This window comes from Peromyscus maniculatus, chromosome 11 (genome assembly GCF_049852395.1).
Source record: "Peromyscus maniculatus bairdii isolate BWxNUB_F1_BW_parent chromosome 11, HU_Pman_BW_mat_3.1, whole genome shotgun sequence".
In the NCBI taxonomy this organism is placed as follows: Eukaryota; Metazoa; Chordata; class Mammalia; order Rodentia; family Cricetidae; genus Peromyscus; species Peromyscus maniculatus.
The window spans coordinates 62,965,766-63,109,944 of record NC_134862.1 but is presented as its reverse complement, the minus strand read 5'-3'; the positions used below and the strand labels follow the sequence as shown (position 1 = coordinate 63,109,944).

Sequence of the window (144,179 nt, the reverse complement as noted above, 5' to 3'; positions counted from 1 at the left end):
TCTTCCTGCCATCTTTGAAACCTATTTACTGAAAAACTCACCACATTCCCCTGATACTGAGGTTTAAAAGTGAACAACAAATCAGGCAAAAGCAAATATCTTCAGCGTGTGATAAACCAAATTCTCATCTCTGGATTCCTAACAAAAACACAGAATTTCAGTTTAAAAAAAAACAACAACAACAACAAAAAAAAAAAAACAAAAAAAAAAACGGTGAAGTGTGAAGCAATTCACCAAACAAGAACTGAATCCACAAAGCCTATTAAAAATGTTTGGCCTTATCAGTAGCGAAAGGCTTTCTTCCAGCACAGACTCTGTGAACTCTCCCCTGGTCTCTGATAGATGCAATTGAATTCACTTCAACAAGCAGTTATGAACCACTGATCATTTACCAGAGCAAGGCCGGGTACTAGGGATATTAAGATGAAGAAGACAACTTGGACCTCTGACACACAAACAGGCTAGAAACTTCTGTGACCCACAAGTCCACAGTCTTTTCTTGGAGAGTTGGTAATCTTGTAGAAAAGACGGAAAATGAGAGCATGTTCAAGCACTCAATGCCTGATCCCAGCATCCTCACTTGCCAATGCTGTAGAGAAGGGTGGTTCCTCCCAATGGTTACGCCGGCAACTGGGAGCTGAGCTTGATGCTTGCCAGCATTGCAAGGAAATGCCATACTACATACTGCTAGCCTTTCTTTTTCAAATACATACAATGAGTGTGTGTGTGTGTGTGTGTGTGTGTGTGTGTTGCGCACACACCCACACCCCAGGACACATGTGTGGAGGTTTGTCAGATGTGGCAGCAGGTACTTTTACATATTGACTCATCTCACTGACCCCAGAGTACACTTTCTATCGAATATCTTATCTACTGTGTTTAGTTTTAAGTCAACTTGGCCCAAGCTATAGTTGATTGAGAGGAGGGAACCTTGATGGAGACGATGCCTCCATGAGATCAGGCTGTAGACACACCTATAGGACATTTTCTTGATTAGTGATAGATGTGGGAGGGCCCAGCCCATTGTGGGTGTTTCCATCCCTGGGCTAGTGGTCCTGGGTTCTATAAGAAAGCAGGCTGAGCAAGCCATGGGGAACAAGCCAGTAAGCAGCACCCATCTATGGCCTCTGCATCAGCTCCTACCTCCAGGATCCTGCCCTGTTTGGGTTCCTGTCCTGACTTCCTTCAATGATGAACAGTGATGTGGAAGTATAAGCCAAATAAACCATTTCCTCCCCAAGCTGCTTTTTGTGGTGGTGTTCCATCACAGCGATAGCAGCACTAAGACACTTACACTTAGTTGTAAAGCCAAGCATCCTGAGCTTAAACCTCCTTAGATGGGACTCTTCCGTATTTGCTTTTGGAACTCCCTGCCCCCCCCATTCAGCTCCCACTGTCACCCCCCCTCTTCCAGTGTCAAGCAGCAAACCCCCTTCATGCCACTGTGGGTTCCCAACTCCCAGGTGTGCCTCTGATGACTCCGAGCATCGGAACGAGCTTAGGGTTATCCCAGGCAAATGTGGCCTTAGGACTCAGCTAAACTGCGCGTGAGTGGTAGAGCCGTGTGTTCAAAGCAAAGCAACTAGAGAGATCAGCTTTCCTCCTGAGATGTTTAATCTTGGTTGCCAATCGACCACATCTGGAATCAACTAAAACCCAGGCATCGGCGCACATCTATGAGGGGTTATTCTGATTGGATCATTTGAGGTGAGAGACCCACCCTAAATCTGGGCTACACCTTCTGGGGGCAGCCCACATAAAAGGACACGGAAGGAGGAAGCTTTTCATGTCTGCCTGCTCACCCTCACTCTCCCTGGCAAGCTCATCCATCCTGCTGCTGAGGAACTCCTTTGCTGGCATCAGAACCGACTTCTTCAGGATTCCAGTGCACACTGAGGACCAGCTGAGACATCCAGCCTCATGAACTGAATACCTATCAAATTCTCAGCCTTTCTTCGGGAGGCAGCCATTGTCCGACTACAGGACCACAGCCTGTAAGCTACTCTAAGAAATCCCCTTTTAATAACTGCAGATTCGTTCTATCAGTTCTGTCCCTCTAGAGAACCCTGACTAATACACCTCCCAGACCTGCCAGCCATGACTCACTCCCTTCACTTTATCTACAGCAATCAGACATGACAGGAAAGCCAGAAAACATTATACAACCCAAGGGGATGGCAGCACGACATGGCACTATTTGTGAGCCAAGAAGATGAAAAAAACGTTTTTTGAGGAAGACAGTGCTTTTTTCTCCTTTTCATATTATTTTCTAGATTAAAAGTAGGAAAACCAGTGTCCTATTTTATACACGACAAACTAAGCACAGAGAAGTTGAGAAGCTGATCCAAAGTCACAAAGCCAGCGAATGTAGGTGTCACAGTTTGGACACTAGAAGCTTGGCACCCAAAAACACTACTTTGTCACTAAAACTGAAAATCACAGCTGGTTATGGAGAGAGTCAGAGGGGACTACCTGTAAGATCCTGGCTAATCCTTTAGGGGCCTGGCCGTACATCTCCTGCAGCTCCTAAGATAACACAGACATGATCTACAGCAATGTTATCTCCACAATGCCTGTGTGTATGACACCAGTTTCCAAAGCTGTGTATGTCTGTGTGCATGTGTGCATCTGTGCATGTGCGTGCACGTGTATCCATTCTCGAGACCCATAGACGCCAGTTTCTGGCATTCGTTCTGAAGCTGACAACTTCCAAAGATGTCACCACACATCCTCTGCATCTTGCTCCACATGCTCACTGATCAATCAGTTGCCTTTGTTCATTACCAAAGTGACCCACATGCTGGAGATACAAATAGTGCCCAAATCTCTGGCTCTGAAAGAAGAACCCTGGGCCATTCTGTTCATAATTTGACAGCAGCTTGAAGAGAAAGCACACTAATTTCACATGGTCAATATATTTCAGTCTTCGAAATAGAATGTTTCCTACCCAGAAAAAAGAGCAGTGTATGGAGAGAAAAACCACACCACAGGATGTGAAAGCTCGAAAGGCCTCCATGACACAGGAAGTTAACATCCCAGGGCTGACAATGCCTGGGGGGCTACAGTTGGTGACTAAACTCCGTGGGCCTCCATGTCCTCATGTGTGGAATAGATCTGTCATGGAAAAGTTTGTCTGGCAAAGCACCACAATGCAGCCAGTATAGTCTTTGCCTCCACTTGTTTTCTTTTAGCTCATACCAAGAGAAACAAATGGTCAAAAGAAGAGGTTTTCTCCCAGAATCTTCCCACTCATAAAGGCACTCAACAATAGCTTTAGCATCCATCAGCAGGACATAGAGATGAATGAAGAGTGTCTGGGAAGCATCATGGAGTGTCCACAAAGTCTTTGGCTTTGCACAAAGCATCAAAACACATTAGAAAGTTCAAGGAGGGGCTCAGGATGCTGTTCAAGGGTGGAACAATGGCCTGGCATGCATGAGGACCTAGGTTTCATGCCCTATACTTCAAAGAAATTCAAGTTGGCAGGGTGTGATGGTGTGTGTATACCTTTGATCCCAGCCCTAGGGGTAGAGGCAGGAAGATCTCTGATTTCCAGTCCAATCTGATCTACATAACAGGTTTCAGATACACAGAGAGACCCTGTCTCAAAAAAACCAAATAAACAAACAAATTAAAGTTGGAAACTATAAAACCTTTAGAAGAAAACATATACTCAAATTCTAACCACTTGAGAATAACCAGAATTTTCTACGACTCAAAAAACATGAAGCAAATGAAATATTTATCAGTTAGATGTTGTGAAAAAAAAAACCCATTCTCTACAAGTAGCATCAATAAGAAAATGAAAAAGTAACCAAATAATTGGAGAAACTAGTCTTGATTCACTTACTGTAAAAGAATTTGTATCCATCTAAGCACCCAGCAGTTTCACTTCTAAAGGTTTATCCAAGAGAAATCAAAATATATACCCACATAAAGACTTGAACACACAACCATGTGTTGATCATGACCACCATCCACAGACAACTCAAATTTACATCTAAATAGATAGATGAAACTGTTGGTGGCCACACATATAATCCCAGCATTTGGGAGGCTGAGAAAGGAGGAAGATGCGGGTTCAAGACCAATCTGGGATAGATATTGAGTTCCCTCAAAAACCAAAATGAAAGACAACAACAACAAAACTATGAACTGTACACATACAATAAAATATGATTCAGATGTGAAAATGAACAGACAATGGGTATGTACCACAATGTGGATGGGGAAAATACCATCTAGAAGAGTACATAGTAGATGATGTCAGTCATAGAAAATTCTTCAATAGAAAAAAGTTGCCCTGTAATCACAGAAAGCAGATCTAGAGAAGTTGCCTATAATAATAAAGTATAAGAAACTTTTGGAGGTGATAAAATGTGTAATATCTTGAGTGTGGTAGAAGTCATTAAGCACAGTCATCTGTCAGAACCTCTGCACTTCACTCATTAAGGAAAGGCATTTTATTTTATATTAATTTATATTTAAATGAAGCTACTTAATTCTTTTTCTGGGAAGTATGTTCCCTGCCTTCTCAGAAGAGGCTAATTTGCTTCCAGAATTTCTTCTTGTCTCACAAGACTCACTGTAGTAGCCATTAGGCACCATTTCCTCCTAACCTTTCTCTTACTTAGCATAGAGAACAGCCCTGTGTGATCTGCATGTGAAAGAGATATCTTCATTCATTACAGCACTGTTCACAATAACTAATATATAAAAGTAATGTAAGTCTCCACTGACAGAAGAGGGGTAAGGAAAATGGATAAATTTGCACAATATAATACTACTCAGTAGGAAAAATAATGATTCTATAGTTAGAAATGTCATGAATATTATTGTGCTAAGTGAAAAAAGCCAACTGTGAAGACAATCATAGGATCTCAGTCATACACAAATGTATGCTGAGCTCACAAAAGTATGTAGTGGAATGGTGGTTACCAGGTATTAGGAAAGGGATATGGGCCAAAATCACAAAATTTCAGATAGCCATAAGATTAAGTCCTGAAGATTGTGGTGATATTGTGTTCCCCAAAATATTGTGCACCCTAATAAACTTATCTGGGGTCAGAGAACAGAACAGCCACTAGATACAGAGGCCAGAAAATGGTGGCACACACACACCTTTAATCCTAGCATTCTGAAGGCAGAGATCCATCCGGATCTCTGTGAGTTCAAAGCCACACTGGAAACAGCCAGGCATGGTGACTCATGCCTTTAATCCCAGGAAGTGATGGCAGGAAGCAGAAAGATATATAAGGCATAAAAACCAGGAACTAGCTTGGTTAAGCTTTTAGGCTTTTGAGCAGCAGTTCAGCTGAGATCCATTTGGATGAGGACTCAGAGGCTTCCAGTCTGAGAAAACAGGATCAGCTGAGGAATTGGCAAGATGAGGTTGGCTGTAGCTTGTTCTGCTTCTCTGATCTTCCAGCATTCACCCCAATACCTTGCTCCAGGTTTATTTTCATTAATAAGAACTTTTAAGATTTGTGCTACAGAAGATCTGTTATGCAGTATGGTGGATATAATAATAAAGTATTGAATACTTGAGAACTGCTAACTGAGTAGATTGAGTGTTCAAGATACAACAAAGTAACAAAGTACATTTGTCAGATAACTTGATTTAATCATATAGATGTAACCTCACACTACATATCATAAGAATATACACTTTTTGTCAATTATTGCTTAATAAAAGCTGAGAGGGAAGTTAACAACACATCAACAATCCTGGAGGGTTTTTTTACAACATTCAGCCAGGGATAATTCCCTTGGAAACTATCACTGAAGGGCTTCCACAAACCATGGGCTGTCTCTAGTAAACACATGCCCATTCAGTGAAGAGGCCTAAGTTGCCTTCATTTAGATAAATGACTAGGCTAACAAGGAAGGGTTGAGTTGAAATATGATCACAGGCTTGGAAGAAAACTACAAACCGTTTCACGCATTCTACTTTCTCTAAGCCAGTGGTTCTCAAACTTTCTAATATTACAAGCCTTTAACACAGTTCCTCATGTTGTGCTGCCCCCCAACCATGCAATTATTCCATAGCTACTGCATAACTGTAATTTGGCTACTGTTATGAATCATAATATAAATATCTGATATGTGACCCCAAGGGGTTTGTGACCCACAGGTTGAAAACCTATGGTCTAAGCTCACCCTCATTTCTGTCAATCAGAAATATCTAAAGAGTGCTATGTGCTGTGCCTTGAGCTGCTCATCCTGCTAGCTCCTGCCTACCCAGCCCTTACTGTTACCTGGGGTTTTATGTGTCGTATATACAAATATGTTAATCATCATTGTGACCCTTGAGAGGGTACTATGGCCATCTCCGTCTCCATTCTGTGGGTGGCCAATTGAAGGGCAGAATGGTTAAGTGACTTCCTTATTGTCACAGAACCCAGGGTTGTAGGACTCAGAAGCCATTTTAACCTTTATCATAGATTGCTGATCCTGTTTTGGGCAGGATGACAAAGAAGTTTAAGACTAGTCATGCAGGGAAGTGGACTCTAGATTATTCAAACAGGCTTTGGGAAAAGGGGGGACCCCTTTAAACTCTTCTATCTAACCTATACCCTTTCTCTACGTAAAAGCAGCTGGGTCTTTGTGATTAGCATATTATTTCCCACCAAAGGAGCCTCATTAAATCCCTGATTCCTGCTTTATAGAGGGAACCGAATGGATGCTTTGTGGAGTTCTTGGCAGAAGAAGCAAGAACTTGATGTTCATTCCATCATTTCTTCTCTTAGTCCGTTAGCATTCATGTAAGTGATCTAGAGCCGATACTACACAAAGCATCAGGTTGGGATGGGTCAGATCCTACTCTTAGTGCTGAGTTCTGATGATTACCACCTCCCATCACAGACTTCCTGGTTGTTGGCAAATTCCACTTCCTGGTGTGGGCCATTCATTACAGTAGCAGCTGGCCCTGTCCTTCCTGGTGTGGACCATTCATTATGTCAGCAGTTGGCTCTACCCCTGGGATGCCTCTGAGAGCTGCTTCCCTGATGGGTGGAGCATGGTTCTCTCGAGGTGGGGGTCCAAACAATCATTCAGGAAAGAACCAGTCTCCCCTTTCCTGTTCTCCTCCACCCGTCTCTGTGTGCTATAAGGAAATGGTGAATTGATGGGCTGGGTCACACCCCAGGGACCCTTAGCTAACTGTTCCTCCACGCTCCCCTTGCTTTCGAATGGAAAGAAAATGGGTGGGGTAGACATCTTGCACAATTTGAAAACAGAATTCAGTTCAGTTCTATAAAATAGACTCTGAGTTTATAGCATAAATAATGGCATTGGAACACAGAGATTGGAGCCAAAGAGACATGAACAGCTTGTTCCTGAAAGTCCTGGAATGTGAGCAAGAGTGAACACGAGAGAGGTTGGGCTTCCATAAGCTGAGAGGCTGCACACCCCTGGAGAGGAAGGAGTCCTGGAAAGCCGAGCCTTGTCTTGGGTCTGTACTGAGCCTCACACACAGTAAGCAGACTTCATGTAGAAACTCCCATCTGTCCTACTTGGTAACTTAGGAGAGTGACACAGTACCCCTGCATTCAGAATAGTGCTTGGTGCAGAGGAAGCTTTCCAAATGGTTTCCAACAAAAGAATGAGGCTGAGACCTTTGCAGCATAAGGGGCTGTGTCTTGTGTCCAAGTCTGGAGCCCGATAAAGTCTCTTGGTTGATTTTCAGGAGGAATTATTTAACAATCCTTAATACATAATTGAATAAATGAGAACTGCATCGGTCTAATCAGGTTAGAGGTCTATTGAGAAACACCTGGGCTTTGTCTACATTCTAACACAATCAGAGGACAGCTATTTGCCCCCAGAACAGTCTAACTATGTTCCACTCTTTTGAGAAGTGGTTGTTAAAGCATGTGTCAGCATAACCCTGGTCCTTGTAGACTTTGAAGCCATCTTCGGTATAAACAACCACACTGCATTGTTGTTTGTTTGTGTTTCACTCGTGTTATTTACAAGCTCAAGGTTTGTGTAGAGAAAGTCTACTGGTACAATTCTTCCGAAGGTTCGGATGGTTGCATGCATTTTTGTGAAATGAAGTATGTATTAGTTATATTCCTGGTGGCTGTGGATAATGCCTGTCGAAAGAAAATACTCAAGGGAGGAGAAGTCTCAGAAGAAACAGACCATCGTAGTGGGAAGGTCTGGCGGTGGGAATGGCTCAGTCTACATCGGCAGAAGGGTGAGGGGACTCGCCAGGAAGCAAAGAGCTAGGGTTGGAACTGGAAGTAGATACACCTTGAAGGGTCACACCCAGGGATATACTTCTGCTAGTGAGGCCACAGTGGCCAAAGATTCCATAGCCTCCTACAACTGGGGATGAAGTGTTGAAGTCCTTGGGCCTACAGCAGACATGACAGATTCAAGCCACAACAAGGCCGTTTGAAGTAAGAGCATATCACTTACATAGAATTCTTTTATAGACTTCGTGGGCACAGCATAATGTAAACAAAACCTGCTTATGCCTTGGGAACAGAAGTCACATAGCTATGTTACTCACTTTATTGTCCCGAAGTGCCACTGAACAACAGTGCCAAGCAGAATGTTAAAACAATGACCCATTCCGGTATATAGGCCTACCTCAAAGACACAATGGATTCAGTTCCAGATGTCTGAAATAGAACAGATGTTGCGATAAAGCGAGCAAAGCCCAAAGGAGGAAGAGCTGAATTTCCTCCTTTGTCCAGTCCCCCTCACCCTACCCCCATGTGATTCCCCCACCCACCCACCCCCACCACATATGTAGTATCATCTAATCTTCAACTTGACACTAGTCATCTGTCAAGGCAAATCTTTCTTTAAAGAGCCCTGTTAAGGAGGCCAGGCCGAGGCTCTGTTTTGACAGGAGCTGTATCTGAGTGAGGCTGCCTATGTCCTTGGCTTTGGCTGTTCCTCTTATGACTCACCAATAACCTGAACTTCTCTGATGTAACAAGTTTTTGGAAGTTCTGTTGAACGGACAAATATTTCCCAGGACAGCCTGAGATGCCCAGACAATGTACAATATGCAAATTGGCAAAGATCAGATTAACCCAGCCGAGGCAGAAAATCTGGGTCTTTAAAGCAAGCATGCCTAGGGCATGCTTTGACAGTTTGCTGGGGCATTCCGTTTCTGTTGTCCTGAGTCTTTAAGCTACTAACATAAGCTCAAGAACCACAGCATTGCAACCATCATGAAAGCAAAAGCAAGCCACAGCAGGAGCCAGCACACCCTGAACGGTTTGCAGAAACTCCCTAGGGACCCAAGGTTGCAAAACATTCAGTGAAAAACACAACGCACACACCCCTCTTTCTCTACTGTAGAGTTTTCTAATCTTTGAACTTGTCAGTTGCTGCTTGTGACGTCAATCCTCCATGAAGATGCTTCATTTTTTCATTGGTGTATGAAGCCATTCCTTGGGAGATAGAGGTTAGAGTTGTGCCTTGAGCGTTAAGCCAAAAGACCCCAGACAACATATTCCTACTCAGTTAAGGTCAGAGATAAGGTATGTGTTCACACTGTGGGGATCTATACTTATGTACGTATTAGGTCTTTATTTAAAGGACCCCTGTCCTTGAGCGCAACAGGAATGATGCTGCCTCCTAGTGGAAGAAAAGGGGAAATAACCATTTAACTACAAGCTGTCCCAGCCTCTATATTAAAATAAAAACTCCAATCTCTCTCCTTTTTAGGGATCTGATTCTGCAAGGCTTTTTACAAAGTCTCTTTCTAAAGGTCTACACGTCTCTCTTGGTGGCCCATTCACAGCTACCAACCAGCATGTTTTTCATAACTTCCTATGTGCTGGAACATGTGTAGAGAACCATGGGCAATGCTAAGTGGGATTTCTCCCAGAGCATGTATAATTCAGTAGGGAAGACCAGTGTGCACCTTAAAAGCAATCCAGAACAGCCAACTCTTCATCTGAGTGGCTCATTCTATTGTTCGGAGTCCATCAGGTGCATAACCTCTTGGACTCTGGCCACAGAAGCAAGCTCAAACTCCACACTTTGGCTTTCAAAGATTTGCCAGAGTTCTTGCTACTTCTCCATCACATTCTGTTTGAACCCCGGTTTTAGAGTAGTCCTCCGAGGAGCCAGTCTCAGGCATATCACTAGAAATCTAGCCAAGCATAGAAGGCAACATTGTCATAACTCAACTGGGAAGGACCTTAGGTGCATTCCTTCGATGCGATGCGCCGTGTCCTCCTTAGGGTTACTGTTGCTGTGAGGAAATACCATGACTAAAAGCAGCTTGGGGAGGAAAAGGTTTCGTTAGCTTACACTACCACATCACTGTTCATCATTAGAGGAAGTCAGGACAGGAACTCAAACAGGGCAGGAACCTGGAGGCAGGAGCTGATGCAGAGGCCATGGAGGGGTGCTGCTTACTGGCTTGCTCCCCATGGCTTGCTCAGCCTACTTTGTTATAGACCCCAGGGCCACCAGCCCAGGGATTGATACCTCCCCTGTCAACAACTAGTTAAGAAAATGCTCTACAGGCTTGCCCTACAGCTGCTTGAATGAACTAAGAAGTTGGCTGGCCCGGGAAAATCCGAACACCTGTACACTATGTGGACACACCTTTTCTTACCCACGGTTGTAACAACTAGCTTCTGGTCAGAGAAAAACTAGACAAATTAGTTACAAGGAACATCTGACTACAAAGCAGCCCAGAGTGGGGTGCAGTCCATGGAACCATCTATCATTCTCCGGGATCCTGAGCTCTCTCATGCCTTGGGCATTTCTGAGACCACCCCACTGATATCCTATACCAAGTTTTGATCATCTCAAAACTCAGTGGACACTATTTCTCCCTCCTTAGAATCTTTTCTATTGCCATACTTTGCATTGTTGCAGCCCGGCTATGTTAAGGGTGTAGCTTTCATGTCCCCACTGTGTGTGATGTACATCTCTTGTTGCACCATAATAAGCTATTGACTCCCCCCCCCCATACCTCCAGTAGGGGAAACCTGCTAATGGGTGGTGAGGTTGTCTTAATTTTCTGGGTACTCCAGCATCTCTCCTAGCTGCTGGTTTTTGGTTCTCTCTCTCTCTCTCTCTCTCTCTCTCTCTCTCTCTCTCTCTCTCTCTCTGTATGTTAATATGTCAGTGTTTTAGGAAAGAGAGAGAGAATCACAAAAAATGCCGGAGTAGGTTGGATTTATAGAGAAGACTGGGTTAAGAAGGGACAGGTGGGTTACAGGGGAGACTTTCCTGCCAGGACAGTTGTGAGCCAGACCATGTGACCATGTGACCATGTGACACAAACAGTAGAGGACATGAGCTGGACCATGAGAAGCAAACATTCTTCTCCATATCTAATCAAGATTGAACAAACTCCATTTTCTGCCTCCTTTTGTCCTTCCCAGAATGTCAAAGGAAGAAGGAATATGCCACAAAAATTGCAACTTGTGAACACACAGAGAGTTCTTTTCAGTTTCAGCTCTGAAATCAAGTCTTTGGGGGTTGCATGAATTCTGAGAACAAGCTCCTTTGCATATAGCATCCTTCTCCCTAAAACCTCCTACAGAAGTTTCTACACCCAGTGTCCTGCTCAAAGAGCATTTAGTGTGAGCTCAGAGCAGCTAGACTTCAGCCCAAATATCCTTGGCCTCTGCAATTACAGCATCTACTGCAGGCCTCACCTTTCTGTTGGTGGTCTATTCCTTGAGGCTTAGGTTGAAGATTATTTTGTAAACAATGTAGGGATTGCATTTGAGAATGGTGGTCAGGGCTGTTATCTGGTCAGGTTGGGAGAGCGTAGAAAGTGCTGAGCAAAATCTTTTTCCTGGACAGAGTTATTCTGAAACAAAGGCATTCTAGCTCTCGGGAAAATGAGTCAAATGATAAAGATGGCAATGTCATAACAGATTTTGCTGGGAAAACAACTTTAAGACCACGTTTCAAGATAGAAGACATCATACTATATGCTTCTGTTTCTCATGCACCTGCAAAGCATATGATGATGTTTTTAGAATCTTCACACTAGGGCTGGAGATATGGCTCAGTAGTTAAGAGTACTTCTTGCTTTGATTCCAAGCAACCATGTCTGGTGGATCACTGACACTCTCTTCTGGCCTCCACAGACATTTGGGTGCATCCTCCCAGCCCTCCAAACATGTAACTTAAAATAACAAAAATAAATACTTCTAATTTTTTTTAAAAAGACAATTAAATGAATAACAGACCTAAAAGTAAAAGCTATCACTAGAGAACTTCGAAAAGATAACATAGGAGGAAATCTCTCTGACCTTGGGTATCTCACTGTTACTTAGATTCCACACTGAAAAGATGCACCATAAAAGGAACTTCATCAAAATTGAAATCTAGCCAGTCAGGGTGCTTAATACTTGCAATTTCAACACTCATAGGCTGAAGCAGGAGGGCTGGAAGTTTGAGACCCGTTGGGACTACAAAGATAGGTATAGACCAACCTGAACTATATGAGACCCCACCTCAAAAAAAAAAGCAAACAAATGAACAAATATTAAAACTACTCTATTTAAAATGACATTGATTAATGGAGTCTAAATATTTTCTTCCCACCATGTATCATCTCCCTGCTGGGCATTAGATCATGGCACCTAATCGGATTCTCTATTACAGTGTATTGAAACAAGAATATAAGCACCTTAGGTTCACAGTAAAGATGACCACAGGGTACCTGGTAGTAGGGAGGTACATGTCTGCAATCCCAGCACTCAGAAGGTGGAGGCAGGAGAATCTATTGGGAGGGCAAGGCTAACTAGCACTGCTACATGACAATCAGCCCAGGAGATCAGCAGGGCTAAGTGAGATCCTGTGTGAAAAGAAAGGGATTGGGGGAGACAAACCATAGAAAAAACTTTTAATCAAGATGTCTCAATTTTTTTAATTGAAATTCATAGATAGAATCGGATACTTAGGAATTAATATTAAAGTGCTGAGGAATCAGAATGTATACAATAAATTCATTACTTGGTCTTCATTGACTCTTAAACTGTTTTAAAAAAATCCAAGCATGTGGATTCAGGATAAAGAATATTAGTGCTTTGAAGGGAGTCTTCAACTATATTTCACTTCAAGCTATTGTGTTGGGACATTTTTGTTGCATACAGGGTCTCACAGTTATAGCTCTGGCTGGTTTTGAACTTACTCTGTAGACCAGGCTGGCCTCAGACTCACAGAGGTCTACCTAACTCCACTTCCTAAGTGCTGGGATTAAAGGCGTGCTCTGCTATACCTGGTGGTTGTACTGGTCATGCAGACCCATGTTTGAAGACTGTTTTCTATGAAAACTTTGGCCATCTCAGAGTCTGATGAAAACATCTAACATAACGTGTTACAAAGATTCCTGGGGTAAATATCTATAAAATATATGACACATAACTGGGCCTTAGAAGATGAAAATGATGATGATGAGGAGGAGGAGGAGGAGGATAAAATCCAAGCCAGATTCCAGAAGCTGGGGCTGGGAGATAACTCAGAGGTAGGATGCAGGAAAGTATGTGCAAGGCACTACGTTCAATCTCTAGTACCGAATAAAAAAATTAATAAACAGTTTTTTAAATGACTCAAAAAGCTGACAGGAACCAGGCGATTCACATGCTATTTATTCTTGAAACATGTGCTTCTTTCCCTATGATAAAATTTAAAGTCTAAAGGTGGAAAAGGGTACCTCAATTCCTTCCCACATCGGGTGCCAGGGGTAGGTGGCATTGACCAACCCACCCCAGCACTCTTCACTTGCCCTGGCCTGGGCCCTGAGTCCCTCTCAAGCTATGGCTGTCTGCATTTGAAGTGGACACTGGAGATAAAACACACCCGCTACTCTTGATTTAAAGACTTGACCTCCCCTCCAGACCAGAAAGAGTGACTCCAGAAGAGCTAATGGTCCAAGCTTAGTCTGGAGGGAAAAGACTAGGGTTTTCCTAATTGGTCAGTCCCTGGCTGATTTGGTTCTTATTTAGTTTAACTCTGTTCTTCTGTTCCTTTTACGTTTGGAAGTAAACTATTGATCTTTAACTTACTTCAAAATGGGGTTTGACTTCCCAGACCCTGGAGTCACACACTCCCTTCACTGCCTTATAATTAAAGATGGTCTTCCTTGGGTTCAGGAGGTCTTGGACTCTTTCTGACCAAGAGACAGAACAAAAGTTTGCCAAGTCAATAGTCTGGTGTTCTGACTCAACTAAAGCTAATAAATAAACTTGGCTTAGAAACTGCTTGAAACCTTGATGATAGGCAATGCCCCTGACCAGTGACATCAGAATCTCTGCAGATGTCATCCAATAAAAATTAGAGATAAGGTCCCTTACATTATTTTAATGTGGGGCCAAGAATGACAACCTGTCCTAACCTTAAGTGAGAGACTTTGTTAATGGACAGAGTATCCCTGCTGTTCAGTCACTGAGGCAGAGGTATCATTTGTGGTTTTGTGACAGGGATATGGGGTAGGTGTGGATTTAATGCTGTCCCATGCCTGCCCAGTTCCCTCATAATGAAAATGCATCCTGCCTTTTGAGTGTCCACCTGGACAGTAATACACTTGGATATTAATACATTTGAGTTAGGACTTAAATCCACCTTAGTCATAAACACAAAGCATGTTGCATGTTTCAGTTACTATACACTACATTTTCTCAGAATGTAAACAATAGACTCAATTTGTGTTTCACTCTGTTTGGGGGTGGCTCAACTGTTAGGATAGTCCCATCACTAACGTTAGTACCATTTGCAATATTTGAGTAAATTACACACACTGGCAAATATGACTCTCATTGGTAATTTGTGTGTGTATGTGATATGTATGTGCATATTCATGTGTGTGTGTGATATGTATGTGTATGTGCATATTCATGTGTGTGTGTGTGAGTGCAGGAGGTGAGAGGACAACCTCAGGTGTTGGTCTTCACATTCCAGTGGGTCTGAGACGGGATCTCTCCTTTGTTGCTCTCCACTGTGGTGGCAGGCTAGCCAGCCTGGGAGCTCTGAAGAGTCTCCAGCCTTCGCCTCCCATGTCACAGTAGGAACTCTAGGACTGCAGACATGTGCTGTGCTGCCCAGCTTTTATGTGTGTTCCGAGGACCCAAGTTCAGATCCTCATACTTGTATGGCCAGTGAGGTAACTGTTCAGCCATTCCCCAGCCCTTTATTGGTAATTCTGTATATATGTGAGGGTATCCAACAATCTCATGTGCTTGAGTATTTACTTATAAAGTACACATTCCCTGTTAAAACATGCATTTCATGCTTCTTTGTGGTAAAATGTTAATTTTCTAACACTGTAATTCTAAAGCTATATGATTTGTGAACTTCATCTGGTATTATGAAATATTTCTTATAAAAGAATCTTTGGAGCTGACCTAGGGTCAAGAATTCCGTGTCTAGGGATCCCTTCCTGATCTGTGTAAGGCCGGTCTCGGTTTTCACTTCTCTGTATTGAGCATGGCTGTTCCAGTAAGTCCATCAGCGAGGGCGTTAGCTCTGAGCAAGTTACTTGATGTCTGTACTCTTCAGTTTCCTCGTCTGTAGGCATGGTTTAATAATAGTCCTTACCTCACGACTGTCCAGAGAACAAATGAGATCAACTGTGAAAAGCAATGTCCCTGGCATTCAGGAAGAGCGGGACAAAGGGCACCTGTTTTGATGACGATGACGATGAGAGCCCTGACGACAATGGTGATGATAAATGAGGAGGCACCATTCAGAGAGAGAAGCCTCTTTAATCCTGTCCTCGGCCAAGCATGTCCTTTCTACCCTTTGCTTCCTTTCCCCAGGTTGGAAACCACCTAGAGCGCATACCTGGAATGCCCAGTCCGGGGCGGGTAGCCCATTCATGGCCTCTGCATCTGCATTAGTGGCTGTTTGGAACAGTCTCCCTGGGGGCAAGCTGAGGAGTTGACGTCCTTGCTGCTGCTGCTGCTGTCCTTACTGAATAAACTGTTAGAGGTGTGACCACAGTGTCAGCACCCCAGGAGCGGAGAGAATTCCTACCTAGAGGCATGTTAGTAGGACGTGACCCGCCAGACACCGCCTTTTCCTGTAGGTTTGGGATTGCCCCGTTTTCTCGTTTATCCTGTTTTCTTATAAACTCGGCGAGGGACCGCCTCCTCTGGAGAAGAATAAGTTACCAGCTGCCACTTAGATGGAACAACTAACACCCCTCTTCAGAGGCCAGTAGGTAATCTCAGCCCACGCCACAGCCTCACACCCAACTCCTGCAACCTCCCTCACCTCCAGGGATGACAAGAGACAGGCTCGCCCGCCATTCAGGAAGTGTGCTGTCTTTTCACCGCCCAATTCCACCCACTGTCTACGCCACATAAGCTGTCAAGTCCTGTTGGCATAACCAACCAGTCTCTTTCCAGGAGCAGACTGTCCATAACCTTGTCTTTCACACACAAGTAACCTGTCTAGAGTAACATGGTGCTGGGGAGAGCCCAGAGCCAGCCATGGACTTCCGACTGAAAAGGCAGGTGTAAGCACCTGGCCTTTGTAACTTGTCTTTATAGATAAAAAGCCAATCTAAACATTACAGACTCTCAGAACCAGATTTTGCACACGTGCGCGCATACACGTAATACTATCTAGCAACAATCTTTTTGTTGTGTTGTTTTTTAAAATTTTTTTTTTTACTTTTAAGATTCATTTTTATTTATTGGAATGCTCTTTCTTTTGCTTATTTATTTTTTGTTTGTTTTTACATCTGGACCAAAGTTTACCCTCCCTTCTCTCCTCCCAGCCCCTCCCCCTACTTCCTCCCCTCCCCCCCCCTTCACTCTTCCTCCTCTGTTTCTTTTCAGAAAAGGGCAGGCCTCCCATGGGTATCAGCCAGCCATGGTATACCAAATTGCAGTGAGACTAGACACTTCCTCTTCTATTAGGAATGGACGGGACAATCCTGTAGGAGGAAAGGGTCCCAAAAGTAGGCAACAGAGTCAGAGACAGCCCCTGCGCCTGCTGTTAGGAGTCCTGCAAGAAGACCAAGTTACACTTCTGTAACATATGTGCAGAGGGCCTAGGTCGGTTCCATGCAGCCTCCCTGGTTGTTGATTCAGTCTCTGTGAGCTCCTGTGAGCCTAGGTTAGTTGGTTCTGGGGGCTTTCTTGTAGTGCCCTTGACCTCACTGACGACTCCTATAATTCTTCTTCCCCATTCCACAGGATTCCCCAAGCTCCGCCTAAAGTTTGGCTGTGGTCTCTGCATCTGTTTCCATCCCAGGGGCAGGATAGCCCAGAGGCCTAGGATAGAACCAGACACCATGACTGGCAAAACAAGAAAAAAAAAAGTCAATGAAATGATTCCTAATGATATTCTGCTCTACTCATAGGTTGGTGCCTAGCCCAACTGTCATCCAAGACTTACTCTTTTTATTTTATGTGCATGGGTGTTTTGCATGCATGTATGTGAAGTGCACTGCATGTATGCCTGAGACTTTTGGAGAATAGCAGAGGGCACTACACCCCATGGAACTGCAGTGACCGGTGGCTGCAAGCTGCCATGTGGGTGCTGGGAACCAAACCCAAAACTGGATCCTCTACAAGAGCAGCAAACGCTCTTAACCTCTGAGCCATCTTTCCAACACCCCCAAGTCTCCTCTTACTTAAGAAGACTTAATGGCTGGGTGTGGTAGACAACTTTAAGCCTAGAACTCTAGAGGCCTCTGTGTATCACTGTGAGTTCAAGGTCAGCCTGGTCTACATAGTTCCAGGATAGCCAAAGCTATACAGTGAGACTTTATTTCAAAAAAACAAAACAAAAAAAGGAATTTATCGGATAGTTATTAATATCCCCAAATTAAGCCTTTAACAATCATTTTCTTAATGAACAAAACCCCCTCTTTGAGTTAAAATCTGAGACAATCTCATTTTATAAATGAAAGACTTAGAGATGGAAGTCCAGCATCATAGCACTGTTTGGTATGCTCAAGGCCCTAGATTCAATCCTCAGCACAGAGAAGGAATGGAGGAAGTGAGGGAGGGAAAGGAGGAAGTAGGGAAGGGAAAATGGGAAAAGAAGGAAGAATGGAAGGGAATGGAGAGGAAAAAAAGAGAGGAGGGCAGGGGAAAAGTTCAGAAATATTGTTGCTCACCCAAGTAAGTGTCAGAGTGTAGCGTCACTTCAGCACTCTAGTTGCAAAGGCTAGATCAGCTGCCTGTCTCTGTGAGTTATTCTCTTCAATGCTCTTATTATGCCATGCACCTGTCCCTTGTATTTGCTTCTGGCATAACTACTGGTCTTTTCTAAACCCTGAGTTTGACCACAGCTGCAGACTGGCTAAAGCAGCACTACCTAGTGGAAAGACAGCGTAAGTCACCAACACGGGCCACATTTGTAATTTAGGCTTTCCAGGAGCCACATTTTTAAAGATAAAAAATAACTGTGTGAAGTTAATTTTAATAATATCTTATTCAACCCAGTATATCTAAAGAGCTGCCATTTCAATATGAATCTCTATTAAAGCATTAATGAAACAGTTTACACACCTTTGGACTACATCTTTGCAATACAGTGTGTGCTTTATACAGATAGCCCATCTCAGTCCTGACTCCCCTATTTCAATTGTTTCAACAGCCACATGTGGTGAGTCATCCCAAAACCGACTCTGGCAAGTATAAATCCGTACATCCTTTTCATAACCTTGGGAGCTCAGTTTGAGGGTCCCACAAGGCCCAAATGGGGAAGAGTTGCCAACATGAGGTGTGTGAGACTCAATAAGGGAGACAATTAAAAGAATAGACAGCACATTTTAATTTACTCCTCGTTGCCTAAGGCAGACTAGAAGCAAAATGACAGACTCGGTGTCACTCCAGAACAGGTGCCATGGACCCTCACGCTCTTGGAGTGGTGCTGGGCACAGTGTACAGACCAGGCAATTCCACAGTCCTGGCCAGAGAATGACAAGAGAAGAAAGATCACCAACATCAGATATGGCCACTGTCACCCCCAGTCCATCTCATGTTCAGGTCACTCTTGCCACAGACTGAAAGGCAAGGTATATGAACTAGACTGCATGTGGAGAACACAGAGAAACTCCAGAGTAGTTTGACCATGCCACACAGCTTGCAGATGCCACTGTGTACAGTGGCAGGAATCTGCCATGTTGCACTCAAGTCCGTACGCCATACCCACAGCACTTCAGCATTTCCCTGCACCCCCAACTCAATGAAGACTCCTCTAGTCCAAGGCTTCCTGAATTTTTGTGGGCTTTTTAAAAATTCAGATATCTATGCTTTCTTTCAAGAGTTCTGCATTCAGTAAGTCTAGGGGGGATGCTGATACTGCCAGGTCAGGGGACCACATTTTGAGAATTGAGTTTCAACCTTAAATTATCCATGAAGCATTCAGTAGCAAGAACAAATTATGGCTGGGGGTTTGGAACAGTTGGTAGTGTCTGCCTAGCATGCCTAAAACCCTGGATTCAATCTCACTACGTAAATCTGGGTATGGTGCCACGTGACTATAATCCCAGCACTGGAAGGTAGAGTCAGGAAGATCAGAAGTTCCAGGTCATCCTTAGCTATATAGTAAGTCTGGGTCCAGCCTGAGCTACATGAAACCAGCAAGCAAGCACTTTATCAACTGAACCATCTCCCGACGCTTAAACATGATTTTTAAATAATTGATGTATCTTGGTCTTTCTCTCCTACCTCTCTCCTTTATTCCTTACAGCATAGAAAGAATGAAGTAATTGTGCCTGAAAGAGAGTGGGCAGGAGACAGTAAGGGGTCTGGAGGGCTAAGGGGAAAAGGGAAGCAGGGCTGCTGTAGATCTCCAGGGTTCGTGGTGGAGCATCAGGTGAGCTGGGTGCTCAGGGCAGCATAGCCACCTCAGCTCCCTTCTACCGGGCAAAAGCTCAAGGCACCCAAGGTACCCATTCTCTTCAGCTGGTCACAAAGGCATCTTACATAGAGATGGTTTTTTCTATGTAAGATGAGAAAACCACAATGAGTCTGTATGTGAAGATGGACACTCCCCAGCTGTAACAGAAATCTTGGCTGTCCTGGTATCATTCAGTGTTTGTCTCCTTTCCTCTCTGCCTATGTGCAGGCATTTTTTTTTTTTTTTAATCTCTAACATTGCAGGCCACGGGGCTTTTGAAAGGAGAGGCGTGAGACTTGCTGAGTTGCAAGCAGCTGGGGATTTGGAATGTGTCTCTGGAGATACATACTGAGCCTGGCTCAGAACTTCCAAGAAAACTCAGTGGGAGGGAAGGAAAAACAGAGCAATGACACGCCGCCTTGGAGGGCCCGCCTCGGCCTCACTGGACTGCCCAGAGCTCACATTCCAGCTGCACTGCAGTGACCCAATGTTCCAGTAAACAAGGAGGGGACAGGATGGACAGAAATCAGATCAGGCTACCTCTAGAGCTTTGAAATCGACACAGGAGGCCTGAGGTGGGGAGGAGAGCAATGAGATAGCCTTTGTGGGCATCCTGGATCAGCAAGACATATTCACAACACCCACGGGATGCAGACACCCATACCCACTTCCAACAGGCCTTGAACAGACATCATCACTCAGATGTCCTAACCTCGCAAAGGTCAGAAAATGATGATCTCCCTTGGACCCTTCCCGAGAATCCCAGATCACATGGGTGTGCAAAGGGTGAAGGAAGGGGACACTGACTCAGGCTGAGCCAGGCCCTTGACTAATGGTGTCCATTCTTTAAGCTCCACTTCGGCCTCCCAGACAGACAGACAGACACAGTCCTTCAGTTCGTCTCTCCTTTTGACTTCACAGTATCAAGCCTCTGACTAATAGTGCGAGCATTCTTCAGCTCACCCTCTGTGCCTCATTGCTGCTCTACCCCTGTTTCCTCTGACTCCACTTCCACTTCCTCAGGCAGTAGATGAGCCTAAGCCATGATCAGAGGGGCTTAGTCAAAGTCTGAGTCTAAGTCTGTGCTGACTTGTAATGCAAAGTTCTGGAAGTTTCTTCTCAAGAGTGTCCTTCTGCTTAGGATAATCGAGGGCTTTGTTACTCAGCCTATATAGCTTCCCCTTCCCACATAAACATGATATTCTGTATAACTCTATTCTATATTCTGTGTGATTAAATGACTCAAGACTTTATCACCTTCAGGCAGTATGACTGGTCACTGAACAGTAGGCTGCTGGAAACAATTCCTGGACAAAGCCATCAGTCAAAGTATGGGACCTACCTGCTGAGCAATTGGCCTGTCTATCATCCTGCATGTCCCTCCCACCTTTCACAGCCTACCCTGCTTCTCGGGTGATTTTCTTTGCTGTGACTGGGTTATCTTCATTTTTTACTGGTCTTAAGTTTTCATGTTTTCGGGCTGGAGAGATGGCTCAGCCGTTAAAGGCTATGCTCACAACCAAAAATATAAGTTTTCATTTCCTTATAGAATGTTCAGATTCAGGCAATAACTGCATCTCTCTTTTGAAGCAGGAAAAAGGCGGGTTTTGGATTTCCCTACGCAAAACGCTGTATGACTCCACCACTCAGATTCTGAGGGGTGTGTTCTGGCAGCTTCAGGAGCTGATTTTCAATTCCAGAGACTCAGTGTCCAGTGAATAGTGTCAGCTATGACTCACCAAATGACCACACCCTAGTTTTGGGACAAGCAGAGCAGCATGAAAAATGATGACGTGTACTTGAGTACTCATGGCAACGGCTTCACACTTCTTCCCTCCTGTATCTTTGGTGTGTTCTAAATACTATGCCTACTTTTGATGATATTTAGTGCCACCCTACGAGATTCCAATCACCTTGGGTTTTTTGTTTGTTTGTTTGTTTGTTTGTTTGAGGTTTTGTTGTTGTTGTTTTACTTATTGGGGCTATGTTAAGGCCAGAATGAAATACACCAAAATATTATCCAAACCCACATCCACCTGCTCCTTTGCAAAACCAACATGGCCTCTGATCATGGTGGAACCTTGATATTCAACAGAGACCTTTTCTTTCCCCTTGGTTGTCTTCTTCCGTAGAATGGGTGATAATTTCACACCCCAGCAAGACTTCTCTCTGATATACCAAGACTTAATGCCAGACAAGCACTGGCCACAAATTCTTTGGCTGGGATTTTGATAGGTTATCTAGACTAAGGTTCAGAGAAATCAGAAAACTAGGGAACCGGTTATGAGACCAGAGAATATGGTTTGGTGACTTGGGGATTAAATAGCTTCCATGAACAAGACTGGGTGCCAAGCCAAACTCTTCGAGGAAGAGCTTCCCACAGCCTCCCCGTCTGGAAATAGATGACATCTTCACCTGAACAGTAAAGCTGGGAGACTGGGAGCGTCGCTTTCTCACCTTTGCCTCCCAAACATCTCATGTCACTTCCACTGACCTACCTCCGACCACTTTTTCACATCCACAGATTTGTCTGGCTCTAAATTTTTTCCCTCTTGGTTTTTAATTTTTATTATTATTAATTATACTTACTTTAAACTGATGCATAAAACCCTCTAAATGGATTGTGCTAAGGAGATGTCACGTATCTTTTCATATAACCATATATGATCATTTATGACACCCATCCTCCCTCCTCCCCCCCCCCCCAAACATAACATGGTGGACACATGGAAATGGATTTGGATAGTGGATCCTGCTAAGTTGTTTCTTATTTGCTGTGTGACTCAGGCTATGTTTTGTTTTTTTTTTTAACTTGTCAGCTATATAACAAGATAATTATCAGACCTCCATAGTCTTGTCAGAAGGATTAAAATAAAATTATAACCCATGGCATATAGAGCTGCCACTCAACAAGTGTGCATGGTTGATGTTAGGTCTGCTGTTGGAGATTGGTGCATCCTTCTCCTCTGGAGTGAGCTAGTCCTGGAACAATAGGAATAGAGCGAATGTCAGAGGCAGAACACTCAGGCCTCCATCAAACCCAGCTTACTCATGCTGGAAAGAACTGGGCTCAGAGGATGTTAACTGGCTTGTCCAAAGTCATACGCCTTATTGCTTCCTAGTGTTAAATAAGAAAATTAATTGGATGGAGCAGTAGAAAGCTTTGGCTTTGAAGTCAGACATGTGTGACCTGCCAGTGTGGCAGCTTTAGACATATGACTGACCTGATTCTGCTTCATTTCCTCATACAGAGCATGGGGATAATGGAGCTGGATAGACAGGCATTGCCTGTGGGGTGAGGGTGGTGTTCTAAATGGGATAAGGCACATGAGGTATCCAGGGAGCCCCAGTCACTTGCTAGGATTCCCGCTGGTTCATACTGTGATTAAAACATCCCAGGGCTGGTTAAAACGGGAGGAAAGCAGCGGGGGAAATGAGTCCATTTTTATGGAGATAATGAGCAATGCCTGCATGCTGAAATAAGGACATTTGGGGAGAACTTCTGCTTACCAGTCTCCTAATGACAGCTCCAGGACAGTGTTGGATGCGTTGAGCTGGGAAGCATTCTTAGTCAGCGAGAGACAGACCATGTGTGTATGAGGGTGGGGTGGAGAGGAGGCAGGGGAGATGATCTTAAAGGTTTTTAAATGACCTTTTGCAATACAGTCCAGAACAATTTCAAAATCGTCCTCATTTCTAGGCACAAATATATTTTGAGTTGGCAACACAAAAGTGGGAGGTGGCTTTGAGACACATGACGTTTTTTCAGATGCAACCCTGCAATGTTTTTTGGAAATAGGGAGCATAGGCAAGTTTTGCAATGAACAGCGAGTTCTAGCATCTATTTTTTCCCCCGAGATGAATACGGACAAGAGTGATGAGACACCCCACAGCAGGCTCAGCCCTGAATGATCCAATTACAGATTCTGAAATGGACCCAGGGACAGAATTTAAAGCCTGACATGGAAGGGCAAAGGAGACACAATTCTGCAAGTGAGCAAATGACTGACTCCAGAATGTTCCCTGGAGAGAAACAGGTTTAGAAAACATTGTGTGGCCAGTTTCCAAATGTCCCGGGGGAATTAGGGGTGACATTTCTAGGCATAATTATGATCAAGTGGACTGGGGCTTGTCTTAGTCTGTTTTTAATTTATAATGAACAGGAAAATATTGCTTATCATTTGGGAGCCTGGGAAGTGCAAGCAAGCTCAAGGAGCTAACAGGTTTGGTAAATGGGGATCCAGCCTTTGCTGCCAATGTGGAACCTCAACTACAATACTGCTCACAGGATGAGAATACTGTTCCTTGCATGGCAGAAGAGAAGCAGAGAAAGCCCACTTGTACAAGCCACTTTGCATAGTGACATCAGTCTATTCATGAGACCACAGCTCTCATGACCTCAGCGTTATACCCCCAACACCCCACATGGCCAGACTGGAGATTGTTCTTACCCTATGAGCTCTGGAGGAGATTCAAACTATGGCCAGGCCAGAGGAGAGGAAAGGGCTACAGAATTACATTTGCTATTAACCCAGACCCATGGGCAACCTGTACAGAAGAACATAATGCCAAGTGCCATCAGGGAAGTAAAGGACAGCCCGGTGTAACAAACACAACAGCTAAGAAATGTATTCAAATCTGTGAGTTGGGCCGGATAAGACGGCTCAGCTAACAAGAGCACCTGAGCCAAGGTGACGACAGCCTGAATTCAATCCCCAGGGACCACACGGGGGAAGGAGAAAACGAATTCCCAAAAGTTGTCCTTTGACTGCCACATACACACTGTGGTACAGATGTGCTTGCACACATACACACACACACACACACACACACACACACACACACACACACACACACACAAATAAGTAAATGCAATGAAAACTTAAAAACACTACAGGATTCTTAAGAGTGAGGCCATGTTTTTTTTGTTTGTTTGTTTTTGTTTTTTATTGTTTAAGAATTTTTTGCTGGGCAGTGCTGGTGCACACCTTTAATCCCAGCACTCTGGAGACAGAGGCAGGTGGATCTCTGAGATGGAAGCTAGCCCAGTCTACAGGGTGAGTTCCAAGACAGCCAGAGCTACATAGAGAAACCTTGTCTTGGAAAAAAAAAGCCAAAAAATAAACAAACTTTATAAGTATAAGCAATGCATTTTGATCAAATCTATTCCTCTTTCCCTCTACCACCACCTTTTCCTCTCAACTTCATGCGCTCATGCTCTTTTTTTGTTTTTAGCCCATAGAGCCCACCTAGTACTGACTATACATGCATATGTAGATGCATCTACTAGAGCATGGGTAGCCTTTCAGGGGCTAAATCCCCGGTGAAAATCGACTCTCCTTTCTCCGGGGGCCATCAGTTGCTAATGGCTCCACACATCAGGGTGAGACTTCATGAGTCCCTCCCCCGGACACTGGAATGTTGGCTGGTTTGGTCTTGTGCAGGTCTTGTGGATGCAGTCACAGCAGCTATGGGTTCCTGTGTGAGGCAGCAGTGGCATGTTTCTCTACAGAGGTCCACCATCTCCAGCTCTGACAGTCTTTCTGCACATGCTTGCCTTCCATGATCTCTTGACCTTGGAGGAAGGGGCCGTGATATAACTGTCCCATTCAGAGGTGAGCACTCTATAGTTTTATTCCTTGCACATTGACCAATGGCAGGTATCTCTGTTAATTGCATCTACTGAAGGAAAAGGATTCTTTCTAATAAGGATTGAAAGATGCACTACTCCATTGATATAAAGGTAAGAAATGGGATTGCAGAGATGGCTCCCTAGTTAAGTGCAAAACAAGTTTGTTTTATAGCACCCATGTCAGGGGACTAACAACCATATGTAACTTCAACTCTAGGGGATCTAACACCCTCTCTTGGCCTGTTTGCAAATGGCACTCGTGTCCAAACACATATATACACATAACTAAAAATACAAATAATGTTTTTTAATGATGAGAACTTAGGGAACAACTTGTTACTATGTCGACCTAGCAGACTGAAAGTATTAGATTATTCCCTAAGGCTATGACCTACCTAGTCACAGGTCTTAGGCCCAGTTAATAATACCAGGCATGAGTTCCATGTTGTAGACCAGGCCTTCAATTCAATTAAAATGTGGCTGCTTATTCCCATAGCCTTCATGCCACTATTACACCAGTGAGCCTCTCTTTCAGATCAGTTGTTGTCGTCCATCGGGTTCGCAGTTGGGTAAAACTGTTGATCACTTTTCTCCCCCAGTAAGCATGCTTGAGTACCATTCGGTACTATTAAAGCAAGCCAATGGGGATGGAACTTTCAAGTCAGTATCAGCTTGATTTATCCACGTCCTTTGAGTCTAATATGTGCAGTCTTTTGCAATGGGGTCTTACCATCAAGTTCTGGAGGGTAACCAAGAGCAATAGTAACAGGCTGAAATGTGTGTGTTTGGGGGTGGGCTATCGAACCCCACTGACACACAAGTAAAAAAGAAGAAACCCACACCTGGCACTAGACTTTTTATTTAATAGCTTGTGATGCCTGGGGTGAAGTGTTGTCCCCCCACCACTATCGTTTTCTTAAGCAGTAAATATCCCTTATATATGTATAAATTGTAGGAAGCTTCTACAGTAGCTGATTTTCATACAACTTTTTCAAAGGTCTTTGGTGTTAGTTATCTCTCCCCATCCTGCCTCCTCTACCCTGCCCTCCAATTCCCTACCCCATTATATTCTTCCTCTTCCATTATTCCCCTTCTCTCTTCATCCCACCTACATTCTATCCCCCTTCCCTTGAACACCCCCACCCCCATGGTTCCCTACTAATATACTGCTGCCTATGGGTGCTCCAATTTGAACACACATATAGAAAGATTCAAATCTAGCACCCACATATGAGAGAGAACATCTGGCATTTGTCTTTCTCAGTCTGGGTTATGTCAATCAGAATGATTATTTCTAGCTTCATCTGTTTACCTGCAAATTTCATAATTTCATTTTTCTATACAGATGAATAATATTCCACTATGTATATGTACCACATTTTCATTACTCATTAAGCCATGGATAGACATCCAGGCTGTTTCCATTTCCTGGCTATTGTGAATACAAGAACAATGATCATGGGTAAGCAAGTACATTGGTAATAGGATACAGTCTTTTGGGACTATGCCCAGGAGTGATACAGTTGGTTCATATGGTAGATCTATTTCTGGCTTTTTTAGGAAGCAGCCACATTGTTTCCATTGTGGCTATATCAGTTTGTATTCCCTTTCAACAGTAAGTAAGTGTTCTCCTTTCCCCACATCCATGCCCCCATTTGTTGTCATTTTTTTAAAACCTTAGCCATTCTCACTGGGATAAGATGAAATCTCAAAGTAGTTTTAATTTGTATTTTCCTGCTGGCTAAGGATGTTGAACATTTTAAAAAATACATCTTGGCATTTGCATTTTTTCTTTAAAAAATTCTCTTTAATTCTTTGCCCAATTTTTAAATGATTTGTTTGTTTTCTTGGTTTTTATTAGGACAAGATTTTTGTTACATTGTGTTCTAGTGATTAATGTAGAGAATGCATTGAAAATTGATAATTTGGTTTCCCTTCTAAGATGAAAACAAAGTGTTTAACACAGAAGATATTGAAGCAGTAGCCCTTTGGCAGGAACTGTGTAGACGTTTTCAAGAATCTTTGGAATGTGATTGATTTAGAGTTTTTATTAAGCTGGTTGTAGTGGTTTGATAGAGATATGTGCCACATAATCTTGGCATTTTAACAGTTGCTGGCACTGTTTGGGGGAGGTTTGGGTGTATGGCTTTGCTGGAGGAAGTATATCACTGGGGGCGGACTTTGAAATTAAAAGCCCCAACCACTTCCAGTTCACTCTACCTCCTTCACAGTGGAGGTTCAAAGAGTGAGCTCCTAGCTTCCTGTTCCTTCTGCCATGTCTACCACTTACTGCCGCGGCTCCCCACCATGATGGACTCCTATAAGCCCAAATAAACTCTGCTTTCTATAAGTTCTTTCAGGTCATGGTATTTTATCACAGCTGTAGAAAAGTAACTAATACACCCTAAGATCATGGGCATCAAACGCAGCAAATTAGTCATGGGAAATAACTGGACCTGATTTTTACATTAGATCAAAAAGTAATAAGGGTCACAAATCAAAGCCAAAGTCGCCCATTGGGAAGAGTAGTCACAGAAACCTTTTTATTTTATTTATTTTTTATTTATTTATTTTTATTCATTTTACATACCAACCACAGATCCCCCCTCATCCCTCCTCCTGCTCCTCCCCACCTTACCTCCTATCCCTTATCCCCTCCTCCAACAAGGTAAGTTCTCCCATGGGGAGACAGCTAAGCCTGGTACATTCAGTTGAGGCAGAACCAAGCCTCTCCCCACTTTATCAGAGGTGAGCAAGGTGTCCAACCATAGGTAATGGGATCCAGAAAGCTGGCTCATGTACCAGGGATAGATCCTGATCCCACTGCCAGGGGCTCCTCAAACAGACCCAGCTACACAATTGTTTCCTGTATGCAGGGGGTCTAGTCTGGTCCCATGCAGGTTCCAGAGCTGTCAGTCTAAAGTTCCTGAGTTCCTTTGAGCTTGGTTCAGTTGTCTCTGTGGATTTCCCTATCATGATCTTGATTGCCCCCTTGTTCATATAATTCCTCTTCCCTCTCTGACTGGACTCCCGGAGCTCAGCCTGGTGCATGGTTGTGGATCTCTGCATCTGTTTCCATCAGTTACTGGATGAAGGCTCTATGATGACAGTTAGGGTATTCACCAATCTGATTACCAGGGTAGGCCAGTTCAGGCACCCTCACCACTGTTGTTAGTAGTCTAATCTGGGGTCATCCTTGTGGATTCCTGGGAATTTTCCTAGCACCAGGTTTCTTACCCCATAATGTCTTCTATCAAGAGATCTCTTTCATTGCTCTCTGTAACTAGAGTTTTCCTGCCTTGCCCACAGTCAGGACAAATCTCTCTCACCCGCCAGTCCCACAGCCACTCAGACCCAACCAAGTAAACACAGAGACTTATATTGCTTACAAACTGTATGGCCGTGGCAGGCTTCTTGCTAACTGTTCTTATAGCTTAAATTAATCCATTTCTATAAATCTATACCTTGCCACGTGGCTCATGGCTTACCAGCATCTCACATGCTGCTTGTCAATGGTGGTGGCCGGCAGTGACTGCCTGACTCAGCCTTCTACTTCCCAGAATTCTCCTCTCTCCTTGTCCCGCCTATACTTCCTGCCTGGCCACTGGCCAATCAGTGTTTTATTTATACAGAGCGATGTCCACAGCAGCTCTCCCACTCCCCTCCCCTAACTTGACCATTCCATTCCCTCATGTTCTCATCCCCCATTCCCTATCCTCTATTGCCCCCCCACTCATCCCCAGTTTACTCATGGAGAGCTCCTCTGTTTCCCCTTCCCAAGGTGATCTGTACATCCCTCTTACGGTCTTCCTTATTTCCTAGCTTCTCTGGAGCTGTGGGTTGTAATCTGAATATCCTTTGCTTTACATCTAGTATCCACTTATGAGTGAGTACATACCATGTTTGTATTTCTGAGTCTGGGTTACCTCACTCAGGATGATATTTTCTAGTTCCATTCATTTGCCTGCAAATTTCATGAGGTCATTGATTTTTACAGCTGAGTAATACTCCATTGTGTATACATACCACATTTTCTTTTCCATTCTTTGGTTGAGGAGCATCTAGGTTGTTTTCAGGTTCTGGCTATTACGAATAATGCCGCTATGAACATAGTTGAGCAAATGTTCTTGTGGTATACTTGAGCATCCCTTGGGTATATGCTCAAAAGATTGATTCCCATGCCGGGCGGTGGTGGCGCACGCCTTTAATCCCAGCACTCGGGAGGCAGAGCCAGGCGGATCTCTGTGAGTTCGAGGCCAGCCTGGGCTACCAAGTGAGCTCCAGGAAAGGCGCAAAGCTACACAGAGAAACCCTGTTTCGAAAAAAAAAAAAAAAAAAAAAGATTGATTCCCAATTTTCTGAGAAACCACCATACTGATTTCCACAAGTTTGCACTCCCACCAATAATGGAGGAGTGTTCCCATTGCTCTGTATCCTCTCCAACATAAACTGTCCTCAGTGTTTTTGATCATAGCCATTCTGACAGGTGTAAGATGGTATCTCAGAGTCATTTTGATTTGCATTTCCCTGATGACTAAGGATGTTGAGCAATTCCTTAAATGTCTTTTGGCCATTTGGAATTCTTCTGTTGAGAATTCTCTATTTAGATCTGTAGCTCATTTTTAATTGGATTGTTTTGGTATTTTGCTGTCTAGTTTCTTGAGTTCTTTATATATTTTGGAGGTCAGCCCTCTGTCAGATTCTACTAAGCTGTCACCATAGCTCACACAGCTAATACATTCATCTTCTTTTGTCTTCTCGTTTTCCCCCCCTCTGCTCTTTATTCTCTGAAGTGATAAACATTTAAGAGAGAGAAAGAAAAGGATGTGACATAGGGTGGAAAGACAGCTGTGTAGGTGAGGAGAGAACTCTCAAGTGGCTTCAGTATCTCCCCTCTTTGGATGCCCCTCTTAGAACACCCTCTTCATAATGCAGATTCAAAGCTTTGCTACAGAGGAGCAACTGTCTAAGTCCCTAGTCCCCTCCGCCCTATAGCGGTCTTCCTTTGCAGCCTCCTACCTTTCCCTGAACGCCAGCTCTTCTGCCATTTTCACAGCTGATAGAAGGTGGGGCAGGAGGCCCGGAGGCCTCTTTTGGACTACAATCATGGGTCTAAATCCCTTGCTCTTCTAGCTTCTTCTGTTTCTCTCATCTCCCACGTCTCACCAGCAACCTCACACAGAAATGGCAGTGTGAGGAATCTCAAGGTACACGCTACACACAGGAAAGGCAATTGCAGGCAGGTAGTGAAGTGTGCTTTCACTCCTTGTTCCTTCTCCATCTTAGATTTTTCTTGGTTCTGGATCCTCTCTGCCAGATGCCAGGCTTCATTGTTTCCTAGCGTCTTCGGTCACATCCTGCCCCCTAAATTTATATGAAATCCTAAGAGTTTGCCTTTCCTCTTCTTGTTAACCGTGCCTTTCCCTTTTCAGACCAAGCTAAAGCCTCTCTTTCCGTGAGACGCTGAGGAAGCTGATTGCCCCATTGTACTTTAGCTAAATTACAGAACAAGCCGACTTAATGATCATCGCTCTATTCTCAGAACTGGGAGTCGGCGCTATAGTGCTGTGCCTCTCCCTAGTCAGCACTTCTTGGGAATCCCACTCTAGCAGGGCCTTTATATAGATTCTCTAACATCTGTTCTCTAACTCTGCAGAAGAGGGAACTTGGAAGCCGTCTAAAAGCTGTAGTGACAGGTGCTTTCCCCAGGTGGGCTGGCAGTGAGGCTGAGTTCTCACTGATGCGGTTAAGCAATGACCCGCCATTTTGGATCAGGTTTCAGCCTTTGCAATGGGTACCATGCTAGGCAGAGTACTCAGGTAGATGGAGGCCCTTTGCTGGCACCCTATTCAAGTCATAGCCAAATTCTACATCTTCACTTAAGAGAAAAAATGCATGTTGGTCACCGTCATTTAGGGTTTTCTATCACTTATAATTAACCCTACTCAGCCTCTCAGCTTCTGATAGCAACAGCCAGCATGTCTTCTGTCTTGTCCTCTCTACTCTATAGTTTCTTTTCTTCCTCCTTTCTCGTTCCCCTTTTAGGACCATACTGCACTGAAATACCTGGGATCTGAGTGGTTATCCCACCCACACCCTGCATTTCACAGTGAGGAAACGGAGGACTCCAGCCACAGGAAGGAATTGGACTCAGCAGACCTAAGCCAAGGATCCGAACCCGCCTCTTGCCGCTCTAGTCCTGAGCTTTCCCTCTGCCACCCACCTCTAAACAAGACCAGTCCCTTCTTAGAATCTTCCCACGAGCTTACAGTTCCTTTCCTCCTAGGTCAGTCTATACACAAACAACATCTTTGTGAAATTCAGAGTTGGTAGGCAACCAGGAAGGCCATAGCTTTAAATTGTTTTGTTTTGTTTCCCCCATCAGTGTGAAAATCAATTACATTCTCCATTACCAGGTTTCTGTGATACTTGATTTTTTTCTTCTTCTCGGGGGATGCTGCTCCATAGGGAGCCCTGTGGGTGTGGAGAATCTAAGCAGGACTCAGTCACTGGCCTACAGTTGTCTGAAGACAGGGAGTGCCACTAGGCTGCCGCTAATTGTTCTGATTTGGATGTTACCTAAGTGATGGAAGTCCTGGACAGGCCCTGGCCTCCCTCCCGGGCCTTCATCCTCTAACTGAGATGATGCTCTTTTGGGTCTCCTGCTGCCTCTTATCTTCTCTCTCTGCAGAGAGTCATCACCCCTTCCTCCCACTGTTCACAGCAAAAAAGCATTTTTTCCATCCAGCCTAAATGGTCATAATACAAGAAATGCTAGTTAGGAAAGAAAGGCAGCTATAATTTTCACTCTAAAGTGATGATTAGAACCTACTCTATGCAAAGATGTTAATGAATATTCAAAGCACCGTGCCTCTTGGGAAATCACAATTATGGGAACTAATACCCTGATGCTATAAATCTCCATCCACTCAGTAACTCCTTACTGAATTCCTGCTACATGGGCACTTGGGCTCTGAACACAACAGGCGTCTGACCTCCTAGAACTTGTCATCCACTGATAAACTACAATTACTCAAACAGATGTCACAATTAAAACTGTGGTAAAGGCTACAAAGGAAAAGTGGAGTTTGGAAAGAGAGACTATGGAGAATCTAACTGGGGGTGAAAAAGGGTTAGGAAGGGACTTAACCTAGGAGCATAAAGACAGGAATTAGCCAGGCATGGAGCATTCTGAGCAGCAGGAATAGCTGGGGTAAAGCCCTTTGGTGGGAAGATGATGAGAGTCAGATGGAATAACTAGACACAGGGTATGGCCAGAGTACACAAGCCCATGGGGTCAAGTAAAGAACTCCAGTTTAGAACTAGAGTAGCGGGAAGGCATGACACATCTTTGACTGAATACCTGCCTGGTGTAACTTATATTGTGAACGATCCCATGGTGGTTAAGCTTGATTGTCAGCTTAATCGGATTAGGAAATGCCCGGGCTATCCCTGAACTTCGCCTTTGAGTATGTCTGTGATGATTGACTGTGTGGTAAAAACCTTACTGAATGTGTAATCTGAATAAAAAGAGGGAAAGAGGAGAAAGCCAGCTAATATTCCCCTTCCTGTGTGTCCTCATCTATTAAGATATGAGCAAGCAGTGTGCCACAGCTCCCATGTAGAAGAGCTGGACCCACCCCAGTGCATGTATAAGGGCTGGATCCACCCCAATGCATGTACAAGAGCTGGACCCACCCCAGTGCATGTACAAGAGCTGGATCCACCCAGTGCATGTACAAGAGCTGGATCCAACTCAGTGCATGTACAAGAGCTGGATCCACCCCCAGTGCATGTATAAGGGCTGGATCCACCCAGTGCATGTACAAGAGCTGGATCCACCCCAGTGCATGTACAAGAGCTGGACCCACCCCAGTGCATGTACAAGAGCTGGACCCACCCCAGTGCATGTACAAGAGCTGGACCCACCCCAGTGCATGTACAAGAGCTGGACCCACCCCAGTGCATGTACAAGAGCTGGACCCACCCCAGTGCATGTACAAGAGCTAGACTCACCCCAGTGCATGTACAAGAGCTGGATCCACCCCAGTGCATGTACAAGAGCTAGACTCACCCCAGTGCATGTACAAGAGCTGGATCCACCCCAGTGCATGTACAAGAGCTGGATCCACCCCATTGCTTCCCCAAAGATGGACTGAGCCAAAACAAACCCCTCCCCCTTCAAGTTGCTTGTGTCAGAAGTTCAGTCACAGCGATGAGAAAGTGACCATGGCACCCTGTAAGAACAGCTTCCTCTGAATCGGAACCCTCTAATTAACACAATCAGGCAATCAATCAATCAAAAATATCCTTTAAAATCTTTTGTGAGTCTAGCTAATAGGAAGAATAAATCCTTCCCATTCACTGGGTATGTGAACTAAGCTGTACAAGAATTTCATGTAGGCCCCCCTGGATAGAACTACAAAATCTGCATTCTAAATCCACTGCTACAATCAGTAGGGAGGGATGGTTTCTACAAACATCAGGTCTCAGTTTTAAGTAGTCAGTCTGAGCGCACATGCACATAGCACTACCCAGGAAATGAGATTGATATTAACTGCAATAAAACAAAGATAACTGGCCTTAGACAGGACAGATCTGAGATCTATTGGTCAATATACGTAACTCTTTATGGTGGGTGATGCTTACAGCTTCCTGGGCACTTGCTTGAAGCTGATTTATTCCAGGGGCCCAGGAAGAAGCCATGCTTCTTAGAACTAGACTGTCCATCCATATCCTGCAGAGGGTTTCTCTCAGGTTGCCATGGCACAACTTGAAATAGTCATATTCTCTGTGGGGTGAATTTTGGGGCCTCCATTAAACACAAATTCTAATGGATTGCCTATACTTGGGGGAGGCATGCTTTCTTTCCTTTTGATGTTATTCATAGGCTCCTCGGTTGCTATAGGAAATCTTGACCTTCTGATTCCCAAGCCATGTGCATCTCTTTCTCAGCAAAAGAAAACACCTTTCTGAGAGTCTAGCATCATCCAGCAACTCCCATCAAAAACCCAACTGAGAGTTATTATGCTCCATGTTTAGTAAAAGTCTAAGAGATGATATCCCAGTCCACAACTCCAGTGGAAGCCCCCTCCTCTACCAGAGGACACTCTAGTTCCCAAAACCCTGGGTAAGCCCCAGCCTGCAGATCCCCAACACTTCTTCAAAGCCCACCCAGCTTTCCCCCAACAGCCATATGCTAGCCTACAGCTCCAGCCAAAGCCCCCTGCTTTACTGGAGACCACACCAGTTCCCAGAACCCCAGAGGTTACATAGGCCACCAGAACTCCAGCAGAAGCACACTACTAGACCAGAGGACTCTCACCAGAACCACAGGTCACCCAGGACAGAAGATGAGAGAGGAGACAGAAACCAAGAGAAAAAGAACACCCACCCAATAAAGACAAACTGATCAATTTGAACCTAAATCTATAATTATTCCAAACCCAGAAACCTACAGGCCTACATAAGAACACAGCAGCCAGGGCAAGATGGCACCACCAGAGCCCAGCTATCCTACCTCAGCAAGCCCTGAATAGTCCAACACAGCTGAAGCACAAGAAAATGACCTTAAAACCAACTTTATGGAGATGATGGGGGTTCTTAAAGAGGAAATGAATAAATCCACTAAAGAAATGCAGAAAGCCGGGCAGTGGTGGTGCACACCTTTAATCCCAGCACTCGGGAGGCAGAGCCAGGCGGATCTCTGTGAGTTTGAGGCCAGCCTGGGCTACCAAGTGAGCTCCAGGAAAGGCGCAAAGCTACGCAGAGAAACCCTGTCTCGAAAAAACAAAAACAAACAAACAAAAAAAAACCAAAAAAAAAAAGAAATGCAGAAAAACACAAACAAACAATATGAGGAAAGTCAAGAAAAAATAAACAAGTGAAGGAAATGAATAAAACTGTTCAAAACATGAAAATGGAAATAGAAGCAATAAAACACAAACTGGGGGAATCCTGGAGACAGAAAAATCTAGGTAAGTAAACAGGAACTACAGATGCAAGCATTACCAACAGAATACAGGAGATGGAAGAGAGAATCTCAGATAAGAAGATAAGATAGAAGAAATTGATACATCAGTCAAAGAAAATGTTAAATCTAAAACATTCCTGATACAAAATATCCAGGAAATTTGGAACATAATGAAAAAAATAAATAATCTAAGAATAATAGAACTAGAAAAATTATCCCGGTCAGAAGGACATGCCTATAAAGGTGCAAGAAATTTTCAGAATACCAAATAGGTTGGACCAGAAAAGAAAGTCCCCTCACCACATAATAATAAAAACACTACACATACAGAACAAAGAAAGAATATTAAAAGCTGCAAGAGGAAAGGCCAAGGCCAAGTAATGTATAAAGACAGACCTTTTAGACTCACACCTGACTTCTCAACAGAGACTCTAAAAGCCAGAAGGTCCTGGACAGATGTCCTACAGACTCTGAGTCCACAGATGCCAGCCAAGACTATTATACCCAGCAAAACTTTCAATTATCATAGATGGAGAAAACAAGATATTCCATGATAAAGTCAAATTTAAACAATATTTATCCACAAATCTAGCCCTAAAGAAGACACTAGAAGGAAAACTCCAACCCAAGGAGGTTAACTACACCTATTAATAAACACAGGAAATAATCCCACACAAGTAAAACCAAAAGAAGGGAAGCACACACACACACACACACACACACACACACACACACAGCAACAATAACAAAATAACAGGAATTAGCTATTGTTGGTCATGGTATCTCTCAATATCAATGAACTCAATAAAAAGACACCGTAAAAGAATGGATGTGAAAACAGGATCCATTCTTCTGCTACATACAAGAACACACCTCAACATCAAAGATAGACATTACCTCAAGTAAAGGGTTGGAAAAAGATATTCAAGCAAATGGAGCTAAGAAACAAGTTTGTGTAGTCATTCTAATATCTAACAAAATGGACTTCAAACCAAAATTAATCAAAAGAGATAAGGAAGGACATTTTATAGTCATCAAAGGAAAGATCCAATCTTTCGGTTCTTAACATCTGTGACCCAAATGCAAGGGCACCCATGTTTATAAAAGAAACACTACTAAAGCTTAAATCACACATCAACTCTTATACATTGATGGTGGGAGACATCAACATCTAACTCTCAACAATGGACAGGTCATCCAGACAAAAACTAAACAGAGAAATAATGGAGCTAACAGATGTTATGCACCAGATGGACCTAAAATTTCACCCAAACACAAGTGAATACACTTTCTTGGCTTCTCATGTAGCATTCTCCAAAACTGATCACATACTTAGTCACAAAGCAAGTCTCAACAGATACAATAAAACTGAGATAACCCTCTGGATTTTATCAGATCATCATGGATTAAAAACTGGATTTCAATAATAACAGAAACAACAGAAAGCCTACAAACTCATGGAAACTGAACACTTCTCTGTAGCAGGCTTTCTTTTAGGCCACCATCCAGCTCCCAAATCATGACACAGAGACTTCTTACTAGTTATAAATTATCAGCCTTATCTTAGCTCTTATTTTAATCTGTTTCTCTTTATCTACATTTTGCCTCAGGGCTTTTTTTTTTTTTATCTTTCTGTATATCTTACTTTCCTGTTGTCTCCATGTCTGATTGGTGGCTGCCTGGCTCCTGGACGTGTCCCTCACATTCTCCCTCATTCCCTTTGTTCTCTTCTCTTGAGCCTAGATTTCTCTCCTGCTTCTCTCTGCCAACCAGCTCCACCTACCCCTCTCCTGCTTATCTATTGGCCATTAAGCTTTTTTATTAGGCCAATCAGGTGCCTTAGGCAAGTAAGGTGAAACAACTGTAACACATCTTTACACAGTTAAAGTGATACTCCACAACAACTCTCTACTGAATGACTACTAGGTCAAGGCAGAAATAAAAAAAGAAATTAAAGACCTCCTAAAATTCAATGAAAATGAATGCACAACATACCCAAACTTATGGGACACAATGAAAGCAGTGCTAAAAGGAAAGTTCATAGCACTAAGTGCCTTCATAAAGAAACTGGAAAGATCTCATACTAGCAACTTAACAGCACACCTAAAAGCTCTAGAACAAAAAGAAGCAAGCTCACCCCAGGAGGCATAGATGGCAGGAAATAATCAAACTGAGGGCTGAAATCAATAAAATAGAAACAAAGAAGACAATACAAAGAATCAATGAAACAAAGAATTGGTTCTTCAAGAAAATTAAAAAAAAAAATCACAGACAGGGATCCAGAAGAGAACCAAACATGACTGAACAAAAATAAATAAAGTCAATAAAATGATTCCTAATGTTATTCTTCTATTCTCATGGACTAGCCCAATTGTCATCAGAGGGACATCACCCAGCAACCAATGGGGATGGGGCAGATGTAGAGACCCACGGCCAAGCACTAGACAGAGCCAGGGGAACCCCTCAGAAGAGAGAGAGGAAGGATTTTAGGAGCCAGAGGGGGTCAAGGACACCATAAGAACAAGGCCCACAGAATCAGCTAAGCAGGGTTCATAGGGACTCACAAAAACTAAAGCAACAATCATGGAGGCTGCATGGGTCTGAGCTAGGTCCTCTGCATACACCTTATGGCTGTGTAGCTTGGTGTTCTTGTGGGACTACCAAGAATGGGAGTGGAGGGTGTCTCTGACTCTTTGACTGCACTTGGGACCCTTTTCCTCCTACTGGGCCATCACATCCAGCCATGATATATGAGGGCTTGTGCCCAGTCTTATTGTATCTTGTTATGCTATGTTCGGTGAATATCCATGGGAGGTCAACTTTTTTTTTAAGGAAACAGAGGAGGAGTTGATATGGGAGAGAAGGGGGAAGGATAAAAGAAGAATAAAAGTTTTTTTTTTTTAAAGTAGTTGGGGGCTGGAGAGATGGCTCAGCGGTTAAGAGCACTGACTGCTCTTCCAGAGGTCCTGAGTTCATTTCCCAGCACCCACATGGCAGCTCACAACTGTTTGTAACTCCAAGAACTGACACCTTCACACTGACATATATGCAGGCAAAACATCAATACACATAAAAAAATTAAAAAAAAATAAAGAAAATTTTTAAAAAAGTAGTTGAAGTCTATTAACTGAAAAAAGTCTAAGAGATATGATAGCTCTAAATACTCCATTTTTATTACCAAATTATGCTAATTACCAAAAATCTATGTACATTAACTTTATCACCTGACCATCCCAAAATATTTTACATTCATCCATCTTAAAAAAAAAAAACTTCATCAAAAACTGACACAAGATCTAGCCTTATCCATTCCATCTACTATTCACTATGAGACTGATATAAGAATTCACCTTTATCCATAGGTTATATTCCAAGCCCTCAATGGATGCCTCGAATTCCAGACGGTGACAAGTCCTGTATGTGCTGTTTTCCCCTAAACATTCATATATAAACTCATCCTTTCCCACCCCCACTAAGCACTTATCCCACACTATAACAATTAAGATCATTATTTGTTTTCATCTGGAGGCTAGTATTTCCTTTAATCATTAAAGAACAAGGAAGATGGAACTTGAACATGGACTCAGCAGTTAAAACAAAGATAGGGAGTTAGAGATCTGGTTCAGCAACTCTTGCAGAGGATGAAAGTTCAATTTCCAGCACCACACCGGGTGGCTTATAACTATAACTCCAGGTCCGAAAGGATCGGAATATTTGGCCTTCGAGATCGTCCGCACACACATGCACATACCCCCACCCCACCCCTATCTACACACATATGTATAATTTGAAAATAAAAATAAATCCTTTTGTAAAAAGTAGATCAACATTATTTTTTAAAGGAGGGGAGACATATTAAACTAAATTTATATTTCCTGTTATCTCAGTATTTATCGGCCTTAGATGACGAGCTGAGACAGAAGAATAAATGCAAAATGATGATGAACAGATCTGTCATCAGAGAACCACAAGCCTTGGAACTCCCTGTCCTCCTGCCTCTGCCTCCCAAGTACAAGGGTTCATAGGCATGTGCCATCACACCCAGCGGAGAAAACTTTGTGTAAATCTGCACTTAATGAGACAGGCAGGCAATGTTCTCTCTTCTTAATGGATTGACCTTTGAGGGCAGACACTGGATGCTAAGAGCAGGAGGAAAATCAGTTACGTGGCTTCTAACGCCTGTCTGGGGCAAGTCCTTCTGCTTTTCTGGGACTTAGTTTCCTCATCTGTAGACAAAGAGTTGGACCAGAACAGTAGTTCTCAACCTGTGGGTCACAACCCCCGTTGGGGTCGAATATCAGGTATCCTGCTCATCAGATATTTACGTTAAGATTCATAACAGTAGCAAAATTACACTTATGAAGTAGCAACAAAATAGTTTTATGGTTGTGGGTCACCAGGACATGAGGCACTGTATTAAAGGGTCACAGCATTCAGAAGGTTGAGAACCACTGGACTAGAGAAATATCGAGGCTGCTTCCTGTTTTCTCAGTGGTTCCTGCTCTGAAGATGTGTAGATTCTTTCAATGAAATAAAATGTAAACTGCTTCCATTTGTGAGCAATTGCCTGTGTACAGGTAAATCTGTATCCTGCATATCAGATTGTATACCAAGGCAATGGCTGGCTGACATGAAAATAGTTCACTTTTGGAGTTTGAATGGAGGTGCCCTGCATGAGTGGGTGCTACCACGACTGGAAGCTATAGGTTATTAAAAGTTACCCCGGTGCCAGGCACAGGATACGTCCCTATGAGTTGTTAGCTGGGGACATCTAGGTTGGTTCCAGTTTCTGACTATCATGAATAAAGCTCTGAACCACTGAGCTGAACCATCTCTCCAACCCCAGTTCTTAGAGTTTTTACTTAGTTTTACATTTCTTACACCTTTCTACATAGATGAGCCTTTTTTTCTTCCTTTCTGCTGGCTACACATTAGCTTTTTGAGATCTGTGATGATAGGCATGCCTGGCTTCCCCATGAAAACATTAAGGATATTTGCACCTATGTTTATGAGAGATATTGCTCTATAGTCTACTTGTAGAGTTTTTGTCAGATTTTGATGCCAGAGTACTTTAGGCCTCATAAATTAGTTTATGAAAATATCTGCGCAAAACTGTGGTTCCTTTTCTTGGGTGCCTGGCAGAACTGACAAAATCAGGGAACCCCTGACAGTGCTGGTCATAGGGTCACCTTTTTTACATTTTGCTGTGTAGCAGGCTTTCTCTGGGGTCACCAACCAGCTCCCAAATCACGACATGGAGATGTATAATCAGTTATGAATGCTCAGTCTTATCTTATGCTTGTCCCACTAGCTCTTAGAACTGAATTTAACCTGTTTCTCTTCGTCTACATTTTGTCTCAGGGATTTTTAACCTGTCTTTCATTCTGTGTGTCCTACTCCATGTCTGTCTGTCTGGCAGCTGCCTGACAGGCCCTGGGCGTCTCCCTTTCCTTCTCCCTTGCTCTCTCATCTCTTTCTAAGCCTAGATTCCTCCTCCTACTTATTCTCTCTGCCTTACAGCCCTGCCTATCCCTCTACTGCCTAGCTATTGGCTGTTCAGGTTTTTATTAGACCAATCAGGTGCCTTAGGCAAGCAAAGCAACACATCTTTACATTCCATAAACAAATGCAACACACCTTTACATAGTTAAAGTAACATTCCACAATATAAACAAATGTAACACATCTTTACATAGTTAAAGTAATATTCCACAACATCTTAATCTAAAACCCCAAGTAACTACTCTCTTGATTGTTAATCTTTTATTCTGTTCTCATGCATTTTAGTAAAAGGCATACTTTATGTCTTTTATGAGTGTGTGTGTGTGTGTGTGTGTGGTTTTTCAAGACAAGATTTCTCTGTGTTGCCCTGGCTATCCTGGAACTAGCTTTGTAGATGAGGCTGGTGCTGTGGGACAGTCTATATGTCAAATTGCTCTGATTGGTCAATAAATAAAACACTGATTGGCCAGTGGCCAGGCAGGAAGTAGGTGGGACAAGGAGAGAGGAGAATTCTGGGAAGCAGAAGGCTGAGGCGGGGAGACACTGCAGCCGCCGCCATGACCAGCAGCATGTGAAGATGCCGGTAAGCCACCAGCCTCGTGGCAAGGTATAGATTTATGGAAATGGATTAATTTAAGCTATAAGCACAGTTAGCAAGAAGCCTGCCACGGCCATACAGTTTGTAAGCAATATAAGTCTCTGTGTTTACTTGGTTGGGTCTGAGTGGCTGTTGGACTGGCGGGTGACAAAGATTTGTCCTGACTGTGGGCAAGGCCGGAAAACTCTAGCTACAAATGGCGCCCAACGTGTTGGCAAGAGTTTCTACCTAAAACCTGAGAAAAGATTCTAAAATGGAGCTAAAAACAGCTTCCTAATTGTCTCTCTCAAAGGAGCGGCAGCCTGCCGGTTTGAGCTACTGGCGGGTTCCTAGCGTGCAAGCTTGATCTGCAGTATGGCGGGAATGAGGCCTCTGCAAGTGGCACATTAAGCTGCATGGTTGATTTAGCCTTTGCTAGTACAAAACAAAAAGAGGTTTCTGGGCTACACACTGCTTGGATAAAAGCATAGACCCAGGATGGCTCCCAGAGCTGGCGGAAAAGGTACCACCGCCATGTTGGGAAGCTGAAGTGGGCGGAGCCAGCAGCCGCAGCGCCGTTTCAGGCTTAAAAGGCTGCAGTTTAAGCAATAGGCTCAAGGTAATATAAAAAATAAGCCATGTAAAGATGGCTACCACACAGAGAATCTGGATTATGTTCTCTTTGATATTTGTAACTGAAGAAAAACATTTGATTGCAAAAGCTGTTGAGTTATGCCAAAATGTGTATTTTAAAGGTACCTTGACTTCAAAATTTGGCTATAAGGATATGTTGCTTTGGAAAAGAGGCTCTGCTTTTGTTTCCACAGAAAGCCAGAGGCTATGGATTTGTTCCAGATTAAGATACATCAGGTTTGACCAGCCAAGACCACCTGAAAGGTCTCCGATGACACCATGGCTCAGATGATCCAACATCCAGAATCGTTTCAAGTCACGGACTACTCCATGATCCTAAAATTTTCTTCGTGTCCCCATAAGATACAGCGCCCCCCTCCAGCAGGAAGTAGTAAGAGAAGCTACGCCCAAATTCCCAAATATACCAAGCTGACTTTGGAGATGTGTAAAAGTTAAAACCTTCCGGGCCGGGCGGTGGTGGCGCACGCCTTTAATCCCAGCACTCGGGAGGCAGAGGCAGGCGGATCTTTGTGAGTTCGAGGCCAGCCTGGGCTACCAAGTGAGTTCCAGGAAAGGCGCAAAGCTACACAGAGAAACCCTGTCTCGAAAAAAACCAAAAAAAAAAAAAAGTTAAAACCTTCCTTTTAAAAAAAAAAGAAAGGGGAAGTGCTGTGGGACAGTCTGTATGTCAAATTGCTCTGATTGGTCAATAAATAAAACACTGATTGGCCAGTGGCCAGGCAGGAAGTAGGTGGGACAAGGAGAGAGGAGAATTCTGGGAAGCAGAAGGCTGAGGCGGGGAGACACTGCAGCCGCCGCCATGACCAGCAGCATGTGAAGATGCCGGTAAGCCACCAGCCTCGTGGCAAGGTATAGATTTATGGAAATGGATTAATTTAAGCTATAAGCACAGTTAGCAAGAAGCCTGCCACGGCCATACAGTTTGTAAGCAATATAAGTCTCTGTGTTTACTTGGTTGGGTCTGAGTGGCTGTTGGACTGGCGGGTGACAAAGATTTGTCCTGACTGTGGGCAAGGCCGGAAAACTCTAGCTACAGGCTGGCCTTGAACTCACAGAGAGATCCACCTCTCTCTCCCTCCCAAGTGCTGATATTAAAGGCATGTAGCACCATGACTGGCTCATTTACATTTTAATAACCACCAAATTTCTAAAATTAATTCACTCTGTTGTTGGAGTTAAAGTTCTTATTGTTTGTGTTGTCTTACAGTCTAACCTGTAAGTGTAAGTTATTTGTTAATTTTCCTACTCTTTTAACCACTCCAGACAACAGTGCTACAAGGGCTCTTGTAACATGGTCCTGAGTATGTGTGAGTTGGGAGCTGCCATGTGGGTGCTGGGAAAAGAACCTGGGTCCTCTACATTGTCATAAGTGCTCCTCCCTGCTGAGCCAGCTCTCCAGTCACAGCTCTTCTTCTTCTTCTTTTTTTAAAGATTTATTTATTTATTATGTATACAGCATGTATGACTGCAGGCCAGAAGAGGGCATCAGATCTCATTACAGATAGTTGTAAGCCATTATGTGGTTGCTGGGAATTGAACTCAGGACCTCTGGAAGAGCAGTCAGTGCTCTTAACCTCTGAGCCATCTCTCCAGCCCCATAGCTGTTCCTAATCTTTAATTTTTCTTTATAGATCATAGAAAACAGTCAAGTTCAAATTAAATACATTTTTGGCATTTTGACTTGAATTTCACTGAATGACTTAGTTTTTCATTTGTTAGGCAGTATAAAAGGACTCCAAGTGAGCAATCCAAATGATAACATCTAACATCAACTTTTGAGGTCAATTTTAGGGTTAAGATGGCTACTGGAACATTAGCCATCTTGTTATGGTTACCACCTCATAAGTACCCTGAAATTTATGTCATTGGCCAGAACTCAGAAACATACCACGTCTAGTTCTAAGGCTGGTGTAAACATAAAGCCCTTTATCTGCTGCCTAGAACAAAATGATATTCTGTAATTAGAGACAAAGATAAATGACAGCAAGGGACCATGTAAACAGTGACATGTAATCAAGTCATTACGAAGTCTGTTCTCATTGGCAGAGTGGAGGATCTGGAGGATCCTGGAGGGGTTGGAGAGAGGAGTAGAGGGATCAAAATACATTGCTTAGATGCATGTAAAATTCTCAAAGAATAAATTTAAAATATTATACTAAATAATAATCTTTCAAAAGGTTTATTTTTTTTAAGTCTTAATATGGGGCTGGAGAGATGGTAAAGAGCATTAGCTGCTCTTGCAAGAGACCCGAGTTCAGTTCCCAACATCCACATCGTGGTTCATAATCATCCACAGCTTCAGCTCCAGAGAATTTGATGTCCTTCTTCAGCATGGTGCGCAAACATACATGTAGGCAAAAATACACATAAAATGTAAAAGCAAAAGTCTTTTTTTTAATGTTTTTTTGTATGTGTATGAAGGTTTTGCCTGCATATATTTATGTTCACCTTGTGTATGCCTATGGGTGGTTGTGAGCCACAATGTGGGTGCTGGGAATCAAACCCAGGTCCTCTGCAAGAACAGCAGGTGCTCTTAATTGCTGAGCCATCTCTACAGCCCCAAAAGCAAAAGTCTTAATGGATCAAATCAAATAAAGATTCGAGGCCATTTCACACCCTCCCAAGACCCGTAGGAAGAATTTGTAGATTAGAAGAGTTTAGGGTTAAGGCTTACTTAGATTTAGCTTAGGTTCCTCCCTATTAAGAAAAGAGGTGACAATTTTCTCAGAGGTGTGAGCCATTGACAGTATGGGGAGGGAATAACATTTCTTCTGTAATATTAAGAAAAATTTCGACCCCCAGATACAGTATTATTCCAACCACATTTCATTATGTATAAACATATATGCAAATATATGTATGTATATATGTGTGTGTGTGATATAAAACACACACATATATTATATATGTACATATATAATCATTATGGTTTGTTGATTTCTTTTCCAAAGATGCAAAGGTTCTTGAAATGTAAGAGTCTGTCAGGAGTCCACAAGATTGCTAGTCACTAACTAACCCACTGCCAACAGTCCTCCTAGAGAGTGCCACACACCAGGAAATTTAGGGGCGCCTCTAAGATGGCTATAAAGTCATGAATAAAATGCCCATAGCCCTCAGTAAGGAGCTGCTGAGGTCCATCTTATTCACATTGAAAGTAATGACCTTGGAGGAGAAAAGGAAAGGGTGAGTTTCAGAAATAGGTTGCAGAACAGGTTTGATTTTCCTGACCAAGGGCTTAGGACCGTAAAGACCAGTAGGCTCTTGGCAAGAGACAGAAAGGGAAAGGAGCAGATTGGCAGGGGGCTCATAACGCATCACGGGGCTTTATATTAACATACTGGGACATGCCCATCCCCCACCCCCGATAGTCGGCTTCACTGTTGGCAGAAGGAAAACAGCTGATTTACCACCTACATCCCACCGTGATTCTGCCTTGCCATAGGCCCAGGGCAATGCAACCAAGCCATTGTGGCCTGAGCCCTTTGAAACTACGTCTACCTTTTAGTCTGATTAAATATTTAGTCAAAGTTATGGAAACCTAATATGGTATGGACAGTAAGTGCAAACAGGAGAGTACCTTTAAAAAGAATGACATGCTTTTAAAAGGAAGGATTTAACTTCCAGAAAGTAATTCAATGCTGATGAGGATGTGGGGGAAAGGGGCTCTTATTCACCGTTGGTGGAAAGGTAAACTACTGCAGCCATTAAGTTAATCAGTGTGTTTTCTCAAAATGCTAAAAATAGAACTACCACATGGTCCAACCATACCACTCCTGAGCATATGTCTAAAGGACTCCGTGTACTCTAGCAATATCCGGGCATGCACAGTTTTTTTTTGTTTGTTGATGTTTTCTTTTTCTTTCATTCTTTCTTTTTCTCTCCTTCTTTTTTGTGTTTTTGTTTTTTTTGTTTTTCAAGATAGTGTTTCTTTGTGTAGCTCTGGCTGTCCTGAAACTCACTCTGTAGACCAGGCTGGCCTCAAACTCACAGAGATCCACCTGCCTCTGCCTCCTGAATACTGGGATTAAAAGCTTGCACCACCACCATCTGGCAAGGCATCCATGTTTATTGCTACTCTATTCACAACAGCTAGGAAATGGAATAGGTCTAGATGTTGGAAAACGAAATGTAATATAACACACAAGGGAATTTTATTCAGATACAAAGAAAAATGAAGTTGTGAAATTGGCAGGAAAGTTAATGGAACTTTAGAATATGCTGTGTGGGGTTACCTAGGCTCAGAAAGATGAATGCGGAGCCTGGTTTAAGTTGAAGTAAGTATTTAGAGGCCAGGAGAGGAGAAAGGCCTTTAGAGAGAAGCACTTACTGAAAGACAGTGAAGGACATGGGGGAATATCATGGAGGGGCAGATGAGGAAACGGTACAGATGGGGGCGGTTAGCCAGCACTAAGGCTCTTTCATATATACTCATCCATATATAAGTGTACTACTTTATACATCAACTAAAAAATAGAATCTTAACAGTCGTTTGACTGAAAGTATCATGCAGGGTTAGAGAACGCTCCTCCCAGAAGCCACAGGCTTTAAACAAACAAACAAACAGATCCCAGTCCACAGTATGGAATATCATCCTAAGAGTTCTTGGCCTGGGAAGCCACAGTTACTTCCAGTACAGCACAGGTTACTGGCATTGCTCTTGGCTGCCCACCAGAACTAAATGGCAAGACCTCCTGCTGACGAAACAGCACACTTTGGATATAGGACATGGAGGAATGGAGCTGGAGCTGAGCCAGAAGCCCTCTCCCTGCCACGTAGCATTCATGGTTCTTGGAAGTGCTATGTGGGCTCCTGGAGGAGAAAAGTCATCAACAGTCCTACCCGGCTGTGGGCAAGTGCCACGATATGTTGCACCAACCCACCTTTGAAGTAAGAGTGGCATGACTATTCTGTGGGTGACCAGTTGCTTTCTGGTTGAATTTGAAGCTTGCTCCACAGAAAAGTATTCATGTCTTGTATTGTAAATCTGACTGGGAAGGTCACAGGCCCTAGCGCTGCACCTACTACTGATGCCTTGCTAAATGGACATGTAAACTGCCTTTCAAGTGGTTATGTTTAGATCCACAGACCAGTGCTGCTCTCGGCCGTGGCCAGAGAGGCTTCTTTTTGTGGTGGGTGATAATGGTTGATGCAGCTACTCAAACTAAACAAAATGCTGTCAGTGAGAATTGAGTCATCAGGCGCAGATGGGACATCAATATCGCTCCCTTTCAGGCTTAGGAAACGCCACACAAGAGAGGGCAGAAAGAATGTAAGAACTAGAGGGTGGAGGATGGGAGGGGTGCTAGGCAGTGCTAGTTTCTGAATAGAACTTGCCTGTTGCAGTCATGAACATACACAACCAACTATGGCCACGCACACTCGCGCACGCGCGCACACACACATTCACTCACACCCTCATGGGATGTGGAAGGAGGAGAGGGACTGGTTGTAAAGAAGAAGTAGGAGTAGGAAGAGGGTAAGAGAAGGTGCTGGGGAATGAGTAGGACTGCGATATGTTGCAGACATATTTATTTTGTTATCCACCTAGTCATTGGCCCTAATAGTGAAACTAGTAAGAATACAGTCGTAAGAGTTCCAATACAAAGGAAAACTAAAGCAATTCAGTGATGGCTGGAAAGATGGCTCAAGTGGTAAAGTAGCTGCCGCTCAAGCTTTAGGACCTGAGTTCAAATCCCATCACATATATACAAAGCTGGTGCTGACTTTGAAGGTCCTCTGTGCTGCACGGCTTTCATGGCACCAAACGGCGATATTCCAGCTGCCTGGGGAGAAAAGTTACAAACAGTCTTACTCAGTCTTACTTGGAAATCCCACAAGTTAGTTTACACTCATGAGTGCAAAAATTGCATGAATGTGGCAGGGGAAAGCCAGTCACTTTCTGATTGGTTTTAAGGCCTGTTCCACAGAAGGGAATGGATGCCTGGAACTGGAAATCTGGCCAAAAACCCATGGCCAGGGAGCTCATAAGCCACAGGGAAGAACCTTTACTACTATTATTTTGCCAAGAGGACATAGTATGAAGCTGCCTTCTAAATTTGTATCTCTCTACCCATAAATCGGTGCATCTCTCAGTCCTCACTAGAGAGGTTACTTTGTGTAGCAGACGGTGGTTTGTTTACAGACTCACAACTGGTTTATGATGCAAAGAAGTAAGTGTTTGTGGAGTGCTCTGCCATAAATGGAGCATGTCTATCACACTCCCTTGATCAGGTCTCAGGGAACATTGTGGAGGAAGGGACAGAATGATTGTAAGGGACAGCTCAAAGAGAAATGATACCCAACAGTGTCTTCTGGACACGGCAGGCCGTGCATCCATCAACGCAGAGCAGCCGTGGTTGGCTGAGCAAGATCAAACTAGTCAACATTCCATCATGCATAGGGGAGGGACACACAAGCCTCCACCCCCAGCTGAGGAGCTGTGACAGCTGCGGCTGCTAGGGAGGGACAGTCAGTTTTCTTTAGAGGTGTGGCCCCTTGTCAGTAGACCATGCTCCATTACGTGTCCCCACACCCATGGGCAGCCCCGCTTAGACTCAGTGAGTTATTAAAGAAAATAGTAGGAATACGTAAAGGTGACAGAGGGAACCAAGAGAAGTTGGGGGTAAATAAAGGGTGGATATGATAATAAAAAAAATATATTATATATACAAGTATGAAATTCTCAAGGAGCAAGTTTAAGATTACACTTAAATAAATAACTAACTAGTTGAGAGTGGAGGCACTTGTCTGTAACCTCAGCCCTTGGGGAGCAGAGACGGGTAGATCCCTGAAGCTCATTGGCCAGCCAGCCCAGCTGAATGGAGCACCAGACTCAAAAAAAAAAAAAAAAAAAAAAAAAAAACAAGGGAGTGATTGGAAGATACCTGGCATTGACCTCTGACCCCCACTGTGTGCACATACATGAACAATAAATAAATAAATAAATAAATAGATAGATAAATTAATAAATAAATAAATGTAATTTAAAAAAAATAATAACAGGGGCTGGGGAGACGACTCAACAGTTAAGTGCCAATAGCGTTCTTGCAGAGGACCTGGTTTCAGTTCCTACTACTCATATCAAGTGACAGCCTGTAACTCCAGCTCCAGAGGATCCAGTGCCCTCCTCTGGCTTCCCTAGGCACTACATTCACAGGCACAGCTTCCCTCCTTCCATAATTAAAAATAAAAATAATTTTTCCTTTTTTTTTTTCAAGGCAGGATTTCCCTGTGCAGCTCTGGCTGTCCTGAAACTCACTATGAAGACCAAGCTGGCTTCTAACTCAGATATCTGCCTACGTCTGCCTCCTGAGTACTGGGTGCTGGGATTAAAGGCATATACCACCACCACCCAGCTTAAAAACAAAGTATTTTTAAAAGATTTTTAAAAATTCTAAAAAGTAATTTCTGCCACTGTTTGGATGTGTGCTGCACGGCAGAGCCTCCGTTACCCAAAGTAATCACAACTAGTTAAAATGGAAAAATTACAATGTGTGAGACTGTTATCTCCAGCTGTAGAGATGTCGGTAACTCAGAGGCCAGGAAATAAGAGCAGGAAGCACCTATGGATGGGGAAGACATTTTGCAAATATAGATGAGAAAACTGGCATGAGGAAATGCATACTAACAGTTTTGGCTGTAGAGGAGACACTCTAGAGACAGGTCCCCCTTTCTTTAGCTACCAATATTGAAACAATGGTCCCCAAGAAACTGGAATTTCCCCCCAGGAGACCCACACTCAAGGAAAGGAAAGGCGAAAGCCCTGATGCCAGCCAGAAGAGGAACTCGTCTCCCAGGAGGAGGTTTAACACAATTCTGACAACTTATCAGACCAACTTGCAGGAAACATTTAGTCTAGACAAAGGTGGATCAATGGATATGACCTCGCCTTGAGCCACACTGCTCCATTATGCATACTTCTTGTACTCTATTTAAACCTAAGCTTCAGGACAGTACCCCAAGATGGCTTGGGGGTTGCTGAATCTCTTTATTTGATTCTCTTTCCACCATGGCCACACTGATTACATCTCCTTTCTCTGCTTTCCACTATGATTTGTCTTTTTTGTTGGTGTATTGAGGATGGGTGGCTGAGAACAGCTTCTTAGGGTTACCAGAGCCCAGGCTTTTACATGAAAAACTCCAGCAACGTAACAGCTGTTGAGAAGGGATTCTGTCTGAACACCGGGAAGCCTGAGTCTCCAGAAATAGTCTGGCAAACACCTTCCTTGAAGAAGCAGAAGTCACTTGAGGAAATGAGTCCTTCATTGGACAGAACAGCATTCAAGCTTCGTATATAAAGACAGGAAGTAAGCAATCGTTTCAATTGTGTGTGCAAGAATCAGTAAACAACATAACTTCTATTTGCTGAGCCCATAACACATTCGAGCACAGTGATAAAGAATTATAAAAAAACGATGGTGCTCACAGTGTGCTGGGAGTTACTTCAATTCTCGGGCAGTCCTAAGAATGCAGCCCCATTTTAAAGGGTGAAGAAAAACTGAGGGGTAAACAGGAAAACCTAATTAAAGGTAAAAGCACGTGATAAAGAACCCAGAAGCCTAACTCAAGTTTATCTGACTCCAAGGCCCACTTTGTTTACTTAGAGAGAGAGAGAGAGAGAGAGAGAGAGAGAGAGAGAGAGAGAGAGAGAGAGAGTTTAGTCAGAGCACAATTTGAATGAGTCAACTCTCTTTCTACGCTGTGGGTCCTAGCAATTGAACTGGGGTCTTCTGGCCTGACAGGGGAATTGAACTGGGGTCTTCTGGCCTGACAGAGATTGCCTTTACCCACTGAGTCATCTTGTGAGCCCATAAGAGTTAACTCAGATTTTAAAAGAATGAGTACAAAAGACTTAGCAGGATAATAATAAAAGGCAAGACTTTAAAAATCATAAAAACAACAAAGATTATCGGGTTTTTTTTTTTGTTTTTTTTGTTTTTTTTTTTTTTTGTGTGTGTGTGTGTGTGTGTGTGTGTGTGTGTGTGTGTGTGTGTGTATGTGTGTTCAGTGAAGGAAGCACCAAAGGAAGGCTAATTGCTCAGGTCAAGGACAGTTTGTGTAACAGCACAAAATACTAGAAAATGCTAGACACCAACTAGGGATCAGAAAAGCAAGTCCCATCGGATACTTATTTACATTTCGGACGGACTTACAAGATCAATAATGTAGTGTAGCTTCATCTGAGAAAATTTTTTTGGCCAAAGAGCTCATTGTATTCTCACAGGGAAGATGGAGAAACCCAGGGTGACTCCCCACTCACTAAGCACCTGAGGTCCAAGAAGCTTAAGTGAAGCATGTTAGCGTGAAGGTGAGGTAAACCTCACTACCCTGTCCTCTTTGGCACCTGAAACTTTGGTCTGAGAGCACATGCCATGGCGCTCACAAAGGGCCTGAGGTTGGTTCAAGAGGCAGAAGCATTTAGCAAGCTGAAGCTAGCAAGTTTGATACGTATGTGTAAGTTCCTTCCAGCCAAAATTGTTTGGTTGGACTAGTACAAGATGAAGGAGGTGTGTTTGGCTTTCAGTACACACACACACACACACACACACACACACACACACACACACACACACACACACACACACAGAGTTCTAGAGGCATGTCCTTGAAGGGATATCGGGACCTTGGCCAATAATCTCTCAGAAAATGGCAGACAAGGACAGAGGCTGCAGAGGGCCTCTGTAGTCTTTGGTTGTTTGCAGATGTATTTATGGCACCCCAAATTAAGGAAGAAAGAATTGGCACTATATCTGTAGCATATATTCTGTATTTTGAAGAACTATCCTAAATTCAAAATAAAAATAAATTACTCAGAGATCTCCAACAAGGGAAAAACTGTTGGTAGTGAAGCATCTTGTTAGTTTTGCATTGGTGTAACAAGATAATCTGAGATAAACAGCTTAAAAGGAGGAGTGTGCGCTACAGAAGAGAGATGTCAGCTGGGGGGTTTTAAATGGTGGTCACATGCGACGAGAAGGGACTGGGCTGTCTCTAAAAGGCTTACAGAAAGCTCCTCCCCCATGCCACACGGGTAGGTCAGAGTCCTATGGTACAAACTGGCCTCTGGGGTACCTTTCAGGAGGGGATATGGGAATGGTTGTTCTTTAGAAGCAGCCAGGGAATAAAACTCTAAAATATCCCACTATACATAAAAGAACTTATGACTTCGGCCTAAGGTTTTCGACTGACTATGGCTAAGGCCTCAGGCATGTCTGAACCTGGCCAGGGTTGAACGGAAGTTAATTTGCGCATGACTAAAGAGACTGCTGGGAGTGAGAGATAAAAGTGTCCCGTGTCATGTCCCCCCACCACCCCACCCCACCCCACCCCGTTAGGTGCCCACTCTTGGTTACTGGTAGAACAGCCAGTTAAGCGTTTTCCTGCTGGTAAGGCTGTGCAAAAGCCAGTCACTCAACAAATCACTGATGGGTACGCTCAGTGATACAGAAAGCCACATAAGACCTAGCAATTTCACCCCAGAAGCCTATAACATAGCCGATTTATTTTTATCAATCAAAAACTGGAAACAAAGCCTGCAGTGATGGCTATAGGTCTACATACAGTCCAGCTACTTGGGAGGCTGAGGCAGGAGGATCATAAATTCAAGGCTTGCCTGGACTACGCGAAGAGTTCAGAGCCAGCTGGTGCAGCCTAGCACAGCTCTGACTCAAATACAAACACTGAAGAGGGCCAATGACATAGCTCTGTGGTCGGGAGCTTGCCCGCGTGTGGAAGGCCCTGGGTTTGATCTCCAGAACTGAAAAGCAAAGCAAACAAATGCACAGTAAAACCAGAGACAACCAGACCTGCCGCAGGGAAAGAATGGTTACACACGTTGTGATGTGGCCACACCATGGAACACTATGCAGTGAGAAGTAAAACAATTTCAACAAATTCCCCAAGAGTTAGAGAATTATTCAGAGCAAAAAAGTCAATCCGAAGGTCACATAATATATGAGTCTATTGGTGTGATTTTTCTGGAAATGATAAACTTTTAGAAACAGAGAACAGATTAGTAACGTCCCTAGTTCAAGGTCAATCAAAAGAAAACATGGGGGCTGGAGAGACGGCTCAGTGGTTCAGAGTACTTCCTGCTCTTCCAGAGGACCTGGGTTCAGTTCTCTACTTCTTGAAGCTGTACATGACTGCAATTATCTCAAAATAAAAAAGGCTTTAATTTTTTTTTCCAGGCTGTGGGGTAGAAGATAAAGGTAGGAAACAGGGAGAAGAGTGGGCAGTCCAGCACAACTTCCCGGGCAAGACTCATCCTAATGAAGAAGACCCCAGGCACACAGACGATGACCAGTCATCCTAATGAAGAAGACCCCAGGCACACAGACGATGACCAGTCATCCTAATGAAGAAGACCCCAGGCACACAGACGATGACCAGTCATCCTAATGAAGAAGACCCCAGGCACACAGACGATGACCAGTCATCCTAATGAAGAAGACCCCAGGCACACAGACGATGACCAGTCATCCTAATGAAGAAGACCCCAGGCACACAGACGATGACCAGTCATCCTAATGAAGAAGACCCCAGGCACACAGACGATGACCAGTCATCCTAATGAAGAAGACCCCAGGCACACAGACGATGACCAGTCATCCTAATGAAGAAGACCCCAGGCACACAGACGATGACCAGTCATCCTAATGAAGAAGACCCCAGGCACACAGACGATGACCAGTCATCCTAATGAAGAAGACACCAGGCACACAGACGATGACCAGTCATCCTAATGAAGAAGACACCAGGCACACAGACGATGACCAGTCAGAGCTTTAGACCCCAAAGAGCAGGAACTGCACCTTCCTAGTACGTGGCTGGGTCCCTGCTGCCTCAGCCACACTGCCTGGCACAGCAGGGCACTTGGAACTTGGGCTCATCTCTGTCTAAATAAGAACATGCACATATTGAGGAACTGTGAGCTACCCAACACGCTTACTTGATCAGCTTTGAATACAGAGGACTTATCAAAAAAGTTTCTTGACTCCATTACGTTCCCAAGTTGAAGACAGCAGGAGGATCCTTAGCTACACTGAGTTCAAGGTCAGCCTTGAATATACTGGAGACACTCACTGAAAAATGCCAAAGAGGGTGGAGGGAGAAAGGAAGGAAGGAAGGAAGGAAGGAAGGAAGGAAGGAAGGAAGGAAGGAAGGAAGGAAGGAAGGAAGGAAGGAAGGAAGGAAGGAAAAATTAAAAAATTAGCAGGCTGAGGTGGTACACTCTTTAATCTCAGCACACAAGAGGAAGAGGCAGGCAGATCTCTGTGAGTTCCAGGCTAGCCTGGTCTACAAAGTGAGTTGCAGGACAGCCAGGACTATTACATAGAGAAACCCTGTCTTGAGGGAAACGAAGGAAGGAAGGAAGGAAGGAAGGAAGGAAGGAAGGAAGGAAGGAAGGAAGGAAGGACGGAGGGAGGGAGGGAGGGAGGGAGGGAGGGAGGGAAGGAAGGAAGGAAGGAAGGAAGGAAGGAAGGAAGGAAGGAAGGAAGGAAGGAAGGAAGGAAGGAAGGAGGAAGGAAGGAAGGGAGAGAGAGAGAGAGAGAGAGAGAGAGAGAGAGAGATTGAGCTCCTGCTTTTTCAAGTTATAAAACTTCACATGACTCAAAACCTGAAAATTAGGAGGTGGTAGTGAATCCTAGAGAGGGGATTAGAGTGAGATCCTACCTCCTCATGGGACCCTGCTTCCACCACCTCTACTGATATCACAGGTTAGCCCTATACTCCTAGTGCAACCTAGGAAAACTACGCCAGCTCCTCACTGTTCAAGGGAGGTAGAGGATGAGCAGAGAGAAATGTCCATGAACTTTGTTCCAACAGCTCTAAAAAGGGAAACTGGAAGATGATGCACCCATTGAGAATCTGGGAAATGATGCACCCATTGAGAATCTGGGAGATGTACCCAGTGATAATCTGGGAGATGCACCCATTGAGAATCTAGAAGATGTACCCATCGAGAAGGAAAACTGGGAGATGCAGCCATTGAGAATCTGGGAGATATACCCAATGAGAATCATGAGTTGCCCAGTTCAGGAATTCTGGCTTCAACCTACTCCTTTGATTAAAATAAAGTTTAATTAATTAAGTAATTGTGTGTGTGTGTGTGTGTGTGTGTGTGTGTGTGTCTGTGTGTGTACAGATCTCCTGTATCTCACACTAGCTCAGAACTGTCAGATCCAAAGGAAACTCCATTTCCCCAAATCCCCAAAGGCAGAAGGGACAAGAGGCTATCTGTGGTGCCCATGAACATATCAAAGCACATGCTGGCCTCCAGGCTCCCTCAGTATCACAGCACCAGTTACAGATTTCAAAGTCTAGGTTAGCATCCTAGCTCTTCTCACCTCCTCCCCTACCCTAAAGTTCCCCAGCTCACGGGCTTCCCCCACCCCAGCAACTCATTTCCCTTCTAACCCTGCTATTTTGATATGCTCACTCTCTTTGTCTTCTGCTCCCCGTCTCCCTCCACTCCTGCTCTCCCATACTCCCTCCCTCCAGCCCCACCCCTACCCCGTCTCTGCTCCTGCTTCCTGCTTCTCTTGTAGCCAGGTGCAGTCTGCTGGCCATGTTCAGTCTACTACTTCTCTCTCTCTCTCTCTCTCTCTCTCTCTCTCTCTCTCTCTCTCTCTCTCTCTCTCTCCTCTTCCAGATGCCTCTAATTGTGCTCCCTCTCTCTCATATCTACAATAAAAATCTCCCCTTAACAAAACCATGAAGCGGTCATGTTGTCAGTTTATACAATAACTAGCCAAGGATGACCTTGGACTTTTTCAAAAATGGTTTATTATTTTCAAGAACTTCATTCTTGAGCACTGCATCTACATCACTCTTGACCCTTGGCCTTGAACTTCTGATCCTCCTGACTCCACCTCCTAAGTGCTGAGATTACAGACAGGGCTTCAGGGAGCGTGTGAAGAAGTCCTGAGTGAATGTGCATTGTTTGACATGGGCCTGGTCTGGTCAAAGACCACAATACCTCAGCCCCATAGGTGGGGGGGTGGGTGGGTGCTGGAACTGAGATGTAAATGGTGGGCCTGGAGAAATAGCTCAGCAGGTGAGAACACTGCTTCACAAGCATGAGGATCCGTGTAACAAGCCAGCCGTGGTTACATGAGCGCCTGGTCACAGCACTGGGGCAGGGCCGCAGAGACAGGGATCCCAGGATTTGCTGGCTGCTGCCTCGCTCCAGGCTCCATGAGAGACCCTGTCTCCATGGAATACGGTTGGAAAATAGTAGCACAAGAGACACCTGACAGCCTCCTCTGGCTTTGGCCTTCACACATGGACACCCCCCCCAAACACACACATACACACACACACACACACACACACACACACACACACACACACACACCACCCCAGTCTTGCACATCTTGCATTGAGTACAGAAGATGTTCGGTTTCCAGAACCTGACTACAGAGGAGAGGAGTCTGGGAAGCACGCTGTTCCCAGCCTCTTCTCCCTCAGAGAAGCTGATCCACACATTGAATTAAAGGCTGTGCTCCAGGTACTCGGCTATGAACTCTGTGCCAGTTCACTGCCCAGCACTCAATGAGGTGTAGGTACAAGCGAGGAAACAGAGCCCGGGGAGAGGTCCTGTGTATCCCAGTCTCAGGGTAAGGAGTGAGACTGGATGGGCACGGGTTCTCTCTCATTCTGAGCCGAGCTCTCGACCATCAGTCACCTCCTCTTCCCTGAATCTAACCTCGGGTGTGGACACACCTCCTTGTGGTTATTGGAGGAATTCACTTATGGGATTAGACAGAGAACTAAATCTAGAATGCTTGGCCTCACCTTCCATGTCAGGAGGAAGGAGGCTGACGGAGCCACGCGGGGAGACATGCTCACTGTGAGGGTGAGGCCGAGCTGTGTGTACACAACAAGCCAGAGCTGTGGCTAGAATGTAGGGGAAAGGCCACTTTGCTGATTTGGACACGGGCCAGCCCTTCCTGCTCCTGCAGAAAGGCTGACGCCATTGGTGTGGACTGCACTAATGAGGAAAAGGACTGACTGATCCACCCAAGAAACATCTTTCGTTAGTAGAGAATGCAAACATATCCCAGAGAAAAAAACACATGCCACCGTGTTAAGTCAAGCCCGCTGTGGCCCACGATAATGGCTCTTGAGTGTGCTGACAGCTGATAACCGCAGACGCTGGCGTCTGCAGAAGCGGCCGCTTGTCACTCCCCCAGCACACAGTGACTGTGCAGGTTCTCAGACGCCTACCATGGAAAGCGCTGGGCCCCACTGTGTCTTAGATGCTGGGCACTCTCAGAAGCCCCCTGGGTAATCTCCCTTTCTAGAACGTTTGCCGAGGCCTGGATTTGGATCTGAGAAGAATTGGTAAACATGCATACAGCATGAACACACATACACACACATTTGCACTCACTCACATACACACACACACACATACACACACACACACTTTTATACTCACATACACACATATACACATTCACGCTCATATACACACACACACATTTGCACACACATACACAGACCCTCTAAACACTAGCAGAAACAGAAATATATTCACCACAGATATACACACCACACATACAGTAACACTCATACCACACAGAAACATGGACACACAAATATACAGAGTCATAGATACCACACTCACAAGCACGTAGCACTCGGATATACCAGACATAGAGAGAAACATAGTATTACATACATAATACATATACACTGTATACATCACATACATATACCACAGAGACACACAGATAAGTACTTCACACATGTCATATACACTACATCACCACAATGTATACTGCACACACACCAAAGCAAACACGTAGAGACAAAATATCTCACTGTAACATGCCATATGACACAAAGCTTTGGTTTGTGGGCTAGGAATATAGGAGATAAGTGTAAAAAAAAAAAAAAAGTAAAGGAAATGGAAATACAGCAAAAAAATGTTATAAACACGAAGAATCTTTTTAAAAATGAATGTTGGAGATTCATTGTAACAAGGGAATAGTAACAGGAACATAAATAATAGACGTGTAATGGGTTGTCCTGTCCTAAGAGCGATCTTTTGTTACTGCTGTTTTGTTTTTCCAAGACAGACTTTCTCTGTGTAGCCCTGGTTGTCCCAGAACTTGCTCTGTAGACCAGGCTGGCCTGGAACTCAGAGATCCGGCTCCCTCTACCTCCGGAGTGCTGGGATTAAACGCCTGTGCCACCACCACCCGGCTCTCACAGTAACTTTTTTTTTATGATGGTTCTTCAGCTCCAGCACACTCTGTGGCTGCTGGTTTTTATGCTGGACAGAGAATCTCCCACCCCGCATTCTAACCCTAGGCGTCCCTTGAAGAAGCTGCCCTGCACAGCCCCTGCAGCGCCTGCTCAGACAGCCTGCCACCTCCTCCCGTTTCCCCCTCCCTGCGCCCTCCCTGCCCAAGTCAGGAAAGTCCCAGGGTGCTTGCCTCACAGTACAAACAGGGAAGTTCAAGGATCCGATGCTGACCACAGACAACCAACTTCCCAGAATCCTGAGTCAGTCAATCCAAGCACGTCATAGTTTAGCTCTGTGTGCCTAGGGGGCGCTCCGGCCCAGGAATTGAAAATCTGAACTGTTCCCTTTACTGTTTAAGACCCAGTAGCGAAGGTCTAGAAATTAAAACTAAAGGAGCCAGCAGGCGAGATTGACGGCTGGGGGCTATTAATCAAAAAGGAAGATTTTGATAGACTTCCAAGATCTACTGTTTCTCTGAACTTCAAAGATAGAAGAGACCATAGGGAACATCAGGTACACCTTCCCTGTCTCCCAGATGCTGGATCTAAGATTGGAAGATGGAAGTCATATACTAATAGTCAAAACTAATTTGAAGCAGCCGTGGACCCGAAAATGTCAAAGTCACCCTTGGATGGAGCCATGGGTACCACTTTGATCTCCCTGTCCCGTAGTATTTTTCCAATAGTTCAAAATATAGGTCTTATTCTGAAGATGACATTTTACTAGAGAATTAAGTCACCGCACTTTGTATTTTATGAAAAGAATGTAGAAGGACATCTAAAAGGCATATGATGCTCCCTCCATACAAGTGTGCATTCCCTGAAGAGCCCTAAAAATACAAAACGTCAGATTCAAAAACACATTACAGTGAGACTGTTTCCTTAGAAAATGTGTCCTTTAGAGAGTTCTGGGATTCTTTGGGGGTGGCTGTTGTTTGGTTTGGTTTTTCAAAACAGGGTTTCTCTGTGTAGCCCTGGCTGTCCTGGATCTACCTCTATAGACCAGGCTGGCCTTGAACCTCAGAGATCCACCTGCCTCTGCCTCTCCAGTGCTGAAATTAAAAGTGTGTGCCACCATATCCAACTCTGAATTTTTCATGAAAAAAAAAGGTGACACAAAAAATGATGCCGATTGTGTATGAATTTATGTGTCCTTTTAGCACCCTCATAATTTATAAACTCTGTGTGTTAATGGTATTTATTTACTTATTTATTTATTTATTTATTTATTTAAACAGCGACAAGTAGAGATATCCATGGAACAGCAATGTTGTACCAGTTCTACGTCCCCTGCTAGTTTCTAGTGTGTGGGTCCCTGAACCCCTGTGAGCCCCCGTCCCCTGATGTGGACAGTAAAGGGTCTGGACCCGATGGGCTGTGGATCTTGCCAGCAAGGTGGAGCACAGTGGGAATTCTGAAACCCCATGGTGTGGAAGCCACCCTAGGCTGAGCAGGCTTGTCTCCACTTTCCTCTTTGGGGCCAGATTACTCTCCTTCCTAGGGGCACGGGTCTCCTCTAGAATATAATACTATTCATCATTCGGGATATGAATATGCCCTGGGATATTAAATAAAATAAGACATACAATGTGTCCTGACATTACCTGTTCCATCACAGGTACTCAGTCTTTCTAGCTTTATCCCTCCTTCTAGCATCACTGTTCTCCGCTTCGACAATGGCATTCACATTATAAAGAACTCACCAACTTAACCTGGTGCCATACCCCTGGACTGTGGCACTTGGAGGGCTCGGACGGGAACGTCATGAATTTGAGAACAGCCTGAGCTACACAGTGGGTCCTTGTCTTCAAATGAATAAAAGTACACGGCATCCTTCTGCCCCAGGGTATCAGCCTGGGGGTGTGCAGTGGAGGACGTGGGCTCCTCCTGCCACGAAAAGTCTACTACTTTCCGTGTGGCTGGAGCCAAGGGCAGGGTGGTAGAGAGGTCCTGCACACACGCCCCAGCGGCAGCTGGTGACTTTCAGGAGCAGGTTTTTACCCTTCCGTGGCTGGGTTTGATTCTGTTTTGTTCCCTCTGCGGTTTACCTTTGCTCACTTGTACTCATGGCTTACTTCATTTCTCTGTGATTTCATTGGCTGCCTCTCCTGTCACTCATGCTATGGTTTCCTGCCTAAGTGTCCCTCAGCTCCCCACCCCCTGCATCTGGCTAAATCCCTCGGGAGGCTCAGCTTTCCTCATGGAAATTTTTCTAACCCTTGACCACTCTTGCTATTTGTTTTTGTAGCACCTTGTGCTTCTCCTTCCTCGAACAAGGACCATTATATAATGCATCTGTTCTGCTGGGCTGCCTCTCCCGCCGGGCTGAAAGCTCCTGGAAGCAGTGAGTTTCTTTATTTGGTCCCTTAGCAAATCGCAGGGGCCCCACAAATAGGAACAGAGTGACTGGATGGGTAAATGAATGAGCAAATGACTCCGAGAGGTCACCACCATCCACACGAGGTGACTCACTCTTGAGTGGCTGGTCTATCTTTTCCATATGGAGTTTCATCTTCGCACTTTTCTATAGGATTCCTCCAAATTTTCTGTCCTCTACAAGCTTAAAGGAATGAATTGATTTGTTGACAGAATCCTGATTCAAACTTTAGCTTAAACAGTCACAATACATAACGCCCTCTGTGTTCTCTACGAGTGCATCCCATCTGCTTATGCAATGATCAAAAGAAGCAGGAGTTGTTGATAATCACAGAGTTGTTGATAATCACAGATTGTTGACAATCTTTTCAGGCAACGAGTCACATTGAACACAGATCTTAGGTTCACCCCGTTGGGTTCCCTTTTGCCTCTGTAAATTCCAACTTTCATTGAACCCCCAATTAACCAAGTGAACAGATAACCGGGCAGGAACTCTTTAATACCAACTCATGCGCTAAACTAGATCAATCTCTTTGACTTTAATGGCTTCTGCTCTTAGAGCTAGAAAAAAAAAAAGTTCTGAGCTGTGGCCCTGTCCACTTTCCTTACTCTTCTGTTTGCATGTGTCTTTTTAATGGAACAACGACACACGGAGGCCACTTGCCTGGGCAATCAGTAGTTTTCCTCTTCCAGTCCAGGCTGACTAAGAGTCAGGTTGAATAGCCACAGGCAGCTGTATAGGAAATATTTTCCAAAATAATTTTCTGAGTTCTGCTGAGTTTGGGTCAGCCCGCAGGGAGGCTTCTTGACAATGCAGCTTTGTTCTCGTTTGTTTCCTTCTGATACCTGATAGGCGCTGTGCGATTGTGCTGAGCAGACGCCCTTGCCCACTTCACAACCCCCCAGAGGGATACTGTCATTATGAAGAAAACAATAGCCCAGCCTCATGTGCGGAGGGTATACATTCAAGGATACAGTGTTTAATTCCCCTGCTTCCATGAATAGTCTTCAAGATGAATAGCTTCAAAATTCCTGATTCTCTTGTTTTCCCCTTAAATAGCATATCAAAGCCCTCCCACTTCAGTCTAATGAGTGCTCCTTACAGGAATTCAGATCTCTGGGGGAGGGGGGTGACTGATAGGTGGGGCAGGCATCACTTGAGAGGGAGATTTTGGTGGCAACATAGCTCCTTCCACAGAGCAGAGTTCAAATTCCCAGACTTCAGCAAAGCCCTCCCACAGCCCCAAGGAAAGAAAGCTCTGAACTGAAGGTACAACAGTCCGTTCCAGAAGCCAGATGGGATGTCAACTGCATGACCGATTGGACACCAGGGGGCATAGGCAGCTGACACTAGGAAGAAGTCCCATTCCTCTGTACCGACGTCGAGGCATTTGAGGCATACCGAGCTCTCATTGGTCTATAGCTTGGGGACAGTGGCACTGGCAGGCATCAGGAATGTCATTGGCAACAGTGCTGTTAGTGGTCCTTAAGTGACTTCTTGGGCAGTGAATGTCGGTAAGAGGGGCATAGCCAAAGAAGAACCATGGCAGAGGCCATATGGGGTCACACGAGCACAAGGAAGGGATCCTAGATCTCACAGTAGTGGAGGGAGGGTCGTAGGACCCACAAACAGCACTTGCCATGATAATGTGGCTCTGTTTGAAGCCAAGTCAGCTGTGGTCCGGACAGAACACAGGTGATGAGATGTCAGAGCCAAGAAGGATCTCAGAGTTTATCTAGGCAAAAATCCCAGATGGTTCAAATACAGACAACAAGGACGAAACAGGTTAAGCTACCTGCTCTGGTTTCATGGCCAGTCGGCAATCCTGGGAGGGGAGGAGTGGTTCTTCCTGGCCAAGCCTATGATACCGGGTGGATTCCTGACTTTCCATAACACGTCCATAAGGTACTGAGGCCTTCTGCTATCCGTGGGAAGGAGGGGGTCTTCCGGATGCTCATCACTTGGAGGAAAAATACAAGATACCTTCAGTCAAATGGCACCATCATAGAGTCTGTGGAGCAGCACACATTGGGGGGGGGGGGGGGCTTTGGGGGTGGAGCCCGCCTAGCACACACTGCCAGAAGGTGCAGTTTTAACTGCAAGGCCAGACAGGAAAATGTGGGGTCTCACAGAAAAAGAATAGTGTGGTGCTAGGGAGACAGGCTGGTTGGTCAAGTGCCTGCTGCCCAAACACAAGGGTCTGAGTTCGATCCCCAGCACCTGTGTGAAAAGCTGTGCATGGTGACTCACACTGATAATCCCAGCACGAACAGGCGGGAATAAGTGGATCTCTGAGGATTGCTGGTAGCCAGCCTAGGCTAATTGGTAAGTTCCGGGTCCCAAGGAAAAAAACAAAAAAATAAAAACAAAACAAAACAAACAAAAAAAAAAAAACCTCTTCCCCAACAAGACAGACAGTTCTTGAAGAATGACACCTGAGGCTGACCTCTGGTTGGCACAGGCATGTCCACACATATGTACTGTGTGCACGCATGTGCACTCACACACACACATTGCATACACACATGCACACATGAATATTAGCTGGATTGGTGTCCAATCTATTCACCTATATATTCCTATCTTCATGAGCAAAGCTGATCCTCTATATAAACCTAAGTAGGGTCTGTCAGGAACTAGAACATCAGATATCTATCTATCTATCTATCTACCTATCTATCTATCTCTATCTCTGTGTGTGTGTGTGTGTGTGTGTGTGTGTGTGTGTGTGTGTGTGTGTGTCACATACGTCAATAAGTGGTTTGTTTGTTTGGGTTTTACAGGAGCTGTTGCTTGTTAGTTGTTTTTGTTTCATTTTGTCTGTCTGTCTGTCTGTCTGTCTGTTTGTTTGATTGTTTTAATAAAAAAAAAAAAACATCTTCTCTGCCCATTCTGTTCATTTACTCTTGCATTCACCTGAGGAAATCTGAAGCCATGTGGTTCTGTTGTTTAATGTTGCAATCTGTTACCTCTAGCCTCCCCAAGGTGAAACAAACTGACCCCTTATCCACCAGCTCTTAACCGGAGGAGAGAGATGATAGCCTTTTATCAGGCCACGCTCCAGAAGAGGAGAGGAACGCAATGTCCCTCCGGCATGGTCTCATGTGAGAGCCTGCATCTTCAAAGCTGGAGCTTCCTGTGGGAGGCCACACTGACCACATGGGAAACAGACTCTTCTGGGCTACAACTCTGCAGTGAGCATGCAGGGCTGAGAGAGAGCAAAAGCCTTCTCCCCCCCACCTCCACCCCCTTTCAAGGCGGGGCAAGCAACCTGGTGAGAGCTCAGCCCTCCAAAGCTGCAGAAACACACGAGAGAATGTTCGGTCTTACAGCAGATCGCAAAGCATTCTCTTAGATCTCTCTTTAGTTTTGAGCTGCTAAACTTTTCCCGATTTTACACTTTAAAATGTTAATAAGGGGCTGGGGGAAAGGCTTAGTGTGCGAAGTGCTTGCTGTACGAGTGTGGGTTCACGATCGCCAGCAAACAGCAAATTATAACACAAGCTACGAGGGTGCAGAGGAGTGGCTGGGGAGCAGACCTCACTGGCCTGCTAGCCGAGCTGAAATGACAAGCTCCAGGGTCAATGAGAGACACTGTCTCCAAAAATAAGACTAATGCAGTGTTAGGAGGTGCTGCTGGGGAGATGGTCCAGCAGGTAAGAGGATTTGCTGCACACACCTGAATTCTAGCTCAAGAAACAAGGTTTAAAGAAGCCAGATGTGGTAGCGTGCATGGGTAATCGCAGCACTGGGAGGTGGAGACAGGAGAATTGAGAGGATGCACGTGGGCCAGCGAGCCTGACTGATGTAGCTACAGCGGGGAGCAACAGCTAGACAGCCTCAACAAGATGGAAGAGGAGAACCAGCTGCCCAAGGTTGTCCTCTGACCCCCACATCCATGCTGCAGCACACACGTGCTCCCCCGTAACATACTAATAATACATTTTAATTAAAAAAAAAGCAGTGCTCATTTTGGCAGCGCATAATACTCGTATGGAACAATACAGAGAGTATTAACATGCCTCCTGCTCAAAGATGACACACACATTTATAAAATGTCCCCCATGAAGAAGAAAAAGGTGGAGAGAAATAGAAAAGGATGCATGGCGTGGGTCTCAACACATGTAAACACACACATCCGTACACACAAGAGAGAGAGAATGAGGTTTGGGCCACATCTACATGGAAATAATGGGAGCTGGAGTTTGAGGGAGGAAGAGTGAAATCTCAGTCTGCAGCACAGCGGGATTTGCAGAAATGAAGGGCGTTTTCAGGCTCATGGAAGAACTGAAGACCACGGTTAAACATAAAGAGAATTCATTAGCCTAGGATCTGGCGGGCAGGTTTTTGCTCTCGTGACTATATATATATTCATATATTCATATCATTTTGGGTATATTTTCATATATTTAAAATAGCAAAATGCTTTCCCCCATTTTTTTTTAGAAGAATAACAACAAAAAGGACTTCTTCGGAATGTTAATATTTGCCTTTTGTTTTGTTTTGTTGTTTGTTTTAAAACCCAATTTCCCCAGTGCCTGTTTCCCCCTGATGCCTTTTTGTTTATCTTTATCTTTATCTTTTCTTTTTATCTTCCCACCAAAATGGGATTACAACTGCCCATGCGGAGTACCTGGATTACTTGCAGGTACTTGTGAAGGGTGCTTTACTAAGTACTCGCTCCAAACAATGCAGAAACTCATGAACCTCTATGATGTCACCTTCTCTGTCTCCTCCAGAGCACCAGAGCCAAGCACATCACCTGGTGACTAGTAAGCACTGAAATATTTGCTGAAGGAGTGAACAATCCTGGGGCATTCCATCGATAGGGTAACCCTTCACTGAACTTTTGAGTTAGACTGACATTTTAAGAAAGCAATAGGAAACGAGCAGTGAGAATTTCTGTTTTTAAAAATGTCCCTAAAGCAAGGTAGCTAAGCTTCAGCCTGCAGAGTTATAACTTCTGGAAGATAGTGTAGGTACGGTTAATCCCAGTTGCCACACAAGAAACAAGACTGACGTAGCACAGTCACACATAGAGTCAATTGCTGGTTCAGAACAAGCCCAGGTATCCTCCCAAGTAGACAGCTGTCTCCCAAGAACTCAGCCAACACAGAGTGGGCAGCCAGTGGGCTGTAAGGGGGTACGCCATGGAGCTCTCTGGAGTGTCTGCCTTGGTTTTGTAGAGATGAACTAGAATACCTGAGGGTGGGTGATTTATGATGAGATTTTCTTTTTTTTTCCCCCTCACAGTTCTAGAGAATGAAGGCTTAAGGCCCAGGCATTGGCACCAGGCAATGGCTTTGCTGGGTCGTCCTAGGGTGGAAGGCTGAAGGCAAAAGGAAAAGAAGAGATGAACGAGAGTGAACACCGTTGCTTTTATAAGAACTCACCTTCTGCAGTAACAGCATTCAAGAGGGTGATGCCCTCAGGATGCAGACTACTCTCGGTAGACCTCACCATGCTGAGGACCACATCAACGGCACGAGACTTTGGGGAAATATATTCAAAGCATTCAAACCAAATGGGGGATTGTGAACATCCTTCCTCGCCATCCTGTCCCGCCTTTCTGCACATCCCGCTGACCAATGCTGACACCTATTGTCTAGAGAATGGAAGCCCCCCAGATGGAGTGGGAAGAGGAATGTACACAAGAGAGGAGGCATACGAGGCTGGGAGTGAGGCAGCTAAAACAAAGTGTGCCAGAGAGCCAAAGCTCTTTGTAGCTCTCAGATTCGACAGGAGTGACAGGGAACCATCAGCATCTTAATCAGCCAGTCTTGGCTTCCCTCTGTGGGACATTCACTCAGGGCTGCCCTGACTCCTTTCGTATACCTCCTACTCAGGTAGGGAGCCGTCGTTCATGGTCTTTCCTGTTTATCTGGGGTTAGGAGACTGCTCTGGATCACTATCACTGACGTTGTCATCACCATCACCACCAACATGGGCATTACCCACGTGTTTGGTGCTTCACAGTTCGCACACTGTGTTCATAACCACTTCTCATTCATGCCCACACCAGGGACCTCTCCGTTGCTGGGATGCTGTGTAATGAAGTGACTACATTTTCCTTGGGCCCTGGAAGTGGAAATTTTTAATAGGAGAACAAAGATGAGGCTAGACAGAATACAGTTGGATACCCTGGGAAAGAGAGAACCCTTTGGAGATTATTTGTCTGAGTCACTTGGCTGAGGCCACTTTGTTGACATTTCTGCAATCATCTTGCTACTGAGATAAGAATGGTAACCAAAATAAGAAAAATGGACATTAGAAATGAAGATAATAATAATTTGCTAAATTTTCTCTTTGTGAAATAAGATTGAGACTCATGGGTCAAAATACATGAGGAATGAATGAAACACATAAAGCAAGTGATATAAATACAGACAAATGTTTTAGTGCTTTGAAAAAATGCTTTTATTTAATTTAGCATCACAAGTGCTTTTCAAGTTATTAAAATAATTATTATTATACCCATTTAAAATTATTATGTGTAGCTAGAGTTTTCCTGCCTTGCCCACAGTCAGGACAAATCTTTGTCACCCGCTAGTCCCACAGCCGCTCAGACCCAACCAAGTAAACACAGAGACTTACATTGCTTACAAACTGTATGGCCATGGCAGGCTTCTTGATAACAGTTCTTATAGCTTAAATTAATCCATTTCCATAAATCTATACCTTGCCATGTGGCTCGTGGCTTACAGGCATCTTCACATGCTGCTTGTCATGGCGGCAGCTGGCAGTGACTCCCTCTGTCTTCCTGTTCCCTCCTTTCTCCTCTCTGTTAGTCCTGCCTATACTTCCTGCCTAGCCACTGGCCAATCCGAGTTATTTAATGACAACGGTGCAGGCCTTTATTTGTAGGGGACCTGCAGAGGGAGATATCTTCAAGAGTCAGCCTACTGTTTGAAACCTGGAGCTTATACAGGGACGCTTGGCTCAGTCTGGGAGGAGGGGACTGGACCTGCCTGGACTGAGTCTACCAGGTTGATCCTCGGGGGAGGCTTTGCCCTGGAGGAGGTGGGAATGGGGGATGGGCTGGGGGAAAGGGAAGGGGCTGGGAGGGGGGAGAACAGGGGAACCTGTGGCTGATATGTAGAACTGAATAGTATTGTAAAATAAAATAAAAGGAAAAAAATAAGGTAAAAAAAAATCAGAAAAGAAAGAAAAAAAAGAGTCAGCCTACAATCTATTAACAAGCTGGGCAGTTGTAGGGCAAAAAGGGTATTGGGCAGCGAGTTGAAAACTTTCCTTTCTGGCTTACAGTTGGTCATTGCTAGGAATACCCAGTGAGGAGTCAATTAAGGAATGTTAGATGACCAATAAACATCTTTCCTGGGGTTCCCTAGGGCAGAGAAATCAAGAATCTAGAGAAGTGAGTTAACTTACTTCTAGGAACCAAATTCCTGTCATTACTGGGACTGTCACAGTTCAACCAAAGTGAAGGAGTTTACAAAGTGCTATGGCCCTGGCTGACATCCTGACTTCTGTGTTATTTAGTTAGGTGAAGGCATAGTTGTCGTTTTCTCAGCTACACAAGTTCAGTGCTCTCACACGGTGTCAGAACAGTCTCTGGCATTAGAGATTTTGGAGGAGGAAGGTCTGTCGTCAATGGCTTCTAAGCCTGCTGATATCAACCTAGCTACCTAATGTTCTCTCAAGAGTGGAAACCCTAAAATCACTTAAGAGATGACATCAAGCCAATTTGACTGCTTCTGGCTGAACTTGGGGATATAGAGGAGCTTAGGGTTTCTACCATTGCCAATGTGAAGGCATTGGAGGCAATCAGGGGATTATGATAAACAGGTGCTAGATTGTTAAAAAAGACCATCTGAGTATGAATCAACTGTAAATGAGAAAAGATAACAGTTGAGTACACATGGCCCAAATTAATAACATCGCTACTAAGATCATAATAGATTCAAGCCATTTTTGCTATGAAGACCCAGAAGACCCAGTTTTAAAGTTATTCACCAATGGAACAGTGGCATTTTGTGTGAGCTTCACCCGATCTGTAGACCTAGCAGAGCAAAGGAGAATTATCAGAACAGTTCAAGCAGTAGCTGCGTGTTAGGGAGAGCAAGGCTGTGCTGTAACTGGATTACATCTGAGCCAGCGTGATGACCCCACCTGGTATGTCCATAGCCCACCCAGACCCATAAAGTCTGACCCACTGTTGGTTTTATATTATAATAATCTTAACTTTGCAGTTTAACAAACTGTGCCTTAATAAACGAATCTTAAAATGAAAGTGGAAGAACATGACAGTGATGACACAAAGAGGAGCCCCTCCCCCTCCCCTCCCTTACCCCTCCCCCCCCCCCCCCCCCCCCCCCCGCTCCTCTCAACCCTTGGCCATTTTTTTACTGTACTTTCTTGAGGACTTGGTGACCTCGAGAAACAGAGGAAGAAGTCACAGCTTTCTAGTCCAGCTTTGCTTTTTGTGACCAAGAAATGACACTTTCTGGAAGTGGAGCTCAGTGATCAACTGATTGATCTTCCAGAAGACCTGGGTTCAGTTCCCAAAACTCACAGGGTGGCTCACAACCATCTGCAACTCAGCTCAGTGGATCCAATGGTCTCTTCTGCCTCCTTGGGCACTGCACTCACATGGCACACATACATACATACAAGCAAAACATCCATACACATAAAAATAAACAAATAGTTAATAAAAAGAGAGAAATGACACTTCCCTGCTAGACAATTCCTTAGAATAACTCAGCATAGCTGTTCATCTGCGCTAATATGACTAAGGTCAAAATTATAAGCTAACATATTTAATAACTGCATCTCCTCTCTCTTTACCCCCATTGCTTGGCCAGTTATAACTGCAAACTTCAGCATGCTCCCCCATATTCTTAAGTGTATTTACAATGGCTCTGTATTATTCTTAGCTAATCCTGGTACAGAAAATCACATGGCCCCTGCTCAGCTTCTCAGAAGTCCGTGCCAGGCGGGGCCCTCACCCAGAGCAGGGGATGGAGTTTCAGAGGGATTTGTTTTGGCATGCTGTCCATGTAGGCTATGTGCACTCTACATCCTGGACCATTAAGTCCCTAAAGGAGAGGGTGGGCTTGCAACGCCAGTGATGAGGTCTAGAAGAGCCAAATCAGTCCTGGAAAAAAGTAAAACTGGCCCCGGAGAGCTAAGCTTGCTCTCTGCAAAGTTAAAATCCCAAACTTCTGACTTATAAGGCTGGGAGAGACATGAGAGAGCCCCGTCCTGTATGAACCTCACTCCAGTGAGTCCACAGACATTCTAACCTCACACTGCTTTTCTCTCCACAGGAACTGTGGACCATGCGCCTGGCCCAAAGCTCTGCTCAGGGGATCTTCTCTTCAGCCTGTCTTTTTTAAGGCGATGGAAGCATTATACAGTGGCAGTATTATCACAGCAGAAAATAGATTGAATATCATTTAGAAATGTACTGTTCATGGGCAAAGACCTAAAACCATTTGTTGTTGTTTACTCAATGTTTTATTAGCATCAATGATTATACATAATAATGGGTTTCATTATACATCTTCATATGGGTCCATAATGTACTTCATCACATTCACCCCACCCGCCCTATCCTCTTCTGTGCTCCCCTGCTCCTTTGAAACTTTTCATTTTATTCAGGATCTCTTGTGATTTTGTTTCTATTTATAAGAAGACTTTAAGCAAAAAAAAAAAAAAAAAGTAACAATGAGAGCCCTAGTTTATAAAGATTTAAAAAATATGTCTTCTCAGAAGGTTACATACACATGTGCATATATATATATGTATATATATATATATACATATATATATATATATACGTATATATATATATAACAGTAATAATTAAAGAAGAGATCATGCATTGGGGAAGTGGAACATGTGAGGAGCTGGAGTCGAGTGGGGGAGGGGTGGGAATCATATGGATGCAGAACTTATATATGAAGTTCTAAAAAATAGAAACTATTTTCAAAAAGAATTTAAATAAATAACATCAACAAATATATCTGTCTGAACAGCCTGGGAACAAAGCTATGTAGCCAGGTTCCTGAGCATTTCCTGTTTCCCTGGGTGGTGGTGCTCAGCAGGGCCCCAGTGCTTAGCCTTCACCCAGAGAGATTCAGTGATGAAAATCCTGCACTCTCCACCCAGCAAAAGCTGAGCATTGCCTCTTCACTCAAACACATAGGTCACAGCCAGCGGTTAGCAGAGCACGGTTTAAAGGTCGATTTGATGGGATGATGCAAATTGGCATCTTATTGAAGAACTGCTGTCCATGACAGCTGGACTGAAGACGGAAGATCTTCTGGGCTCACTAGAAGCTAGGTCTGGCCAACAGAGTCAAACCACCCCAGGTTTCCAGCTCTTGAGCTGTGTGGTCAGGTGATCAGACACAGCACAAAATAAGAACCCCGGGCGCTGTAGTTGGGCATGAGGCTGGGTGGATTGAGGCTGGCCAATCATTAATCCTTGGTCTAGTCTTTCTGCGTTGGCTTCTAAGTAGTACTTCCAAGCAAACCCTGCAGAGAGCAGCCATGACTCCAGCAGGGACTTGCTTTGTCAGGAAACATTTCCCATAGAAGGAGTAAAAGAAATCTATCTATCTATCTATCTATCTATCTATCTATCTATCTATCTATCATTTGTCTGTCTGTCTATCTATCATCGGTCTGTCAATATATCATCTATCTATATATAGAGAGAAAGATATAAATATAGATATCTATCTTTCTCTTTCCTTTCCTCCCTTCTCTCCCCAAAGTCTCCTCTCTCTCTCTCTCTCTCTCTCTCTCTCTCTCTCTCTCTCTCTCTCTCTCTGAATAAGAGACGAAACAGAAACATTTGACCATCTGGTGGCTTGATGTCATGGTATCAGCATCTGCATCCAGAAACTTACATTCACATGTGATCCGTCAGCTTAAATTGTCCCCACATGCAAGGCAGTGGTCACAAAGCTCCATCCCTGAGCCTTCCAACCAAGTCAGCTCTGGCCTTTAACCTAACCCTTCCCCCTTCCCCCTCCCTCATGGTCAGCTGCTCCTTTGCGCCACAGCAACAGACCATGCCCTTCCTCTCTCAGTCACTTCGAAAGGACTCAGGAGCACCATCTGATCTGGCTCGGGGAGGCACTAACAGAGAAAATGCGCTTGGTTTCCTTTCATGGCCAACATCAGCTCCTGGGGTCCTGTGCCTCAAACTGTTAAAACAAGAACTGTCTCAGCCTGCTCCCCGCCGGCCCGCTCCTGGCAGCCACAGACTGCGGCTGGTCTCTGACAGTTGTGCCCTGCGGCTACTGTGCCAGTTGTGAATGAATCTTAAACAGTTGAAAGCTGAGGATCCTCCACAGAGACTCAGATGTGCTGACCGCCTGAGTCTGCAGAGGCAGGCTGGCAAGTGTCAACGAAAAGGCCATCTCATGAGATTTCCTGTACTTCCTGCTACTGCTGCGGCCCCGGGGCCACGTGTCCCAAGAAGAGCTTTGCTGAAGCTAGGTCAGCACTTACACTGCCAGTTGTGGCAGAGGCCAGGTGGAAGGGGTGTGAACAGGGAAAAAGAATAAAGGAAAATGCCCTCCGGTTTTCCTTGTTCTGTTTTGAGTTGCTTTGGGGTTTAATGGGGGCCGGGGGGGGGGGGGGAGGAGGAGAGATTGTTCTATCTTTTTCTGAGAGAGAATGAGAAAAGAAGGTTCTGGGTAACAAGACAACGAACTGAAAAATTACTAAGTCAGCTCATGTAAGGTCTGCAAGGAGGGCTCGTGGTGTGCTATAAGCAGCCAGTGTCACTGTGGGACTGGCCCCTGGTGACCAGGTGACAGCTCTCAGAGTCATACATCTAAGTGGTGTAGGACACACAGCTTAGAGGAAGCATTGACGAGCCAGGGTTGCCAATCACAATCTCGAAGGCCTGTTTTCTTCAAAGGAAGGAAATGAATGATACCTGACCACCTGACATCAGGGTGAAAGTGGTCACACAACTTGATTTGTTGCTACTCTATTAGGAGCCAGCCCCCACCTGAATCCCCCCAATATCCTGAGCATCGTTTAGGCCTAATCCTGAGCTTTGTCTCTCAGTGAATAGAACCCATCCCAAAGAAAGAGACCCCACGTACGTTGCATCCTCCACCAGTAGACTCTATCCTTATACTCATTACTGATCCTTCCTCTAGACCCTAGCCCTGAGCTCCGCTTATCAGCCAGTAAAACTCGTTCTTATTGTAAAGGTCACAGGTACCGTGTTACCTTGCTAGGGAGTTTCTGTGTAGCTCTACCTAAAGCTTTGTTGCGATAACTGTCACATGGAAACGGTCTCCCAGAGTTTTGCTATGCTTAAATGTGTAAGAAGAATAAACCACAAGGTCCAACTCTGGAGGTCTCTGACCCAGTGCCTGCAAAGACAGTACTGACTCAAGTTTCACTCTTCACCTCTCTCGGATGGTCTCCTCGACGGCCATGAGGCTTGTGGAGTCCTCAACCAAGTGGCAATATTGATCCAGTCAAGAACTAGTACCCAAGTTCTTCCCCCAAGTCCACCCATTCCCAGATCCTCCTTCATGAGTGTGACTGTTCCAAGAGAGAAAAGCACCAAGTACAGAGCCAAGCGTTCTGGAAGTTGAAAAGCATTCACTGTTCGATGGTTTGTCCCAGTGACCAGCAAACTGCAATGTGGGTTGAGATTAACATTAGAAGGATACTTACATTAAACAAAACAGATATGCTCCTTTAGGGCCCACTGAGCAATTGCTGGCCTTTCTTCTTGTCCACATCCCTAGAAAGAGCTCAAGTGAGTCCTTCCCACTCCATTCCCAATCACACATTCAGATACTGAGTAAATAATTAGGGGCTAGAAGAATGGCTCAGCAGTTAAGAGCACTGATGCCTCTGACAGAAGACCTTGTTCGATTCCCAGTGCCCGTGTCGTGGCTAACAACAGTCTGCAAACTCCAGTCCCAAGGAATCTGTCACCCTATTCTGGCCCTTGTGGGCACTGCCTTCATGTGGTACATAGGCATACGTATAGGCAAGACACCCACACACATAAAAGGAAAAAAAGTAAACATTTAGTAAAGAAAATTATGAGTGAGCAGCATATAAACTGATCACACAATCTTTTTGGTAAAGTCAGTGTTAGTTAGCCTAACTTGTGTTCTAGATGCTACAGCCATGCCCTCCACAAAAGGGTCTCTGTGCACACATGCAATCGTATGTCCTCCACAAAAGGTTCTCTGTACACACATGCAACCATATCCCTAAAGACCTAACTATTCAAGGTATACTAGATCACATGCCTTACTTACAAATCGAAAACATTCTAGTGTCAATTTCTAGTATCTATTATTTTTATTCATTTTTCAGTTGTGAAGGGTGATGGGTTTCATTTTGACACTTTGCCCATCCTTTTCCCCCCACCCTCCTCCATCTCTCTGCCCTGCCTCTTGCCAGTCCCCTCCTTCCCCAGAGTAGTCATGCCACGTGACCTGATATCCAGATGTGAACCTTCTTTAAGGTCTGTAGGGATGGCTTCCCAAGTGCTTACGGTAGCTCTGTAGGAGTGTGGCCTTTGTGATTAAGGGCAGGCTGCTCAACTCTAGAAAGTACATTCTGTTAAACAGTACAGTCCTGTTATTTATTTATTTATTTATTTATTTATTTATTTATTTATTTATTTCTCTCTCTCTCTCTCTCTCTCTCTCTCTCTGTGTGTGTGTGTGTGTGTGTGTGTGTGTGTGTGTGTGTGTGTGTGTGTGTGTACAGATGCATGCATGCCTAGGCACACATGTTAAGGTCACGGGAAAACCCCCCAGCAGATGGCTGTCTCTTGCTACCTCGCTGATCTGGAGCTACTACCCAGACTGTCTGCTCTACCTACACGTGAGCCCCTACCCCCTGAGCCAGCTCGCTGACCTGAATGGTTATATTTTGAAAAGAGAAGGAAACAGAAAATAAACGTCATGAAGATGAGACTTTTTGTTTTGTTTTGTTCTGTTCACTGCTGTCTCTGAAATGATGCCAATACTGAGGAAGCCAGTATATGTTGAATGAGCGAAATCCACCCTGATGGTCACTGAATTACTTCAGAGCAATTTTTTTGAATTTGTTTCCAGGTGTATGTGTGTCTGTCTATGTACGTGAATGCCTGTGCCCACAGCAGAGACCTCAGCTCCCCTGGAGCTGGATTTACAGACAGTTATAACCTGCCTGACACGGGCATTGGGACTAGAACTCAGGTCCTCTGCAAGAGCAGTACACTCTTAACCACAGAGCTGTCCCTCCAGCCCACATACAAAAAGCATGTTTAAACAAAATACGGTTTGGAAGAATTAAGATGGCTCAGGAGGTAAGAGCACTCACCACAAACGCCTGATGACCTGAATCCAGTTCCTGGAATGCATGGTAGAAGGAACCAACACACGCACAAAATAATAATAAATAGGATAAATGTTTTTAAATATATGGTTTGGCTATGGACATACTTAATATAACAGTAATAAAACACAGGTTTGAAACACACCAGCGTGCTTTAAGGAGCTCAAGGACTTACAAACTAAGGGAGAGCATCCAGATGAGAGGACATTCCTGCTGCTACTTTTCCACTGTTGTTCAGTATCTACTTTCTCTGTGACTGCATCAACCTCGCAACCGCAGTATCTTTTCATGAGTGTCTCAATCTAATCATTAAAAACAGCTTGGAGTCAGTATTCCACGAGCTATCTTTTCTATCGTTTTTTGTGCACCCCAACAGCCCTTCAGTCTTTTCCCCAAATCCTTCCCTTCCTTTTTAGATTTGACTTTGACTTTGTGGATCCCCACCTCATACACTGTGTCTTTGCATTCAGTCTGACCCTGATCAGCCCTTAGGAGATGTCACTGTCTTTAAAAAGACCCCAGACCCTTCAGTTCAAAGATTTCTATATGAAACCCCTGTAAAGTCATCAGATGTGGAATAAGTTTTTAAACGTGAGCCAATCAGCCAGAGGAAGCTTTCTCTGAAGGGTCCTCATTAAAGACACTGACTGACTTAATATGTTTGCCCTCAGCAACATGCTTACAGCAAACACAGAAGGCAGTCCACAAAGACTTAATCAATGTCACGTGACTCGGAACGGGCTCCTCTGGGGAGCCCGTAAGAGCTCTGTTTGCACTTTCTCCCAGTTCTTCAATCCTCTCTCTGCACAGAGACGGTGCAGGCTTTCAAGCAGAGATGGAAAGACTCCACTCCTCTCTCTACCAACACATGCTTCTCCTTCTCCAGCTGCAAAATGCAGTGTTGTCAGCAAACCAATCATCAAGTCTCCCAGTGTGCTTGGGACTAACTGTAGCCTGGTGACTGCTGTGAGTAGCCATTCTTCACTTCTGCTTAATGACTCGGTTCTTCATGAAAGGGGAAGAACTTATCATTCAGTCTCTTACATTTTAGTTGTCCCTCCTTCTCAGCCTCTGCAGCTCTAGGTGTCTAATGGCATTCCATCATCCTCTTTACACAAAGGAGACCGTACTATCCATGATCTATATGACCTGCCCCCCATTCAGTTACCTTCCCGAATCATCTGCTCACATTCTCCTCGTTCACTGGGCTCCAGGCACGCTGGTTGCCGGCAGCTGTAGATCATGTCCTGTTTACACCTGCCTCGGGACCTCTGCACGAGCTGTTCCCTCGGCCACGCTTTTCTCGGGGCAGCCATGTCTCTTGGTCCCTCCCTTCTTCCAGCTCTACACTCAAAGGTGTCCTCTTAGTGGGGCCTCCCCGGACATGCATTCCAGAATAGCAACCTCTACCCTAGCATTTCACATGCTTTTGGCCCATTTTTTTTTTCCTCCCCTGCTGTGTTTACTAGGAACTTTCAAAATCTATCTCAGAAGGTGGGTAAGAAAACAGTGACTAAGAAAACACACTCGGAACAAAAGGAGACTACCTCACAGGGAGTTAATGTTCTAACCTAAAATGAACACGAAGTGGTGAAATTCTGCCCCAACACAGGGTGAATCCAGCCAAACCCAGGAAGCAAGTGACAGAAAAGTTACTAATTCACATGGATACAGGGTTTTCTAGTGGTATCTGGGGGGGTGAGGTGAACCCCCATGTAACAGTGAAAATGATGTAGGCTGGTAAGAGTAGCAAGCAGGGTATGAGAGCACATGCATGCAATCCCAGAATTCTGCAACTGGGACAGATTGAGTGGCATGGGTTTGTGGCCAGCCTGGGCTACAGTGTGATACCCTAACAACAACAACAACAACAACAAAAATCAACAAAGAAATACCACAGAAAACGGCTAAGGAGGTGGTAAGCATAACTAAATTCCATATCAATACTAAAGCTTAATGAAGTAGACAGTCAATTTTCACATAAGAGTGCAAACACGACCCTAGGCATTGTCCATAGGGGTAGTAAATGCTGTCTGTGACAGCCACACACACACCAGGACATTGCATTGTGCTTTGCAGATTTGCCACAGCGGGGTCTTGATTCCCTGTGAACTCAAGGATAGAAGCCCAAAGGAGAAGCCAGCAGCCGCAAACACAGCTGGAAAGAAAAGAATGGCTAACATAAGTGTGGACGTGAAGAGACGCCCTCGTCTGTGTCTGAAAATCTATTATGGGTCTCATTTTTTTTCTAAGCACAAAACTTCTCTAATTCTTCTTTTGCATACAGAATACAGAATTCAGAAAGCAATAAAGGGACTGCTATTTGACACTCTAGGCTTTGGGGGGGTGGGGGGTTGTTTGTTTGTTTGTTTGAGACTAGATCTCACTAACGAGCTTTGACTGGCCTCCAACTCACTATGTAGACCAGGCTGGCTTTGATCTCAGACATCTACCTGCCTCTACCTCTGCCTCCAGAGTACCAGGATTAAAGGCTTGTGCCACCACCGTGGGCTTTTAGGCTTACTTTTGATTAAGTAAGGTCATCAGGAGATAAAGAGAGGCTTAGGAAAAAATAGCTATAATCGGCCAAACTCCCAAGAGCTCAACAAAAGGCTGAGGATGTACTACTGTTTGTAGAGTACTTATGTAGCACGCACAAAGCTCTGGTTTCAGTCCCCAGCGCCACATAAACCAGGCATGGTGGCAGGCATCTGTCACCCCAGCACTCAGGAGGTGTCAACAAGAAGATGTGGATTTAAGGTTATCCTTGGCTACATAGTGAATTTATAACCACCTTTGCATATATGGTACCCTATCAATAAATAAATGCAAAAATAAGTAGCTACACAAATAAATGGTCATTTTTTTCCCCCAGTTCCTGAAGGATAGATTAAAGTTCAGAGGAAAATATCTATTGAGCAGGGCATAGTGACACACACCTTTAGTCCCAACACTGGGGAAGCAGAAGCAGAGGGTTGGTTCTCTGTGAGTTTGAGGCTAGCCTGGTCTAGAGAGTTCCAGGCCTGTACGAGAGACCCCGTCTCAGAAAAACAACAAAACAACAACAAAACCTCAGCTTCATGGTCAGAACTGACCCGACCACATTGATTTTTATAACCAAGAAAACAACAAACTTCTCGTCCCCGGGGAGCCTGCCGTGCAGTTGGGGGAGGGGAGAAAAGAAAAGGTGAATCATATAATGTCAGTATTGATAAGCAGTGCTAAAAAGTGGAACGGACTCTTCGGAGAAATGTCCAAGCCTGACTCAAGCAGGAAATAAACAAGAAAAGTTCCAAACATCTTGAGTGCCAGAAAGTCAAGAAGTATTGGAAACTAAGAAAGGAGGTGTGGGGGGTGGGGTGGGCGGGGCAGGACACAGTCATCCAGATGGGAGCACGCCAAAGACACAGGGTGTGTGTGTGTGTGTGTGTGTGTGTGTGTGTGTGTGTGTGTGTGTGTGAAGTGAAAAGCTGAGGTGGGCGGACCTGGATGCATTAGAGTATCAAAGTAAAGACGCCTCAGTCAGCGCAAGGTCCACAGTAAATTCCAAGTAACTTGTGTAGACAATGCCCTCTCAGGGAGGTGGAGCCCAGGCTCTCAACTGTGGGCCACACCTAGTGATTCTTTCAAAGACTACCGGAGGGAAAGGATCGGGAAAGCAGCCAGAGAGATTAGATAGTAGAGGAGCCTGGCAAAGACCCCCTCAGGCAGATGAGAGAGGTTGAGTCCATTGTGATCAGCTACAGGACAAGTTAGATTCCTGCGTCTGACATGATGAAGAGTGGTACATCTGCCATCTTCACACAAACAAAAGTCTAACCACATGAACACAGAAGAATCCCCAGGAAAGTCATTTTATAAAATACCAGACTGGAAAGACAGCTCAGTTATTAAAAGGACTTGGTTTGATTCCCAGCAGTCACATGGCGGCTCACAACCATCCATAACTCTAGTTCCAGAGAACCCAATGCCACAGAGATACGGGCACATCCATGTTGATACATTGCTATTCACTATAGCCACATTCTGGGGTCATCCCAGGTGCCCACCAGTAAATGCATTTGTAAAAAGGATGCGTGTATATACAACATGGGATTTCATTCAGCTATAAAAAGGAACAAAACCATGTTTGTTGGCAGGAAAATGTTCATCATGTCAAGTGAAATAAACCATACTTGTGTTTTATTTTATATGTGGACATAAAGGTGAAACAGGGGCCGGGCAGTGGTGGCGCACGCCTTTAATCCCAGCACCGGTGTGGCAGAGGCAGGCGGATCTCTGTGAGTTCGAGGCCAGCCTGGTCTATAGAGTGAGTTCCAGGACAGCTAGGGCTACACAGAGAAACCCTGTCTCAAAAAAAAAACTGAGATAAAAGAAAGAGAGAAACAGAGAGGGGGGGAGGGAAGGAAGGAAGGAAGGAAGGAAGGAAGGAAGGAAGGAAGGAAGGAAGGAAGGAAGGAAGGAAGGAAAGAAGAGAAACAAAGTTTTCTAGACACGGAAAAGAAAGAGTAAGGGACAGAGGAAAGGGTGGTGGTCAGAGTACCTTATACACACATATGGAAATTGGGGTGGTTTGAAAGAAAATGGCCCCCAAAGGGACTGGCACTATTAGGAGATGTGGCCTTGTTGAAAGAAGTGTGTCACTGTGGGAGCGGGCTTGGAGGTCCCTTTTTCTCAAGCCTCCCTCAGTGTGACGGTCAGTCAACTTTCTGTTGCCTACAAGATGTAGCAGTCTCAGCTCCAGCACCAAGTCTGCCTGCACACTGACATGCTCCCCCATCCTGATGATAATGGACTAAACCTCTGAAACTGTAAGTGAGCCACCCCAATTAAATGTTTTCTTTATATGAGTTGCTGTGGTCATGGTGTCTTCACAGCAATAGTAAACCCTAACAGACAGAAATGTCCTACTAAAACCCATTACTTTGTACAATTAATACATGCTAGTAACAAATCAGAAAATCAGTACTCAGCTCTTGTCATACGGAAGCCACTAGGACCTTTAAGGAGAAGAACGTATTAGTTGGAATTACTCCTTGGGAGCCAGTGAGATGGTTCAGTGAGTAAGGATACTTGCTGTCAAGGCTGGTGACCTGAGTTCAATGCCTGGAATCCAGACGGTGGCAGGAGAGAACCAACTCCTGCAAGTTGCCCTCTGACCTCCACGTGCAGACCCCTGACACATATAATGTGTATGTGTGTTTTGCCTGGATGTATGTATGTGTGTATGGTGCCTGAGAAGGCTACAAAGGGATCTTGGATCCCCTGGCACTGGACTTAAAGATGGTTGTAAGCTACCATGTGGGTGCTAGGAACTGGATCTGGGTCCTCTGTAAGAGCAGTGGGTGCTCTTAACAACTGAGCCATCTCCCCAGAACAAATGTGTTGCTGCTGGTGGCGGCGGTGGTGGTGGCAGTGGTAGCGGTGGCGGTTATTCCTTGGGAGGTCCTCTGTACGCTCTTCATGGTAGGGCAGCAAGAGTGGGACCAGGAAGTCGCCTAGGAGGCCAAAGGTCAGGAACTGAGGCCAAGCTCATGGCAGCTAAGACTAAGGTGACCACAGCAGTGGATCTTTAACTTCAGAACTAATTTTAAAAATCAAATGCGGAAGGATTTGCAAATAGGCTGAATAGGAGATGTGAATGAAAAAGCCACATAGTCAATGATGTTGTCATTTGCTGATACTGCTGAGCACCAAGAAGAGACTCCCTGCTTAGTTGGGTTAGTTTTCCTGTTGAGAGTGGTATTAAGAAACATTAAGAATGGGGCTAGAGAGATGGCTCAGCAGTTAAGAGCACTGGCTGCTTTTCCAGAAGACCCAGGTTCAAGTCCCAGCACCCACATGGCAACTCATACCTTTCTGTATCTCCAGTTCTAGGGCTTCTGATACCCTCACATAGATATACATACAGGCAAAACACCAATGAGCATAAAATAAAAATAAATTACATATATATGTATATATGAAATATTAAGAAAGGAAAACTCAGGTGCTATGAGAATCTCTCAGAAATTCAAGCTTGATGATACAATTGCAGATGACGGGGAAGGAGCCTAACCCTGAGGAAGCACGTACAGTCCCAGGGCTGTGGTGCAAAGCCGACACATTTATTCCTGCAAGTCAGAAATAGATGTGATGACAGAGAGCTACAGGCACGCTGCACCAAGCTCGGCTTCCAGGTTTGGACACTGTGAGCTGGGGACTGAGGGGAGGGCACAAGGGACTTCCTTGCATCTTCCTTGAAAGTTCTTATAAGTAAATATATCACTGCTTCAAGGTAAAAATAATTTTAAAGTCAGTTTCTCCCCAGGAGGACGGAATGAGAGCAGACCTTCTACAGAGTGCAGATGACTGAAGTGACGTGGGTTAAAACTGTGATCTGGTTGCCACACTCAGGCAGCTAGGATTGGGAGCCATGGAAGTTCCATGGGAGTTGCCCCTCCGAAGGAGTTGGCTCACTTCCGGGTGCCACTGTTGCAGGCTGACAGGCACGCTGGATGATAAAGAGGGGAGACACTCAGAACTGAGCCACACTGTGACAGAGAAATCACTAATGAGGCTAAGATGTTTAGCCAGGAAAGTTGCAGGCATTCAAGGCATAAGAGTTATCTTCAAACACTTGACAGCTCTCACTTGGGAATAAAATTATCCTTTCACACCATGCCAAAAGTCATTTATAAAGAACATGGAAACAATCTGAATTACATTCAGGCCTCTGATACTAAAATCTTCTGAAGCACCAGAAACACCAAAATGTTCTCCCATGGAACCATAACTATTGCTTTAACCATCACTTCATGTGGTCTTAGGTTGAGCCACTACCTCTAAGGAGGCTCCATTCACCACCTTTACCCATCTCTTTCTGAAACTATCCCAGGAGCTAATTCAGTAGGTCTGTGATTATGAATGAAATGGTTATCAGCTCCTAAGATGAGATGAAGAGGTTTGAAGTAAATACTGCCTCAACCAAAGAGAAGCAGGACACAGCACGTGTCCTACTTTTCCATATGATATACAGATGGGATGAATGATGGATTTAGGACTGCCTAGGTAATGTTGCTGTTTGCTGGGTAAGATGGTACATACCTACACTTTTAGAACTTGAGAGACTGAGGCAAGAAGATTCCAAGTTCAAGTATAGACTGAGCTCACAGCAAGACATTGTCTCAAACAAACAAAAACACAGAAAAGAAGAACACTTCATGAAAAAGAGCTTGTGGACATTTTCTTCATTTGGAGATGGTAGCGGTTTGAATGAGAATGCTCCCATAGGCTCCCACGGTTGAATACTTGTTCCCCAGTCGATGGAACTGTTTGGGAAGGATTAGGAAGTGTGGTCTCATTGGTGCAGGTGTGTTACTGGAGGTGGGACTTAGGTTTCAAGGGACTGATGCTATTATTCCCAGTGTTCTCTCTGCTTCCTGTTTACAGTTCAGAATGTGAGCTCTTAGCTGTTCCTGCCACTGTCCTGTCCCTTCACTGGGCCATCATGGAGCTATAAGCCCAGTTAAATTCCTTCTTTCATCGGTTGCCTTGGTCATGGTGTTTTATCATACCGCTAGAAGAGTGACTAATACATCGACCTTCACTGAGCAGTCTATCATGCACCTATTCACTCTGCTGTTGAATTTATGAATGAGTGTGCCAGTCACCTTTTCATTCCTTTGATGAAATACATTAATCAACTTTAAAAACAAAAACAAAAGCAGGTTTATTACTCTTGTGGTTTGAATGAGAACGGCCCCATAGCCTCATATATTTGAATGTTTGGTTCCCAGTTGGTAGACTGCTTAGGATTAGGAGGGGAGGCCTTGTTGAAGGAGGTATGTAACTGGGGGTGGGCTTTGAGGCCCCCGCCCCCACCCCCTGCCTACAGATCTGGATGTAATCTCTCAGCTACTACTGCAGTGCCAGGCCTGCCTGTCACCCTGCTCCCCACCATGATGACTGTGGACTAAGCCTTGAAAACTATGAGTAACCTTCCAATTCAATGCCTTCTTTTGTAAGTTGCCTTGGTCATAGTGTCTCTTCACAGCAATAGAACAGGAACAAAGACAATTACACTTCCTGTTTCAGGAGGTTTAGTCCATGATCACTTGGACCTGTGGCTTTGGGTCCACATGGCGCAGGATATCACAGCAGGAGTAAGTAGCAGAAGAGGCCTAGTCACCTTGTGCTGGCCAGGAATAAGAGAAGGAAGGATGAAGGAAAGGAGGAAGAGAGAGAGGAAAAGAGAGAGGGGAGGAAGCCTAATATCCCCTTCAGGGTCAGACTCCAGTAACCTACCTTCTTTCCATTAACCCCAACCTTTTATATCTCCACAGCCCAAAGACCAAGTCTTTAGCACAGGGGCCACTGGGGAGCATTTGTGAAGACCACAGCAATGACAGGGTAGACACATGAGACAGGTCGAGTCCGCGGACCAAAAAGAGCCGAACAAAATGCGCCAGAACCAGAAACAACGGAGAGATGATCATTCTCTCCCTTCAAAGAACACCAAACTCTCAACCCACCTGAAAGGAGGCCTCATGCCATCGTGGATGCCAGCTGGAAAGGCATGCACAGGAAAAGATGGCCCAGAGAAAGACCAAAGCCAGGGAGAGTCCTGCACCCTTCGGGAGTGCCAGACCCTGAGCCACAGGTCCTGTGTGAGCTTCAAAGCAGGAGGCAGGCTACCTAAGACCATTCTCAGTTACTAAATGAGGAACAAGGGCTTAAAAGATAAACTGTGATAAATAAACTAATTTGGTCAGAGGACAACTTGCTAGAGTTGGTTTTCTCCGTCAACCATGTGGGTCTCTGAGATCAAACTCAGTTCATTAGACTTGGTAGTAATCACTTTTCCTCTGCTGGCCCACCTCTCCAGTCTGTAAATAAAATAGTTTAGGAGAGAGAGAGAGAGAGAGAGAGAGAGAGAGAGAGAGAGAGAGAGAGAGTTGAGGAAATCTCAAGGCTGATGCTGTGGTTTGAATATAAAATGTCCTCTACAGGATCATATTTTAAACACTTATTCCCTACCAAGTTGCCCTCTGGCCATATGTATGCAATGGTATGCAGAGAGGTAACTGAAAACAATTGTTTTTGTTGGTGTGTGTCAGCTACTACAAGTAACACACACACACACTCACTCACACATACACAAAAATAAGCAAATGCATACATATATAAATGTAATTTTAAAAAGAATACTTGGGGTCATCTCAGTCCCCAGTCCTCTCTTAATTCCCTTGTATTCTGCACAACTTAATCTTGAAATCTGTTTTAAATCCATGAAAAAAAATAGATTTTTTAGAGTATAGCTTTAATACATTTTTCACATTTTTCATAACACTCATGATGCTGTATCAGAACTGTCTGTAATATCACTCATACTTCTTCCAACTTTCTTGTACGTAATTGTCCCTCCAAAAGTGCGCAGTGTGCTGGGTGTGGGGACACACACCTTTAACCCCAGCACTTGTGAAACAGAGGTAGGTGGGAAAGAAAGGCAGGGAAACTGAACTGAGGCCAGCCTGGTCTACATGATGAGTTCAAGGCCAGCCAGGGCTATATAGTAAGACTCTGTCTTAACAAAAAAGAAAGAAAGAAAATAAGAATATCCAAGAATATTGGGGAAGCACAAATTGGTCTAGGAGGATTTAAAAAAGAAGGGAAGGGGACCCAAAGGAGTTGGGTGGGAAGACAAGAGTTGGGTAGATCTGGATCTGGGAAGAGTTATGTGTCAGAGGAAGGAAAGAAAATAAAAGCACACTAAACAAAACTCTCAAAAACAACTAATTATAAGGTTGCTGGGTTTTGGTCTTTGTTTGTTTTAATTTTTTTTAAGTGTCCAGAGCAGAAAACAGGCCAACGGAGTAGAGTGGAAAACATAGATATTGACCTACACCACCATAGCCACTTGATTCTCAATGAAGGGGCCAAAAACCTTACAGTGGAGAAAAGGTAGCCTCCCTAGCACAGGCAGTGACATGGGCCTGGGAATCCACATCTAGGGTACTGAAAGGAGACACGGTCTGTCACACCATACCAAGATTACTTCAAAATAGATCAAAGACTTTAGCAGAAAACCTGAAAGTTTACAACTACTGGGAGAAAGAAAAATATCAAGAAGCAGTCCAAGATCCACGTGGCCTGGACTTTCTAAATCTCAGGAGACAACAGTGAGAGCTGGCACACAGGATCTCATCAGATAGGGAAGTTTCTCGGCAGCAAATGAATGAATCAACAGAGTGAAGACACAGCGACAGAACAGGACAGCTTTGCCAGAAAATACACAGAAGTCTAAAAAACACCCAAAGAACAAGTAATCCAATAAATACACGGACAAATGAACTGAACAGACACTTTTCAAGGGAAGTACAGATGGCTGATAAATATGTTAAAAACTGCTCATCCTCATCACCAGGCAAATGCAGAGCAAATCATCGCTGAGATCCATCTTATCCCGTCAGAATGGCCCATCCAGAAACAAACAATAACAAGACAGTAAATGTGGCCAGGATGGAGAGGAGCCCTTATAAACAGCAGGGACATAAATTGAGGAAGCTACTGTGATTTTAAGTACATAGCGTTCACAATTAAGGATAGGACCATCCTATGCCCCAGCTACACCACTCCTGGGTACTCAACAGGTATGTAACATGATACCTACATAGACAAGTAATGAGATCAGACAGATAGGTAAATAAGAGAGAGAAATAGGGTATTATCCATCCACAAAGAAGAGGATGGGGTAATAACACACAGGTTATGGAGGAGTGGAGAGGATCCATGTTTGTTATATACACATATGGAAATGACCCAACAAAACTTGTGACAGGCAACTAATATAGATTCATAAGAACTGAAAAGAGCATGCAAGAAATGCATACACAAGTTCTTAGCAAACTGTGAAAGTGAGAGTGCCAGGGAGCTTTGATTAGCACAGCTTTGATGCATCTTCTTTCATTCAATTCTGACTCTTAAAGGATGAAAAAAAGGAGAATCAAGAAACAATGCCGTGGCCGGCGAGTAGGAAGTGGTGGTGCTTCCGCGAGGGGAGATGGCCGCGCTGGCCCCGCTGCCGCCGCTGCCCGCGCAGTTTAAGAGCATACAGCATCACTTGCGAACGGCGCAGGAGCACGACAAGCGGGACCCCGTGGTGGCCTACTACTGTCGTTTATATGCTATGCAAACTGGAATGAAGATTGATAGTAAAACTCCCGAGTGTCGTAAATTTTTATCAAAGCTAATGGACCAGTTAGAAGCGCTTAAGAAACAGTTGGGGGATAATGAAGCTGTTACTCAAGAAATAGTTGGTTGTGCCCATTTGGAAAATTATGCTTTGAAAATGTTCTTGTATGCAGACAATGAAGATCGAGCTGGACGATTTCACAAAAACATGATCAAGTCCTTCTACACTGCAAGCCTCTTAATAGATGTCATAACAGTGTTTGGTGAGCTGACAGATGAAAATGTGAAACACAGAAAGTATGCAAGGTGGAAGGCAACGTATATCCATAACTGCTTAAAGAATGGGGAGACTCCTCAAGCAGGCCCTGTTGGAATAGACGAAGATAACGATGTTGAAGAAAATGAAGATGTTGGTGCCACCTCTCTGCCAACTCAGCCACCTCAGCCATCATCATCTTCAACATATGACCCAAGCAACTTGGCACCAGGCAGCTACAGTGGGATACAGATTCCTCCAGGTGCACATGCTCCAGCTAATACGCCCGCAGAAGTGCCACACAGCACAGGTGTAACGAGTAATACAGTGCAACCTAGTCCACAGACTGTTCCAGCCATCGATCCTGACCTGTATGCAGCTTCCCAAGGGGATGTCCGCCTGACCCCAGAGGATTTCGCTAGAGCTCAGAAGTACTGCAAATACGCTGGCAGTGCCCTGCAGTATGAAGATGTGGGCACTGCGGTGCAGAACCTCCAGAAGGCTCTCAGGCTGCTGACCACGGGCAGGGAGTAAAGCCTCTGCGTGTGCAAGCATGTGCTGTCAACATCTAGAACTAACAGTCCATCGCACTTTCCTCAGCCTTCCAGGAGCATGGATTGACAGAAGACTGCAGTTCCACTGAGTAAGACAATGAATGACTCCTCTGTGCTTCCGATTCCTAGGGAAGCATTCTTCAGCTGCCTCAGCCAGTTGTCATTGTCCACTTAGTGGGTCCAGTAATCTCCGAGTATATAAGAGCTGATGTTAGCATTGAACCCTGCTTCAAAAAATGAAAATGTCCCTGTAGAAAATCATGTCGGGTATAAGCTTTCTTAATTTATATACACTAAAGGAAGTTTTTGAAAAATCTGTAATATTTGGACAAACCATATTATGTTGCTATAATATTCTAAATTAAACTTTTAATAAAGATTGCCAGAATATTCAAAAAAAAAAAAAAAAAAAACAATGCCATATGGAAGGTTGCCACCTTCCAAGGACCCACACAGTCTCCAACAAAGGGAGCTGGAGAGAGTGTAGTGGTCTCCCCGTGATGTGAGAGTTCCGGCTCTAACCTGGCGTCTTGCACCCTAAGCTTTCTGCTGCTGCACTGTGTCTGAGCAACGGCTGCTCCTCATCTGTAATCCAGCACCACCTCTGCCTGACAGTCTTCAGTAGCAGCTGATCTAGAAATGAGCACAGGATGGAATGAGATGGAACAGAGCTTTTGTTCTTGTCTTTTGCTGGGTAGCCTCAAACCCTTCTCCAAAAGGCACATTGCATGTCCAGGATTGAGAAGTCTCCTTTACCTTCTTAGCTTATTTTATCCGGGGCAGAGAGGTGTCACACCCAGAATAACCGCTTTCCCATTGGTTCTGAGAGGCCTTGATAATCCCTCAGCAACCCAGTCATTCTACCATAAACAGTAGCAGAGTTCTTGCACCCGCTCACTGGTTTATTCATCAATTCAGCATATACCAGATAATTAACAGAGCACCTTCTATGTGTCAAACATTGTTCCAGGGACTAGAGATACAGCAAAGCACAAAGCTGGCAAAACTCCTGCCCTATGCAACTCCCCTCTCCACCCCAGTAGAGACCCACAGAGGTTTCCCAGTGAGAACTTACTCAGGGTCCGAGAATCTGAGCTTGCTTTACCCAGCAGGGCTGCATAAGGAGATGATTTGACCACGTGCGTGGTTATCAGGTGTGTGGAAGGGTCTGCACTTGGCTGGGCTGTGTGCGTTGATCTAGCAAGTGTGTGTGTGTGTGGGGGGGGGGTCTTTTGCCCTGCCTCTTGCCATTGTTATAAAAAGCCCTTTCGAATAAATGGAAAAGGCTGTTGGGTATTGACCCAGGTCCTCCAGAAGCTATCCTGTGTTTCTGTCTTTCTCTTCTTTGCTATCTTTCTATCTAATAGTTTCTTATCCCTCTCTCCGCCTCATGAGAACTCTTTAAAAGGTGGGAGCTGGCCTCCCACACACCCCTGCCTCCATTTTACTCTCCAGCCTCCCCTGCCTCCGTGTAGCTCCCTCACCACTGGAGGAGGCAATAAGCAAAGAAGTCAGTAGAAGATGTAGGTGTGGCAAATACTGGGGGGGGGGGAGGGGAGGATGAGGACAAAAAAAGAGACATGGGAAACACCAGGATAAAAATGAAAGGGTGAAAGGGAAGGCCCATGGAAATTTGAAAAAAGTGGGCCAGGAAAAGGTCTGGGCTGGGAGTGGACCTGGCATATTCTCAGAGCAGAGAGAGGTGGGTGGACAAGTCAGAGAGAGTGAGCAGGAAGCTGAGAGATCACATCTCAACCACACACAGGAAGCAACCAGTGGACTAGAAGCAGGGGCAGCTATAAACCCTCAAAGCCCATTCCCAGCACTGTGCTGCCTCCAACAAGGCTGAACTTCCTAAGATTTCATAACCTCTCCAAACAGCACCATCCACAGCCGCTGGGGGACCTTGCTCATTCAAACCACTACAAGCAGAGATGAGGCAGGCTGAAAAGAGCAGGTGGACGGGATTGCAGGCCAGCAAGAGCTCACAGGGATGCTTAGCTTCACGTGCCCTTTGAGATGGTAAAGCCAGAAGCGGGATACAGGAGGCTGGAGTTCGGGACCTGGATGTGGTGTAGGGTGTGAATTGGGAAAGGACCTCTTACCCACAGGACTGAAGAGAACATTGAGAGTGAGTGCAGGCGAGAGGGCCGTGGAGCCAGCCACCTTTAGGCACCAGAGCTGAAGAAGCCACAGTCGTGTGGATGATGTGGATGAAGAGAAAAGAAGCAGACTGGGAGCCCGGATGCTCGGTCCTCCCCCTGATGTTTTGCTCATTCACATGATCCTCCTTTCAGTCTCATTCCACCTCTGTCAGCTTTACTCTTAAGTAAATAAAGACAATTTTTATCAAAGTGCATGAGCCAAAATAGATATTTACTATGTAAACACCATCCTTTTAATTGAGCGATTCTTTCAAAACTGCACACTAACGGCTATGCAGGGTAATAGTTACATTTGGTGAAATTACCAGGACATCAAGCCACCCAGCCCTTCCCCTGATGGGGTGTGTACAGGGGCTGCAGATTTTCTTTTTGCTATTGTTCCTGTCCGGTGAGGGTGTGGGGCTCCTCACAGCACCCCCTTCAGCCTCCCCTCCCCAGCGCCCAGCCTCCGAAGCAGAGAGCAATGAATGCTCACATCATTTCACTTTGGTCCAGCTGCCAGGCTGGGGAACAGATGTTGTATTGTTAACACAAAGGAGAAAACAAACAACTCGGCTCTCTCCCGCTCTCCCGCCCTCCGCCCCCGCGCTGGGAGCCCCCTGGTGAAGGGCCCCAGACCGAGGAGGCCATGGCGTTCTCTTGGCACTGTTTACAGAGGGCACGGGTTGTGTCAGCTGAGCGGGGCTGGTGTCCGGAAGATGCCCTCACTGTGGCCAGCTTTGAGAAGAGGACAATGGCCCTCTTCTGCATGGGGCCCCAGTAAGGAACCTACCTGCATGTTAGGGACAAAAGTGATGACCCGAGACAAGCCTGGGGCAGAAGGAAACCGTTTTCTAGGTTTCTTCATTTCCCTGTAGGTAAACAAGATGCAGATTCTCCTAGGGGTTCTGGAGACCCAGGGTCTAGGGTTTGTCGTGGAGCCCCCAATGCGGCAGGACAGCTGGAGGTGATACACACGCAGCGCCCACGTGTATCTTATCTGGTCTCTCTTGCTTGTCTTTTAAAGCAGTGGTTCTCAACCTGTGGGTCACAAACCACTGTGTGTGGGGTTGTCGAATGACCCTTTCACAGAGGTCACCTAAGATCATCAGAAAACATGGATATTTGCATTGCAAGTCATAACAGTAGCAAAACCACAGTTATGAAGTAGCAATGAAAATAATTTTATGGTTGGGGGTCGCCACAACATGAGGGACTGTATTAAAGGACCGCAGCATTAGGAAGACTGAGAACCACTGTTTTAAAGTCACTAGTATTTAGTCATGGTGGCTCTACCCTGACGACTTTATCTAATACTAGTCCCCTCCTAAAGGCCCTGACCCTCAACACCACGATCAGATTAACTTTCTATCCTTTCAACTATCTATCCACACTCTGCAGTGAGGATTGCATTTTCACATGAGTTTTGAAGGTGAGAAATGATACACGTAGGTAACTAGGTAGGAGTTGGGGGGAAGGTCCCTCCCTCTCTGGACCTCACAGGTTTAGCATCTCCTGCCTCCTTTTACTTGGCATGAACTGTCTCCCTAGCTGGCCATGGAGACAGGGGTACAGGGTAAGGCACACACAGGACAGAGTAAGCAAAGGAAATCTTGAAGGAGGCTGTACGTGAAGCGGTGGCTGGGCACATGGGCTAGGTGGCTGGAACTGTCCCTGATGTTACGGGGGGGGGGGGGGGGGGCAATGGAGAGAGTTCAGGAAGGAGCGTGACACACAGGGAACAGATCACAGCTTCATGATGGGTGAGCGGAAGGGAGAGTCCGTTAAGACATCCATTACTCGCAGACTTTAGGTTGCCGACAGCAAAGCGCGGAGAAAGCATTAGAAATGGTTCAGTTGTTATCAATGATGCAAAATCAGCCAGGCTTAGGAACCGATTGGGCACGGAGAAAAGGTGTGGAAGAGCGCTGGGGCTGATAGCACTTCAGTGGTTCTGCCCCGGAGAAGGTCAGGTCCACCCACTCTCCTGCATATACCCTCCAAAATACAAGTAATATTAAATCATAATGCAGGTATAAGAAAATCCAACGTGTTTCTGTTTTTTTCACATATGGACACTCTGACATCTTTTTTTTTTTAAGGCACTGCATTTTCAAAATATTTTCTTGGCACCACCGTTTTGTTTTGGTTTTTTGTTTGTTTGTTTGTTTGTTTGTTTGTTTGTTTGTTTTAGTATTCTGAGTCTAGGTTTGCTCGTTTGTGTTTCTGGTGAAATCCAACCCTGGGCTAGAGATACAGAGTTCATGTTTGGACCACTAGGTGGGTGCTGATGCCCTTCCCAAAGATGCAGAAGGAGGAGGCACTAGAGACAGAACAGATAGAGCGGTGGGATGAGCTCAGCTTTGGATGCCTGCAGTTGGAGGCATCAATGGAGACAGACACTGCCAGAGGACAGCTGATGAGATGAGTCTGGAGCTGGAGCGGAGACGGGAACTGGACATCATCAGTGCTCATGTGGGACAGAGTCATGAGAGGGAGAAGGTCACCCAGGGTGAGAGTGTGGAGGAAGAGGGCAGAGAGCCTGGCATGGATCGACCGAAAAGCCTCAGGGGAGGGGCTGAGCAGGAAAGGGGCCCTGGGGAGCAGTCAGAAAGACTGGAGTCAGGAGGTACTAGAGCCCCTAAGATCAAGGGAAGTAGGAATGGGGGTTCCCATGAGGTAATGGTCAAGAGCACCAACAGTGCAGACGGACTCAAAGTGGCTAAGAGCGTGGTCAGGACAAATAGATATTCCACAGTAGGTCACTGGTGGCCCTGCTGAGGGTGGCTTCTGGAAAGGAGGATGTGTGGGAGGACAGACAGCAGATGAGATGGTAAAGAAGAGGTAGCATGATGTTCACTGTTAGTGGAAGCTATAAAGGCCAGGGCAGAAGGATCACATGTTCAAGGCCAGCCTACACAGTGGCAAAGCAAAGCTGAAAGTTAAAGCGAAAAGATCAATGAGGATTTAAAACGTACAATATGTTGAGTGGAAGATGGAAGGCTGAATGAATCTCCTAACCAGTAGAAAATGTGCAAAATGGTGGGCAAGCATGTTTTGGTTTTGGTTTGGTTGGGTTTTAATTAAATGGAGAATCTGCTGGAGCCCAAGAGGCAGAGACGGGGGACTGCAAGTTCCAAACTATTCGGGGACAAGACCCTGGTTACAAGAATAATAACTATAGAATCAACCAGGTAATGGTTTTCAGGCCAGTCGGGGGGTGGGGGGTTAAAAAAAAAGACATTTAGGGGCTGGAGAGATGGCTCAGAGGTTAAGAGCACTGACTGCTTTCCCAGAGGTCCTGAGTTCAATTCCCAGCAACCACATGGTGGCTCACAACCATCTGTAATGATGTCTGGGGCCCTCTTCTAGTGTGCAGGGATACATGCAAGCAGAATACTGTATACATAATAAATAAATAAATCTTAAAAAAAAGAAGAAGAAGACATTTAAGGGGGCCAGGTGTCTCAGCAGATGAAGGCACTTGAGTTCCATCCCTGAATCCCACAAGGTGGCAGGAGCGAACTCTCAGGAGAGAAGTCCTGAGCATTGTCCTCTGACCTACACACACACACACACACACACACACACACACACACACACACACACACACACACTACACCACACCACACCATTATGAAAGCACAATCAATTAATCAATAAAACAAAAAGAAATTTCTATCATTCATAGACACCTAATTTCACTACTTGGAAATGTATGTAGCAAGGACACGGAAGAGGGATTTAGCTATAGATTCAAGCAAAGACAAAAGTAAATAATCATAAATTATCAGATCATAGTTCATTGCTTAGCAAAAACAGTCTTTCAATGGTCTCCATAAGGTGAACACCGAGTAAAATTCTCATTATCTCCTAGAGAAATGGGAAATATCTGAGGGGGAAAAGGCAGTGATTAACATCTAAAACCTCCTCTGAAATCAAACAGACAAAGGTCAAACTAGTGAACAACAGTAGTGTGTGCATATTATTCTACATAAGAATGGGCCCACCAACAGTCAGGCATAGAGAATGGGGTGTTCAGAGGGCACTCCACCCCCAGCACTGAACTATTTGCCACAGAGAGATTCGGGGGGGAGTCTTTGCCCCCATCTGTGTGCCCACTGATGACCTCACCAAGCTCCAATCCAAAGGTCACACAAATGGCCCTGGTTGAACTAAATGGGTCACAAAACAAACCCCCAAATCACGAATCTAGGAAGGGGGCTGGTAGGGAAGGAGAGTTGATAGGGATAGGAAGGGGACAAGAGAAAGATTATGATCAGAATGTATGATATACTTGTATAAAACTGTCCAAGAACAAATTTTAAGCTCATAAAATTTATATGTAAAGCTGAGAGAGGGGTACAGCCCAGTGGGACAGCGGTTGCCTTGAGTTCAATCTCCTGTGCTGAAATTTGGAATTCTGTATCACCAAGGAAAGCTGAGAGACTCGAAAGCACTTGCCTCTGGGGAGCAAAATATGGGGAGTCCCAAGGCTACTAACCAGCTATGTGAAGTTGGGGGGCGGTGTTTTATTTCTTTAAATAACATTTGACTTGTTTAAACTCTGATTAGCATTGACACTGATTGGCTCTCAGGACTAAATAGGTCCCAGTTTTAGAGTGACTCTACCTTCATAGGTGAATCATTGGAGAGGTGACCCCCTGAGATGCCCTGTTCTTGCATCTGGTATATTTGCCAAGACAGAATCAGCCTGTGGAGAGGGCTCCCTTATCTGTACTGGGAAACTCTTGTCTGCTGTGCTCTGGCCACAGCTGCCTCTGCTGGTTTGTGTCTCAGGAGGAAGAAAGATGGAAAAGCTAAGTAAACATGACTGTGGGGGCGGGTGGCGACACTTTTACATTCACCTTAAAGCCCATTATCTGTAGATCTCTTGTGACAGAAGTCTCTATTTCAGACAGTGTTGAAACCAACAACTAGTTCCCAGTCTCCTCCAAAGAGGTCAAGACAAGGCTATAAACAGAATGCAATCTGCTACGTTGCTGAAGAGGAGAGTCTCATCTCAGCAAAAACTATCAGCTAAGTGGTCTAGAAAAGGCTCCCCCTCAGAAGTGCTGGAATGCTTCCCAGTGAAGGGTAATTCAGAGGACCTTAGCTATCATCCAGTTCAACCACCGCCAGAGGCTCAGAGGGTCTTGCTCCAAACCAGAACAAGACTTCTGTCTGGGACTACACTCTGCTTACCTCAGTTTACCCTATAATCTTCCTATAGATGAACGGACGTTAGACAAGGTGGTGGGGATGGTAATCTCAAGCCTTGGGACACTCCTGCCACTCTAATTGACCTCACAGGAAGCAAAGGTGAACTGTAGGACCAACAATCCACAGGCTTTCCTCGGCCTGAGATATCAGCCTTTGAGTTACACATTGACCCCCTGCAAGTGGAACAAATTGTACATCCCCGGCTATGTCTCCAGACTTCCAAGTGGATGTGGATCTACAAAGAGAGATCTCTGAATGATTGACGATCGCTGTCACACTGGAGGATGAGATTTCCCAGAGAGAATGAGATTCCTAAGAAGAGAAAAGGCCCAAGACTCAGCTGTAAGGAAACACCAGCCTTAAGACACGGGGAGCAAAGGAAGTAAGGGACTCCTGGGGCCGTCACCGGCTCTGAGTGCTGGTCTGGAGTGTCTGGAACAGGGAAGGAGTTCCCACTGCTTGCTGAGAGTGTTGAATATGTTATATGCTGCAGACGCTCAGACTGACAGAAGGAAGGGGGAGGAGACAGGAGCAGAGAACGGCACTGGCAACTACCAGCTGGGGCCACTTCCCGATTTACAGAGGAAACACAGTTTTCTGTCTCCTTTGCGCGTCCTGTCCCCGTTCCCATTAGCACAGGCCCCAGGAGAGCCTGGGCAATACAAGTGTTTCCAGGAAGGGTCAGTAGAAGGCCACCTACCCCTCTGCTAGGTGGACTTAGTCCAGATTACAGCGTGTGCTGCTCTGAGCCAGGTGGCATAAAGGCTGGACAAATACTCACTTTCCCGGTGCTGAGGGCAAAGGTCAAGGGGACTGGGCACTGAGCAGAAAGATAATCATATGCCAAAAGCAAGGAAAACAGGCGATGGCATCCCCTTTTGCCTACCAAGGGTATTCAACAGAGGTTAGTCATTTTGAAAGAAATAAAAGTTTCAAGTAGCAAAGTACCAAGCTGGCTCTGAGGGGGGTGTTAATAAATGGTTAGCTTTTGATTGGTCCAAGAAGTCTCACCAGCAAGAGTTTCCCCTCCCCCCCCCCCCCCCCCCCCCGTCCTGGTTATACTGGGCTTTCTGTAGATTCCTCCCGGATGGCATTTCACTCCCAGGGAGAATGGAGAGAACCATGAGAAGTACCCAGGCTTTGGCGCTGGCCACCACATTGGAACCCATATCGTCAGCGTAACATTTCAAAAGTTGTATAAACGCCATGCATACCAGTTTCCTTTTCTGTGTTTTTTGGAGATGATACTAAGCTCTAAGGGCTGAGTGACCGTTTGTCAAATGCTCCCAGCTCTTGTTTTCTGATGCCCAACTTAATCAGGAGAGTCACCCTCTTTGCCCCGGGACACGTTGTCCGGATTAACAATGGACTTTTCTCCGTGGTCCATCAGCAGATGGTACTCGGCCATCACATTACCAAGCTACTGCACGCTGGTAATGACTTGCTCTGATCCTTGGATACAAGCTGACATGCTTTTGTAACTCTCAGCCCTTTACCTAGTTCGTTGAGAAAACATGACATTTCTCAGTTTCCTCCGCCAGCCTGAGAGCTTGATCTGCATCTCCAGGAGGAATCAAGACCCTCAGTGTAGGATTGGGGATTTAGCTCAGTGGTAGAGCGCTTGCCTAGCAAGCGCAAGGCCCTGGGTTCAGTCCTCAGCTCTGGGGGGGGGGGGAGACCCTCAGTGTAAACACACACACTCACACCCACACATGCACCCCAAGTGCTGTTATATAGCCAGGCAGCTGTTACAACTGTAGCCCCTGTGAGAACAGCCTTCCTTAGCTGTTGAGAATCACCAGCCACGGGTACTGTGTTTTCTGGTCTCGCTCCTTGGCACAGTGAGTGGTTCCTCATTTGTCCTTTCCCCTCAAAGTTCATGCCCTCAGGCACCTGGCTAAATTTAGCTCTTTTTGGGGACCTTTCCCCGGCTGGCCCACAGCTGTGGTAGTTTTGGCCACACCCCAGACAGAGCTCAGGGCTGGCTCCCCTCACCTGGAAGTGTCTTTGGGTGCTGCTGGCTGCCATGCCCCTTGCATAACGGGCCCTTCCCGTCGCGTTGGGCCAGCAGTGTTTGCTTTGAGAATCGATTTGGGCTCCTGGAAGCTGAAAGCCTTCATGCTAGCTCCTGACCCTTTGGCCCTCCTCTGTTGTCTCTTCCATGTTCTGCAGCAATGCTCGTGGCTCTCTTCGCTTCCCATTACAGCTGGGGGAGAAAGAGGTGACTAGTGACTATGAAGTATTTTCCAGACTTTTCTCCAGGGGCAAGGCCTCAGATCGCTGAGGATCCAGTACAGTCAGGTGCCCTCCCTTCCTCCCTCCCTCCCTCCCTCCCTCCCTCCTTTCCATCCTTCCTCTCTCCTTCCCTCCTCCCCTCCTTCCCTCCCTCCCTCTCTCTGTCTCTGTCTCTCTTCCTTTCTTTCTTTGTTTTAAAGTATTTATTTTAGCTGGGCGTAGTAGCACATGCTTTTAAATCCAGCACTTGGGAGGTAGAGGCAGGTGGTTCTCTGTGCGTTCAAAGCCACACTGGGCTACAGAGTCTAGGACAGCCAGGACTATATAGATACAGTGAGACCCTGTCTAAAAAAAAAAAAAAAAAAAAAAAAAAAAAAAAAAAAAAAAAAAACAGAAAAACGAACAAAAAAAACTATTTTCTTTTATGTTTGTATGCTTGAGTAGTGTGTGTGCTCACCATATGCACTCAGGAGCCTGTAGAGGTTAAAAAAAGGGGGGGCATCCTCCTAGAACTGGAGTTACAGGTGGTTATAAGCCATATGTGGGTGCTGGGAACCAAACCTGGGTCCTCTGCAGGAGACTTGGAGTGCTTTGAGCCGCTGAGCCATCTCTCCAGCCCCAGTTAGGTGCTACTGAATTTTGAGTTATTCTAACTGAACACAACAGAGGCTTGAGTCAGAATCCCTTGGTAGGCAGTTAAATGAGAGAAATTCACGTAAAGGCTTTTATAGGTTTAGATGGGCTCATTTTCAAAGGCCCAGAATAAAGGACATAGATAGATCATACTCAGCCTTTTATCATTTTGCTTATTATTTTCTTCTTTTTAATATAAGCTATAAGTAAATCAAGCAATCAGCAAGCATGCATGAATCTCTGTCTTCATTCAACTAGCTAGGAGGAGCATTTCAGAAGCAAACAAAAGAATGACGTCAGAGTATAGGAAATGGGCTGGAGAGATGGCTCAGAGGTTAGGAGCACTAACTGCTCTTCTAGAGGACCCAGGTTCAATTCCCAGCACTCACATGGCAGCTCACAGCTGTCTGTAACTCCAGTTAACTCTAGTTCCAGTGGACCTGACACCCTCACCTAGACATATATGAAATGAAGGTAAAACGCCAATGTATATAAAGTAAAAATAAATAAAGAGTATAGGAAGCGAGAGCCATCTTAGAGGGTTCAGGTAATACTTGATGAGGATTCAGTGGGGCCTCGATCCTCCTAGAATTTGAAGACTCTATGGTAAAGCCAAATTGACCCACATAAAACAAGATCAGAGCCAGCACTGAATGTGAGGAACATTCTGGAGAGGAGGGAGCTTTGCGATGACCTCGGAAGATAGGAAGGCTTTGAATAGATACAGGAGAAGGGGGAGACTGATTAGCAGGAAAGAACACAATGAGCTGAGGCTGGAGGAGACAACTGGGCGTACAGGGTATGCACACGTGTAACTTGGAGGTGGCTGCCTTTGCAGCCAACCGCATTCCAATGGAAAATGCATGTGAGGGAGAGGAGCAGACCAGATGTGGTCCACATCTGTAGGTCCTTGAGGGCCGGCCAAACTCCCAGCCACAGACACCTGGTAAAGAAAGGGAGGCAGGGGCATCTTGCCCTTTTTCTCTTTTAGGAACCACAATGCATGGCCTCTTACTTAGATTCACCCTCATCCTCATCAGCTGTCTGTCTTTCCTTCCTAGAGAACATGTCAAGGGGTACCCGTAAGACCAAAGCACAGGACCCCAGACCAGTGAAATTGCTATGTGCACGTCCTGTCATGAAGGGCTCTAGTCACATCCGGGCAATCCGGGCGCAGATACCCTTGAGAAGAATCAACTACTTCGAGGTGGTTGGGGTCATCAAAGGTTATGGCTTGAAGAGACACTGAGACGAAAGGCTATGCCCTGGACCAGAAAAGAACATAGACACTCCTGAGTGGCCACTGTCCTGACACGTGACTGGGGCCGATGACCCTGGGGTCAGTTGCTGCCACACTTGCTGACCACAGAGGAGGTTGGGCCGATTTTAGGTATTTGGCTGACAGGTCACGTGAAGAAACTGCTCCTTTCGAACAGCTCTTTCCAAGGGAAACAAAAGCTCCCTGCAAAGCTAAAGGTTAGTATGGGATTCTCAGTAACTCTTTAAACCAAAGCAAACACGCAGGCCAGGCAGGCCCTGTTTGCTCTGCACTGGGCTGGTCTCCCGCCCTCAATCATCTGATTCCCAAGGCTCCTGGTTGATTTCCTCCTGGGGTCAAAGATGAGAACTGGCAGCTGGTACTCAAAAGACGGGGGATGCTAGATAATCAGAGGAGTAATGGATATACAGCACGACTTTTTTTTTTAAATGGTGAGGTTTCGGTTGGTTTGGAGAAGTCAAGAAGCTTGGTCAGGGCTGGAGAGATCAATCACCAGTTAAGAGCATTGGTTTCTCTTCCAAAGGACCAGAGTGTGGGTCCCAGCACCCACATTGGGTGGCTCACAACTGCCTGTAACTCCAGCTCCAGGGGATCTGACATCCTCTTCTGACCTCAGCAGGCACTCCCTCCCCTCCAAGATACACTCATACACATAAAAAAAAAAAAAAAAAAAAAGATAGAAAGATAGAAATAGAGAGAGAAAGAGAGAGAGGGAGGGAGGGAGAGAGACAGGGAGGGAGGGAGGGAGGGAGGGAGGAAGGAAGGAAGGAAGGAAGAGAAAGGAAGGAAGGAAGAGAAAGGAAGGAAGGAAGAGAAAGGAAGGAAGGAAGAGAAAGGAAGGAAGGAAGGAAGGAAGGAAGGAAGGAAGGAAGGAAGGAAGGAAGGAAGGAAGAGAAAGGAAGGAAGGAAGAAAAAGAAAGAAAGGAAGGAAGAGAAAGGAAGGAAAGAAGAGAAAGGAAGGAAGGAAGGAAGGAAGGAAGGAAGGAAGGAAGGAAGGAAGGAAGAGAAAGGAAGGAAGGAAGAAAAAGAAAGAAAGGAAGGAAGAGAAAGGAAGGAAGGAAGGAAGGAAGGAAGAAAGAAAAGGAAAGCAAGCAGCTTAATTAGCTGGGATGTAGTTCAGCTGAAAGAATGTTTGCCTAGCTGGCACAAAGCCCTGGCACCACCATGTATAACCATGTAATTCCAGCACTTAAGAAGTAGAAACAGCCAGGCAGTGATGGTGCACCTTTAATCCCAGCATTCAGGAGGCAGAGGCAATCGGATCTCTGTGAGTTCAAGGCCAGCCTGGTCTACCAGAGCTAGTTCCAGGACAACCAGAGCTACACAAAGAAACCCTGTCTCAAGGGAAAAAAAGAAAGACATGGAAACCAAGCCAGGCATGGTGGTGCATGTCTTTAATCCCGGCACTTTCTGAGGCCGAGACAGGAGAATCTGTGAGTTCAAGGCCAGCCTGTACTATATGTATTCCATCTCAAAACAAAAACAAACAAAGAAAAAGAAAAAACAAACACACCAAAGAAACAGTTGATCAGGAAAAAAAACCCAAAGAATGTAAATCTGGAACCCCTGGAATCTTCAGCAGAAGTGTGTCTTTTCTACCTCGATTTGAGGACTCTATATTAGTAGATGGGAAACAATACCGAAAATAGTCTATGGAGGTCCAGCTATCCAGCACACCAGAACCAGTATTGACAGGGTCATGGCTGGGACTTACTGCAGACGGTCAGAACAGCATGCTCCAGACTTCTCGGTGGATATTCATTCTCCAATCTTCCTTACCTTCCAGCCTCCAAGACAAGCTGCCTCCTACCCAGTCGCGTCCGTTTGCATAACCCCTAAGTGACCTGCCCTATGGAATTTGCATTCATACACAGTAGAGTATGACACATACATACAGCAAAGAAAATAAATGCTAAGGAATTTGGCATTTTAAAAATGCAGGGTAGGTGTGGACCGAGCTCGTGTATCTCAGAGTACACAATGAAGGAGACATTACCTATAATGGAATCTGAAGTCCTTAGTCTGACTCCTAGTGCTTCCCTGTGCCTGAATCCACCCTCTTTTCCAGCCTCACCTCCTACGATTCATTTCCATAATCAAACTGGTTTGCCTACGCCATGCTTCTCTTACTCCACAGCTGGGTTTTCTCTGTTTCGTTTTGTTTGCCGTTGACAGTGTCTCCTTTCTTCTCTGCCTCTTCAAATCCTAACCATGTTCCAGATCTGGCTCGTGTTTCTCCTGTTTCTCAAAACTTTCCCAGCCCAGGCCAGCCTCCCATGCCCCCACGCTCCCCAAATTCACAGCACTCCATGTCCCAGGACTCATGGCCTGGAAGGTCATTTAAAGGTTTATTTTATTTTTATTTTGTGTACTAGTGTTTTGCCTGCATGTATGTATTTCACCACATGCCTGCCTATTCCCTCAGAGGCTGGAAGAGGGCATCAGATCTCTTGGGACTGGAGTTAACATTTGGTTGTGAGAGGACCAGGTGCTCTGAACCACTGAGGCGGCTCTCCAGGCCCTTATGACAGCTTCTTGACTTGGACCCTTCTTGACCTTGGACCTCTTTGTGTAGAGTCCCTCCAACTACTTTATGCTCTGTATGGGAGGTGACTTTTTTTTAATTTATTTATTTTTACTATGTGTAAAGTGTTCTGCATGCAGGCCAGAAGAGAGCACCAGATCTTGTTACAGATGGTTGTGAGCCACAATGTGGTTGCTGGGAATTGAACTCTGGACCTCTGGAAGAGCAGCCAATGCTCTTAACCTCTGAGCCATCTCTCCAGCCCGAGAGGTGACATTTTATATATTCTGTAGTATCTAGCTCAGGGTCTGGCATATGGTCAATGATGATCAATAGCTACTTGGAATAGACAAGGAATGACAGGAGAAAACTTAAGGCATTTATTTATTCATTGTTTGTTTTTTTGTTTGTTTGTTTGTTTGTTTGGGAGGGGTATATGCACGCAGGGGGAGTCATGCATGCATGTGGAAGTCAGAGGACAATTTTCTAGAGTCAATTCTACCCTTTCACCACGTGCATCTGGGGGATCGAACTCAGCTCACCAGGCTTGGCAGCAAACGCCCTAACCTACTAGCCCATCTTGCTAGCCTTAGAAAATATCTTACTGTGTAACTGTTTCTTCGCTTGTTCAGCTGAAGGAGTAGGGAGGGTCTCTATGGGACACTTGTTCAGCATTTTCTGAACACGGTATCCCGTAAATTGCCTCTCCTTCAGACCGGTAAATATCTTCAGTTTATGTGCTCTAAAAATGGGATTCAAAGATGTTCCAAGTCATCAATAGTCAGAAGAGTTGGGGGTGAACACTGGTGTGCCTGGCTGGGAATACCACACTTGCTCTCTCCTGCGCGTGCCCTAAGCTCCGCTGCCGCCTCCACCTCAACATCTGCCATGAGGGCTGCTGTTGAGTTTCTTCCTGACAGCCTGTTACATGACCTTCCTCATCACTCTGTGCACTCTTCCTCCTTTGGAGCCACCTTCAAAGGCGCTTTCCCCGGACCCCAATGCAAGTTTTATTTCCATGAAATTCCCATATAACTCCTAGCCTCAAATTTTCTTCCCGTCTTTTAGACCTATAATATCTCACTTACCTTTTAAGGTCCAGCTAAAATGAGTATCTCCTCCATGAATTCTTCCTGTGACCATGCTCTGTAACAAAGTTAAACATTCCCGGTTCTGAGTCTCGTGGCCCACAGCCTCTTTCACAGTTTAGAACTCCATGCGGCTGTGCTTCTGCACAAATAACAGTGTGACCAGTATGTTTGCGCCACCATTAACATTGAACATTTAAATAATGCATTTTGCTTGATATTAGGATGACTGAGGCCAATGGAAACAGGAATTTGTTTGGCCCTGCTATTATTTTATAGGACCAGCAATGAATACATGGTTCATGATTGACACACACCTCATTTATGCGGTACACGACTGTCCATCTAAAGACAGAGACATCCATGCTTCCTCCTGAGGCAGGCAGGCAGCGATAGACAATGACATCTAGAGGCCAGCCCTACCGACACACCAAATCTGCACACAGCCCCCGTCTCAACAGGACTTAAGGCTAGGATCATCTGGACATCCTATGTAGGTTTTTCTGGAGCTATAACATGGGCAAGAGTCTGCGGAACAAATTTTCTGCAGCACCCCACCCCAAAGGTAGAGCCTGGGCTCTAGTTTTGGGCTCTGAGTTCTTTGCAAAGACCTAAAACACAGTGGACACTTAATACGCTTTGAGAGCGGATGCTTGCTCGCTTTTCTTACTCCCTTTTAGTTCTCCTTATTGCTCTTTTTTCTTCACTCTCCTTTCTTTCTTTCCCTTTGCCCATTCAGGACCTGTTGAGGTGCCTAAGGCTAACAGTAACCAGGCCCTAACTAACGAAGAGGAAGGGGTGGGTGCCTTTACTGCTCCCCGGCCCCCAGCCCTTCCCTGCTTCGGCCTCAGGCAACCCATGGGCTGATCTTTGACCAGTAGTAAGTCTTAATTATCAAAACCCAAGAGTTCCATTCTTTACTGGACGGTCTACAGTTGACGGCCTACAGCTTGGGTATCAGCCCGGCTCCCATCCCTTCACCTTCAACCTCATTTTCCCTGCCACCTCTTTCCTGCTTGCAATGCTCTCAGTCCTTCCAGAGTCCAGCTGCTGAACCCAGCTGCTGAGACACCTGGCTCTTGAACCCTTTCCTTAAGAACAACCAGTGGTCGCCCTTTTTACCTACACCCCCATCTTCTATCCCTAAGAATCCCAACCATCACCAAGAACTCTGCCTCTGGGAACGGGTGGCCTTTGGGATGGCCCGCCCACATGTCTCTGTAGAAAAGCCTCTACAGAGCTTGTGCAAGATCAAGGGCAAGCCAGGGAGTCAAGGGAATAAGTGAGGAGGTAGAAGAATAATGGTGGCTTTCTCGGGAGAACAAACAAAATTCCCTGTCTGATTCAGTTTGGGATTTTGCAGAGCTCATGTTGAACCATTTGTTTTCTTTTGTATCAAAATATACCTAGGCCAGGTATGGAGCACAGGCCTTTAATCCCAGCACTTAGGAGACAGAGGTGGGCAGATCTCTATGAATTCTAGGCCAGCCTGGTCTACATTGTGAGTTCCAGGCCATCCAGGGCTACATAGAAGGACCTTGTCTCCAAAGGGGGAAAAATCTTTAAAAAATTTAAAAAAACAGAAAAAAAAAAAAAAAACCACCACACACCCACATAGTTTTAGGCCTTTGTCCCCGCTATCAGGTAACTAACTGGTACTCTCTCCCAAAGGAAGCTCCCTGGGCAAGGGTAGGGACAGACCCAGGAGACAATGTACAGATACAAAGCATCCTTCTGTGCTCACCTCTCCCCAGGTATCTTGCTCCACACTCTGTCTACAGATCTCAACTGGAGAGTCTGTTCCCCAATAGGGGGATGCCTGTTCCCTCTGCCTTCCTGATGTGTGGGTAAGTGGGGTTTGAGTGAGGATGTCACTGTTCTGAATGCTAATTCAATATTAATTCTAAATAAGAACATTGCTTGAGTCTTGTAAGGCAACTGTCTGTGAAATGTTAACCACTGCTTTTGAAGATAATTTTCATGAGAAATACTCAGAAGGGAATGTCAATGGACTGGATATCAAATAACAGATGCCATATGTCATGGGCAAAGATAAAGACAAGAAGAGATGAACAAAGAGCAAAAAAAAAAAAAAAAAATTCACCAAGATGCCAAGAGGTTGTTGTAGTTGGAGTTTTCTCCAGTTCCCAGTTCCACCTGGGCCACAACTGGTCAAACCCAAATTGACACACGTTTGGGAGCTGGCAGGTTTCCAAGATAGGAAAGCATGTCTGGGAGAACAGATCAGGTTAGCCCAGGCTCAGCTCAGAGACCCGACTCCTGCTACAGCTCCAAGCTTTCTGCTCCTTTTCTGATATTTCTAGCTGCCTTTCTGCTTCTCTTATCTCCTTCACCAACCTCCAGCCCCCACTCTACACCACCCTAATTGCATCACCCTCTGAGCTTGCTCACACACACACACACACACACCACCCCTCGAGGCCTGCAGCTGTGGCTAGGTTGCCCTGGTGACAGTCACCCTCCAGTTTTGGAAAGAGGAACTAACTTAGAATGTCAGGGAGGAAGCTAGCTAGGGTCGAGCATGGTGAGGACAGGACAGAGATACGGAGCTTGTGCTGGACTCCCTGGAACTACAGAAAGTGACTGAGCATGTCCATGCCCAATGCCTCGCACCCCCCGCCCCATGTCTGTTGTCTCTTGAGCAACCCTCATGCAGGGCCTAGAGAGGTTTGGTTTCTGAGGAGAGAAGCTGTCTGGAGAGAGAGAGGGAAGGGCAGGTACAGAAGTGTGGTAACAGGCTAAGCCCAGCACTAGAGAGAGAGATCTCTGTAAATTCCAGGCCAGCTAGGGCTGCATAGTGAGACCTATCTCAAAATAAACAAATAAAATATGGCTAATCCCATGGTGAGAACTGCCCACTCTTTCTCATCATCCTGTAGAGTCCTCAGGAAAAGATAGAGAATACTGAGAGATAGGTTTAAGAAGTTTAACTGCATACCTAAGAGCTGTGTGTGTGTGTGTGTGTGTGAGAGAGAGAGAGAGAGAGGGGGGGGGGTGCTTTCAAACAGGGCCTTCCAGCCAAGCAGTAGTGGTACACACCTTTAGTTCCAGCACTAGGGAGCCTGAGACAAGCAATCTCTGAGTTTGAGGCTAGCCTGGTCTATAGAGGACAGCCAGGGCATCCAGGACAGCCAGGGCTACACAGAGAAACCTTGTCTCAAAAAACAAAAAAGAAAGAAAACCAAACAAACAAACACACAAACAAATACAGTAGCCCAGGCTGGCCTGGTCTTGCAGCGACTCTCTCTCTCTCTCTCTCTCTCTCTCTCTCTCTCTCTCTCTCTCTCGCTCTCGCTCTCGCTCTCGCTCGCTCTCGCTCGCTCTCGCTCTCGCTCTCGCTCTCGCTCTCGCTCTCGCTCTCTCGCTCTCTCGCTCTCTCTGGAAGCACTAGGGATTGAACCCAAAGCCTTATGGTGTATGGAGTGTGTGAGTTCTCAAATGCGCGCGCGCGCGCGCGCACACACACACACACACACACACACACACACACACACACACACACACGTGCGCGGCACATAGAAAGTGCAGTGGGTGCTGTGCAAAGGGGAAAATCTTCCTGGAGCATGAGATTATAATTGCAGCCTCTGGAGGGAAAGAGCTAGATTTAATCCCAGCCACTTGGGAGGCTGAGGGGAAAGAATAAGAGAAGTCAAGTCTCCCTGGGCCACACAATCAATCCAAGGCTGCCCAAACAACTGAGTGAGAGCCGTTCTCAAAACGAAAGGTACAAGGGGGTGAGGATATAGCTCAGCGCTGGAGTACTTGCCTAGCATGTGTGAGATCCTAAATTCAAGACCAAGAAATGAAATGCCTAACTAATTGTTAAAGAATTCAGCAAAGTTCATCAAGTCTTGGAGCAGTGTTTCTCAGCCCTCCCAATGCTGAGACCCTCCTTTATAACAGTACCTATGTTGTGATGGCCCCCAACCATAAGATTACTTTGTTGCTATTTCATAACTGTAATTTTGCTACTTTTATGAACCGTAATCTAAATATCTGACACTTGACCCCCAAGGGGGCCACAACCCATGGGTTGAGAACTGCCGTCTTGGAAGATTCTGCGCCATTATGATTCTCAGCTGGATATGACACTCTGCTCTTGGGTCCCCTTTGTCTGCAAGTTTTCTCATAGAAAATTTGACCCATATATGATAAAACTGTCTGTGTCTTGGCAAAAAAAAAAAACATAATCTGTCATGCACCATTTCCATGGCAACAACACATTTGCTATGGCGGCGCGTGAAGGCAGTACGACTACAAACTTCAGAACCAGGCGCCCGGCAAAGGCCTGCCCTGAGTCTTCGCTGGGCAACCATCTGTAAAGCAGGCAACCCTGCTCCTCCATGCATAGCTGTTGTGAGAAATGATGAGAGGATCTCCATCCCCTGCTGCAGCTGAATGCCTGGCATGTACTTACTTGGCACTCCGTAGGTGTGCTTGCTGGGTTTTGTCAGCTTGACATAACCCTAGACATATCTGGGAAGAAGGACTCTTAATTGAGAAAAGAGCCTCCATACAATTGGCCTGTAGGCAAGTCTATAGGGCATTTTCTTAATTAGTGATTGATGTAGGAGAGCCCAGCCTGTTGTGGATGGTGCCACCCCTACACAGGTCCTGGTGTGTGTAAGAAAACAGGCTAAGCAAGCCGTAGGGAGCAAGCCAATAAGTAGCACCCCTCCATGGCCTCTTCATCACTTCCTATCTCCAGGCTTTTGCCTTCCTTGAGTTCCTCCCCTGGCTCCCCCGGATGATGGAGTACAAGCTATGGGATAAATAAACCATTTCCTCCCCAAGTTGCTTCTGGTCATGATGTTCTATTGTAGCAATAGAAACCATAAGACAGTAGGAGAAGGATGCTGTGATCCTATCAGGAGTCAGCACCCTCTACAGTAGTTTGCTCCAAATATGGCTATTCTGAATGGCGGTTTGTCTATGCCTGTACTGCCCTGAATGAGCCCAGGTCAGTCTGGCCTCAGAAGCAATGATAAACTGCCTCAGCACAGAGTCAGAACTACCGGTATGGACTGTGGGTCAAATTCCACCAGCTGCACACTGAGAGTGATTCTCAATTTTAAACCTTTTTGGTGGAGGGAGATGTCTGTAATTCCACTCAGAAAATGGAGTCAGGAAGATTAGAAGTTCAAGGTCATTCTCCGTTGTATGCTGACTCCAGGCCAGCGTGGGCTAAGTGAGACTCTGTCACAAATAAACAAACAATAACAAAATCCACATGAAATACATATCTCTCAGACTCAGTGTCCACACATGCCTTTCCTGAAAGGCAGTCACATTCATCCATTTACACGTCTTCTTCAGCTGCTGGGGTACTTCAGTGGCAGAGCTGAGTCAGTGTCACAGAGACCCTGGGGTTGACAAAGCCTAGCACACTTCCTGTCCCTACAGAAGAGATTAGCCAATCTTCCATTAGGATCAATAGGCCAATGCCAGCCTGGCTCATCATCTCCAGACTGAGACAATATTTTTCCCTTAAGCACCGAAACGTCCTCCCCAGTACACACACACACACACACACACACACACACACACACACACACACACTCCCTGGCTCCTTCATCAGGATGTTGTTAACACCAGCTGGCCTCCACTCTGGAAAGTGTAAGACAGGATTAGGCTGTAAAGTATGGCTGTTATTTTCAAACCAGCACTGGGGGTGGTGCAATTCCAGTCACCCCTACAGAAACCTGCTCAATGTGTCCTTTGTTCTCTCAGCCCTTGATCTCTCATTCTTATTACAATTTCTCAGGGCCTGCTGTGTCCCATTGGAACTGGCTCAGCTGGGGAAAGGGAAGGAAAAAAAAAAAAAAGAGCAGGCTTTGTCCACACCTTCAGTCAGACTGGAGAGAGGTCAAAAAGGAGAAAATGAGGAGGAAGAAGAAGAAGCATTAAAATACATACTTAGGAGTGTTCCCGGTTACCTCCGGAAGTGTTACCAGGCACTTCCACAGAATAGGATAATGGTCCTAGTTAGGCTTACTATTGCTGTGATGAAAACACCATGACCAAAGGTGAGGCTGGGAGGAAAGGGTTTATTGAGCTTACACTTCTACATCACTGTCCATCACCAAAGGAAGTCAGGACAGGAACTCATCAAACAGGGCAGGAACCTGGAGGCAGGAGCTGATGCTGAGAACCATGGGAGGGGTGCTGCTTACTGGCTTGCTCCCTGTGGTTTGCTCAGCCTACTTTCTTGTAGAACTCAGGACTGCCAGCCCAAGGATAGCCCCACCCACAGTGGGCTGGGCCCTCCCCTATCAATCACTAATTAAGAAAATGCCCTACTGGCCTGCCTACAGCCTGACCTATGAAAGCATTTTCTCAATTGAGGCTTCCCTCATCTCTGATGATTCTATCTTGTGTCAAGTAGACATAAAACTAGCCAGCACTGTAATGAATAAGGAAAAGTCCCTGGGAGAGAAAACAACCTTATAAGACAATGCAATAAATGCTATAATAGAAGTATGGACAGCATGAAAGAGGGGGGAAATTAATTTATTGTGTTACAGTCCTGAAGAGGAAACATTAGAAGAAATCATAGGGCCGGGCAGTGGTGGTGCACGCCTTTAATCTCAGCACTCGGGAGGCAGAGCCAAGTGGATCTCTGTGAGTTCAAGGCCAGCCTGGGATACAGAGTGAGATCCAGGACAGGAACCAAAACTACACAGCAAAAACCAGTCTTGAAAAACCAAAGAAAAAAGAAAAAAGAAAAAAAGAAAAAAAGAAAAAAAAAGAAGGGCTGGAGAGATGGCTCAGCGTTTAAGAGTACTAACTGCTCTTCCAGAGGTCCTGAGTTCAATTCCCAGCACCCACATGGTGGCTCACAACCATCTATAATGAGATCTGACACCCTCTTCTGGCCCACAGGCATACATGCAGACAGATCACTGTATACATAATAAATAAATAAAAATCTTTTTAAAAAGAAAAAAAACCAAGAAGGAAAGAAAGAAAAGAAAAGGAAAGAAAAGAAAAAGAAGAAATCATAGGAAGGTGACAACCTTGTCACAAGAGACCTTGAATAATGGAGAAGCTGCTGAGGTAAGAGGGGAGGGCCAAAGACATCACAGTCCACCGAGTCAGGTCACATATGGACGTTTGAGCAGGAGGGCAGGCAGGAGCGGACTCCAAGAAATAAGCTGGGGTCACATTGTAAAAGAACTTTCTGTGCCTCTGTCTAGGAGCAAAGCTCCATGCTGGAAAGGATGAAAAGATTTTCAAAGATTTGAAGAGGAGAGAGAATCTAGTGTGTGTTTTCAAGGTTATTGTTGGCTGCAATAGGGAGGGATTTACTGGTGTGGAGAAAGCTTGAACTTAAATAAACAGATGGGGGCTGGAGAGAGATGCTTTCTGCTCTTCCAGAGGACCCAAGTTCAATTCCCAGTACCCACATTAGGCAGCTCACAACCACCTGTATCTCCGGCTCCTCTTGATTTCATGGGCACCTGCACACACATGACATTTACTCACACAAATACACATAAGTAAAATAAAAAGAAATCTTGAAAAGTAAATAAGCAGGTCATGGGTAGCAGAGAAGGTTGGTAAGCAGGAAGATCATGATATAGAGTTAATAAGACCTTATGACATATTAAATTTAGATGAAGGGAAAGAAAGAGATCAAGGATGAAGCCTGGTCTCTGAAATGGGCATCTAGACAGATAGTGGTGCCCAGTTTTGGAAAGAGTGAATGACAGAAGAGCAATATTTCAACGGGGAATGGAAAAGTGCTTGGGCATGATGACTTTGGTAGCTGACTTGCAGCATGACAGTTCGGAGTTACACAGGTCTAGTAGGCAGTTACTGATAGTGTGGGGTTAGCCCAGAAATGTACAGCTACAGATATAAATTAAAGAACTATCAGGAAGTGGGGAGACTAGAGAGATGCCTCAGTAGTCAAAAGCACCAGCTGCTGCTGTGGGATGTTTTGTATGTCCTGTGGGAGCCCGTTCTCGGGTTCCTTGTGGCTTTACCCAGCAGGTCTTCATAGAGGATGATTAGGACCAGGACCACGGGCCTGAGTGCAGGTGTCTGAGATGGTCTGCATTGGGCTGTGCTGTGGGATGGTCTGTAAGTCAAGTTGCTCTGATTGGTCAATAAATAAAACACTGATTGGCCATGGCTAGGCAGGAAGTATAGGCGGGACTAACAGAAGAGAAATAAAAGAACAGGAAAGCAGAAAGAGTCACTACCAGCCGCCCGCCAGGACAAGCATGTGAAGACGCCGGTAAGCCATGAGGCACGTGGCAGGGTATAGATTTGTGGAAATGGATTAATTTAAGCTATGAGAACAGTTAGCAAGAAGCCTGCCAGTTTGTAAGCAATATAAGTCTCTGTGTTTACTTGGTTGGGTCTGAGCGGCTGTGGGCAAGGCAGGAAAACTCTAGCTACAAGCTGCTCTTCCAGAGGACCTAGGTTCAATTCCCGGCATCCACATGGCAATTCGCAATCTCTGTAACTCCAGTTCCTGGGTATCTGATGCCCTTTTCTGGACCCTGCAGGCACCAGGCATGAATGTGGTGCACAGGCATGCATGCAAGCAAACCCCTCCTCCACATAAAATAAAGTTAAATTAAACATAAAGAAAAAGAATTGCTGGGGGCCAGGCATGGTGGCTATGCCTTTAATCACAGAGTTTGAAAGGCAGAGGGAGGTGGAGCTCTGTGAGTTCAAGGCCAATCTGATCTGGGTAGTGAGTTGCAGGCCAATCAGGGTGTGGTGTTTGGAATGAGAATAGCTCCCATCGGCTCATGTTTGAATGTTTGGTTCCCGGTTGGTGGAACTACTTGGGAAGGTTTCAGAGGCGTGGACATTTTAAAGAAAGTAAGTCACTGGGCAGGCTTTGAGGTTTCAGAAGTCTCATGCCTTTCCAGTGTGCTCTCCACTGTTTGGAGATCTGAGCGCTCGGCTGTTTCTGCCACTGTGCCTTCCCTTCGCTCTACTATCATGGACTCTGACTCTCTGGAACCATAAGCCCTTTCTTATTTTATAAATTACCTTGGTCATAGGGTTTTATTACAGCAATACAAAAGTAGCTAATGCACAGGGTTACGTAGTCTTAAAATAATAACGATAGCAGTAGCAGGCCAGCAAGGATTAAGTGTTTGCTTCACAGGTCCAAACTTCTTGAGTTCAATCTCCAGAACCCACGTGTCTTAGTCAATGCTCTATAGCTGTTAAGAGACAACGGCAACTCTTATAAAGGAAAGTATTCAACTGGAGCTGGCTTACAGTTTCAAAAGGTTGGTCCGTTATCAGCATGGCAGGGAGCATGGTGGCACACAGAGAGACCTAGTGCTGGAGGAGCTTAGAGGCCGACATCCAGATCTGCAGGCAGCAGGAAAGAGAGAATCACTGGGCCTGGCTTGAGCATTTAAAACCCCAAAGCCCATCTCCTCTCTCTCTTTTCTCTCTCCCCTGCCTACCCTCATCCCCTTCCCTCCCCGCTCCCCTATGACACACTTCCTCCAACAAAGGCACACCTCCTCATCCCTCTCAAGTAGTGCCGCTCCCTAATGACCGGGCATTCAAATATATTATCCTATGAGGGCCATTGTTGGGGAATATTATTTTAAAGTGTGTTGCCCTTTTTCCTCCTGCTTTTGTTGGCAATGCCAAGATGTGTTTGATTAAATAAAATTACCCTGCGAGCAGGAAGCTGAGTCAACAAGTAGCTGAAAGGAAGAAACCACATGTAGCACAGGTTTTTTAAGTGGGGGCTGAGAGAAGGTCGCTGGGTTTCTTGGAAGACTCCAGCAAAGGGAGAAGGTTAGCTACTTGCTGCTCAGCCTCCCTGCGTGAGCAGAATTTCACCTAAGCCATTGACTCATGAGTTCTTTAGATTTAGATAAAGTTTCCCTTGGTAGCATTGAAAGAGTCGGTGCCTGAGGGAACAGAATCCCCTTAGGCTGCAGCTCTTGCGGCCAAACCGCAGCGGATTGCAGCGGAGTTGCGGTTGCTGTTTAGGACAGCCTTGGCTTAAGAGGCAGTCACTGGCCGGGCGGTGGTGGCGCACGCCTTTAATCCCAGCACTTGGGAGGCAGAGCCAGGCGGATCTCTGTGAGTTCGAGGCCAGCCTGGGCTACCAAGTTAGTCCCAGGAAAGGCGCAAAGCTACACAGAGAAACCCTGTCTCGAAAAAAAACCAAAAAAAAAAAAAAAAAAAAAAAAAAAAAAAAAAAAAAAAAAAAAAAAAAAGAGGCAGTCACTGTAAAAAAAATAAAAAATAAAAAAAAACAACAGGCCATTCCAATACAAACCACCGCAGAGCCCAGAAGGAAAGGGCACCAATGCCATGGAGAAGAGTCCCCAAACTCTCTCCTTCTCCGGAGAGAAGGAGCAGAGGAATAATATGCAAAGATTAAAACCTCCTCACACCATGGATTCCCACGAAGCATACTACTTGGAGAGTCATAAAAATCCACCGGTCTCTTTCCAGAGCATAGGCTCGGGCTAGCGACCTGGGAAGCAGGGATGGTTTAGAGTGAGGTGGCTGTTTTTATAGCACCAAGAAGAACCCGCAATGCTGCAGAGGGGGGACCCGCCTCAACACTGGCAGAATGGAGTGGTGTGAACAGGAGGGGACCTTGCAGGGCTCCCAAGACTGGGTTTGAAGAACCGGAAGCAGAGATGGAGGCACACACAAGCAGCAGCAGTTCGGCCGTTCTCTGCTTTCTTCGTTTTTTTCTGCTCCCTTCCCTCTTTTTTCAACACCAGTTGTCTGTCTTGGAAAACATCTGTGTGCTGTGTGATCTGGAAACAGACCGGTTGGTTCTTGTCACTCTCCAAGGTGTGACATTGGGTCTTATTCGGGAACTCGTGAGTTGCGGGGCTTTTACCCTTGCAGATGTGTTCCTCCATGAAACATCCTGCTGTGGGCAGGACTTAAGCCATAAACCCCGTGGCAGCAATTTCTCTGTATGGAGGTCTGCCGTGAGCTGGGAAAGAACCAGCCTTCTTCTCTCTGCAGCATATGGCATGCTGCCCCCAAAGAAGAAAAACCGTGGCTAAACTCCCGAGCATCGCTTCTAACACAAGCTCTCATTTTTGTTTAGCTTCAGCCAAATAGTAAGGAGTTCAGAAAAATAAGGCGCCAGGTCACTGGCAAGCTGGGATCTACTTCCAGGTCTATGAATAATCCCTGAGCCCTACCAAATGGAGAGAGAGATTTTCACACTCCAGTTTGACTTTCTGACAATATTAATAAGTAACTTACTTAAACCTCTGACGGTTTCCTCTTGACCTACTCCTTGTATTTTACAGAACTATATAGAATTTAAGTATGCCAGACACTGTGAATATTATTCTAATATCGCTAAATATGCAAATGACTCAGATTGGGAAGTACTATACAATGACTTAAAACTATAAGCCTGCAGCCCCAGAACCTAATAATAGGAGGAGAGAACCGATCCTAATGCACCAAGCGCTCCTTATAGTTTTATTTATTTATTTTTATTTTTTTGGTTTTTCAAGACAGGGTTTCTCTGTGTAGCTTTGCACCTTTCCTGGAACTCACTTTGTAGTCCAGGCTGGCCTCGAACTCACAGAGATCTGCCTGCCTCTGCCTCCCAAGTGCTGGGATTAAAGGCATGGGCCACCACCACCCAGCCAATAGTTTTATAATCATAAAAATAAATATTAAAAATTAACCTTCTGTTCACCAAAGGAGAGCATTAAAAGAATGAGAAAGCAAACTAGGGTTGTTTAAAAATCCCTTAGACATCAATAAGAAAAGCAAGAAACAAAATAGTGCAAAAACTGGGCAAAAAAACTAGGGGTCTGGAGAGATGGCTAAGTGATTAAGAGCACTGGCTGCTCTTGTAGAGGACCCAGGTTCGATCCCCAGCACCCACATGGTAGCTCAGAACCACTTCTGACTCCTGTTCCAGAGAATCTCCTCTGGCCTCTGTAGGTACCAGGCATGTTTGTGTTGCAGTCATACATGTAGCCAAAACAGCTCCACATATAAAATGTTTAGTAATAATAAAACTTAGAATTACACCTTCTTTATTAGCGGTAGTATTGTGACACACTATATACTCTTGGTTCATTTGTTCCTTGTTTTTCTAGACAGAGTCTCGTCATATTTCCCAGGCTAGTCTTGAACTCTGAGCTCAAGGGACCCTCCCACCTCAGCCATCAAGTACTGGGATTTCAGGCACAGACCACCAGCACTACTACTAGAGCATTTTTGCTGATTTTTTTCCTCTAATAAGGATATTCCCTCAAGGTAAGTTCATTGTTTTTTAATCCTAGCGTGGCTTTTGACATAAATAAGATTACAAATTGGATATAAATAATTCTTTTGAGCCATGGTTGATTCTGGAAAATGTTGTCACAATAATGACTTCACCCAGTCTAGCTCTCCACCCGTCTGAGTCCTGGGTGATGAATGAGGCCCCTATTCTCAGGACTTACAAGTGCTCCAACAGAAACTTGACAGGAATGATTGCTGCCTCTACCTCAACCATTCCAGAAAGTTCACAACCTCATTTTCTTCATCCTCCTGGGACTACCTCAGAAAGTTGATCTCTGCCCAAGCCATATAGACTCCTCTTTCTGCACACATCATATTCTTTGAGAAAAAAAAAATCTTCAAAGTTCCCAGGTGTGGATGGAAGAGGCCCTTAAAGCAAAAAGGAGGAACCACCTCATGGAGCCAGGGAGGTAGATCAGCAATCAAAGAGGCCACCAAAGCTCTCAGCAATGATTTCCAGTCAGTCTCTTGGGGTCTGGATCACAGCCCAGGGCTGAGAATCTAAGAATATTCCCTTTCTTTCCTTTCAACTTCATTAAGAAAAAAGCATTTAGAAGTTGTATTGAAGGCCGGCAAGACAACTTGGGGGCCACAAAGGAACTTGGCTGTCAAGTCTGCTAATCTGAGTTCAATCCCTGAAAGCTACATAGTTGAACTCCATGTGTGTCCTGTGGCACATGCACACCCCCTTCCACACTAAATTAATTCAAGTTATTGCCTTACCAAGTCTTTAAGGACCTAAAAGACAATGGAGAAGCCAATGTTTAAGAAAGATACATATATAAACCCAGATATCTCCTGAGTGTCTTCCAGATGCCAGGTAATAGACTAGACAGTGAATAAGTCATTGCTTTAAAGGGCTTACAGTTTATTATGGATAAGCAGTAATAGCTATTGCCAGATGTGATGGCACACACTTTAATCCCAGCACTCAAAAGACAGAGAGGGGTCTCTGTGAGTTTGAGGCCAGCCTAGCATACATTCGAGCTCTAGGACAGCCAGGGCTACATAGTAAGACCCTGTCTCAGAAACTCAATAAACAGATAACAACAATAAATAGCTGTGATGTTGTGGAATATCAGTTGAAGATGTGTTACCTTCATTTATGCTGTGGAATATTTGTTTAATGATGAAAAGATGTGTTGCATTCTGTTATGTTGCATTTGTTTAATGCTATGAAGCTGTGTTACTTAGCCTGCCTGAATCACCTGATTGCTCTAATAAAGAACTGAACGGCCAATAGCAAGGCAGAAGACAGATAGGCGGGGCTGCCATGCAGAGAGGATAAATGGCAGAGAGAAGAGAGAGGAGGAGTGAGAAAAGGAGAGGAGGACACCAGGGCCAGCCACCCAGCAATACCGCCAGCCACGGAGTAAGAAGGAAAGAAATGAATATAGAATAGAAAAAGGTAAAAGCCCAGAGGCAAAAGGTAGACAGGATAAGTTAAGTTATAAAACCTGGCTAGAAGTAAGCCAGCTAAGGTGGGGCATTCATAAGTAAGAATACGTCTCCATGTATTTATTTGGGAGCTGGGTGGCAGGTCCCCGAAAGAGCAAAGAGTTAAAACAATAACAACAATATAATAACAGCTTTATTTATTTAATGCTAGAATTCCATATGACATTGTGCAAAGCATTTTAACATATATTTTCAATATATGTTTTAATAGTCACAATATATAACAATATATGATACTATATTAAATAATATATATTTTGTTACACTGGCATCTTAATGTCATAGCTGTTATTTATTTGCGGCACTGTTTACTGGGTGAGAGAACACATGAGACAACAGAACCCACTATAAGAGTTTTATTAGGAGAGGGAAAGGGGGAACATGAATAGGCCTACAGGAAATGAATAGTGTGGAGAGGGTTGGGGAGCAGGTGGGACCTGCTTTTATGGGTCATACCTCTCACATGCACATATGGGCTTATGTAGCTATGTCTCGAATGTGCATAGATTACCTGATCACGATGCATGCAGATTACATGACCATGCAGCGCACAGATTACATAGGACATAAGGCCCTGGAGTGACTAAGCATTTTGCCTGGTTGCTGGACAGCGCATGTGCAGCCATGCGGATGTAAAGTGGCCAGGAATGATAACGTTCCATTCTCTTTATTATTATAAAAGTAGGGGGTTAGGAGTAGCAGGTGAATGGGAATCGGGGAGGCTTGTCTCCCGGAACTGCTCCCAGCTGACTTGATGGGCATCGGTTAATTTTGGGGGGTGACGAGGGGGCCTTTTCTTGAGGTAGCCAGACATTCTGAGGTAGGATGAATTAATTGTCTTCACTGCTGCTTTTAGCTTTGTGGAATAGTCCGTCGCTGCTTAGATCTGACAGTTTTGATCTGACAAGATGCTGGCAAGGCAGAAGAGGAAGTTTAGAAAAAAATTTTACCTTGCCAAGAAAAGGGAGATGAGATGAAGGGTGGGATCCTCAAGGGGGTCCCAGGATGAGGGAGGTGGGTCCCGGGACCAGGAAAGTTTGAATGGTACTTATCTGAAGTGGATCTTACCTGTCCAGGTGGGTCCAAGCTGGCTCTGGAGCTAGGAAGAATTTTTAAATTTATGAAGGAGACAAATTTTAAACATATTAAGAAGCAGCCAAAGGGAATTTAAAATCTTGAGCTGGTAGCCATGATATTATAATGTTTAGTACTTTGCTATCAGAATCTTATTGGTTAGGGTTAACAAGACAGAGAGAGAGAGAGAGAGAGAGAGAGAGAGAGAGAGAGAGAGAGAGAGAGAGAAATCTGGAACATGCTTTTTTTATTATTATTATCAATTAGGCTTTCTATCTTCACCTGAGAAAACCTTAAGGCACCTGTTTCCTTTTATTATTTCAGCATCCAGGAGACACAAGTGACTGACTGCTGAGGGCGTTTAACAGTAATAAACTGTTATATTAAAGTCTGTTGAGCACCAATGTTAGGAATGCACAATGGGGAACCCCCAGCTGACAGGCCAGGGTTTCCCACGAGGGCAGGGAAACATGCTGGGCAGATGTGGGGGGGTTGAAAGTCGTTCACACCCAGGCGCTGCATCCACGTGGCGAGTTTATTATAATAGGGAGATGAGAGAAAGATAGGAAAGAGGGAGACAAGAAAGAGAAGGGAGAGAAAGCAGAGGTGTGCACACCTCGTGGGAATGGAGAGAGAGAGAGAGAGAGAGAGAGAGAGAGAGAGAGAGAGAGAGAGAGAGAGGGGGGGGGGGGAGAGGGAGAGGGAGAGAGAGAGAGAGAGAGAGAGAGAGAGAGAGAGAGAGAGAGAGAGAGAGAGAGATATGAAGAGAGAGGGAAGGGGAGGAGCTTTTCCTTAAAATAAGGCTTTTATGTCAGGATGCAGGGCAGCCCCAAGGGGCAAGTCAGAATATTATTTAAGGGGCAGGTCAGAATATTAACAATAGCACATTTATGAAGAAGATATCATATCTTCCCTCTTCCATAAATGAGTAAATTGAGACATGGAGAAGTTAAGTATCCTGCCCGAAGTAGTAAGAACACGAAGTAGGAGTGCAAACCACCAAGAAGGGTTGGTCCTATGTCTGTTGGTTAGACAGCAGGCTGCATAGAATGCATGCTGGAGCTGGGAAGTTGGCTTGGCAGTGAAGAGCATGTGCTGTTCTTGTAGAGGACACCAGTCATGCATGTGATGCACACACATACACATAAAATAAATAAACAAACAAATAAATAAATCTATAAAAGAAAGGAGAGAGAGAGAGAGAGAGAGAGAGAGAGAGAGAGAGAGAGAGAGAGAGAGAGAGAGAGAAGGAAAGCAAGGAAGCGTGCTGGAAGCCTAAGAAGGACTGCTAGACAGCCTGGAAAAATGCAAGGATCCATGAAGGAGTTCCTATCTGAGCCATCCTGAAGGTCTGGTTTGTCAGGTTCTGACTAGAAAGGTGGAGAACTGAAAAGCATTCCAGCCAGCGGTTCTAACACTTCAGAAAATACAGACTGTCTGTGTCACTGGGGACACACGTAGGAGACAGAGCCAGAGGGGAGGGAAGGCCCATACCATCCAAGGAACATCAAGATTTGCAGTGAAGGATCCTGAGTGGTTTGCAGTCCAGGACTGACAAGGTTGGGCTTGGACAGAGGTCCTGGAAGCCAAAGGAAGAACCAACTAGAGCAGGAAGACTCTTGACTTAACTCAGAATCATACTCCAATGAGAGCTGGCTCTTTCCTAAGGCAGGCAGGACCTGGCCACCACCGGATGTGGCTGAGGCAGCCTTGATGTCCTGCCCTGCTAACAGGAGCAGAGGCTATCTCTCCTTCTCACTTGGCCCAGTACATCAGGCTTCTTCCCTGGGGCTACTATCCACCCCACTCCACCCCCTGGGAATATTGGTTTTGGTCTCTTAAGTTTTATTTTATTGATACTCCATATCAATGTGTTTGTTTAGTGGTGTGTGTGTGTGTGTGTGTGTGTGTGTGTGTGTGTGTGTGTGTGTTGGTATTCATATGTGTTGTATATGTGTCGTGGCACATGTGTGGTGCTCAAAATAAAACTTGAGGGTGTTAGTCCTCTTGATGAAACTGAGGTCAGGCTTGGTAGCAAGTGTCTTTAAATGCTCAGCCATTTCCCAAACAAAGTTTTGTTGAAAAGTAATTCCCATAGCATGAAATTCACTTTTTTGAAGTATGCACTTCAGTAGCTATTAATATTTTTGGAGTATCATTTAATATATCTGTGTATCCATCAAACTGAGTACTTTTAGAATATTTTCATGATCTCCAAAAAGAACTTCCCACTCTTTAGCTATCATTCCCTGCCCCCCATCCTTCCCCTAGGCTCTCTATAGATTTGCCTGTTGTGAACATTTCCTGTAGATGGACTCATAGGGTATGGAACCCGTACAGAGTCTTTAACTTAGCATGTTTTTAAGTGTATGTGTCATAGCATGGATCAATAACCATTTATTTTTATTGCTAGGTAATATGTCAGCCTTTATAACATTTCATTTGCCCTTTCGACAGTTGACAGGCTCCGTGTTTTAACCTGATCACTGTCTAGAAGGGTGAGTTTACTGTGGCTGCCTTCCTATAACCGTGACCCATCCTTATAGCACCACACCAGTTCCTCCAGCTGAGGTACAGACTCACCCAGTGGCAGGGGCGTACTGTTTGCTACTGTTCCTGTGTCAGATTGCTAGATCACAAACCCCACAAACGGAAACCATGTAGTACCATTCCTGCGCTGCCATCCAGAGTGGCAAAGCTTTCCAAGACGGGAATCCTGGCTGTGGATTTCAGATAAACCACACCCAGCAGGCAGCCCTCAGTTCCCTGTCATAGAGAGTGCATAAGAAGGTGGAGAAGAATCCAGCCTCTTGTAAGTAACTTGAACTTCGGAAATTGTAGCTCTCGTTGCTCTTCCTGTGCCCTAACACTCTTACAGACCTTTGTGGTTTAGCTCCTACCTACTTCAGCTTTATGCCCTTCATCCCCCCCACCCCCATCAACAACAGACTGCTGCTCTTTTCTCAGATGTGCTATTTGGTGTCATCCCCTCATGCCCTTGACATGCTGTTCCCAGTACTTAAAGAACCACTCCTTTCTGGCCTGCCATGGAGATTCCACTCCCATGTGTTTATAAACTATTCTAAGTGCCATCTATCTCTTATTATCTGCTATCCCCGACAGTCCCTCTTCTGAGCTTTCTGTACATCTCAAGTCTTGCTCATACTTCTATTCTTGCTCGTCCCTCTGGCTGTGCCACACAGGGCATTTCTGATCGCCTACCCATCCCCTAGACTATGGGTCCCTTGGGAGCCAGGGTGTAACCTTAATACATGGCCCAGTGCCGAGAATATAGCCAAGAGTCAATGGGCCTCCCCTGAATAAGTAATATGACAAGGAGCAAAAGTCTAGTTAAATTCATGCAGTGCAAATCGAGCAGGCTATCTAAAGGCAAGTGTCTACATGTGAGCTGTGGAGGCTGTTCCGGAAAGCCTAACTTGTGTTTTTGTGACAGCCACAGCCATGATTTTAGCTGTTGATACTCAGCACTATGAAGTAAAAAACGTCAACACTAACAAGTAAAAAAATGGGCAAGCAAGATAACTGTTGACTAAAGGTAGTTACCCCTAAGCCTGTCAACCTGAGATTTTTTTTCTGTTTTTTTGGTTGGTTTTTGTGTGTGTGTGTGTTGTGTGTGTGTGTGTATGTGTGTGTGTGTGTTTGTTTTCTGGCTGGTTGGGTTGAGATTTGTTCTTTGGGAGATGGGGATCTCCCTTCACAGTGTAGCCTAGGTTGGCCTCGAACTTACTGCATAGCCAAATCCGGCAGCATAAGAGTTGCAAGTCTGCTTTAGCTCCGAGGTAAGTACTGAGATTATAGGCGTGGACACCATACCTGGCTTGGAACATCCATTTGAAAGGTCATTCAAAGAAAGTTAAGGATTTTAAGACTTATTAATTTTGGGGGATGGAGAGATGGCTGAGTGGTTAAGGGCACATACTGCTGTTCTTGAAGACCAGAGTTTGATTCCCTGCATGCATATCAAGCATCTCACAACTGCCTGTAACCCCAGCTCCAGGGGGATCTGACACCTCTGGCCTCTGTGGATACTTGCATTCATGCGCACATACCACCCCACAACACACACACACATACATGTGATTAAAATAATAAAAATATTTCTTTTAAAAAGGAAAGAAAAGAAGAGGGGATTGTTTCTTTAAAAATATTTGTTTATTTTTATTTTATGTGTATGGATGTTTGTTTCTTCTACATGTAAGTCTGTGTACCACATCTGTGCCTAGTGCCCACAAAGGCCAGACGAGGGCATCAGATCCCTAGAACTGGAGTTACAGACTATTGTGAGCTGCCATGTGGGTGGTGGAAATAGAACCCAGGTCTTCTGGAAAAACAACCAGTACTTTAAACTGCTGAACCATCACTCCAGTCCCAGAAGTTAAGGATTTTAAACAACAAAGAGCCAAAAATATGGGAGGAGAACCAAGGAAAAGAGGTACCCCCCCCACACACACACACAAAGCAAAAGGAGGAGAGAGAGAGAGGGAGGGAGGGAGGGAGGGAAAGAGGAAGGAAAAGAGGGAGGGAGGGAAGGAAGGAAGAAATTTTAAGAGTTGAAGATATTCCACAGGTACAAGGAGCTATGAGTTTGGCAATATGGAGGCCACTGTGGAAGACTCAACCAAAGTAATGTCAGCAAATCTCAGGAGGATGAGGTAGTATGGATGGAGAGAGAAGAAGAGGAATATTCACTCAGGAGGTCATTGAAATGAAGCTCCCTTTTTCTTGTTTTGAGATCTTCAGTCTCTGTCGTGTGTGGTGGTATTGTGTTCCCCAAAATATTGTGTACCTTAATAAACTTATCTGGGGTCAGAGAACAGAAAAGCCACTAGTTAGGCAGTGATAGCACACGCCTTTAATCCTAGCATTCCAGAGACAGAAATCCCTCTGGATCTCTATGAGTTCAAGGCCACATTGGAAACAGCCAGGCATGGTGACTCACTCCTTTAATCCCAGGAAGCCAGCCTTTAATCCCAGAGAGTGGTGGTACAAAGCAGAAAGATATATAAGGTGTGAGGACGAGAAACTAGAAGCATCTGGCTGGTTAAGCATTTGGCTGGTTAAGCATTTGGCTGGTTAAGCATTTGGCTGGTTAAGCATTCAAGCTTTCGAGTAGTAATTCAGCTGAGACCCAATCCGGATGAGGACTCAGAGGCCTCCAGTCTGAGGATTATATATATATATAAGATATATAATACAAGACCAACTGAGGATTCGGCGAGGTGAGATAGCTATGGCTTGTTCTGTCTCTCTGACCTTCCAGTATTCACCCCAATAACTGGCCTCAGGTTTGATTTTATTAATAAGAACTTTGAAGATTCATGCTACAGTGGTGTCTCATAAGACAGCTCTTTCTGAGGCCTACAACAAGCCTGGCCTCATTCTTTGGCTTCTTAGAAACTGTCTAAGCCAGGCAGTGGTGGAGCACACCTTTAATACCAGCACTGGGGAGTCAGAGCCAGGCGGATCTCTGTGAGCTCGAGGACGGCCTAGTCTACAGAGCAAGATCCAGGACAGGCTCCAAAGCTGTACAGAGAAACCCTGTCTTGAAAAAAAAAAGAAGAGAGAGAGAGAGAGAGAGAGAGAGAGAGAGAGAGAGAGAGAGAGAGAGAGAAACAAACAAACAAACTGCCTACATGTCCCTAGTGATGCCCTGCCTCCTCTTCCCTGCTGTTTAGAGCAGTCCTCAGCTTTATGGAGATTAAATCCCACAGACAGAGTGGCTGAGACCCAGGTGCCTTTCTAAAAACAGGCAACAAATGGACAGTATCAAAACACTAATCCCAGGCAACTTGCCTTTGGGAAGCCCACACCCTTTGACATGTTTTATTCTTTCTCAAAGTATATTTCTATTAACTCCTGAACAGATCTCTGTTTACATTTTCTCTCTTAATAAACTCCAACTCCTCTTCATATTCAGGGGGAGAAAAACAAACACACATGTTGCAGAATATTATTTTAAGGTGTGTTACTTTAGTTTATGTTGCATTTGTTTAACTCTGTGAAGCTGTGTTACTGTGCTTGTCTAAAATACCTGATGGTCTAATAAAGAGCTGAACGGCCAATAATGAGGCAGGAGAAAGGATAGGTGGGACTTGCAGGCAGAGAGAATAGATAGAAGGAGAAATCTGGGAGGAGAAAGAAGTAGCAGCCAGAGAAGGAGGACTCCAGGGGCCAGCCACCCAACTACACAGCAAGCCCTGGAGTAAGATTTACAGCTGTAAGAGAATGGGAAAAGCCAAGAGGCAAAAGATAGATAGGATAATTTAAAGTTAGGAAAAGCTGGCAAGAAACAAGCCAAGCTAAGCCTGGGCATTTATAATTAAGAATAAGCTGCCGTGTGTGATTTATTTGGGAGCTGTGTGACGAGCCCCCAAAGAGAACAAACAACAACAACAACACAAGTTTATCCCAGATCATATTGTTGAACCTTGAAGAAAAAGGCAAGTGTGCATGTATCAGTCAGCTTGTGTTACTAAAACAAAAACACCGATGCAGCTAACTTACAGAAAGAAAAGGTTTATTTAGTTACAACTTTGCAAGGTCAAAGACTAAGTAAGGGTGGTGGGTCCCCACTTATTGACCTCTGGTGAAGGAGGTAGATAATCAAGGTGGATGTGCTCACTGGAGCATGTGGCAAACTGAAGCACGAGACGGAGCTGCTGGAATCAGACTTGCTCCTTCTATAATGATGCTCTTGTGAGAACTCAAAGGGATGCAGGAGAATGATGGTGAAGTTACAGGTGAACTATGCCCTCTAAGGGAAGCGCCCACTGACCTAATGACCTTTCACTGGGCCTCAAGTCATCAGTGTCCCACCCTTTCCAAAGAATGATGAGGCCCTAGGCATCAAAGCAAAGACTTTGGTTTGGGCATTTTTGTTTTGATTGCTTTGGGATTTTGTTTTTGTTTTCTTTTGAGACAAGGTCTCTTTATATAAACCAGGGTAGCCAGGAACTCACGGAGATCCTCCAGTCTCTACCTCTCAAGTATGGGATTAAAGGAATGTGCCACCATTCCCGGCATAACACAGATACCTTTGGAAGGCAATCAATATCAAAATACATTTTGCCATATCTTGGATAAGATCTGAAGATGGGTAAGGGAGAGGAGCTAGGGAGGGCTAGTTGATTTGAATAGTCCTAATGATCTCTCTGGGTATGAGTTAGCTAGAACACTGGGAACCATCCAATACCAATGCTAGAATCTGAATATTTCATCCATGCATGCCTTCTCTCTGCAGTGGGTGCTAAGATCCCCTGAGATAATAGGCATCGGAAGTCCTAGACAGACAGGCAGCAGCAACTTACTAGCCAGCAGGATGTTTGAACATGGAAATGCCCTATGGTATCCTCTCGGCTTCAGGAACCATGCACGCTCCCATGGTGCTCTCTTGATGTCAACCTCCTCAACTCCACTATAGATTCTATCCAGGTAGGGTCTGGACTTAGTCATATTTTTTAGAATACCCAGCAAAGATCCACCAAAGACCGCAGAGCATGGCCACTAAATAGTTTAGGGGTGAAGAGATACACTCATAAGATGTGCAAACGTTCGCTGTTTGCTCTTCCACTAGAATATGAGCTTCAAGAAGTCGGGGATTTTACACACCTGGTTCCACACTGGCGTCAGTTAGTGGTGCTGGCAAAGGCCTGGCCCATCACGGGCACTCATTGGCTATGGAGTGGAGAGAGATGGAGTTGAGAGGAAGCAACCTGAGAGGAGACGGCTCAGATCGGCGGCGGCGTCAGTGCAAAGCACTGAGACAGCTCTACCCTCACCCTGGGCTCTTCTGTTCTCTGACCAAGCCAGCTCTAAGCCCTAGCTCATTCCTCAGCACCTCCCCCACCCCACTGCCCTAGCCCAGGAATGAGGGTGGGGTCTTGGGTTTATAAAACTCTCAGTAAATTTTATTGAATTAAACAGTGACCCACTCTCCCCAGGATGAATTCAATGAAATCAGCTAAGGAGTTTGTTAATAATCTTTTCCTCCCTCCTACACACACACACACACACACACACACACACATATATATATATTTCCTTTTTTTCTCGTGACGGTTTCTCTGTGTAGCTTTGCGCCTTTCCTGGAACTCACTCTGTAGGCCAGGCTGGCCTTGAACTCACAGAGATCCACCTGCCTCTGCCTCCCAAGTGCTGGGATTAAAGGCGTGTGCCGCCCCGCCACCACCACTGCCCGGCTCTACTTTGATATTTTAATCTCTTAAAAGATCTGAGAAAGATAGTCCATTAGGGCCTTTTCCAGCTCCTATAGTTACTCCCCTTGTCCTTGAGCAGAAAGTTGTTTGTCAAGGGCTATTGGATGAAGAGATATAACCTTCAGGAACTTGGCTGATGTAACACCAAGATTGGCCTAGACCAGGTCCTGGCCTGCATCCTCTTATCTTATTTTCTTGATACATTGCTGGGAATGTGGCTTATGTCACCTCCTAGCCCTAAGGACAGATCTCACTGACTGCTGGAAAGAACTGGCTCTCCTGCCCATTTTCAGGTCACCCACCTGCTCCCAGTCCTCTTCACATGTCCTCCTCACTTGCCGACGAAGGCCTGAAGACTCGGGGCATTTCTTTTGTTGACATTGGCGGTGGAGGTGGTGGTATTGAGTTTTGCTTTGTTTTTCTTCTGATTCAAAACAGATGGAACCAGGAACGAACAGTTGAAAAATTCTAAAAGCCACTTACCTTTGGCAAAGGGGAAACAGGACTTGAACATTTGTTCAGTAAACAAGTGTGAATGCACATGGCAAGTATCTTGGATGATCCTGACCAGCTCTTGTCCAGCACAAATATTGATCCATGCTTGGGACTTAAAAATCTCTAGGACCCTCACTTAAAACAGTTCTTTCAAAGATGTCCTTTTTTTCCCTGTCTCTAAAATCTGATGTATATTTTTTTTACAACACATTTCAATTCAGACCTGCCACATTTCAAGCTCCCAGTCACCACATGTGGCTCTAGTGGCCCCCATAGTGGGTAGCACAACCCTACCCAGGAATCTGCCATGTTGAACATGGGCATACCAGCACTTGAAGGGTAGAGGCCAGAGGAGCAAAAGTTCAAGATCATCCTCAACTACATAATGAGTTCGAAGCCAGCCTAAGCTACAAGAAACCCCATTTTAATGTCTAAAAAAATACACTAGAACTAGTGGGCAGAGAGTTCTGGTTGGTTAGGTGAGCCACGGCAGAGACTTGGCTAGGGTGGCCATAGCAAGCGTAGAAAGAAGAAAAGGACATCAGGACATACTATGAAGAAAGAACTACCAACCAGACTTCCTAGCAGACTGGTAAAGGAGAAAGAAAAAAAGGGAGGGGGGATCGAAGTCGCCATCTTTGATGAGGGCCTGAGCATGGAGATTCCTACCATCTTCTGTCTAACCCAAAGCTGTCATTCCACTCTGCTCCAGGCTGTAGCCAGAAAACCAGCTTTCCAGCCGTTCAGCAGGAATTTGTCTCCTTCATTCCAAGGCAGGACTGCCGACCTTGACTCTTGCTGTAATTATGCATTCCTGGAATCTGTAAGGATTCAAGTCCACATGCCTGAGGAGAATGTTCTGGTGCGTTTAGGCCAAAGAAGTGCTGAGAAGGTGGCCTGGCTCAGATCACGGGCAGAGATAATCAGGTCCAGCGGCCTAAACTGGCATGCACATTTGCCCCGTTGATGGGGGGGGGGGGGGATTAGACATTTATTCTCAGTGTGAGTGTCCTCCTGCGAGGCATTGGAAACAAGGATCGGAAGGGCAAGGCTGCTGGTGTCATGAGCATGGCTGGAACAGCAGAAGGCAGCAGTCCAGCTAAAGCTGTAAACAGGATCCTGAAGGAGCCCTAAGAGCACTTCCTTGTTTCCTCTAGGCAAATGTTGAGCTTCCATGCACACGTGATTCAGTGACTAGACTGTATACGAAAATCCACATAGGTGTTTCAATCGTGTCTTTGAAGAGTCAGAGCGGGACCTGCCATGCGTATGTGCCCAGGGAGGGTTGAAGCAAGAGCAGAACATACAAGAAGGGTGGTGTGTGTGTGTGTGTGTGTGTGTGTGTGTGTGTGTGTGTGTGTGTGACCTGACCCCTACCCTTGCCCCTTGCGGTCTAGGATGAGAAGGGATAGCAGCCAGGCACTAGCAATTACACTAAGATAGAATCAGTAGTACTTTTACTGCCCAGAAAGAAGTGCCCCAGACAGATGGCATTTCCCTGAAGAATTGAATCTGGGCCTTAATAAACCTGAGCTTGAGTCCTGGAACAGGACAGATTACACTAACTATGAAGCCTCCTGTTTAGTCTTTCCAAATGCCAACTACCTTCTGCCTAGACCAGGGACCAGCATTACCCACGCTCTGGAGATGGAAGGACAAAGGCTAACGTATTTGATTATAGACCACAAAAACAACTTAGCAATGGGCATAAATCCTGGGCCTGGAATCCCATAAATATTTAAAAATGGCTCCCTGGGAAGCAAGCCTGATTCTCTCTCTAGTTCAGGCCTTTGCTTCTCTGACATTTCCCAGGCAGTTGCTGGGGGACTGCCAGAGACATGTTGTGTAAAGAGGGCCCCACTACTAATTCATTCCCAACATTAGAAGACTATGTATGACCTGAGGTCCACCCCAAGAGGACTGACTCTCTGGAGAGGAGGATGCCACCTCTCCACCAAGGCTAAGATAAGAATGAAGGGGACCCTGTGAAGGGAGGGTGACAGGTTATGCAAAATAGAAGCCAACACATAAACCAATTCAGAATCCCCTTGAATAACCAATAGGATTCATGACCGTCCTCTAGGGCATACATACACCACCACACCTGGCCACCTAGAGTTTTTATTATTTGTTGCTATCATTGTTGTTTTTATTTAGTTAGTTATTTTGAGAAAGGACCTCACTATGTAGAGTTCCCAGTTGGCTTGGAACTCGGTCTGTAGAGCAGCCAAGCCTCAAACACATAGAGGTCGCCTGCCTCTGCCTCCTGAGTGCTGAGATTAAAGACATATGCCACTACACCTGGATAATTATTTTTTATGACTATTACATGATTCCCCCCCCCAATGATACCTAAGACTCGAAGCTGAAAATCTTTTCTAAAATTTCATTTGAGTTTTTAACCCCAAACTGTTATTATACCTCCTTATTTAATTGAAGGGTATGTTTTTCTCAAAATCACAGCTGGCCTTAATGGTAAGGATGTGACACTCCCTAGAATTAGCAAAAGAAAGTTCTGGTCAGCTGGAAGCCTGGGTATCCAGATAGTACAGCGCACACACACACCATATCTAATCTAGCGCCTGGAGAGCAGTGACCCAGAAATCAGTTATAGATTTGAATGTCAGTTTTGCTATTGAGTTGTGAAATTTTTAACAAGTCATTCCTTCTTTGTACTGCCCACTCCCATAGGTAAATCTAGGGCAAGATGAATTCAAAACTAGGAACAGCTCTGCTTACACAATGCCTCCTTGTTCCGGAGTGTGAGGACTAGAGCTGGCGATTGTGTGTATCGCTCGCATTTTTAAGCAACAGATAGGCACACAGGAAAAATCCGGGCCACAAACAAAAGCCGGGTCTCAGATAGAACCCTGAGCAATATCCTAATGGAGATTTGCTAATCTTAAAGTCGCTAGCTTGCCTTGCACAGGGTCTTGCACTAGAAGGAGCTGGGATTTGCAGGGAGACTCTGTATGGGAAAAGTACGTTTGGCCAGACAGATTAGCTTTTTGTTTCTAGGGGGCTGGCATTGTCCTCCCACTGGGAGGTAGAAAGGAGAGAGTCCTCTCTGTTCAGTAACTAAGCGTTTAGAACCCTGTTAAGATGGAGGAAAAGAGGAGGCCTTTGAGACTTACGAGTAACTCAAGGCTGCAAATAACATTCTTGATGTCTGTTCTGGGGAAGGTAATATGCCCAGAGAGGCTTTCCAGGAGAGCAAAAAGCCCAGAGAGAGCTATGCAGAGTCTAGTCTAGATTCCAGTTCAATCTTTCTGTATATGTGAACACATCATTCATTTATTTATTTCTGTGTCTGTGAAAAAGTCTCACTGGGCCAAGCAGATGACTTGGGGAGGGGATGTTGTCAGGGTACCTACTACCAAGCCTGATGACCTGAGTTCAAGTCCCAGAACCCACATAGTGAAAGAAGAGAACTGACTCCAACAACTGTGCTCAGACCTCCACACTCTCACCATGACACACCCACACGTGTGGAACATGTGTGTAGTGGGTAGCTGTTCCAGCTTGGACCTGGAAGTACTACCCCCAGTGAGGCTTCTGGTAACTGCCATGCCTACCTATGATGCGCCCCTGGGGCAGGGCTGAGACGGAAGCCCTTAAGACCCAAGATCTGGATATGCCAGCCCTCTTGGTTCTTGGTGATCCTGGATGCTAGAAGATAGACCTAGTCAGAGTTCTCCAGAAAACCCTACTGGACTGCACCTCACCTCTCCAGGATCCTATAACCAATCCCTTTACTGGCTGTAAGTTACCCTAAAATAAACCTCCTTTTTAACTAGGTGGAGTTGCCTTGATAAATCTTGATAATCACTTTACATATGCACACATAATAAACCAAAAAATAAAATGTAATCAAAAGAAAAGTTCTCACTATGTAACCCAAGATGACCTAAAACTGGCTGTGTATTCCTTAGACTGGGGTTACAAGTATATTGCAACACCAACAATTAGTGGTGTTGTGTGTATGTGTGTGTGTGTGGGGGGGTGTGCTTGGTTGACTTTGCTGTTATTTTTTAAGATCTATTTTTTTTTAATTTTATGTGTATAGGTGTTGTAGGTGCATATTTATCTGTATACCACATTCATGACTGGTGCCTGTGGAGGCCAGAAGAAGGCATCAGATTGCCTAGAACTGGAGTTACAGATAGTTGTGAACCTCCATGCTGGTGCTGAGAACTGAACACAGGTCCTCTGGAAAAGAGCTCATACTCTTAACCACCGAGTCTCTCTCCATCCTCCAACAATCAGTATATATATATATGTATAATTTATTTATTTTTGTGTGCATTGCTGTCTTGCCTGCATGTATATCTGTGTGAGGGTTTGGGGTATCCTGAAACTAGAGTTACAGACCGTTGTGAGCTGCCATGTGGGTGTTGGGAATTGAACCCGGGTCCTCTAGAAGTGCAGTCAGTGCTCTTAACCACAGAGCCATCTCTCCAGCCCCCCAATCAGTAGATCTTAACCTTCCCTTCCTTTCCATAGACCACAGGGTATTATCCTATTATTTATCTCTCTGTGTATATTTTTCTCTCACTAGAGTGTGATCGCCATAAAGGTCATATGTGTTTTATTTCTACTATATTCTCTAAGTAGAATAACTTCTAGTAAATTAGTAATCAAATCTTTGTTGGAAGGAAACAAGTGAATGAATGACTTTAGCTATTTCTAGTTTCTGAATGCTTTTATAAAAATCAATTGAGCCCTGGCTGCTGCCTAGGATGCTGATGGGAAATACTTAAGCAGCTGTAAACCGTGACTTGGGGCCATTTTCTAGAAGCCCAGAGATGGACCTGACCAGAGCCTATCCACCTGGCCAGTATTTAACTAAAGCTTGCTTCAAACTTGGCTTTTACATTGTGGTTGTGATCTTTTTCTTCATAGGTGGGATTAACACCACCCAGGCCCAGAACCAGAGCTATGGGTTGGTCCACCCCAACATCTACTGAATCTATGAACTGTTGGAGCATGTGAAGGGGATGAACCTACAGATCCAAAACAGCAGGATCTCCATGACACAGGACAACAGGATATTTAAGAGGAGCCCCAGTGAGAGCCCATTATGGGCGGGGTAACAGAAACCAGAGGCCTTGAGCCAGACTGATGACTCATGGCAGTGAACACTTGCAATTAAAGATGAATGGACTGTTGATGGATTTTTCTGTCCCACCAGCCAGCTCCCAAATAACCACACAGAGACTTATTGTGAAAGATGGGCCAATAGCTTATGCTTGTTCCTAACTAGCTCTTTTAACTTAAATTTACCCATATTTTTGTTAATCTACATTCTGCCATGTGACTTTTACCTTTATCCCATTTTGTGCGTCTAACTCATTCTGAGTCTGTCTGGTTTCTCTACCCTTCTTCTTCCCAGCATTCTCTCTGCCCTGAAAATCCTGCCTAGCTATTGGCTGTTTATCTTTTTATTAAACCAATCATAGTGACTAAAGGGTATACTCTATGAATCAGCAGGCCACACTACAGCTACCATGACAAGATTCTTCACTTTTTTTTTTTTTTTTTTTGGTTTTTTGAGACAGGGTTTCTCTGTGTAGCTTTGGAGCTTGTCCTGAAACTCGCATTGTAGACCAGGCTGGCCTTGAACTCACAGAGATCCACCTGCCTCTGCCTCCCGAGTGCTGGGGTTAAAGGTGTGCGCCACCACTGCCTGGCAACAAGATTCTTCTTTTTTGTATTTTTATTTTTGTTGTGTCTCTTTGTTTTGTTTGGATTTTGATTTTTCTTTCAAATTTGCATTGTTGGTTGCTTTTGCTTTTTTTGGGGGGGGGGCTGCCACCCAGCTTATGAATGCCCGACCTTAGCTTGGCTTGTTTCTTGTCAGCTTTTCATAAATTAGCCTGTCTACCTTTTGCCTTTGGGCTTTTACCTTTCTCTATTTCTGTATACCTTTCATTATTACTCCATGGCTGGCCGTGTAACTGGGTAGCTGGTCCCTGTTGTCTTCCTCTCCTTGTTCTCTTGCTCTGTCTTCCTTTTCTCCCAGATTTCTCATTCTATTTATTCTCTCTGCCTGCCAACTCCATTTATCCTTTCTCCTGCCTATCTATTGGCCATTCAGCTCTTTATTAGACCAATCAGGTGTTTTAGACAGGCACAGTAACACAGCTTCACAGAGTTAAACAAATGCAACATAAAAGAATGCAGCACATCTTTACATCATTAAACAAATGTTCCACAGCATAAACAAATGTAACACATCTTGAAATAATATTCTACAACCATTGGTTTTGATTTGGGGTTGAGGTTTCAAGGGCACAGGGAAGATGCAAGGAGACAGGGAGATAAGTGGGATTGGAATGCATGATGTGAAATCCACAAAAAAAAATCAATAAAAGTTATAATTTAAAAAAATCAATTGAGACTCATTCCTTCCTGCCATTATGTAATATATGTTCAATTCCATGTACAATCACTATAAATAAATATTGCATATAAATTTATATTTATTTACATATAGTTATAAAATCACTACACTACATATTTAGACTTATTATTATACTCCATAAATTATACATTTAAAATGAATCCTTCATGCAAATGCGCCATTTCCCAAAAGACACTCTTGCTTCCTTTAATCACCCATTTCCCTTACAGAGCACATCGCCTACAGCTCTGCCGTCATCACTACCTTCTCCAGAGGGGCATTCTGAAGGAGACCAACACTGAGACCCAGGATCCTCTGTCCCCCAGGCCAAAACATCCAAAATTGACTTTGGAAGGTGGTGCAATGATCCTCTATCATATGAACAGTAACAAGAGACCCTCCATGAAAGAAAATAGAAAAACAAACAAACAAACAAACAAAAAAACCGAGTTCAAACCTGGTTCCATACGTAGTAATTTGTGAAGGAGGAAAACGGAGCAGCAGGAAGGGCTTCCGGTGCAACAGGTGTTCCTACCGGGTTAAAGCGGGTCTTTGAGGAAGATGCCAGGAAATTCTCTTAACAAAGTCAGGGCTACAGACACTGAGTTAAGTGTGTGGGTGGTTGGGAACTCTCTCTCTCTCTCTCTCTCTCTCTCTCTCTCTCTCTTTCTGAAGGTGTGCCATGATGATGGCAGTCACTGTCCCAGCAATCGGCACTGTGTCACAATGCTTCAGTAAACAACAGTGATCCCACAAGGTTATAAAGGGAAGCCAGGTGTGGTGGCGCACACCTGAGTGTGATCCCAGCACTTGAGACAGACAGGTAGGAAGGTGAGGAACTCAGGATCATTTCCAGCTGCCTAAGGAGGTGAAAGCCAGAAGAGGAGGTGGGGATGTAGTTCAGCTGACACTTTCCTAGCATGCATGAAGCCCTGGGCTACATCCCCCAGCAGAGAATAAACTGGGCATGGTACTGTATGCCTTTAATCCACCAGATAGGAGGAAACAGAAGGAATCAGTGTTCAAGGTCTTCTTTGGCTTCATTTCCAGTTTGAGGCCAGACTGGCATATATGTGACCCTGTCTCAAATAAAGAAATAAGTAAGACCCCCAAATTAAAAATAATAAAAGAGGAAGAAATCCCATCACCTAATGATATCATAGGACAAGATATTGCCCCAAATTTATTTATTTATTTTTTAGTTTCTGAGACAGGGTTTCTCTATGTACTCTTGGCTGTCCTGGAACTTCATATACCAGGCTGGCCTCAAACTCAAAGAGATCTGCCTCTCTTTGCCTCTCAAGTGGGATTAAAGGCATGCACCACCACCACCTGGCTTTGTCCCAAACTTCTAATAATGATGTTACTACAAACAAATCTATTATAGTGCAGCTGTCTAAACTTGCAGCACAGGTAGAGAATCATATTCAATAATAATAATAATAAATGACCGTGTTACAGATCTATGCAGTTAACATATAATAGTTGATCATTTTTACAGTGCATTCCATATATATATATATATATAAACTTTCTGTAAACAATATGCCAAGACAGTAGCATGCTCATACACCTTGTTCTTGGTTTTTGGTTCTTTGTTCTGAGAAAGGGAAAGGGTCTTTCCATGGAGCCCATGCTGGCCTCAAACTCTCAACCTTCCTTCCTTAGCCTTAGTGCTGGGATGACAGCTATGGACCACACATGCCTGGCCCTTTGTCTCTTAGTTACATCAGTTCCTCAAGTGCTTGATTTACACTGAGGTCATTATTGTTTGAGAATTTTTTGTTTGTTTGTTTGTTTGTTTTTTTGGTTTTTCGAGACAGGGTTTCTCTGCGTAGCTTTGCACCTTTCCTGGAACTCACTTGGTAGCCCAGGCTGGCCTCGAACTCACAGAGATCCGCCTGGCTCTGCCTCCCGAGTGCTGGGATTAAAGGCGTGCGCCACCACCACCCGGCTCATGTTTGAGAATTTTATACACAAGTACTGTATTCACATCACCCCCGACCTCCCCCAACTCTTCCTGAGCCACCCCCTTCTCAGACTCCTGACCTCTTGCTGTTATTGTTACACATTTACATGTATATATGTTGATAAATACAACCTGCTGAGTTCATTTAGTGCAGCTCATATGCATGGCTGACCTCTTGGGATTGGCTAACCTATCATGCTTGGGTCTCGTCCCTGAAGAAGACTGATTCTCCTCTCAGCAACCATTAATTGCCTATAGCTCTTCATCTAGGGGTAGAGCTTTGTGAGAAGGTTGTTTTGTTCTTTGTGACCATGGGAACAATAGGCCTCACCTTGTGTATATAGACACATAGAATACCACATAGTCTCAGCTATACAGTTTGAGTTTGTGTAAATGTGACCTATGATATTTGCACAAGGCAGAAACTGCTTAAGGATATATTCCTCCGAATGTATCCCTGATAGTCAGCCCATGACTACCTGGGGTGAGAAGAGATTCTCATATCAGATTGCCTCCAAAATCTACTCACTCTTTTTAAGAAATACTCTCTAGCCTTGCCTTGGCCACAAATAAGACTGTAAGTGAAAAATCACTGACAAGTTCCTCTGATTGGGTGCCTTCAAACATTTTTCTTACACATAGTTCGAGGCCAGCCTGGGCTACAGAGCGAGATCCAAGATAGGCACCAAAACTACACAGAGAAACCCTTCCTTGAAAAAATAACAACAACAAAGATGTCCTCAATGGCTCCAAGTGGCTGTTTACCGAAACGGTATTTTATTTCTGAAAGGTGGGACAATCCTCCCCACCCAGAGGGGACTAAGGAGCGTGGGCAGGGGCATCCTTCTTGTTTCTATCCCTGTATATAAGCCTCCTATGTTAGAAGTGCAGCAGTGGTAATCATTACTGGACATGAAGACATAAGTCACTTAGCCCTGAAATCTGAGTGGCCAGGGGTGGGCCATTCCAATCAATTGGGTTCAAAAGGATTTCTAGAGAGAAATTTCTACTCTGTGCTACCTGAGCACCACTTTCCTGACAGCCTGTCATCACCCCATGCCTCCTGTCCCTCCAACCCCACTCACTATTACTGAGAAGACCCCATGCAGACAGCAAGAATGTCACACTTCAGGATGGCCTCTGTTCTGGAAGGGAAGGGAAGTTCAAGGGTTATTCCCAACACTTCCCTGCCTACCTACCTGGGGAGTGTGAGGTAACGTCTATGTACATGCTCCTGCACGTCTGGATGTATTCTCAAATACCTACGTGCAATTTCCATGCAGAAGAAAACAAAATTCCCCTCTTCAAAAAGGAGCTTTCCAAAGGCAGGTCTTTCAGTAGGGCCCTCAGACTATGTATCAGGAGCCAAATGTTCTTCGGTCCAGTTTCCAAAGACTGCCATTAACAGTCTTGCACTCATTTCTGAACTATGAGGCCAGTTGTGCAATGTGAGACTCTGAGAAGACGTGACTTTCGACATCCCCAAACTCTGCCTGGCCACCGAACTATTTGGTCATGGGCAGTTTTAGAACCTAGAACCTAAGTATTGTTCTTTGTTGTTGTTTTTTGTTGTTGTTGTTGTTGTTTTGTTTGTTTGTTTGGTTTGGTTGCTTGGGTTTGGTTTTGGATCATTTTGTTTATGTTTAGATTTGGTTTGTTTGTTTGGTTTTTTGGGCTTTTTGGTTGTTTGTTTGTTTGTTTTTGTTTTGTTTTGTTTTGTTTTGTTTTGTTTTTGAGACAGGGTTTCTCTGTGTAGCCCTGGCTATACTAGAACTCACTCTGTAGACCAGGCTGGCCTCAAACTCAGAGATCCCCCTGCGTCTGCCTCCATAATGCTGGGATTCAAGGCGTGCACCACCACTGCCCAGTTTAGAGCCTAAATTTCATCAGAAAATGCTTTAGGGAAAGCTGCCTTTGGAAGAAGATAAGAATCTCTCCTTTTCCTCTCTGAATCTCTGACTTAGATGTTTTAGAATTGTGGAAGAGAAGAGACACTCAGGTCACTTCGACAACACAAGGATACACTGGGGAGTGTTTTTTGAGCCATCTCTTAGCTTTGCTTCTGGCCACCAAAGAAGCTGAAGCCGGCAGTCTGTGAGAAGAAAGAGACCTCGACCTTGTCCCAGAGCTCTTGACAGTTCCTCTGGGGTCAGATCATCTTGACTCCTCCCCTTCAGCCTGAACTCCCTTCCCCCAGGCTCTTCTCCTTGACTTAGGAACTAATGCTCAGCCACGCATCTGCTAAACTATAGGATATCTGAAAACTGATCTCCTTGCTGTGTGAGCTTGATGGAGTCTACTTACACAAACCTGGACGCTAGAGCCAGCTGCACACTCAGGCTACACAGTAGATATATGCATACATATATATGCGTATATGTATATGCCGTTTAGCCTCCTGTGTCTAAGGTTGTGATAAAGGAAACATGATAAAATCAAGCACAAACCAGACGTGGTGACAGATGCCTGGACTAAATAATAAGACCTTGTAACAACAACAAACCTGTCTCAGTTACTTTTTTTTTCTCTTTTTTGGTTTTTTGAGACAGGGTTTCATTGTGTAGCTTTGAAGCCTTTTCTGGATCTTGCTCTGGAAACCAGGCTGGGCTCGAACTCACAGAGATCCGCCTGCCTCTGCCTCCCAAGTGTTGGGATTAAAGGCATGCGCTACCATGGCCCGGCTCAGTTACTTTTTTATTCCCGTGACCAAGGCAACTTATAAAAGAAAGCATTTAATTTTGGGGTCACCTATCCAGAGGGTTGAAGTCCATGACCACCATGGCAGGGAGCATGGCAACAGGCAGGCAGGCAGGCATGGGGCTGGAGCAGAAGCTGAGAGCTGGCATCTTGTGACACAATCAGTAGGGAGAGAGAGAGAGAGAGAGAGAGAGAGAGAGAGAGAGAGAGAGAGAGAGAGAGAGAGAGAGAGAGAGAACTGGGAATTGCTTCAGCATTGGGATCCTCAAAGACCTCCCCCACTGACACACTGCCTCCACCATGGCCACGCTTCTTAATCCTTTCCAAAGGTCCACCAACACAAATATAAGCCACAGGGGCCAATCTCATTCAAACCACCATACCCCCTAAATAACAAAAATAAATAAATAAAAGTCAGCTTTGGTAGCATATGCCTGTAATCTCACCACTTGGGAGGCAGAGGTTGGGGGTTCAGGAATTTGGGACCATCCTCAGCTTTTAACAGGTTTGAGACCAGCATGGACTAGATGAGACTGTCTCAAAACTACAAATATAAATAAGTCAAGCACGAGAAAAAAATAACTTAAGTAAGAGTACACCCGGTAAACACAGGGTCTAAGTGTTTAGACACTTAGATTAGACACAGTGTATCATTTTATGGTAATTTTTAACAATATGTATAGGAGAGTACACTGTAAAACAATGGTAATGATTAATGTGTGAGCCAGCAATAAAGACTTGCGTTGTCCCAATCAAGTATTATGGACTATACCTGAACCGTATAGGCAGTCCTTCAAGGACCAAAACAGGGAACATGATGGTGTATTAGTGTAGTGTTGATGGGATTTACTTCAGAAAGTGGCTCTCGGGTGCATTTTCTGACCCAGCAGCATCAGGGGCACCAGAAACCTGTTAGACACACCCCTCCCCCAAATAGGAATCAATTGCTCTCAATGCGAAGATTGAGTAAAATTTTAAAGGTTCCTGGGATGATTTGATTGAATACTCCAGACTGAATACTCGGGGTCTTAAGAAATCTTCTTCACACATTCACTTGTTCTACAAATATTTGCTAAACACTGGCTTGTGTATAGAGTTCAACACCACAAGGTCCTTAGCTGTCGGGAATTTGCCATAAACAATAAATAGATGCATAAAGAAGATCATTGAAGTTGGAGTGGCGGACAGAATAAATGAGGAAGGACAGTTCAGAAGGAGAAGAAAATGGAAGGCGGCATCTGAGGTGAGGCCTGAGAGAGAAGGAGTCACCTTTCTAAGGAGCTGGAGAAAGGGCATTCTGATAGAAGGGTCATCAGTGTCAAAGCTTGCGAAGTGAGGAAGTATGGGGGATACGGGGAGGTGGCTGAGAACAAGGAACAGGAACAAGTCAGAGTCCACCTAAGGACAAATGTCTACAATCAATCCATCGTGCTCCTGACTCAGCAGGCTTTCTGTTCCACATCCCTGAAAGCTCTTAGAGAACCCACTGAAGTTAGAAAAACACTGTCTTCCTGAAGTCACGCCCCCTACCGAATGTCAGAACTCAAGAGGCGCAAAACTCCATCAGGCCTTAAGTGTAGCAGGTGGGAACCTGAGTCAGGATGTCTTGTCCAGTGTACTTGGCTCCAAGGAAAGATGCCCAGGGTCAATCCGAAACTGAGCCCCACTGTACCCCACCTTGCTGGCCTTTTGAGCTTTCAACTCACTGTCAATGAACTTTACCACTGGGCTTCCTGAAGCCCTGCACCTCCAGAGAGATCTTTGCATGTAGAAACACTGTGATTTTAGATGCCTCCTTGGGCTGACAAGCAAAATAACAAGTAGAATAGACTATAGCCAACATGGTCTCAAAGAGGGACAGACTTGCTGGGGGATCTTTCTGTATGCTGTGAATATGTGTGGCTCCCATTGGATAATAAATAAAGCTGCACTGGCCTATGGCAGGGCAGGAAAAGGTTAGGCAGTACATTCAAACTGGAGATGAGACCAAGAAGGGTGGAGACAGGGTTGGAAGGAGATGTCAGCCTGCAGCCAAAGGAGCAACAAGATGCCCGCAGACCAGTAACACCATGGCCACATGGCACTATATAGATTAATAGAAATGGGTTGAGGTAAGAGCTAGCGAGGAAGAAGTCTGACCCATAGGCCATACAGTGTGTAAGTAATATAACCTATGTGTTTACCTGGGATGAAGTGGCTGTGGGACATGGGTGGGAGAGATTCTTCCTGACCTAGCGGCCAGGCAGGACCAGAGAAACTTCCGGCACTATCTCATTTCTAATACATTTTTGTTTCTGTTATCTCCCAACCCTTCCAGACGTTTGTTCACCTTGTGGATAGAGGTTTTTCAATCATAGTTTTCCCTCAAAGTCATTGTCCATTTCATCATTCTGTTTATCTCCCACGGAGCACTTATCACAGTTAATAGTCATCTGCTATCTCCTTGGTGGTCCTCTCTTTACCTTGTGTAGCTCTATGCAGACAGAATTGCTCCGCAGCCTGTACATCCTCCCACACCACATTCGCTTCCTGCCTGAGCCTCGTTGGTTTAGGCCCTGACAACAAAATACCACAGACTGTGTAGCCTGGACAACAGACATTTGTTTATTACAGTATGGGAGACAGGAAGTCAGAGATCTGAGTGCTAGCGTGTCATAGATTGAGTGGCCGACTACAGGGGACTTTCTGTTTTTCAGACTGTATCTTTCCCTTCCATTGTGTCTCACACCTTCTTCCTGTGAAGGTACCAAGCCCACCGTGGGTGCTCCATCCTCATGACCTCTTTGAACCCAACCATCACCCAAAGGTCCCACCTTCTGATACCATCACCTTGGGAATAATGGCTTCAATACATCAACTTGAAAGTAGGAGACAAAAAATATTCAGCCCATAGCTGGGACTCTCAAAAGAGCAGGCCCAGGGCAAAGCGGAACTGAATGGGGACCTTTCTGATCCTCAGCCAAGGGTGAGAAGGAACTAGGAAATGAGCAGGGAGCTAGAGGAGAATTCCACTGCCCAGGACAGTTCCCTGAGCTCAGGGGATTTTGCCAGCTGACTGGGAAGGGGAGGATCTCAGCTGGACCCCATTAGTGGGACTTGTTTTCCATTCCAGTTTCTCTGCCGCCTGGGGCTGGGAAATAGCAGAGCACCACCTTGGTGCTGAGTCACCCCACTCAGTGACCGGGGAGCTTACATAACCAGACACTGTGGGTTTGCACACTGGGCTCAGACTATAGGACCAGGAAGGAACAAGGTGAGGCTGGAACCATTGGGAGGGAATGGCAGGTGGTGGCTGTGGCCACAGGGTCCCAGAGGCAAGTCTGTTTATGCCAGGAAGTCACAACGGACCCAGGAGACTGTGAAGGCATGGTAGCATGTCTAGAAATGATAGACACCGATGGAAGAAAACAGCATAAAACTTGAGCTTTAAGTCAGAGCTTCAGAACTTGGTGCCCTGTGTTCCAGGGTTTGGAGAACGTTAAACTCAGGTGGCATATGAGGAAGGGACTGAGACCACGGTGAACTCCTGAACTAAGATATGTCTGCAAGGTATTACTGCCTGATCTGGCTGGTTTTGTGTCAACTTGACCCAAACTAGAGTCATCAGAGAGCTTGAAAGAGCCTCAGTGGAGGAAATGTCTCCATGAAATCTAGCTGCAAGCCATTTTTGTTTTTGTTTTTGTTTTTGTTTTTTTTTTTTTGTTTTTTCGAGACAGGGTTTCTCTGTGTAGTTTTGGTGCCTGTCCTGAATCTCTGTCTATACACCAGGCTGGCCTTGAGCTCACAGAGATCCACCTGCCTTTGCCTCCTGAGTGCTGGGATTAAAGGCGCCACCACCGCCCGACCCAGCTGTAAGCCTTTTAATTAACGATTGATGTGCGGAGGGCCCTGCCCATTGTGGGAGATGCCATCCCTGGGCTGGTGGTCCTGGGTTCTATAAGAAAGCAGGGCTAAAGAAGCCATGGGGGGGGGGGTCCGGAGGAGCAAGCTAGAGGCTGTTGGAAGGCAGGAGCGGAGCAATGCCCAAATCAAAGGAACTTGTTTCTTCAAGCTCTTCAGGCAGTGATTCTGACAGCGGAGGTGGAAAAAAAGTTAAAGAGGAAAAAGCAAGTTGTTCCAGAAAAACCTGTGAAGAAGCAGAAGCCCAGCGGAGATGATAATATGTTTCAGATTGGGAAGATACATCAGTGTTCGGGACTTTAAAGGAAACATTCTAATTGATACTAGAGAATATTGGGTGGACTCAGAAGGTGAAATGAAACCAGGGAGAAAAGGTATTTCTTTGAACACGGAGCAATGGAGCCAACTGAAGGAACAGATCTCGGACATAGATGATGCAGTAAGAAAGCTGTAAAATCTGAGCCGTATCAAACCTGTACTGTTGTAATTGTTTTAATCTGTCTTTTCACATTAACTTTTGTTTTCTAAATGTTGTTTTCCAAGCCGTTGTATATTTGGATTGCAGAACAATTTGTAAGGTGAATACTTTTTTTAAATGTGCATTCTTAAAATGTCCTGAGTGAAGCTAAATGTCATCTTTATTAAAGAGAGTTGCATTGTGCCCTCTACCTAGTGTAAAATAAAGTCAGATCATTACAATCTTAAAGAAAAAAGAAGAAGCCATGGGGAGCAAGCCAGTAAGCAGCACTCCTCCATGGCCTCTGCATCATCAGCTCCTGCCTCCAGGTTCCTGCCCTGTTTGAGTTCCTGTCCTGACTTCCTTCAACAACGAAGAGCAGAACAGCAGGATGGAAGCTTTGGGGTCATGGTGTTTAGTTGCAGCAACAGAAACCCTAACTGAGACACTGCCACAGGAGGCTGCAGTACAGTGACTCACAAGGATGCTGGTCAGGTAGGGAAACAGTCTCTGTGGGTCAGAAAAAGGCAAGTGGTGGCTGCCTCAACGTCACTGCCAAGTTCCTCCCTTCGCAGATGAAGTGAGGCGAGAGTGGGAAAGGGGGAGAGGTTCCTAGGTGTGATGCAAAAGGGGAATCCCCTTTCTAAGAACCTGTTCTCCTGGGTCTTTAGTAGCCTCCAAGGGACGATGCCCAAAGGAAGTTGGCCTAAAGGAAAGTTGTTTGTAAATAACCCGAGGAGCCCTGCTTTCTACACATTGACAGCTTCAATGTATTCTTTCCCCATATACCTACATTTTTGTGGCGGCATCTTGGTACAAATAGAGTGGCAGCATGCTGTACTGCCTCTGCCCTGTGCAGAGAGAACGGAATGACTGTCAGAGGCAGAAAGAACTGAAGTGGAACCCTCACCTACCTTGGTTTACCTCCCTCTGTTTACTCTCTGAGACTCATTTTCCTTCTCTGACAAATAGGATAATCAGCCACCCATCCTCAGTATGCCAATTGAAGAGACGAGTAATAGTAGAGAGTAGAGAAAGGGGTTTTGTTCAATTGGCCGTGTTAGGAAGAACAAGCCGGGCAGTGGTGGCGCATGCCTTTAATCCCAGCATTCAGGAGGCAGAGGCAGGTGGATCTCTGTGTGTTCGAGGGCCAGCCTGGGCTACAGAGCAAGATCCAGGACAGAAGAAGAACAAATAGAGAGGTCTGGTGACCCTACCTCCATCTTCTGGTACTGACATGAGTGACATGAGGTTTGGGTTTAAACAGAGGGCAAGACGTGTGCAAAACCAAGCAGTTCTGTCAAGTGTGGCCCTGATCATCGCTGACCCATCCATGTCTGGGATCTAGTCTGTCCTACAAGGCAGTAAGACAAGTTGTCAGTACGCTGAAATCCTTTCTGAGAGACAAGTTCCTCCTCCTTCCCGCTGGCGCTGGGCTTCAGGTGGTCTCTTCTCCCAGCATGAGTTCTTTTGGAGAAATTCCAAGTCCTCAGAGTCCATTATTTCAACATTCTGATAGCTGGGGGGGGGGGTGAGGTGGGGTGGGGGCAGGAAAGGTGTCTAGGGTATCTTTGCTTCTGCCAGGACAGATACTGTGGCACTTAGTCTCAGAGAGTCTTGTGAAAGCTGAAAGAGATCGAAGGCTTTGGTGACTCTCAAGCCCCGGACATTTTCAAGTTTATTAGTGTCTTTTCTATATTAACTTTGCTTTGTTTTTGCTGCTGTTGTTTTATATTTTATTTATCTGCCTTATGTGTCTTTGTGTGTCTGTGTGGACATGCATGCCACAGCACACATGTGGCAGTCAGGGGACAACTTTTGGAAGTAGCTTCTCTCCTTTCACCATATGGGTTTTGGGGATTGTAATTAATCAGGTCTGTGAGCTTGGCAGCCCACTCTTACCCATGGAGCCGTCTTGCTGGTTCTATTCCGGTTTTTCTGAGAAGTTCTCTCAGAATAGCCCAGATTAGGCTGGAATGTGCGATTCTCCTGCCTCAGCCTCCCAGGCGCTGAAATGACAGATGTGCTCAAATGTAAGGTGGTTTGTGCAGGTGTCACAGCGTCCTGGAAACGACCCTTGGAGAGGGGAGAATGAAAACTCAGTTCTCAGAACTGGATCAGACTTCGGGAGTCTGGGGCCAGGCCGTTTATTGCCAGCACATTTAAACACAGCACAGTTTGGAAAAAGTTTCCTGGTGTAATATAATCTCTGCAAAATTACACTGAAACTCAACTCAAAGCTGCCATTTCTTCCAAGAAGATGGGTTCTAGAGATAGGCTACCTGTACTAGCTTAAGGGCCTAGAGAAGGGACCTGGCCTGGTCTTAGTCATACTGATTGGGCAGTTAGCCACGTCTGGTCCTAATTGTGGGAACTTGGTATGGCCTGGCCTTCAGATAATGCAGGTCACCAGGTTGTTAGCACCGCCAGGTCCCAGCCTTCTGAACAGGAAAACAGGTTACATAGCTTTTGCTTCCCAAGGGCAATCCTGCATGCTTAACATTCCCGGTTTCCCTGGAGAGCTGTGGGTCAAGGCCCTTCCTGCTCCCAATATTTAGATTTTTGGGTGTTTTTTGTTTGTTTGTTTGTTTTGTTGTTGTTGTTTTGTGTTTGGTGATTATAATTGACAACTGAACCTTATGAGAAAAAGCAGCAGAAAGTAAAAAGGAAAATATTGTCTCCTGTAGTGCTAATCAAGGAGTGAAATGAAAGTTTTGGTGTTTTTATTAATACTTCATGGACACACACACACACACACCAGCTTAAAGATATTGGCAGGGACTAGAGAGATTGCTCAGTGGTTAAGAGCACTGGATTCGAGGGGCCCGCAACTGGATCAGGCCCTCTGAATAGGTGAGACAGTTGATTGGCTTGATCTGTTTGGGAGGCATCCGGGCAGTGGGACCAGGTCCTGGGCTCATTGCATGAGTTGGCTGTTTGAAACCTGGAGCTTATGCAGGGACGCAT

General features: G+C 45.0%; 1 protein-coding gene, 1 non-coding gene and 1 pseudogene across 3 annotated transcripts; all 3 read left to right on the top strand.

Moving 5' to 3' along the window:
- The first annotated feature begins 64,738 nt into the window (after window positions 1–64,738).
- LOC121821492 (U6 spliceosomal RNA) lies at window positions 64,739–64,845 on the top strand. Its single transcript, XR_006062309.1, has one exon. It is a non-coding gene; the product is annotated as a U6 spliceosomal RNA (small nuclear RNA).
- Window positions 64,846–86,125: 21,280 nt separating this feature from the next.
- Window positions 86,126–87,501, top strand: LOC102910250 (vacuolar protein sorting-associated protein VTA1 homolog). 2 transcript variants are annotated; one of them, XM_076547645.1, is made up of 2 exons: window positions 86,126–86,575; window positions 86,676–87,013. In XM_076547645.1, the coding sequence occupies exons 1-2, from the start codon at window positions 86,162–86,164 to the stop codon at window positions 86,862–86,864; spliced, it is 603 nt and encodes a 200-aa protein (XP_076403760.1). In that variant the 5' UTR covers window positions 86,126–86,161; the 3' UTR covers window positions 86,865–87,013. The 2 variants fall into 2 exon arrangements, with proteins under 2 accessions (XP_076403760.1, XP_006979973.1); XM_006979911.4 differs by having other exon boundaries at window positions 86,126–87,501.
- Window positions 87,502–140,854: 53,353 nt separating this feature from the next.
- LOC121821154 (activated RNA polymerase II transcriptional coactivator p15 pseudogene) lies at window positions 140,855–141,474 on the top strand (annotated as a pseudogene).
- Window positions 141,475–144,179: the final 2,705 nt, after the last annotated feature.

Bases quoted from the DNA above. Each gene is read 5' to 3' on its own strand.
- LOC102910250 (XM_006979911.4), top strand. From the start codon at position 86,162: ATGGCCGCGCTGGCCCCGCTGCCGCCGCTGCCCGCGCAGTTTAAGAGC.